Source organism: Eretmochelys imbricata, chromosome 7, assembly GCF_965152235.1.
Source record: "Eretmochelys imbricata isolate rEreImb1 chromosome 7, rEreImb1.hap1, whole genome shotgun sequence".
Lineage (NCBI taxonomy): Eukaryota > Metazoa > Chordata > Testudines > Cheloniidae > Eretmochelys > Eretmochelys imbricata.
The window spans coordinates 32460483-32603160 of NC_135578.1; the positions used below are offsets into that span (position 1 = coordinate 32460483).

Consider the following 142678-nt stretch of genomic DNA (forward strand, 5'->3'; position numbering starts at 1 on the left):
CCACAATCACACTAGCTAAAGGACTTTATTCTCAGACTGAGATTTGAGACACTATAAAAAGTAAGCTAGCATTTAGCAAAACACTTATACAGCTGAATGCTGAGAATTCTCAGGATGGATTGTTAGTGTCTTCACTCTTGAAGTCAAGTCGAGACACTAAGTATCACTTCTCTATAGTGTCCTGGAGAGGAAGGATGGATGGTGTAGGGCTTAGGGAGCTATCTTAGGACGTGAGAGTTGAACTGAGGTCTCCCAGCTCAGACAAACTTCCCATGTGACCTTGGGCAAGTCCTTCAGTCTCTGCCACCATCTGTACAATAGGGATAATAGTACTGCCCTGCCTCAAGAGGTGAAAGGCTAAAGGCATTAGAGATTAAGGCCTTTAAATATGGGAAGGGGAGTGATTGCTGAAGTGACTCTTTATTGAATGGCTAAAGGTTAGCTCTCTATGTGTAGAGGATCTAACTTCCATTTTACACTTGCATTACAAGTAACCCTTAGATACTATATTATATTGAAAGCCACAGCTATATATATGAGACTGAGGGGTCCATGAAAGACTTAGACTGAAAATTGACTGAATAGAATTCAGCAACATATACACAATAGATTTCCAAAGGGGTCTGCCTCCATTTAAAATTTTGTAGGGGTCCACAATCTAAAGACTAAACCACTGGCACAGCACCTAGTTTGCAGAGTCCCTAACTCAGTGTAAATAGACAAGGAATTATTCACCCTGAGGAAGGGAGCTGAGGCACAGGAGAGGACTTGGCCAAAGTAACATGGAGTCTGTAGAAGAGTTTGGGAATCAAACCTGAGGGTCCCAGTCCAATGCCTTAACCCCAAACCAACAATTCCCTCATGTAGAGGGATTCTGCTGGCTGATCATGGAGTCTGCTTGGTATGCAATTACACCTTTTTAGTGAAAGGTTTTGGATGCAGGCATCCTGAAGTCTCTCCAAATGCACAGATAAAGGACATTGCAGGAGAAGAGTACGTTTGCCAACTTTCATGTGGTAAATAAGCACCCTGACTTTCACAATAAGCCAAAAATCAAGCTAATCTCAAAGAAACCCCCAGCATGCAGTCTGGAACTGTGGTGGGACTGCTATGCATCCTGACTCTCTCTCTCTCTCTCTCCTCCTTGCCCAGAGCAATAAAAAAAGCAACAAGCTACTAGCCAACAAGCAACTCAAGCCAATTAAGCCAAAACCAAACCCAATTTCTGCTTTTTTTGGTGGGTTTGGCATGTCTGCAAGAGCTGAGATGTTGAAAGTCATAATGAATAGTCCTTCCTGCAGTGCTGACAGTGACACCTGATTGTTTTGCAATCCAGTATGGTGGTAACATAGCTGCCATGCAGCCAGGCTCAAGCTGTGACTTGGGCCTAGCTAGATAGTAAGCTCTTAGGAGGCTGTCACTGTACTGCACCTAGCATAGAGGTGCTGTGATCTTAGTTAGGGCCTAGGGGCCTTAAGTAGGTGGCACTTTCCCTGAGTTATAAGTAGATGTGGGTGAATTTAAGTCACTCTTCAGTGAAAATGCAAATTCAATAACACGCTTCACAAATTCATGAGACTGGGCAGGTGAGGTAATACTTCTATAGAGAGAGAAGCTTTCATAGCAGTTTTGTTGCATTGTTGAAGAAAAAATCTGACTCAACACTGGTGTTAGAACAAAACACTTCAATGTCCTTTGGTTTGAACTGACTTTCTCAATTTCCTTGAAGCATATTAAAATTCAAAACTTAAATGGCCAGATTCAAAACATTTGGTTCAACCCAAAACAAGTTTCTCTTAAATTGCCAATGGACCAAAAAGTCCTTGTCCGGCTCTAGTTACCACCCTGAGGTGCAGATAGTGAGCTCTGTGGCAGTAGGTGCAGTTTCCCAGATGACATGGGGAGCAAAGATTAGCTTGCTCACAAATGGGAGACAATCCTCTTGTGAAGACAGTTGCAGGGTGTTGTCCTAGCAAGAGCCTAACTTCAGTAACTACATCAGCCTTTACAAAAAATCCCTCCCTTTCAGTGTGTGGATTATGTCTGCATAGTGTTGCTGGGTGCTGTTCAGTTGGCTTCACACCAGAGGTGGCAGCACTTTGAGCTAAGCAGTTCTTGTGTAACTTGCATATCTGCTTGGGGCATCCTCTGTGTTCACATGGCACTGCACAGCTGGAAGCAAGCTTTCTCAGACTGGAGTGCATCTGCTACTGCAGTGTGCTGTATGGCTGCCTCACCTCCAGCCTTACTAGAAGTTAAAGTAGCCGGCCAAGCTCCTGCTACAGCAAGTCTGATTGCAGATTCACTCGCATGAGGTTTGCAGTTCAAGGAGGGTTTTTCAGTCTCTCTCAGGAATGTGGAGAATGCTTAGTCATTCCTATAGTAACCAGTATTTCTGCTGACACTAACTAGTGGCCAGAGCACAGGACTGGGACTTGGGAAACCTGTAATGTGTAGGAGCTCCAATCATGGACCAGACCCTGTCAACACAATTCCTGTTCCAAAGAGCTTTATTCCTAGGTTGGCCATTGGCCTGCTGGTTGGTCCTGGGACAAAACACTTTCTGCAAATCTGACCTGGAAGGGAGGAAACAGCGGGCGGGGTGGGCCTTGCACAAGCAGATGTTGCCTTCTTCTGTAGCATGGGTAATCTGCTGGTATCACTAGGTGTCTCACTGCAGCAATTTTCTGCCATCACAGGGGCCTCTAGCATTGATAGCCCTTTGGTTTCTCTTGTTCTCTGATGGGGCTCACAACAGGTTAGTCTCCTGAGGGCTGAAATGCTTTGGTTTAACTCAATTGTTGGGTTTGGTATAGGGGTATCTGGTGAAACTGAATGGCCTGATAGGAGGCCAAACTAGATCTGATGGTCCGTTCTGGCCTTAAACATTCCCTAATCTTTAAACCAGGGATAATGAGATCTTTCTGAAGATCAGAGATCTAAGCTTGGAAAAATAGAGTGGAGAGCTTAGCATTAACCCTAGGTGGTGGACACAATTCAGTCCCAATCTAAAGTGTGCAATCTAATAGATGACTCTAAGTTCTCTGGGGCAGTCAATTTGCATAGTACATAGCACAACTTCTGTTCCATGGCTAGTGTTGGGGCTCCTAGGTGCTACCCCAACACAAATGAGTAAGACAAGATGGGAGAGGAAACTGAGGCATGGGGGCAATCATTTGTCAGGGTCAGTGATGGGGCTGGGAGTAGACCAGGGTCTCCAGAGTCCCAAGTTGATGCTCTCCTCTCTAGCAGCCTTCTTAGCTGCAGTCCTTGTGCATAAACATCCCTCTCTCGCAGGCTATGACTTCGCAGCAGTACTGGAGTGGTTCGCAGAGCGTGTGGACCGTATTATTCTCCTCTTCGATGCTCACAAGCTTGACATCTCAGATGAGTTTTCGGAGGTGATCAAGGCCCTGAAGAACCACGAGGACAAGATCCGGGTGGTGCTGAACAAAGCCGACCAGATTGAGACTCAACAGCTGATGAGGGTCTACGGTGCCCTCATGTGGTCACTGGGGAAGATCATAAACACCCCAGAGGTGGTGCGGGTCTACATTGGCTCCTTCTGGTCCCAGCCACTCCTCATCCCTGAGAACAGGAAGCTCTTTGAAGCAGAAGAGCAGGATCTCTTCAAAGATATCCAGTCCCTGCCCAGGAACGCTGCACTCCGCAAGCTCAATGACCTCATCAAGAGAGCCAGGCTAGCCAAGGTACGGTGTCCCAAGCATTCCCTCTAGTGAACCACAGACACTGTTATATGGCTGGCATTCGGTCTAGAGGAAGCCTTCTCTGAACTAGGGTGATACTTGACTAGTGTTAATGTAGCATTTCGGAGTTCCCCTGACCAAGTGCAGGGGTGTGCCTATTGTGCCAGGTGGCTGCAGGCACCTCTCCCCCAGATTGAGATCAGAGTCTCTAGCAAAGATGGGGGAGGGAGAGACATTGCCCTGCTCACTGCAGAGAGCCCCTAATGAGATGATACCTGCTCCAGAGAGCTGTCTGAATATCCACATGGTGGGAAGAGACACCAAGGGGTAGGGGCTCCCTCAAGGTTGTTTAACAGCAGACCTGGGAATAGCAACCACCAGTACTGTGTCCAGCTCCCTGCTCTAACCCACTAGACCCCATGTTCCCATAGCACTGGAAGAAAACCTAGAGTCCTGACTCCCAATCCATGTTCCCACTGCTTTAGCTGTGTCAATACAAGCCCCTAATGTAGATACTATCTGCACCAGTGAAGCCTGTGTAGCATCTGGTATTTAGTGCAAGTCGCCAGTGCAAGAACAGCCATGGCTCCAATCCAAGGGTAGGTGAGGTATAGCTTGTACTGCCTGCTAACCTGCAGTGGCTTCTCACCACTCCAGTCAACTAATGGCACGCTACTCCCAGAAGTATGGGTTTTGTGATAAAATAGAATAGGGATCTTGTGACAGAGCCAGGAATAGAACCCAGACTATTACTGACAGCTGCATTTTACAGCAGGGTGAAATCCCTCAGATAATTTCCCTTGCTGGAGAGTTGAGGCTTTGTTACTGGGTCAGTTCGGGGAAAGAAGAAATTATGGAAATTTCTGAGCCATGCTGTGGAAATTCCACCTTAAACTCTTTACCTTGCAATGGATGATGATGCCTTAGAGATCTGCTAACATATAAGCCTAGCTAGTAAAACAAAACCTGGGTGGAAAAGTGCAGCTCTTCATGGGAACACAGCTGTTTTTTTTCTGGCTCTGTTTTCAGTTTCTCTTTGCACTGACTGGAAGGAGCTGTAAAAACCTTGTTTGCTTCAGAGAAATCACAGGGCTCAGAATTGACATGGGTCAGAAATAGCTCCTGAAACCAGAACTGGCACTAGGCTTCTCAAAGATCCAAACTGCTGATTGATTTCAGCACAATCTACTTCAGAAGGAACAAATATCTGTTTAGCTGACCAGGCTTTCTAAAATCAGTGCAATTTCAAACCCTAACTGATTAGTCTAACAGATCAAATTCTTGTTCTTTGTCTATGCAGCACCTAGCACAATGGCATTCTGGTCCATGACTGGTATTTAAAACCTCCTGTAATTCAATGTAAGTCAGCAGAGATATATAGAAACATAAATGGAAGGGACCACCTGAGTCATGGAATCTAGTCCCTGCTATTTTGGGCAGCTGTAGTCACATCCTGGTTCCAAACTCGTTAGGTTGTCTGATCCCCACTATTCCTACTGGAAGGCTGTTCCAGAATCTTTCCTTATTTCCAGCCTCAGTGGATTCCTGGTCAGTTTCTGTTCTTTGTTGTGCCAATATTGTCTTTGAGCTGCTATAGTTCTTCCCTCCCTGGGGTTTACCCCCAAATATATTTAGAGAGCAATTGGGTCCCCTCTTAGCCTTTGTTTTTTCAAAGGCTAACCAAGCACAGCTCTTGGTCTCCTTTTGTAAGATCTGCTCTTCATTCCCATGATCAGCCTAAGAGCCCTCCTCTGCATCTGGTCCAGTTTGGATTCATCTTTCTTGGATACTAGTTTGTAATAACTCTCCTTGTAGAGTTAGTTTGAGTGGCCAGGCAAGATGCCCAGCACACACACGTTCTCTGACACTGACTCAGGCATTTCACTTAGAATGCCAGTAGACTCATAACCAATTGCAGGAATAAGCTTTACATTGAATGTCTACTCCATCATCCCAGGCTGCATCTCTCAAAGTAAGTCTATGTACACTAGCCACCTGAAATGATGCTTTGGGAGGCAGTATGGGCTAGTAGCTAAGGTACCAAGTGGGAGTCGGAAAACTTGGGTTAAATGCCTGGCTGTGCCACTGACCTTGTGGGAGGGGAAGACTGCCCAGCTTAGTCCACTTGGCTTGAAAGCAGTTTGAGCATGTCTCAGGCTGGCATGTGACTAACTTGTAAGTTGATCCCTCCCCTGTAACTTGACTCTTTGAGTATAAAAATGACTTTATCCTGATTCTAATGTCACTGGTGTGACAGTAAAGATTGCCCCAGGCAGGATAGCATTCCCACAACCCACTCCTGGGAGTGGAGAAGCTCCATCCTTGTCCTGCCACACAACCACTTCAGGCATAAAAGCCACCACAGTGCAGCAACATGTGGGGGAGGGGTAGAATATCTTACCATTAAATGAGCTGTGCCTACAAAGAGCAAGAATCCAATTCACCTGATAAGCATCTTAACCCTTCCAAGGTCTTCATGATCCCCACATGCCTTGCAGATGGAAGAAGGATTTGAAATCACTGCTGTTCTAAAAGTAGAAGTTTGAATATAACTCAAAATGAATCCAGGAAATGTGCCTGAGCAAGTCTTGCTGGCTTAGCAGGACTCTTCAGAGACTAAAGCAGGTCCTACACCCAAAGCACTACAGGAATTCCAGTCTGCTGCACTGGCAAAGCACTGTTAGCATGCATGCAGCTATTCTGGCAAAAGTGCTCTTGTTGGTATAGCTCATTTCAGCCTTCCTGAGCAAAATAGGTTACTAACAGTGTTTTGCAGGCTGGTGTAAGGTCCACCTATGCCAAGTGCCAATCAAGTGGCACATCAGCATAGCTGTGTAAAACAGATGTGATTTGCCAGCATAGCTACAGTGGCAGAAGTCAGTAGACCTGGGCTAAGAGGTGACTTGTCACTGTCTTTAAGGCCCTACATGAGGAAGAATTTTCTGGTGGTAGGTGGCTCTTCAATCATGCAAAAAGCGGAATGAGATGAAGCAAGACATTCAAACCAGAAAGATGCAAATGTTTCACAGTGAGGGTGGGTGACTGTTCCAAGAACTGACCAAGAAATGTCGTGGATTCTCCATTAAGTGGGGTCTTAATAGACTGCATGTCATCTAAGCTGCTATAGCTTCAAACAAATTACAGGCTTCATATAGCTAGGTGGAATTCTCACTCTTAAGTACTTTAGTGCCTTACAATCCTAAATATACCTGTGACATCCTGGAGTCAGTGTGACTTAACTCCATTTTACAGATGGGAAAACTGAATCAGAGCCAAAGTGACTTGTCTGAGGTCACCTAGTGTGACGTCAGTTGCAGGTCTCAAGTCCTAGGTTAGTGCTCTAACCAGTAAACCATCCTTTCTGTCTGGCCTCTTATGCAAGAGGCTGGGCTAGATCAAGAGTCTTTTGGCCTTAATCTCTGATGGCTTGGACTGGATGACAGCTCCATAGGCCATTATTACCCATTGAGACTCCAGTCTTAGGATAAAACTATCAAGAGTGCCTCAAGAACTGAAGTCTCAGTGAAAGACAATGGGCTTTAAGAAACTAAAGTCACTTAGATGCTCTTGAAAACTTGATCCCTAGGCTAGTGCCAGTTAAGGCCACCTGGCATTCCATGGGGAATGAATTACTAGGTCTAACCTGGCACTTAAAAGACCTGGGTTCAAGTCTGGCTCTGATGTTGAGGCCCAGATGGAAGAGACTTCTCCAGTTTCCCACCTGTAAAATGGAGAGAATCCTTCTGTGATGCAGCAGGGAGTGGGGAGTGTTGACCTGGGAATGTTGCAGGGGAGTTTTACTGGGACTGTCTACATTGGGGATGGGAGACCTCTCCTTGAGGGAAGATACTTGAGCATGTAATATGAGAGGCCAGGAGGGGGTTTGGGGCCAGGTGACACCTTCTGCCCAGGAAACTGGCCAAAGGCTGGAGGAGGAACCAGGGGGAGTAGGGTGTGAGATGGCTGGAGGGGGTTTCAGTTGGGAGCTGGCTGTGGAAACAGGGAGCCCCAGGACTGGGGTCTAAGCTCCCTTCCCCACCCAGAAGGACTTGACTGAGGGGTCCTGGATGTACCTACAAGCTCTGCTTGGGACTGTTCCTCTCCTCCAATAAACCTTCAGTTTTACTGGCTGGCAAGTCATGGTGAATTGCAGGAAGTGGGGGTACAGGGCCCTGACTCCCCCACACTCCATGACAACTTCAGTAGTGAGGAAAAAAGCCATTGTGATGCTCAAATGCCCATATCGATATAGACAGGATTTCATGGGAAATGTTGAACAAGAGGCTGGGAAGCAAAGCCACTGCCGCTGCGGGTCAGGAGTGAGGGGCACCAGCAGACCATGGCTAAGCTTCCCCACAGGCTGGGACCTGAGGCAATGGTCCCTTGTGGGTATATAAGAACAACTATATTTGGTCAGACCAAAGGTCCAGCTAGCCCAGTATCCTGTCTTCCAGCAGTGGCCAATGCCACATGCCCCAGAGGAAATGAACACAACAGGTTATCATCAAGTGATCCATTCCCTGTCACCCATTCCCAGCTTCTGGCAAACAGAGGCTAGGAACACCATCCCTGCCCATCCTGGCTAATAGCCATGGATGGATCCATCCTCCGTGAACGTAAGATGCATATGCAAGTAACAAACAATTCTAGATTTGGCCACCATATAAATACTAATGACGCCCCACACTACAAACCCTCCTTTTGTTAAAATAGTGGAAGTTCCCTACACCACAAGGGCCTGCATGACTTGGCCCAACAATGGGAGCTTTGCTTTCTAACACAGTAAAGGAAGGGGACATCTGAAAGCAGGAAGGCAAAAGTGACAGGTAAAAGTTTATGGCAGTGACTAAGGATCTTATTGTATCTACTGATATACTGGCAAAAGTTGAACAAGAGAACCTTCCAAACATTTTCCTCCTCCAGTGAGAGGGGTTACATTCCCCAAGTAAAATACTCCCCGTCTTTACTCAAACGTGTCTCTTCCAAAATTCTTCACCCTTTCCAACTGATTTCCTTTAGATCCACCATGTTTCCTTCCCCAGCATCTGACGGAGGTTCCGTTAAGTGATTCTGTTCCTGCCCCGATGGGTGACCCTTCCCCCACCCCTGTACCTCAGTTTCCCCTTTCTAAGTGAGGATAAAGCTACTTGCCCCCTATATGGAACTACTCTTGAGATTGACTCATGGGTTTTGTGAAGTGAATAGGGTATCTTGGGGTTAGTGCCCACGAGTTCTATTCCTGGCACTGAGGGGAATGTGGTCAAGTGGGTTAGAGCAGCAGTGAGGCTGGGAGCAAGGATGCCTGGATTCTACTTCCTGCTCTGGGAAGGAATTGTCTGTATTAGGGCAGGGGAAGTGATATGTTGTCAACCAGGAATGGCAGCTCCTCTCTCTTTCCCTAGGTCCATGCCTACATAATCAGCTCTCTGAAGAAGGAGATGCCCAATGTGTTTGGGAAGGAGAGCAAAAAGAAGGAGCTGGTGAACAACCTCGGAGACATCTACTTGAAGATTGAGCGGGAGCATCAGATCTCCCCTGGGGACTTCCCCAATCTGCGCAAGATGCAGGTGCAAAGCCATGCCTTGGGGGTGAGGGGGGGGGGCAGGGTCTGAAGGGCAGGGTCTGAAGTGCAGGGCCTTGTTAGGAGTTTTGGTCAGACATCTAGGCCCAGCCACTGATGCACCTGATACTAGCTAAGGACAACTTCTCACGTGCCCCAGAGACTCCTGCTTGCTTGTGGCCTTATCTGGCTAGCCTCTGGCATGGAAGTGAATCCCATTAGTGCCGGCCCCTCCCCACCCCCCCCACTATGGATGATTGGGACCATCCCTGTCTTACCTGGTCCTCCTGCTGCACAGGTGATCTTCTGAAATTCCAGCTCAGAGTAGGGCCAAGACTTCATGTTTGAGACAGGGCATGAGCAATTCCCTCCATGCCACTGTTAAATCTAGCATGGCACTGATCCAGGTCAGTGGCTTGGCTTCTGTGGTAAACTGGAGGGGAAGTGCTCTGTGCTCTTGCCCTCCAGGACTGGGGTTCCTGGAAGCAGGGCTGATCTGAAAAGAAAGCTCTTCTCATGGGAAGAGCAGGGGGTGCTGGTAGCCAAAACTCCTGTGTTCTGTCCCAGTGCTGGGAAGAGTGGAGTCTAGTGGGTTAGAGCAAGAGATGCAGGGAGTCCTAAATCCCAGCACTTAAAATACTTCTTAGAACCATAGGCTAATCCCCTGTCTGGGATGACTTAAACCCCACTTCCTAAGAAAGGTGAACAGGCCTCCATGCAGGTCACACCATGGGCTGTTCTGGGGGAGACCCAAAGAAGCTGTCAGCTTTCTGTAGTTGTGGAGAGTCCCTGACTTCTTGCTTAGAAAGTCTCTTCCCCATATGCCCTTGACAATAACTTACCATTCCCCATGGTGCAGTGTGCCACTTGGCAGCTGTCCTCCATCCCAGAGGTGGCTGCAGACTACTTCGCACACCGCTTCTAACTTATAAAGCCAAAGGCCTTGGTGTCTGGGGTGAGGGTTGTATCCAGGGGTTAGGGGGGCAGGGGGAGAAGTGGTCCAGGAGGGCACAGATGGATTGAGTGGGTGCAGCTCAAGGTGGGCACGGGGGATGGGTTGGGGATGGCCTGGTTTGGGAGCATATGGGGATTTTGGATGGGGGTGTTTCAGCCTGATTCATAGATGGATGGAATTGGGGGACAGCTCGGCATGGCTGGATGGGGGCAGGGACATATGGGCATTGAGGGATGGGTTGGAGTTGCTGGGTATTGGGTAGGATAGGGGAGCAGCCTGCTTCCAAGTGCCAAAGCACACACTGAATGCTGATCTCTGCCATCTTTCCCAGGAGCTCCTGCTGAGCCAAGACTTCAGCAAGTTCCAGCCCCTGAAGCTGAAGCTGTTGGACGCAGTGGACGACATGCTGGCCAATGACATTGCCCGGCTCATGGTGATGGTGCGGCAGGAAGAGTCTCAAATGCCCACCCAGGCGGTGAAGGGCGGGGCCTTTGAGGGCACTATGAATGGGCCCTTTGGCCATGGCTATGGGGAGGGGGCTGGCGAGGGCATTGATGACATTGAGTGGGTGGTGGGAAAGGACAAGCCCAGCTATGATGAGATCTTCTACACCCTCTCGCCTGTCAATGGTAAGATCACAGGCGCCAGTGCCAAGAAAGAGATGGTGAAATCAAAGTTGCCCAACACTGTCCTGGGCAAGATCTGGAAACTGGCTGATGTGGACAAAGATGGACTCTTAGATGATGAGGAGTTTGCACTGGCCAACCACTTGATCAAGGTGAAGCTAGAAGGGCATGAGCTGCCTGCAGAACTACCCCCCCATCTAGTGCCCCCCTCCAAACGCAGACCCGAATGACTCCCCAGCATCCTCTAAATGGAGGGGGGGTGGGCAGCCAGATGCCTGGATTTCAACATCTAACTCTGCTAAAGATCCACAACCCCTGAGAGCTGGTGGACAGTTTGAATTTTGCTTCAAAAGGCACCGAATTTAAACCTTCCTTCCAAATGCCCCCATCTATGGAAGTGATAAGATCTGAATGAAATCCTCAGACATGTCATATTGTGCACAAGAATGATATTTTTAATATATTCAAGGTTGCATTTTTGTTCCCCTTTATCTCTTGAGGTGCTGCTCCAGGAGCTGCTAATACAACTGGTTTGTCTTCCTAAGGTGTTGAATGAATGGCTCCTTGTGGCAGGGCAGCATAGCTGAGCTGCGAACATCAGTTCAATCCCCCTGCCTGGGAGTACAGTTCACAATGGAATCCGCTTCACCCTTGTGCTGGGATGGCACAACTCTGGTTCCCCCCACCCCCCAGCTGTCTGATTTTTCTGGGGGAGCAGACACTGTAACTTCCCATGGTGGTGAAGCAGTTCTAATTCTCTTTGGAACACGGTCCAAACACATCAGTTCAGTTCTAAGCTGACTTCCCCCTATGTACAGAGCAGTTTTTATGCTAATGACCCAGGTGGTTGGTTTTAAGATAGAGGGTCATTTCTCCAGGGCTTTCTGATCTTCCCATATAGAAATGTTTACAAGTAAATGAGTGTTAATTATGCTTGGCTCTAGCTACCAAAAATGGAGACTAGTTAAAATTGGAGAGGGGCTCTTAAAGGAACATGGACAGACCTCTTTGGTGGGGGATCCCTGGTGCTGCTTGTTGTCTTTCACTCCTGGACTCCCCTTACAGAAGACAGCAAGTTGTCATACTTCCTTTGAATCCCACTCAAAGCCCTCACTTCCTTTTAGACACCTACTTCACTGACCTGGCTTCTTGTAAATTTCACAATCCACATCTCAGTTCTGAGAAGCCTGAATTTCTCAAACAGGAAGATAGTCTATTCTAGAGGCTGCCTCTTCCTTAAAACTTCACAAGTCTGACCTCACTGTCCCAAGCCATGTCTCCTCAGTTGCTCCAGTGCAGACTCTTCTGCTGTAGCATTTCCCTCTGGCTTTGCCCTGGTCTAAGATGTGCAAGGTATGGCCTAATCTGAGCCTGTTAATCCTCACCTTGTGTAACTGACGCACTTTGCACTGCATCACATGGTCAGATGTTCACCTCTAACTCTTTTCTGTCTAGAAACATTCATCCTGAGAAGCCTTGGAATTAAACTCAAGGTGGGTTAAAACAGTTACTCTGGCAGCATGCTCCAGTCTGCTGATAGTGACTATCGCTAAACTCAGCCTGTCTTTGTCAACCTCCAGGGCTAGATCTGGAACTGTTAGCAAAGAACTTATGGGAAAAGGGTGGCCCTGTTCCTGATTCACTGCTGCACAGGTGGTGACTGCGGTTCCTTAGGTTGCCTGAGATTATTGGCCTTCTGTCAACTTCAGGGCCCTGCCAGCAGCCCTCAAACAACTCTCATCTGCTTGCAATTTTAACCATTCTCTCTACCAACACTGATTGATGACCTAGCCCAGACTGCAGCCTTCAGAGGCACCCACAGTTAAGTGCACTGAATCCTGCTGGGATTGGGCAGCCAATTTAGGCTGTTCTCAAACCCTCCATGCCAGAGCTTCCTATGAAGCAATGGCAGCACAGTGCTGGGAGAGGCCTAAAGGGTTTGCCACAACATCCTCCTGCCAGGCTGTGAGATTGGGGTAGGGGGGATGGTTAAAGTGGAGGCCTCTCCGTAAGAGATGTCTTATTCTTGTGGCTGTTGGAGTAGAGGCAACATCGATCAGTGGGTTTCTCTTGGTGCTTTCACAGGCAAGCAGCCAAAAATGTTTTGCCTGGGATCCCTTATCAGCTGCTTAACAGCCTGGCTCTGCTCAACATGTACGTGGTTTGTGTGACTGACACCACTGATAGAGAATCAAAAGCTGTTTGGTATCAGGTTGCCGAAGGGGGTCCAGTATTTCTGGCTGAGTCCATGTGACAGTCAAGAGACTAAAGCTCTGATACTTCAGGTAACTGGCTAGAATGTTCCCAGCTTCCTGGCCTTCTCCATGTGGACTCTGCCAAAGGAGTGTCAGACTTTAAGGACTGTGCTCTAACATCTGTTAACTATGTACATTACTTGTTTACTTCCTGTACAGTGAAGCAGTTCTCAGTGGGGGGATGGCCTCTCCCAGGCTTGTGCATCAGAAGAGGGAAGTGCACTCTGTTTAAGCCTGTCTAAATCTTTTTGAAACTATTAAAATGTATTTGCAAGTTCTGCAGCTCCTGAGTCTGCGTCCTGGGAAATGCCAGGGGAGGTGGCTTCGGAGCCTTCTTAAAGGGAATGCACCACATCTTAACAGAGTTGAACCTGTGCTGGCAAGAGCTGCTACCAACATGGGGCTCTTGCTGGAGTGTCTCCTCAGCTGGGAACTGATCTTCAATGCAGGCCTAAAACACCAGCCTAAACTTGACTCTGGACCCATATATAGGAGGTGGCCTTAACATTACATGGTTTCTGTTGGTGGAGGGAGAGGTGGCCTGTGTATTGCTCCCTATAAAGAGAAATGGGGGTCAGCTGACATGTACTTGGCTTAGTTTACCAGCTAGAAAGTTACTATGGGGGGAGGAGGGGGGAGAAGAGGAAGGAGGAGAGACTCCACTAAAGTCAGTGGCAGAGCTGGGAATAGAACCAGTGTGTCCTGCGTCTGATACCTTAACTGCTGAGATGCTACTTGCAGCCTAAATACAAGGGAAGGAGGATTATTCCTTCACCCACTTTACAGATTTGGGGGGGGAGGGAGAAACTGAGCCAGGCTTGCCTGAAGGAAGCTGGGATTTTGAACCAAGTTCTCTGGCCTGCCAGTCTAGGGCCTTTAATCACAAGGCTACCTTGCCTCTCCCTTGTGCAATGTACCCCAGGGAGAAATGTGCATCACTCCTTAAGTACAGTTAACTCTGCTCCTGAATGCAGCTGTTGTACCATGTTCCAGCCCCTGTAGTGGGGTGAAGATTCCACTGGGTGAGAGCAGTAAGGGGAGTGGGGAAGAGGATACAGCACAGAGATGGAGGGAAGAATTCAAGTGTGGGGAAACTTGATCAGACAAGAGCAGGATCTGCTGAGGAGCAGGCTCCGGCACAGTTGTGGCGTTGAGGGGTAGGAGTACAGGAGCCTGGGTTGTTTCGGGAGGGACAGACTTTAGGCAGTGTCTGTTTGCAAGCAAACAGTAGCTGTTGTCTACCTACAGGAGGAAGCTGCTGATGCTCCTGACCTTCAGGGCTTGTGCCAGGGCATCTTCTTACTTCCTGGCATGATCAAGTGCCTGTGTGCATATGCCCTTCCTATCCCACAGCTTCCCTCCCTTCCTAGCTGGTGGAGGGGCTGGGATTTTCCTATGAGATCTGTTCTGCATCCTACTCAGTAGGCTTCCCTGGGCCCAGTCCCAGAGTGTTGATCCCTTCTCAACACCTAGCTCCTGTTGTTACCAATTGTCCATTCTAACAGGTGGCTGGCAGGTTGTGTGTGTGGGGAGGAGGGGCTGCTATGCAGTGGGGGTAGTGTCTCACTTTTCCTGGGGAGAGAGCAAAGTTTCCTCCTATCAGAGGGAAAGGATCCACACCTACTTAAGGTGAGAGTCTGCATGCGGGGGCGGGGGGGGGGGGGAAATGGGGCACATGGCAGAGGGGGAGAAGCTGCTGCCCGCTGGGAGGGAATGGGCTACCTGCTGCTGGCTGCAATAGTAATGGGCTGGGGTGGGGGGGAGGAGACTGGCGCACAGCTGTTGCGGGGGGCAGTGGCATCAATGTTGAGACTCTGGGTGAGTTTTGGGGAGGGGCAAGATGCAGCTGCCCTTTGCTGGGTGGAATGTGGGAACAAATAGGGGGTGGAGGCTGCATGTAATGAGACTGGATCCTGCTGCATGGAACACAGTAAATGGGGGGAGGGTGGGATGCTGCTGCCCTCTGCTGGGTGGAATGGGTACTGCACAGCTGTTCCAGAAGCCCTGTACAGCCAGTATCCAAGAGGGTGGAGACTGGGTCAAAGCTTACTCCTTTAAGAGCTGCAGAATCCAAGTCATGCCATCTTTGGCATGCAGCCCTGGATGCTGGTGTTCAGGTGGAAGGGTCTATGTGCCCCTTTTTTTGCTGAAATGCAGCTGCCACTTGTCTGCAGGGAATTATGGCTTTAGGGCCTGATATTGGGGGTGGGGTGGGGGTAGTTTGGCACCAGCAGCCCTGAACAACTGTGGGTGGGGGATGTGTGAAATGCCACACTTTGCAGGGTTTAGAGGTCCACTCTGACTCACTGGGGGCTTTTCAACTGAAGGAGGGTAGAATCCAGGATTGGGCCCTCCTGTTGAAAATAAAAGGGCTTGCTTGTACTGCACCCACTGGGAGTCTGTGGTGGGGACAGGCCTAGAGAGCAGAGGAAGATGGGAGAGCATGATCTCTCCCCTCTTGGCCATTTGATGTTCTCAAGGTTTCCATGCAAGTGCAGGTTAATCAAAATGCTTTGTGGAAATGTCTGTTTCACCAACTGTTGAAGTGGAGGGATGGGGGGAGAGTCAAACTCATGGAGACCCCCACATTCTAATTGGGTTTAGACTTTAGTATTTTAAATAGATTCTACTGTAATTTTCAACAGGCAGTACTGTATGTGTATTAGTCAAAAAGTCCTTTTACTTTTGAGATGAAACACATGGTGATGGTCCTGAATCAAATATCCATTTTGTGGGAAACTTTCTGAAATTTCAGCTTTTTTGCCCCACTTTGGAATGGGGGAAGTTTTGTAACAGTGGAATTTTATGCAGAGTGGAAACTCTTAGAATGAGGTATTTTCACTAATTTGGTGAGGTCACTTCCTAGGCCAGAATTCCCCATGTATTCTCTAGTCTGGTAATTTGGGGGGGGGGGGGTTTCCCTGCTCAAGGCTGGATTGCTTCTACAATCCAAAACTGCTAGTGAGTTGCTGTAGGATAAGAGATTCTAATATGTGCTTTTAAGTTTTAACCCCTTCCCTGCTGCTGACTGTCACCACCTACTGTCAGCTGAACTGAGTCCCTGATTGGTGGTTTTTTTTGCTGACCTTATGTCTATCCTCCTTAGGCCTTTGTAGGGAAGCCTAGCACTGGTGTGTGTGAGGGGTGTCCCAGTCATTAGATCTAGCTTTGCAGCATCTGCTGTGAGGTGAGTAAGTATAATTATCAATGGCAGCAGTGAGAGTGGCTTGCCTGAAGACAAGCGCCAGTGTCTGGTGAAAGAAGGAATAGAACCCAGAGTCCTGACTGCCAGCCCACTGCTTTCACTAGGAGGAGACTTTGCCACCTCGCTGTAGAGCCTTCCCAGACAGAGTTTTGGGTCAGATGAGCTGCGTGGGAATGGTATCAGTTGGTGCTGCTCTAGCATCATGCCCTGTCTCCTAATGACTGGGCACAGCGTTCATTGGTCGCTTTCTGCTGTGGTGCCCTGATGGCAGGGAGAAGTCTCTCTCACTTCCTCAAATTGCCAGTTGGGAGGGGGATGGAGTCTGGGCTTGGAGTAGACCCTTGAGCTTCCTTGGGTTAGCTTGGTCTTAATCCAATAACCTGCCTTTAATTCAGTCATCCAGCAGGGGGTAGTGCTGCTTCATGTAAGCTTTTCCACCTCCCCACCCCATATCCCTGCCATGGCCTGTGTGTAAGGAAATCTCACTGCTATTGGGCCTATGCAGCTTGGTGTGATGGGGGACCCCAGTCAGGTTGGGGAGAGCAGACTATGCAGCACTTGGCACCCTGAGGGGCCCTAGTCTCTGTTGTGGCTTCTAAGTGCTTTCATAATATAAAATGGAGCCTAGGAGCTAGTGCAAGAGATTGGAACCTAGGACACCTGGGTTCTATTCCTGGCTCTGCCCCAGATGCCCTGAGAGAACTCAAATGAGTCCCTCTCTCCATCCCTTCCCCCGCCATACAATGGCTATTTCTTCTCCCACCTTTCGTCTGTTCAGACTGCGAGCTCGAATGGCATGCTTGGGGCACTGATCTGAGTTAGGGTTCTTTAGATGCTGCCTTGATGATAATGTACATGCCACGGTGGGGCACTAAGTGCCAGTTGGTGCCTCTAGGCCAGTGTTTCTCTGCCTATTTACCATTGTGAGCCACATACGCAGGTTTCTGTTTTAATCTGTATGGCCCTGAGGATGTCACATGGGCCACAAATGTGTGCTGATTGGGTCACAAGCAGCCCATGGTGGGCTGTGGGTTGAGAACACACTGTGGCCACTAGCAGTAGCAGGATAGGGGCTAGAGAGGGCTGCATTGGCCTTAATAGCTGAACAGCTGTCTGCCCCTTGCCCGGGTGGGGAGCTGAGAGGGGTCTGCCTGAGACCCTCCACTTTGCTCCCAGCCCCAGACTGGTCACAGTCCAACACCAGTTTCTTTCAGTGCTTCCTGACCTAGTGTGAGATGAATTTGCTGGGTCTCATCTGGGTTCCCCGGGAGGCGGGGGTCTATCTCAGCCTGGCCCTCGTGGGCGGGGGGGTGGGCTGGCTCCTCCATGGCAGAGCAGAGGTGGGGAGAACAAGCATATGCCATACCTCGCTCCTGCCATCTTCCTCTTTTTCATTCTAATCTTAATCTCTCTCCTCCTCTGTCTTTTCCTTTCTCCCTCCAGGGGCTCTCCTGTCTGTCCATCCACCCCTAGCCCTGGCTGGCTGTCGCTCCCCCTCACCTCTTCATCCCTCTCTTGAGCCAGGCTTCCCTGAGCCTCTCCCTGTTCGCAGCTTTGGCTCTCCAGCCATCCCCCTGCCCACCCCCTCTAGTTTCCATTGCCCTCTTCCATCTATCCATCCCTCTGCACGTGCGCCCCTCTCTCCTGCCATCCATCTGTCCATTCCTCCCCATGCACACCTTTCTCTCCTCTTCCCACCCCACCCCCGCCCGGCTCCTGTCTGTCCGTCCGCCTCCCTACACATCCGTCTGTCCCTCTCCATTCCTTCTCCTGTCTTTCCCCAGCCTCGGGGGGGCGTGGAGCTGTCAGAGCACATCTGGCACAGCTGGCCCCGCCCCTTCCCCACCTGGCCCAGGTGTCGGTAGCTCCCTCCCCATTGGGGGCCGGCCGGCAGGGGCGGGGCCGGGGCCCGGGCTGCGGGGAGTGGGGAAGGGCAGGCAGGCAGCGAGGCTGGAGCGGCCGGAGTGGGGCAGCATGTGCAGCCCGGCGGAGCGGCGCCTGGCCGGCCTGCGGGAGCTGCTGCAGGGGCCCGGGCTCGAGTCGCTGCTGGACGTGCTGCTGTGCCTGTACCGGGAGTGCAGCGGCGCCCCCCTGCGGCGGGAGCGCAGCGTGCAGCAGTTCCTGGAGTGGGGTGAGTCTCCTGCCCCCAGAGCGCAGTGCAGTGGGGGCTGGGAAAGGAGGGGGGCCTCCTGCCCCTACAGTCCCAGGTGATAGGGGAGGCTGCCCCTTTAGCTCCTTGCAGTGAAGGAAAGAAGCCTGTCCTGTAAGCCCCACCCCCGGCCCTGTGCAATTAGAGGGGAGCTGTAGGAAGGGGGGGCTACCCCCAGGGTGCAATGGGACAAAGGGCCCCCAACCCTGTGCAAGGGGAGAGCTGACCCTGGGGTGCAATTGCAGGATATACTGCCTCCAGCACTCTGCAATGCAGGGTGGGATACTGGAAAGTCAGAAAGGGGAGAGGACTTCCCCCCGCACCATATGTGATGGCTAGGGGTGCCCCCACCTTGTGTAATGGGTATCCCTGTGGTGGATTGGGGCAAGGCAGGAGTGGCTGTACTTGAGTGCCCCCTTACTTTTTGTGTGCAGCAGGGGTGTAATGTGCTCATCTGAGTGCCCCCTACCCCTGTTCACTAAGGGGCAGGAGGAGGAAACAGAGGTGTGAGCAACAAACACACACCGCTCCCTGCAATGCTTCCTTCCTCCCTCTGGTCTGTGCTGATTGCAAAAGTAGCTGCTTTTATTTATTTATTTTTTATTTTATTTTATTTGGGGAGGGGGACATGAAATGACCCACTAGGGACTAGCCTGAGACTTGGAAAACTCATGTCACGCAGGCCCCCCGCAAGCAGTTGGCTTGAGTCTGGATCACTACTAGGTGCTTGGGGCTTGTCAATCCAAGGAAGCTATTCTGGAGTAAGGTAGGGTGTGAATTTAAAGCACAATAGTTACTGTGGAATAGTTGACTCTTACTCTGAACTAGCAGTTCTGGTCAATTGCCCTGTGCCACCCCAGCCTGGCAGGGCCCTTGTCACTACAGTATCGGAGCCTCTTGATCTGGCTGGTTTATCCTCAAAACATCTATTGGCTAGCGAACCACTTACAAACAGGGCAAATGGAGGCAGAGAGACTGTAGTGTGTTGCTCATGGTGAGACCAAGAGTCAGTGGCAGAGCTGGGGATAGAACTAAGGTCTCCGGTACCTTAACCGCACACCCATCAGCACCAGATGTGTGGCACTGTTTTGGAGGATGGTGATGGATTGAGAGGTGGTTTGATCAGTGTACCAGTATCTTCAGAGAGAGGAAACAGTAGGTACTAAAAGGCTCTTTAAGCTAGTGGAGAATGGTAGAATAAGAACCAACAGCTGGAAATTAAAGTCAGAAACATTCAAGTTAGAAATAAGGCTCCAATGTTTCTCAGGGACCAAACTCTGAAAGCAAAGGGTGGAGGAGGGATTCTTGATGTCGCCAACTCCAGACTGGCTGCCCGGCTAGAAGGTGCTTCAATCAAATGTAGGTCCATTGATTCCATGGCCTAAAGGGACCATTGTGGTCATCTGGTCTGGCCTCCTGTATAGATAGCACAGGCCAGAGAACAGCCCCAAAATCATTCCTAGAGTAGATCTCTAAGAAAAACACAAGTGATGGGGCTTGGTACAGGGTTAACTGCTGTGGTATTCCCTGGCCTATATTATACAGGTGGTCAGACTCAATGGTCCCTTCTGGCCTGAATCTATGAATATCCTTGTCATAGTGTGGCAGGAACTCCATTTTAGTTCAGGCTGAGACATTCTTGCTGTTTAACAGCCAGTTTTTGTAAGTGCTCAAAAATCTACCTGCTGCCTTTATTTAAAAATACAGAATTCTGCCTTCTAATCTTCCAGCTGTATTCTCATGGACCCTTTGCTGTAGCATCTGGCCACCTCTCTCACAGAAGGAAACCTACACATTTGATACCAGAGCCTGTAAAAAGCTTGTAAATTTCCTGCTTGGCCTATCGCCACCAGTCTTTTGGCTCCCAGCAGACTGGTCCCTCTCATGCTCCAGATACAGATCAAATGATGGGAGGGCTCAAATTTTCTGAAGTGCATAAGGATTTCGGGGTGCACAGACAGACATTCCTTAAAGGAGCCTGACGGAAGGGGTCCATTTAAGGCGCGTCCAGTTGGGCAGCCCCCAAATAACTAAGTGGCCATTTCAAGCTGTTTTGTCGACAAAGGAAGGTCCCTGCCCCAACGCTTGGCCTAAACACAATGGGAAATAGGACAGGGGAGGGATGCTGCCAAGTCTCAGAACCAAAGCGCTGCAGTCATTTGTACATCTATTGTAATGGGTTGGCCGCAGTATCGCTATTGCTTGGGGTCTCTTTGTGTCCTGCCACCTGCTGCCAATCTCTGAAGCCCACAGGGGTACATTCATTTGCACCAGCTGTGGATCTGGCCCCAAGGCTGGCTGCAGCCTGTAGGCCCTAGTAAAAAGGGTGCGTTGTAGTTCCATGCTCACTCCAGCGGAGGATGGCTGCTCTTGCACTACAGACCAAGCCTCCTGAGATAAGTCTATCAACGAATAAATGGCGGGAGATGGGAGATCAGGATCTCCTGGCCTCATGGCACAAGAATAAGGGCCCACAGTGAAATCTGAAGGTAGCAGTAAGACAAGTGCAAAGCACTACGCTTTGAGAAAGGAAAAAAATCAAATGCACAGCTATAAAATGGGAAATAGCTGGCTAGACAGTGGTACTGCAGGAAAAGAATCTGGGGGTCATAGTGGATCACAAATTGAATGAGCCAACAGTGGTGCAGTTGTGTGTGTTTATATATTTAAAAAAAGCTGATATTATTCTGGGGTGTATTAACAGGAGTCTTGTATGTAAGACATGGGGGGTCATTATCCTGCTCTGCTTGGCACTGGGGAAGTCTCCTCAGCTGGTGTGCTGTGTCCAGTTTGGGGTTCCAGGCTTCAGGAAAGATGTGGATAAACTGGCAAGAGTCCAGAAGAGAGAAACAAAAATGGTAAAAGTCTTTAGAAAACCTGACCTGTGAGAAAAGGCTTAATAAAAACACCTTGGGGTGTTTAGTCTTGAGAAGAGACTTAGTGGGGACCTGATAAGTCTTCACCATCCTCTTTAAAACAGCCCTTAATGTATTATTTCTTGTCCTACCTTTCGTGGACATGGAGAACAGGCTTAATCTGCAGCAAGGGAGATTTTAGGTCAAATAGAAAAAATGTTCTAACTCTTAGATGAGTTAAGCTCTGGACCAGGCTTCAAGGGGAGGTTGTGGAATCCACGTCACTGGAGGTTAAGAACTGGTTGTGACAAACACCTGTCAGGCATGGTCTAGGTTTGCTTGATCCTGTCTCAGTGTGGGGGCTGGACTTGATGACCCCTCAAGGTCCCTTCCAGCCTGACATTTCTATGATTTTATGAAACTCACAATGGATCAAAGGATAGAGTATTACTTTTAGATTATGGTACTTGCTACCACAGGAAGTCACTGAGGCCAAGAATTTACCAAACTTCAAAAAGGGATTGGACAGGTTCTATGGATAACAAGAATATCTAGTTATAGCTAATGTTAACAAACTTCGGCAAGGATATTAAACTTCAAGGTTTAAGCTCGTCTTCTAGTTATTCATGATCAGGAGGAGACATTCATTAGGAATATATTATCCTACAATGGTTGACTCCAGCATTTCTGCATCTTCCTCTGAAACGTTAGCTGCTGGTTGTTTGTATTGCTATAGTGCCTATAAGTCCCAGTCATGGGCAAGGGCTCTGCTGTGCTAGGCACAGTACAAGCACTAAACAACAACTTCCTGTCCCCAAATTATGATGATCTAAGTTCTGGGTTAGACAGCCCTCTGCTCTGATCCTGTCTGGCAATACCTATCTTCCCAGGTCTAACCCCTGGGTCTGCCCCTCCCCTGTAAAACTAAGGCTGATCATTCAGCAGCTGTAAAGGGTGGGTGATATTTCATTAGCTAATTGTAAAGTGCTGTGTTCTCTCCTTCCACTCCCTTGAGAGCTGCTTTGCAGGAAACCGGGAATCTCTGTGCTGTGTGAGTTTGCATCCACTCCCACTGCTTACGTGTATTCTCCATGCTGGGAGTGATTTATGCTGCAGGAATGAAGGTTGGAGGTGGGGGGAATGATCCTGCTTCCGTGTTCTTTGTTTTTGTGTTAAGTCCTTTCTTCACAAGGAAAAATGTGGGAGAGATTCAAAGTGAGAAGGCCTGACTCTTTGCCCTCCTCCTGTGTGAAAGTGAGATCCACATCAGGCCCTAATGTCTGGCTGTGACAGTGTGTCTACCCCGTTTGCAATACCATTGCCCTAGCACGACAGCCAGCTGAAATATGGGATTTCTGGTTTGCAGGACATGTCAGACTTGCTGAAAATGTTAATTTCAGAAATACCTAAACACTGTGTTTCCAAAAGGTAATACCTATGCCAGCAGGTGCTCAAGGGAAACTGATGTGATTCTTGTCAGTTTCACTCTCCACCACTGAATGACCTGGGTGAAGCTGACCTGAATCATGTGAGCAGCTGCTGAGGACCCTGGGGATTGCCACTCCCAGGTGTATCTTCTATGGTTCTGGGGCCCCAGGACTTCCCAGGCCAGCTGGTTCCCTGGGCTGTCTGGGGAGCCAGCTGCCCCCAGGACACTGGCTAGTAGGAGGGAGCCTGAAAGCCCTGGCTAGAGCAAGGGCTCCCAGGCTCCCTAGTGGGAGCTGAGCCCCAGTTTAGAATTGGGGTCCTCAGGCTTCCCCCTCCATTGCCTGGAAGCCCAGGTATCCCCAGTCTGGGGCAGTCCAGATGGTGGGGCTGCCCCAGAACTGCAGAGCCTGGAAACCTGGCTCCCCAGCAGCCTGCTGGGTGATCTGGCAGAGACCCTGCCTGCAATGTGACAAACAGTCGAACCTGGGGTGAATTTGCAAAACACTTCACGTTCATGTTTTTTGTTTTTGTTTTAATACAAAACTTGGAAAATTTCCATTCATCACTTGCTAGGACAGGGCTTTTTGGGGATTTTTAATGGATTTATGTAGGTTGGGGGAGTGCTTTGTGACTTGAGTCAGGTGTGTCCTAAAGGAGACATTATGCCCATAGGGGTGCGCTAGGCCTAGCTGTGGGGGGAGTAGACAGATCTGGTTATTGTCTATGGTGTCCTCTTGCTACTCTAGTTACAGTTGCACAGAGAACCTTGAAAATATGATCTGGTGCAGTCTGAGTTGGCAGAGAGCCTGAAACGATAGCTCTGGATACTGCCTGCTAGCTCGGTTGGCCAGCAATGGTACTTCAGAGGTCAGCATTGTTAACAATCTCACTGCTGTTCAAAACATATGAGATGGGGGGGAGGAGGAGGAGGTGGCTCTTAGGGAATCTGGCCTGCTGGATAACGCAGGCCATAGAACTTCAGCCAGTGGCTCCTGTGGTGCAGAGTATAGGAAAGAATAATTCTCACTCCAAAGGGGAACCCTGATAAGAAACGTGGCCAAGGGACAGGACATGTGAGTTCCATTCCTAATTCTGCACTGGCCTGCTGTGTGACCCTGGGCAAGTCCCTTCCCCTCTTGGTGTCTGTTTCCCATCCCACCCTCTGTCTATTTAAACTGTGAGCTCTTTGGGGCAGGGCCTGTCTCTTGCTACATGTCTGCCCAGTGCCAGGTATGATGGTGGGGCTGGTTTTTGGTCAAGGGGTCTAGGCGCTGTTATATTACAGGTGTGTGAATTACAGCAGGGACAGCTCTTACGATTTTTGGTGGAATTTAATGTGTTCCTTAAAGCCCCAGCTCGTGTGAGACTCACCTTAATTTTTGCAGATTGTGAGTGAGGAGATGGGGGGTGGGGGGGGAGGGGAGGGGAGAGAGTGTGCCCCTTTTTAAAGCTCAAAACCCACAGGAGACAAATTCGAAAAGAACCCAACATTCATTACTCTTTTTTTTTTTTTTTTTTTTTTTAATCGCATGATTCTTTAAGATAATGTCATGGTTTCGGGCCAGGCTGACTCCCAGTTTTGAATGCTTAGTGTTGGCAACATTCAGATATCCTGATTTCTGGAATCCCTTCAATGGGGTTTCTAAGAATTCAGCACCTCAGAAACAATAAACCCCTTTAATACCGTGAAGGTTAGCACTTGGTTTGTAAGTTCTTTGGGGAAGGTGCCATTTTCTGTTTGTGTGGTGCCTAGCCTAATAGAGTTGCAACAGCTTTATGCTTCCAGAGGCAGTGTTGCCTAGTGGATAAAGCACTAGACTGGGACTCAAAGTCCTGGGTTCTAGTCCATGGCCTGCTGGGTGCCCTCGGGTGAGTCAGTTGCCCCTTTCTCTGCTGCTGTTTCATCCTCTGTAAAATGGGCAACCTGTTATTCTTTTGTGAAGTGGTTTGAGATCCACAGACGAACACTGCTGTTGCTGCAACATTACACAATTATAACTAACAATAGATCTGGGTCCTTTAATTGTAACAGACATCTAAAATGCCTCACTTGGAGGAAATGAGAAGCAGGCAGATAATCAAGCTATTGACTTTTTGGGTCAAAATAATGCCATTCAAAAATAAAAGCATAACTTCTGACTGATTTTTAAGGCCAGAAGGGCTCATTGTGGTTTTCTAGTCTGATTTCTGTGTACCCCAGGCCCTAGGATGTCTCTGAAATAACTCCTGGTTGAACTAGGACTGCTCTGTTAGAAATACATCTTGTCTTGATTTAAACATTGCCAGTGATGGTAAATCCACCACAGCCCTTGGTTAATTATCCTGTCTGTTAAAATGGGCACCTGGTTTCATTCTGAATTTGTCTCACTTCCACTTCCAGCCATTGGGTTGTGTTCGACCTTCGTCTGCTAGATTGAGGAGCACACTTTCAAATTTGGATTCCTCATGTCAGTACTGCTAGACTGGGATCAAGTCACCCCTTCACCTTCCTTTTTGTAAGCGAAGCAGCATGAGCACTGGGGCTTTAAGGGATGTGTGATAAGTGGTGAAAACACCTCCCAGTTGTAAAACTATTTCTATCCATAATGGCTCTGTCTTGATGCATGCTGCAGTCAGACCTAGCAGCCCTAGCCATGGACCAAGACCCATTCCGCTAGGTGCTGTACAAACCGAATAAAAGATGGTCCCTGCCCCAAAGAGCTCACACTAGTCTGGCTCTGGCCCAGCAACATGTTTAGTCTAACCTAGCACACTTTTAGTTATTTTAAAAGGAGTGCGACTGCGTTTTTGGAAAACCTCAGGTTAGTCAAAAGCAAGGTCTTCTGAAAGCTTCAGGCCAGTTGCCTCCTTCCTCAGGCATCTTAAATTCTCCCCTGCAAATGGCTGACATTTTCCAAACATTCTTCACAGCTTTTGCAACCCCAGCTTTGAGCTACAGCAACCTCATTCGATACCAGCTGTTCTTCTGAGTAGGCCAGTACTACCTCAGGCCCCAGAAGATTGGGGGGGAGGGGGCAGACAGCAGGGGTGGGCCAGTTGCTGCCTAGACCCCTGCACTGAGATGGGGAGAGATGTCCTGTTCCAGCTGACTAAGAGCATGGGGCTGTCCCTGTTGTACTACACACTGCCCAGACCTGCCTGCCAACAGAGGTATTTCCCCATGGGGCTAGGTTCTGTGCAGCCTCCTACCGAGAAGCACTTCCTGTCCCAGAGAGCTGCCAATCCAAGCAGAGTTCACAATTAATTAACTTCCAGTCCAGAAAGGGGTTGTTATAATCTAATTGGGCCTCATGTATCACCCTGGCTGGAACACCTGATGCTTCCTGTGTTGAACCAACAAGCTGGCGAGGGGCCCAGATCTATCAAGTTAGGGACAAAACCTCGAGGCTTGATTTAAAAGCTCTGCAGGTGACTGGGGAATCCCCCTTTCCCTGGGTATCCAACAGACAGAATTTGCTTCTGCATTCCCAGTGTGAATTTTAATTCCACTCCAGCTGCTGGTTCTTTAACCCCGGGGGAGGGGGTTGAACTGGGGCCCATTTGCCCTCCCAGTCGAGAATGGTACCCTTAGTTTACCAAGCCATTGTGGATCGAAGGCCTGGTCCCTGAAAGAGGGGTGTCGTTGCAGGGGAAGCAAGGGGATGAGGCTTGTGCTTTACGTTAAACACATACAGGACTGGAGCCTTCAATTGGCTAAAGGAAAAACTTAGTTGTACAATCTTATTGCTCAGGCCTGGCCTACGCACAGATTTCACGCTGGTGGCTGGGGGGGTATGTGTGAGAGAGAGACATACCATGACATCGCCTAGCGTGGTTGCTCTTTCACAGAGTTTAAGGCCAGAAGGGAAAATGAGGTCATTGAGTTTGATCTTGGGTGTATCTCAGGCCCTTTTAACATCACCCAGCTACCTCTATACTTAGCTCAATGACTTTAGTTAGACTAACTCATTTCAGTCCTTGGGCACCTGACCTCTTGTGAGCCCTGGGCCCAGAACAGGAGAGACCACCAATGTCTCAGGCCCCTGTTATGGCAGGGGCTCAATGAGGTGAGACATGTCCAGATGCCCAGCAGGTGACCCCCACCCTATGCTGCAGAGAAAGACAAACCCTGCCCACCGCGTCCCTGCCAATCTGATGTGGGAGAAATTCCTTCCCAACCCAAAATCTGCTGATCGGTTAGAACCTGAGCACAGGAGCAAGATCCACCACCAAGCCTCAAAGCCAGTGAATTCTCTGGACCACCTCAGTGCCCTAGTTTGACTCGTCTCCAGCTGTCGCTGATCTTTGATCTGTCAGAGGAAGGTGAGAAAATCCCAGCTACATTTGGCCAGTTGTGCACTGGAGAAAAAATTTCCTTCTCTGTTCTGCAGGTGTCCCGTGCCTTAGGGTATGTCTACACTACGAAATTAGGTCGAATTTGTAGAAGTCGTTTTTTTAGAAGTCGGTTTTATATATTCGAGTGTGTGTGTCCCGACAGAAAATGCTCTAAGTGCATTAACTCGGTGGAGTGCTTCCACAGTACCGAGGCAAGCATAGACTTCCGGAGTGTTGCACTGCGGGTAGCTATCCCACAGTTCCCGCAGTCTCCGCTGCCCATTGAAATTCTGGGTTGAGATCCCAATGCCTGATGGGGCTAAAACATTGTCGCAGGTGGTTCTGGGTACATATGGTCAGGCCCCCGTTCCCTCCCTCCGTGAAAGCAGCAGCAGACAATCATTTCACGAGTTACCTGTGCAGACGCCATACCACGGCAAGCATGGAGCCCGCTCAGGTAACCATCACCGTATGTCTCCTGGGCAGATGTGGTACTGCATTGCTACACAGCAGCATCAACCCATTGCCTTGTGGCAGCAGATGGTACAGTACGACTGGTAGCCGTCATCGTCATGTCTGAGGTGCTCCTGGCCGCGTCGGCCAGGAGCGCCTGGGCAGACAGCGGCTTGGAGTGACTTGACCAGGTTGTTCTCTTTAGTCCTGCAGTCAGTCCTATTGAACCATCTTATGGTGAGCAGGCAGGCGACATGGATTGCTAGCAGTCCTACTGTACCATCTTCTGCCAGGCAGGCAAGAGATGTGGATGGCTTGCAGTCCTTCTGCACCGTCTGCTGCCAGCCAAAGATGTAAAAGATAGATGGAGTGGATCAAAACAAGAAATAGACCAGATTTGTTTTGTACTCATTTGCTTCCCCCCTCCCCCGTCTAGGGGACTCATTCCTCTAGGTCACACTGCAGTCACTCACAGAGAAGGTGCAGAGAGGTAAATCTAGCCATGTATCAATCAGAGGCCAGACCAACCTGCTTGTTCCAATAAGAACAATTACTTAAGTGCACCATTTCTTATTGGAACCCTCCGTGAAGTCCTACCTGAAATACTCATTGATGTAAAGCCACCCCCTTTGTTGATTTTAATTCCCTGTAAGCCATGTCGTCAGTCGCCCCTCCCTCCGTCAGAGCAACGGCAGACAATCGTTCTGCGCCCTTTTTCTGTGCGGATGCCATACCAAGGCAAGCATGGAGGCTGCTCAGCTCACTTTGGCAATTAGGAGCACATTAAACACCACACGCATTATCCAGCAGTATATGCAGCACCAGAACCTGGCAGAGCGATACTGGGCGAGGAGGCGACGTCAGCGCGGTCACGTGAGTGATCAGGACATGGATATAGATTTCTCTGAAAGCATGGGCCCTGCCAATGCATGCATCATGGTGCTAATGGGGCAGGTTCATGCTGTGGAACACCGATTCTGGGCTCGGGAAACAAGCACAGACTGGTGGGACCGCATAGTGTTGCGGGTCTGGGATGATTCCCCTTGGCTGCGAAACTTTCGCATGCGTAAGGGCACTTTCATGGAACTTTGTGACTTGCTTTCCCCTGCCCTGAAGCGTATGAATACCAAGATGAGAGCAGCCCTCACAGCTGAGAAGCGAGTAGCGGTGGCCCTGTGGAAGCTTGCAACGCCAGAGAGCTACCAGTCAGTTGGGAATCAATTTGGAGTGGGCAAATCTACTGTGGGGGCTGCTGTGATGCAAGTAGCCCACGCAGTCAAAGATCTGCTGATATGAAGGGTAGTGACCCTGGGAAATGTGCAGGTCCTAGGGGATGGCTTTGCTGCAATGGGATTCCCTAACTGTAGTGGGGCCCTAGACGGAACCCATATCCCTATCTTGGCACCGGAGCACCAAGCCGGCGAGTACATAAACCGCAAGGGGTACTTTTCAATAGTGCTGCAAGCTCTGGTGGATCACAAGGGACGTTTCACCAACATCAACGTGGGATGGCCGGGAAAGGTACATGACGCTCGCATCTTCAGGAACTCTGGTCTGTTTCAAAAGTTGCAGGAGGGGACTTTATTCCCAGACCAGAAAATAACTGTTGGGGATGTTGAAATGCCTATAGTTATCCTTGGGGACCCAGCCTACCCCTTAATGCCATGGCTCGTGAAGCCATACACAGGCAGCCTGGACAGTAGTCAGGAGCTGTTCAACTACAGCCTGAGCAAGTGCAGAATGGCGGTAGAATGTGCATTTGGACGTTTAAAGGTGCGCTGGCGCAGTTTACTGACTCGCTTAGACCTCAGCGAAACTAATATTCCCACTGTTATTACTGCTTGCTGTATGCTCCACAATATCTGTGAGAGTAAGGGGGAGACGTTTATGGCGGGGTGGGAGGTTGAGGCAAATTGCCTGGCTGCTGGTTACGCGCAGCCAGACACCAGGGCGGTTAGAAGAGCACAGGAGGGCGCGGTACACATCAGAGAAGCTTTGAAAACCAGTTTCATGACTGGCCTGGCTAAGGTGTGAAAGTTCTGTTGGTTTCTCCTTGATGGAAACCCCCCGTGCCTTGGTTCACTCTACTTCCCTGTAAGCTAACCACCCTCCCCTCCTCCCTTCAATCACTGCTTGCAGAGGCAGTAAAGTCATTGTTGCTTCACATTCATGCATTCTTTATTCATTCATCACACAAATAGGGGGATGACTACCAAGATAGCCCAGGAGGGAAGGAAAATGCCACACAGCACTTTAAAAGTTTACAACTTTAAAACTTATTGAATGACAGCCTTCTGTTTTTTGGGCAATCCTCTGTGGTGGAGGGGCTGGTTGGCCGGAGGCCCCCCCCACCGCGTTCTTGGGCATCTGGGTGTGGAGGCTATGGAACTTGGGGAGGAGGGTGGTTGGTTACACAGGGACTGTAGTGGCAGTCTGTGCTCCAGCTACCTTTGCTGCAGCTCAACCATACACTGGAGCATACTGGTTTGATCCTCCAGCAGCCTCAGGACTGAATCCTGCCTCCTCTCATCACGCTGCCGCCACATTTGAGCTTCAGCCCTCTCTTCAGCCTGCCACCTCTCCTCCCGGTCATTTTGTGCTTTCCTGCACTCTGACATTATTTGCCTCCACGCATTCGTCTGTGCTCTGTCAGTGTGGGAGGACAGCGTGAGCTCAGAGAACATTTCATCACGAGTGTGTTTTTTTTTTTTTTTTCTTTCTAATCTTCACTAGCCTCTGGGAAGGAGAAGATCCTGTGATCACTGAAACACATGCAGCTGGTGGAGAGAAAAAAGGGACAGCGGTATTTAAAAAGACACATTTTATAAAACAGTGGCTACACTCTTTCAGGGTAAACCTTGCTGTTAACATTACATACATAGCACATGTGCTTTCGTTACAAGGTTGCATTTTACCTTCCCCCACCACGTGGCTACCCCCTCAACCCTCCCCCCTCCTCGTGGCTAACAGCAGGGAACATTTCTGTTCAGCCACAGGCAAACAGCCCAGCAGGAACTGGCACCTCTGAGTGTCCCCTGACGAAAAGCACCCTATTTCAACCAGGTGACCATGAATGATATCTCACTCTCCTGGGGATAACACAGAAAGATAAAGAATGGATGTTGTTTGAACGCCGGCAAACATACACTGCAATGCTTTGCTGTACAATGATTCCCGAGTACGTGTTACTGGCCTGGAGTGGTAAAGTGTCCTACCATGGAGGACGCAATAAGGCTGCCCTCCCCAGAAACCTTTTGCAAAGGCTTTGAGAGTACATCTAGGAGAGCCACAAATGCTAGGGCAAATTAATCCTTTCACATGCTTGCTTTTAAACCATGTATAGTATTTTAAAAGGTACACTCACTGGAGGTCCCTTCTCTGCCTGGCGGGTCCAAGAGGCAGCCTTGGGTGGGTTCGGGGGGTCCTGGCTCCAGGTCCAGGGTGAGAAACAGTTCCTGGCTGTCAGGAAAACTGGTTTCTCCGCTTGCTTGCTATGAGCTATCTACAACCTCCTCATCATCTTCTTCATCCCCAAAACCTGCTTCCGTGTTGCCTCCATCTCCATTGAAGGAGTCAAACAACATGGCTGGGGTAGTGGTGGCTGAACCCCCTAAAATGGCATGCAGCTCATCATAGAAGCGGCATGTTTGGGGCTCTGACCCGGAGCGGCCGTTCGCCTCTCTGGTTTTCTGGTAGGCTTGCCTCAGCTCCTTCAGTTTCACGCGGCACTGCTTCGGGTCCCTGTTATGGCCTCTGTCCTTAATGCCCTGGGAGATTTTGACAAAGGTTTTGGCATTTTGAAAACTGGAACGGAGTTCTGATAGCACGGATTCCTCTCCCCACACAGCGATCAGATCCCGTACCTCCCGTTCAGTCCATGCTGGAGCTCTTTTGCGATTCTGGGACTCCATCATGGGTCACCTCTGCTGATGAGCTCTGCATGGTCACCTGCAGCTTGCCATGCTGGCCAAACAGGAAATGAGATTCAAAAGTTCGCGGTTCTTTTCCTGTCTACCTGGCCAGTGCATCTGAGTTGAGAGTGCTGTCCAAAGCGGTCACACACACACACTGGGCACTCTGGGATAGGTCCCGGAGGCCAATACAGTTGAATTGTGTCCACAGTACCCCAAATTTGACCCGGCAAGGCCGATTTAAGTGCTAATCCACCTGTCAGGGGTGGAGTAAGGAAATCGATTTGAAGAGCCCTTTAAGTTGAAAAAAAGGGCTTCATCGTGTGGACGGGTGCAGGTTTACATCGATTTAACGCTGCTAAATTCGACCTAAAGTCCTAGTGTAGACCAGAGCTTAGACTGGTCTAGCTTATTCCCCTTCCTGTATGGCAGTGGTTTTCAAACTTTGTAGGCTGTGTACCCTTTGCCAAATAATGTAGTCTACTGCATACCCCCAGCTGAGATACCTACAATTCCATTGCCAAGTCTTACTAAATAAAATGCATTGTTCCCCATTACAGGATTTTTTTTGTGCTTACTCCCTGATGAGAACTCGTACCTAGGGGTACGTGTGCCCCGGTTTGAAAACCACTGCTCCATGGGAATAATTGTCCTCGTATATGTACGTTGATCACAGTAAAACTCTGGCTATTTCAGGTGCATTGTGCCACTTTAACTACAGCAGCAGAGTTAAAACAATACAACTACTGTATGTGGACAAGGGCTTAAAGCGGGAGTCGTCAATAGGCAGGCCCCATCCAGACCGCTAGATGCTTTTGAATGGACTGAAATCTTATTTACTTATGATCATTATTGGGTTTTTATTATTTTCTCTGGAGTCTGGACCATGACGATACCTTGCTCCAAGAAATGTGGACCTTGACAAAAAATAGACTACCCCGGCTTAAAGAGAAGGCACACACTCTCGGCTAGCGACTAGGGCATTGGACTAATAATTGAGACACCTGGGTTCTAATCCTGCCTCTGCTACTCCTGTAATACATAGGATGGAGAACGCTCTTGTTCAGTGTTGGCTTGATGTAGACCAATACGAGGAAAACCACGTATTGTCTCTCCTAGCGCAGAAACTAAATTAGCCACAGTAGAGTTTCGTGTGCGTGTGTGTCTGTCTGTCTGTCTGCTTCAATCTTCAGGAGATTTTTGGGTGTTTTTTTTTTTTATTTTGTTTGGAAGCACAGCACTTTTAAATCGATCTAAGAAAATCTCTTTGAGGCAGGGACCACCTCTCGTTCTGTGATTGTACAATCCTAGACACGAGGGGGTCCAGGTCCATGAGTGGGGCTCCTTGGTACCATTGCAATGCGTATAGTAATCTAGCTACTGCTTCCTTGGCTCCTTATTTGACAGACCTCTGAAGATCTCCAGCAGCCCATCGAATCGCCCAATGGAGACAAGACTTTTTTGCTTTTTTCTACCACAGTAATACACCAGAAAAGGACCTAAGAATCGCAGTCATACAAGGCAGCATCTCACTACATGCCACCTGCCACTCCTGTCTGAAACTCTCGGCTGGAGCAGCCTTTTTAAAAAACATCTATGATGTAACTCTTACCTCTCTGTCTCCTTCTTGCGAGGCAGTGGACATACGATTACTCACGCTCCCCAACAGCACAGGTCTTGTTTTTCAGGTTTAGGCGCTGGCTGCGTTAGGTAAAGCACTTGATCTTGCTGTAGGATCCAAAAACTTCAGAAAACCATGCCTGGTACTTGGCAGGAAATTAACTTTAACAAGAAGTATAAGGTAATCATTTTGGGGGCAGGGCATATTCTCCCTGGGACCACAGCAGATACCTGAGAGACTAACTTGACAAGAAACTTGATTTATTTCAGCTCATGAGCTGTATTTCAGTGGTGATAGGCTGTTTAAAAATAGCTTTTGAAATCTCCTCATTTTTGCTGCGCCTTGGTTTGTATGACAGCAGGGGTTGGAAGCCCTATGAGACAAGGCAGGGGGCCCTGTTGGGCCAGGCACTGCACAGACCCTGATCCAGATTTGGGGCGGGGGTGCATTATGGCAGGTGCATGAGCAGTAGTAGTAAGGTACAGCCAAGAGATACCAACCAAGATCAGAGTTCCTTTATGACATGTGTATGTTATTAATAGTACTATGGTAATGCCTAGGGGGTCCCAGTGAGAGGAGGGGCCCATTATACGGTATGCATTAGTAGTATGGTACTGCCTTGTTGCTCCAGCTCAGACTGGGGGGCCTGCTATTGGGCCAGGTGCTGCCCCCTGCCAGGTGAGGCCCCATTTACAGCATCTGTATCATTGCCTGCACTATAATAGGGCCCAGAGGAGATCAGGGCCCCTGTCCTGGAGAGCACTGCCCAGACCCCAAATCCCTGGATTGTTTTGTTTTAACTCCGTCTCCGAGGTCAGAACGACGCATGGTGAAAGCACTACACTAGCCTGCATGACACCTGCCTTCAAGGTCTGGCTCTACCGCACAGTTCTTGGAAACCCTCAGCCAAGTCACTTCATCTGGGTCTCTGTTTCCCTTGTCCGTAAAATAGGGACAGATTATGCACCCCATCTGCTTGAATTGTGAGCTCTTCAAGGCAAGGCTGGTCACCCATTGTGTCTGTGCAGCAAAGCTTGAGGGTGGGGGGCGGGGATTTCCCCAAATCTTGGTTAGGGGTGTGTGCACAGCACGTGGCAGCACTAGGGCCCCCAGCTCTTGGTGGCGGGACAGGAGGGAGTGTCTGTGCAGCACCTGGCATGGTGGGGGAGCCAGTCTCAGATCAGACACTTAGGCACTGCTGCAATACAAACATCTCCTTGTACTTTTTGCTATCAGTCAGTAACTGCCTGGGCTAAGTGGGGATGATAGCTAATAAATTAAAAAAAAATTAGCACAAGTGTCAACTGTGTGTGTTGTGTTGTTCCTGTCGTCAGGGTAACCTAGCCGGAATCTTGGTTGGTAGGTAATTTTTGGATCCAGCAACGCCTGTTGATTTCAGAGGGCTCTGTCTCTGTCGAGTGATTGATTGACTGGTAAAAGACCTGAGGCTTCCTGCAAACTCTGAGCTGTTAAAAAGGGACACTACCAATTTTTAACCATCGCCCGTCTGGCTCTAGCTACATCCAGTGTTTGGCTTGCCTCAGCCTTGCCCTGAATTTGCTGGAGCACTCCTGGATTTGCAGTGAGAAAGGAATGGGGGGGCCCTTTGCCAACATTTCATGTTCAAGTTCCATTTCAAAACAGGCGGGTGGAGGGTTAATAAATCACTAGCTGTTTCAGTGAATAGCTGATTGATTGTTCCAGCTCCTTATCGCTGTCTTTAACCCCTTGTGCAAGGTGTTTATAACACACGCTGCTCATGCCCATGACCTGCTGAGAACAGCTGTTTGTCACTATGTTAATGTCCCATTTAGGAAGGTTAATAAAAGTGTAGCTAACCTACTAGATGTATTACGATAGCACATGAAAGACCAAGAGTGGGAGCCTGTTATGGGATCCTCATCAGGCCAGGCGCTGTACACACATCCAGCGAAACCATCCCTGCCCAGCAGTGCTCTCACTTGGAATATAGGGTGGGAGGGGAACCTGGGGCACAAAGGGGGGAAGGGACTTGCCCCAGGTTACACAGGGAGTCTGTAGCAGAGTGGGGACTTGAATCCTGATCCTACAAGGCCCATGTTAGTGTCCTAACCACTGAGCCAACCTTCCCCTGTGGAGGCCTTTGAATCGTGGTGCATGTCTCAGATGGGTGTTAGGGTGTTTTTGTTTTCCTTAGGGTCCAAAGTTCACTGTTTGAAGTAGTTGGGTGTGTGTGTGAGAGAGGGAGAGAGAGAGACTAGAGCTAGTGAGAATACTTATCTGGGATGTGTGTACGGAGCTGACGTGAGCACGTGTGTGGATAGGTGGGGTGTGTGTATGTACGTGTGTGGATATACCTATGTAATGGGTGGAGCATGGCCATGTGCATGTGTGAGAGTATGCACATGTGTGTACTTCACTTTCCTCACCCAGCAGAAAGGGCCGGTAAAGGGCGTGTAATGGGGGTGTTTGTGGTATGGAATCCTTCTCCTCAATGCACGTCATTGCAGGAAGCCCTGTGTTAAGGCTCCATCTCACAGCCGTGCAGACATGCGCACTAGGATGGCAGCGTCAAGCCTCGAGCTGCTAAATGTCTATTGAAGGGGGTTGTTAATGATCAACTGTACAGAGCAGAGCACATGTGAGTCACACTGTAACCCGGGGGCTTGGGGCTTGGTCATCGGGGCTCCCTCAGGAGTCAGTGCTGCTCTTATGAGTCAGGACTCTGCCAAAGCCTCTAACTTACCCGCTAACAACATGGCAGCTATAGCGGCTCACTGCCCTAGGATGTGTTCGGTTAGTCTGAAAGTTATTGTGGCTTGAAGAGTAAGTGCAGAGAAGGGAGAGGGAAATGGAGCTGTGGTTAAAATACAGGCCGGGGAGTCAGCACTCCTACGTTCATTCCTAGTGGCACCAGGGGAGCGAGGAGTGGGAATGGGGACTGCTGGGTTCTCTTCCCAGCTTGGGAGGGGATGTGCGAGTGGCAGCAATTTGTGGTTAGAGCATGAGATTAGGTATCAGGGCTGTGAGGTCTAGTGGTCAGAGCAGGGGGATTGGGAGCCAGGACTCCTGGGTTCTCTTGTCATCTTTGGGATCGCGATCTAAGCACAGCAGCAGGAAGAAGTGTTGTCTTGTGGGTAAGTCACACAGGCCTGTATTCAGTTCCTTGCTCTGCCACAGGCTTCTTACATGGCCTGGGGCTACTCAGTCCTCCTCTCGGCATCTGTTTCCCCATTGGTGAAACGTGGAGAAGAATCCTTCTTTTGTCTAGGGAGAGTGTAAAGTCTTGGGGACAGGAACGGTTTGATATGACTGAGAAGCCGTTATCTTGGGTAGGAAGGGGGGATGCATGATGTGGGGGCGCAATCTTTGTTGGGGAATGTCTATGTAACAGGGTCCCCAATTTCATTGGGGGCCACCCAGTGAGTGAATGGGAATCTGTGCAATGGGGGATCACCAATCTTGGTCAGGGTTGCGATGGGCTAGCGTAATACTGATCGTACAGGAAACCCCACTCCCCCACGTGCCGCCTCAGCCTTGTGACTGATGGGGGAGCATGTTACGTCAGCGTTCTACCTCCCAGTAATAATGATAAGCCAGGAATGAACTGGCTGGTCCGGCCAGACATTCCAGCACCGTGATGCAGGAGCGTTGACGACCTGGTGGAGAGCTTTTCAATAACTGAATCACTGTTAAAGGAAGCTGTGCAGCTGTAGGAAGTGGGAGACCTGGAACTGTTTTATCGACAGCTTTGTTGACACCCAGAAAGGTGTAAGTGAAGGTGTGAATTTTAACCAATACAGTTCTGCTGGTTTAGCCTCACGTGTGTTGTCTGGTTAAAAAGGATGTTGAAAAATCAGAGGGTGTGGAGAAGTGCCACAAAAATGACCCAAGGGCTGCGGAAAACGCCTGCCAGTGAGAGCAGAAAGACAATCAAGAGGTGACTTGCTCCCAGTGTAAAGCGCCTTCACAGGGGGAAAAATCCCAGATACTAAAGGGCTCTTCAGCGGAGAAAGGCAGAACAAGCCCCGATGGCTGGAAGTTAAAGCCAGACATGCTGTAATTAGAAATAAGGCAGCAATGCTTCCCCGTGAAGGTAGTTAACCACTGGAAGTGGTGGAGTCTCAGTCTCCTGATGTCTCCAAGTCCAGTCTGGCTCCCTCGCTAGAAGACGCTTTAGCCAGACATGAGTTATTGGGCTCAGTACATGGGGAACAAGTGGGTGAAACTCTCTGGTCTGGGATATGCAGGTTAGATGAGATGATCTTATGGTCCCTTGAATGCTGTGAAGCTAGACACACTTGTTCTAGTATAAGAGGGACTTTTTTCAGGTTAGTTAATGTCACTTCGGAAGGGGTTTAAGCTAAAACCTAAAATGCCACTCTTGTGTGGAGTGTCCCCATGGGGATTCTACAGATGTGACTGGACTGATAAACTATAACTGGTAAAACTTTCCTGCGCGGATAAGGCCTGAGGAACAGGGTGTAGGGGGTGAAGAGACAGGAAGTGCTGTCTAGTGGTTAGAGCAGGGCATGCTGGGAGGCTGGACTCTTGGGTTCTCTGGGAGGTGTCTACAGAAGGCAGAGTGGTAGTGAGGACTCCTGAGTTTTATTTACAATTCTCTCTTCTGCATTGTCAGCTACAACACACAGATGCTGCTGCCATTAACAATCACTCTAGAGAGGTTTACTATCCACGGATGGACCTTGGGCGTATCAGTTTTCGCTGCCCCATGCCTCAGTTTACACTGACTATTTCCCTTCCCCTAATGGATATATTGCTAGGCTGCAAAGGGCTCTGATTCTCCGCTAAAAAGGTGCTGGAGGAGTTCAAAGTGTTCGTTAGCAACGTTTGTCCTTCAGTGCGCAAGGTAATGGGGGTAAAGCAAGCTGGTTGTGAAACTAACACACCTTATTTTTATACAGCATCAGTGATGCAAACAGTGTCTCAGGCCCAGGGCCTCTGAGCTATTTAGGCAGCTGACTCCCCTGGGGGAGGATCTGGGCTTCAGTGAGAGAAGTGGAAGAGAACACGGAGTGAGTGAGTGAGAGAACAAAGGTGGAGGGGAAGTATGGCCTAGTGGCCAGGCCCCTGGCCTGAAATGCAAGAAACCTGACTCCAGTTCCCAACTCAGCTATTGACTTTCTCTGTGACCTTGGGCAAGTCCCTTCCCCTCTCTGTGCCTCTGCTTCCCCATTTTGTTGGGCCTTGCACAGACCCCGCCAGTGATTGGGGCCCCATTGTGCCAGGCTGCAGAGACACACAGTGAGACACAGTCCCTGCCCTGAAGAGCTCACAGCCTGAATGGACAAAGGGTGCACTATTCAGAGGGGGAACCTGCAGCCCAGAGGGGAGAAATGACTTCCTTAAGGTCATACAGGGAGTCAGTGGTACAGCTGGGAATCGAACCCAGGTCGCAGACTAGTGCCCTAACCAACTGCAGATGTCCTGCATCCTAACTCAGCTGCATAAGCATATTGCTGTCCTTTGCTGGAGCTGCCAACGTGGGAGATTTTAGCAATGTTCCCCAGGCACAGGCAGGGCTGTGGTTTGCTCTGCATTTGCCAGCAGGCCGACGGCTTCACGCCCCTCCTGACCTCAGAGAGCCACTCATTAACATGCTGCATGGTGCCTGGGGGGTGGGTGTTGGGTGTGCCCGACGCCCAAGCGTCCTGTCATCTTCTCAGCGCCTGCTGCCCAAATCCACAGCCTGGCACAGACACCAGGGACTGAGAGGCACCTACTGGCCTGGCTGGAGGAGGAGAACTGATCAGAGGGCTTGTGGCTGCAGTTAGTAACTCGGCTGTGAAGGAGATGTAGAACTTGTCTAAATGGGAAAGTTGCAGCAGCTTCACTTAGGGAAAGTGTTACCAGTTATCCAGCTCTAGTTGCTCCAGCATAACCCCATGGGGGTGGATGTACCGATGGTTAGCATGCTGGCCTGGGACTTAAGAGACCCACGTTCAATGGCTTGCCTTCTTATGAGATGTAGGGCAAGTCACTTAGCCACTCTGTGCCTCAGTTTTCCCCACCTGTACAATAGGGATAACAGCATTGTGCTACACACAGGGATGTTGTGAGGATGAAGGCATTAAAGTGGGTGAGGTGCTTAGATATTACAGAGATGGGGTCAGCTAAGGACACTAGTAAATCTTGTCTCTCCACAAAACTACGTGTACCTAAGTAAGCACACAGTTATCCCAGGGTGCAATGTTCCACTGATGGGCTCTCTGCATTCTGGGGTTTTTCACATGGTGGATCTTTGGATCTCCCATGAGTCTTCTCCAGCTATCCCATAATGCATCTGGTTTTCATGAGCCAGTGCTGTTTTCAAACAGCTACCAGCTTAGTTTCAAACTGCAAAGAGAAAGCATCGCAATCTGGGCAGCCATAACCGCTAGGGGTTGTACCAGTACAATGATATCAACTAAACAAATCACACCCTAGCCGACATAATTATATGTACCAGGACACAGACTGGGTGGAGACCATGCCTTCTGTTGGTAGAAGAATGGCTTTTTGGGGGTTAGCTTAAATCCCTTCCCTGGAGACTGAAACTAAACCAAAAAAGAAAAGGAGTACTTGTGGCACCTTAGAGACTAACCAATTTATTTGAGCATAAGCTTTCATGAGCTACAGCTCACTTCATCGGATGCATTCAGTGGAAAATACAGTGGGAGATTTATATACACAGACAACATGAAACAATGGGTGTTACCATACACACTGTAACGAGAGTGATCAGGTAAGGTGAGCTATTACCAGCAGGAGAGCGGGGCGGGAGGGACTTTTTGTAGTGACAATCAAGGTGGGCCATTTCCAGCAGTTGACAAGAACGTCTGAGGAACAGTCCGGGGGGAGGGGGGAATAAACGTAGGGAAATAGTTTTACTTCGTGTAATGACACATCCACTACCAGTCTTTATTCAAGCCTAAATTAATTGTATCCAGTTTTGCAAATTAATTCCAATTCAGCAGTCTCTCATTGGAGTCTGTTTTTGAAGTTTTTTTGTTGAAGAATTGCCACTTTTGCCTTTAGGTCTGTAATCGAGTGACCAAAGAGATTGAAGTGTTCTCCAACTGGTTTTTGAATGTTACAATTCTTGACGTCTGATTTGTGTCCATTTATTCTTTTATGTGGAGACTGTCCAGTTTGACCAATGTGCATGGCAGAGGGGCATTGCTGGCACACATCACATTGGTAGATGTGCAGGTGAACGAGCCTCTGACAGTGTGGCTGATGTGATTAGGCCCTATGATGGTGTCCCCTGAATAGATATGTGGACACAGTTGGCAACAGGCTTTGTTGCAAGGATAGGTTCCTGGGTTACTGGTTCTGTTGTGTGGTTGCTGGTGAGTATTTTCTTCAGGTTGGGCAGCTGTCTGTAAGCAAGGACGGGCCTCTCTCCCAAGATCTGTGAGAGTGATGGGTCGTCCTTCAGGATAGGTTGTAGATCCTTGATGATGCGTTGGAGAGGTTTAGTTGGGGGCTGAAGGTGATGGTTAGTGGCGTTCTGCTATTTTCTTTGTTGGGCCTGTCCTGTAGTAGGTAACTTCTGGGTACTCTTCTGGCTCTGTCAATCTGTTTCTTCACTTCAGCAGGTGAGTACTGTAGTTGTAAGAACTCTTGATAGAGATCTTGTAGGTGTTTGTCTCTGTCTGAGGGGTGGGAGCAAATGCGGTTGTATCGTAGAGCTTGGCTGCAGACAATGGATCGTGTAGTGTGGTCTGGATGAAAGCTGGAGGCATGTAGGTAGGCATAGCGGTCAGTAGGTTTCCGGTATAGGGTGGTGTTTATGTGACCATCGCTTATTAGCACCGTAGTGTCCAGGAAGTGGATCTCTTGTGTGGACTGGTCCAGGCTGAGGTTGATGGTGGGATGGAAATTGTTGAAATCATGGTGGAATTCCTCAAGGGCTTCTTTTCCATGGGTCCAGATGATGAAGATGTCATCAATGTAGCGCAAGTAGAGTAGGGGCATTAGGGGATGAGAGCTGAGGAAGCGTTGTCCTAAGTCATCCATAAAAATGTCGGCATACTGTGGGGCCATGCGGGTACCCATAGCAGTGCCACTGATTTGAAGGTATACATTGTCCCCAAATGTAAAATGATTCCAATTTCCCCTCTGATCCCACTGAGGGTTGCCAAAAGAAACTACACCATTTGCTCAAGAAACTCCCTGAAAAAGCACAAGAACAAATCTGCACAGACCATACCCCTGGAACCCCGACCAGGGGTATTCTATCTGCTACCCAAGATCCATAAACCTGGAAATCCTGGACGCCCCATCATCTCAGGCTTTGGTACCCTGACAGCAGGATTGTCTGGCTATGTAGACTCCCTCCTCAGGCCCTATGCTACCAGCACTCCCAGCTATCTTCAAAACACCACTGACTTACTGAGGAAACTACAATCCATCGGTGATCTTCCAGAAAACACCATCCTGGCCACTATGGATGTAGAAGCCCTCTACACCAACATTCCACACAGAGATGGACTACAAGCCGTCAGGAACAGTATCCCCGATGATGTCACGGCAAACCTGGTGGCTGAACTTTGACTTTGTCCTCACCCATAACTATTTCACATTTTAAAATCAAGGTGGGATGTATTTCGAACAGATCTGCTCTGGTTTGAATAGGAATTATTTCAGGGAAGCTCTTTGGCATGTGTTATGCAGGAGGTCAGACCAGAAATATGATCGCAGTGGTCCCTTCTGGCCTTAGGATCTATGAATCTAATGTTGCCCCCTCCCCATTGCCCCCTTGTGCCTCCTAATGCTACCCCTGCCACCCCTGTACTCCCCCCCAGACAGCTGGGTTGAATTCAAAATAAGACCGTCCACATGGTCCTTTGAAATGGGTTTAACTACACTGCTGTAAATTCACTCTTTTAAGCTTAAACTGGTGTAACTGTCTACCAATAATGCACACACACCAAAATACAGATGGATCTCTGCAGGCCCCTCGGGGCCGTACTGTAATACTACCAGTAATGTGCATACCAAAATACAGATGGATCTCGGCAGGCCCCTCTGGGTGGTACGGTAATACTACTAATAATGCGCACACAAAAATATGGACGGATCTTGGCAGGCCCCTCTGGGGTCTTGCTCTGAGAGAGGGAGTGAGTGCTCGGGCAGGAGACATCCCAGTGACTGGAGCAGCCAGAGTCAAAGTTTAATCTGTCTCCTGCATGGCCAACAGAGTTGTTCCCTGAATGCCAGCAGCCTAGCCCTCCACTAGCTCTGTCCCTCCTGGTGCTTCCCCGCTGCCACCTGCCCTTGCCCCTCCCAGTGCTGCTGGGCCCTCCATAGTGCTGCCCCCCCCCCCAGCACCTGAGAAAAAGACTTGGGGTTACAGTGGATAATCAGCTGAACATGAGCCCTCAGTGTGACACCTTAGCAAAAAGGGGGGTAACGCGATCCTGGGCTGTATAAATGGGGAATCTGGAGCAGGAGGGGGAGGTTCTGTTGCTTTTGGATTTGGCTCTGGTGCCATCTGCTGGAACAGAGTGTCCAGTCCTGGGGCCCACACCTGGAGAAGGTTGTGGTAAATTGAGCGGGTCGGAAGGGAGCCACGAGAGATTAAGCGATTGGGAGATACATGTACCAAAGAGAAGGTTAAGGGGTGACTGGATCACAGTCTATAGGAACCGATGTGGGGAACAGAAATGTGATCACAGAGGGCTCTTCAATTTGGCAGACAAAGGTCTAACGAGATCCAGGGGCTAGACAAAGTCAGTCTGGAAATAAAGTGCAAACATATAACTGTGGGGAATTACCTCTTGGGACACCTGACCCAGGGTGGGGTGGATCCTCACTCTGGCAATTGGAACTCCAGATGGGAGGCTTTTCTGACAGATCTGCTCTGGTTCAAACAGGGAATTAATGCGGGGATGCTCCATGGTCTGTGCTAGACAGGAGGTTGGACCTGATGATCACAATGGTCCCATTTGCCCATGGAACCTATGAATCTAACGCTGCTCCCTCCTCATTGCCTCCATGCCTCTTAATGCTGCCCCAGCCCCATCTCATGCCCCCCCACCTCCTAATTCTATATCTCTGGTCCCTTCTTTTGCACCCCAGCACCTCCTGCTCCTATCCCCGCTAGTCTTCCAGATCTACTCTGTAGGGAGCGTCCTTGTGTGCGTGGCTGAAGCAGAGAGGCTGTTTCTTTTCTCTTTACGCTGCTGGCGCCGGTTCCTCCGTGACTCAGCTGGCACCTGTCCCAACGTGCCCGGGCACTGGCCGTCCCTCCTATCGCCCCACTGGGGAGCTGGACTCCTCCCAGTGCTAGGTATTCCTGCAGAACATGGGGGAATAGAACCCAGGTGTCCTGACTTCCAGCTTCCTCATTGTTCTAACCCACTAGATCCTACTGCCTGCCTCGAGCTGGGGAGAGAACCCAGGAGTCCTGGCTCCCAGTCCCTGCTCCCCACTGTTCTAACCCCTAGATTCCTGCCGTTCACAGTCCTGGTGCTGGAACTCTGGAGTAGGGTCTTGCTGTGGGAATGGAGGTGCGGGGCTGGATGGGCGTCAGGACTCCTGGGATCGATCGCCAGCTCAGGGGTGCGGGGGTGGTGTCCATTGGTAGGCGCAGGGAGGGCTGGATTGCAGTATGCTGGCCAGTAGATCTGAGTCACTGCTGCTCTCTACTGGCTGGCATCGGGCCTGCTCAGCTGTGTGTCATCAGCCCCGTATTGCTCGCGGCGTGTGGCAATTGTCCATTAGCTAAAGATGCAGGATTTTGGCAGCAGGAGGAGCTGAGCTGTCTCCTCGCTGCCGCTGCGAAGTGCTGAGTGGCCTCACAATGCCAAGCAGCGTTATTATTAGACATTGGTGGGACGGGCACGAGCTCCACTAGGGGGTGTATTATCAATGGGGGCTCACGTGTCGTAGCTTGTGTCGGCCAAGCTCCTTGCCTCCCCCAGAGCTCCTTGCCTCCCTCCATCCCCCAGCAGCTGCCTCGGGCCACCCTCCCAGCCCCTGTTAGATCAGGGACATCCCTCCCCGCAGGGGTGCTACGTGCCCCTCCCACTCCCATAGGAGGGTTCCCTATTCTTCCCCCCATGTCAGTGACTGTGTGTGCCCTTGGTCCCACTCCCCATGCCGGTGGCTCTGTGTGCCCCCAGTCCCCCCCCGCCAGGAGCTCTCTGTGTGTGCCCCCAGTCCCGCCCCCCGGCTCTGCATGTGCCCCCAGTCCTCCCCTCCCCCACCAGCGGCTCTGTGTGTACCCCCAGTCCCGCCAGCCATACCCTCCATTCTCCTCAGTGGCACGCAGAGTGCCCCCTTACTCCTTCTCCTCATGCAATGGGCTCTGTATGTCCCATCCCCCCATTCCAGGATCCCCTATTATCCTTGTCAGGGTTCTGTGTGCCACCCATGTCCCGCTCCCTCCCTTACTCCGATCCCGCATTCTCCCCCCACGCCAGAGGCAGAGGGCAGGCCCACATTCCTCCCCACCACCACCCTCCCCCACTTATTATTTGTCTGGGCGATGTCACTCGGGTGTTGGGGCGTCTCCGGGTTACACTCCATTGGGAGGCTGAGCTGAGCAGGGCTGGTGTGATGCTGGAAGCATTAATAGGTGCCCTCGACCAGTGCTTTGCTCTGCAGACAATTGCGGAGGTGCTCGGCGCTGTGGCTGTGCAGAGGCTCAATGGGTCCCCCCGTTTCCCCTTCCGGTTTCCCGATTTGCTCCAGAATCCATCGGATTCTGGCCCGTGATGCCTCAACCATTCCCTGAAATGCTGGAAGCGACCGGCTGCGGTGCTCATAACTTGTAGCCTGGCCCACAGACCGACCCAGAAATGCTAACCGAGTGTCAGGGCCTTCGTGAGCTGGGCTGGGGTTATGGTACTGCCCCCAGGCCCCAGCCAAGAGCATGGCTCCATTATCTCGTGTGCGTTATTTGGAGTATTACGGTAGATACTAACGGGCCCAGCTGAGATCAGGGCCCCATTACAGCATGTGTGTTTCTATTTCGGCCACTGTAGCACATCAGGGGTGTGCATTATTGGTACTATTACAGTAGCACCTACAGACCTCAACTGAGTTTGTCCCCCGTTACGTCATGCACGTTATTGCTAGGATTACGGTAGTGCCTGGAGGCCCCAGCTGAGCTTGGAACACTGTGATCCTGTAAGCCCAACTAGCTCGGTATCCCCCCACCCTCCCTGCTACCCCCAATCACAGCAGGGGCCCACCCAGCCTGGTATCCCCACCACCCTCCCTGCTACCCACGGTCAGACCCAGGGCCCACCCAGCCTGGTATCCCCCCCACCCTCCCTGCTACCCACGGTCAGACCCAGGGCCCGCCCAGCCTGGTATCCCCCCCACCCTCCCTGCTACCCACGGTCAGACCCAGGGCCCATCCGTTTGGTAAGGTCTGTCACTCTGTAGCTGGGAGCCTAGGAGCTGGTGGGTGGGGGCCTGTGACCGGGCTGTGGGAGGCAGATCTGCCAGCCTGGCAGCCTGCCCTGTCTGTGTCCAGCACTGTCCCTGTGCCAGGCTCGCTGAGGGAGGAATGCAGCAATGCAGGTTCTCCCAGGCACATCCAGGTCAGACCACACCCTCCACGCTGCTTAAACTAGACGTTGTTGCCGTCACTGTGCCCAGGTGGGAAAGAAAAGTGTGAAGACCCAAGACTCCTTCTGGCTCCTGCAGTAGCTGAGGACGGCATCCGGGACTCAGCCTACCTGCTTTAACCCACTAGACTCCACTCCCCCCTCCCACAGCTGGGATAGAACCCAGGAGTCCTGGCTCCCAGCTCCCCTGATCCAATCACAAGACCCCACTCTCCTGTCAAAGCAAGGATCATGAGTTTTGGTTTGTTGTTGTAGGGTTGCCTGCAGTGGTCTGTGCACACCCAGAGATTTCCCATCTGGCCACTGTTGGGTGTCCCACGTCTGCAACGAGTTTGGCGGGTCTCAGCTGGGTTCTTCGTGATACCGGTGCTCTCCTGAAACTGGCACTCGCTTCTCTCCTCACCCTCAGTCTCCGTGGCGAGAGCGGGGGCTGAAATGACCTCAGAGTCAGACACTCTCTCACCACTTCAGGCGAACTATCTCAGTCCCTGTCCTGGGCCGAGGGGGCATGGCATGATGGGGCATGCCCTGATCACACCGTGCCTTGGGATGCTGCAGAGAGGCGGGGGAAGGGGCACCTGAGGCAGGTGAACAAGTTGGTGCATAGCAACCACAAGTGCCTAATTGGAGACAATCTTGAAAAGTTGCAACATCGTAAATCGCTTTTGCATTGTGCTTGCTGCTGTGAGCAGGCAGGGAGCCTGGACTCCTGGGTTCTGTGCCTGGCTCTGGAAGGGGCGTGGGTCTAGGGGTTAGAGCAGGGGGCGCTGGGAGTCAGGACTCCTGGGTTCTATTCCCGGATCTGGGAGGGGAGTAGGGTCTGATGACTGGTGGGAGGGTGATTTATACAGCCCTGCCTGCAGGCCCAGCGTTTAATGCACATCTGCAGACCCCCTCCCTGGGCCATGCAGGAACAGCACCGGACCAGCGTGTCCACGGAGGCTCCGGCCAGGCTGCTACTCGCCAGTTAACTTCTTTGCCTGCTCTGTGCAGTTGCTAGGAGTGGGTGGCAGGCTTATGAACCGGTGCCGGAATCCTGAACTCAGCAAGTCTCTTGCGGCTTCAATCCAGTCCCCGGCTGGGCCATCTAGGTGCCTCCCCCGTTGCCCAACATCTTGCAAAATGCCTTTGCTCTGTGGAAGGAATAATCGGGCTTCAAAACACCTGCCAGAAGCCAGTTAGCAGGGCCCATGTAATGCCTCTTCCCTGGGGATTATCCTGCTTTGTTTATATCATCGTATATAGTCCATCGAGGCCATGGCTAGGAAAGTTGTGGGGTCTAGTGGACAGGGCACTGGAGAGGGAGTCAGGACTCCTGGGTTCTAGTCCTGGCTCTGGGAGGGGAGTGTGGTCTAGTGAGTTACAGCCTGGGAATGGGTGTAAGGCCTCCCGGGGTACACCTGCACAGCAATCTGAAGCCCATAGCCGGGAGTCTCAAAGCCCAGGTCTGCTCACTCGGGCTCGCGCCATGGTGCTAAAACTAGCCGTGCTGGTGCTGTGAAGCGATAGAGGCGGGTGGGCTGAGATGTGCTGCTGCAGGTTGCTGCTAGGGTGACCAGACAGCAAGTGTGAAAAATTGGGATGGGGGTGGGGGGAATAGGCGCCAATATAGGACAAACCCCCAAATAGTGGGACTGTCCCTATAAAATCGGGACAGCTGGTCCCTGTAGTTGCTGCTGGCTGCAGGCAAACCCCTAGAGTCTGGTCCCAGCTCCACCACAGATGGGCTGTGTGACCTTGGGCAAGTCCCTTCCCCTCTCAGGGCCTTTGTTTCTATTGCCACCCATGTCTGTCTTGGCTGTAAGAGCTTTGGGGCAGGGACTGTCCTGCACTGTTGGGTCTGTGCAGCACCTGGCGCAATGTGGCCCCGTTGTGCTGGATGCTGCACAGACCCCGACCAAGATCAGGGCCCCATTGAGCCAGGCGCTGCACAGACCCTGACCGAGATCAAGGGCCTGCATCATGCCAGGTGCTGCACAGGTTGTAACTGAGATTGGGCCCCCATTGTGATGAAGGCTGTACAGACTCTGACCCCCATTGTTCTGGGTGCTGCTGCACAGACCCTGACTGAGATCAGGACCCCCACTCTGCCAGGCGCTGCACAGACACATGAGAGAAAGTCCCTGCCCAAAGAGCTCACAGTCTAACTAGACAAAGGAAGGCTTGTTTGCCACATTTTACAGGTTCAGGAGCTGAGTCCCAGAGAGCCAAATCTCCAACTGATGGAGATGGACACAGCTCCACTGGTCAGTGAAGTCACAACCATTTACACCAGCTGAGGATCAGTGCACAGCGATTCATTGACTTGCCAAGGCACATGGGGAGTCAGTGCTGGAGCTGGAATTAGCCTCAGCCTAGTGCCTTAGCCACAATGCCAGCTTTCCTCTTTCAGATCGTTGATACACCCAAGAGGCCTGACTTGCAGACACCCCTACCCCCACCCCCACGCTCTAACCCACTAGAACCCACTCCCCTCCCAGAGTCAGGGATAGAACCCTGGAGGCCTGACTCCCATTCCTATTCCTGGGTTCAAGCCACTAGCCCACCCCTCTGTCTCCAGGCCGTTCCCCTCATTTGCAAAGCCCCTGGGTAGCGCTGGGGCAGCAGCTGCTGCCCAGACTGAGGTCTCTCTGTGTGTCTCCCTGCCCAGCCACCCCGTTCGTCACCAAGGTGAAGGAGATGTGCCTGTGCCGGGAGGACTTTGAGATTCTGAAGGTCATCGGGCGAGGGGCCTTTGGCGAGGTGAGCGCTGCCAGCCATCCCTGCTTGGACTCACGAGGGGCTAGTGGTCCTCAGTTTTGGCCATAGTCACGGGTGCAGTGCTGGGCACAGTACCACCTGCTGCCCCTGCTGTGTCCTGCTAAATGCAGTATCACCTTTTGTCACTGGGTGGGGCTGACCTATTGGAGACCTGCAGGGTGCAATACCATCTCCTGTCACAAGGTGGTGCTGGAGCTCTTGCTGGGTGCAGTACTGCCTACTGTCACTGGGAGGCTGGGGAGGTCCTGGGGCAGGTGGGCTGCAGGTAGCAGAGGGAAGACCAGGGAGTGGGGCTGTAGCAGGTTATTCCCACAGGGAGAGAGGGTAGGGCTCCATGCAGCCATGGTCCCTCCCTGCTGCCCCTGCAGCTATTTTGGGGCCAATTCAGACTGGCTCCTGGAGGTCCCCTCTCTGATCCCACGCTCTGGCCACCAGGTGGCAGTGGTGAGGCTGCGGAACAGCGAGAAGGTTTATGCCATGAAGATACTGCACAAGTGGGAGATGCTGAAGAGAGCGGAGGTACCTAACCCTAATCCTGCCCCCAGATTCCCCCCCCCGCATGCTCACTACCCATGGTCCCCTCCCTCCCATCCCACAGATTCCCTGCCTCGTGGCAATGAACAATGGCAGGTATCCCATTTTCAGGCTGGATGGGCCCATGGGTCTGATCTGGAATGGCAGGGGATTGGGGAGGGATACCGGTATGGATGGGCCCATGGGTCTGTCCAGAACAGAAGTGGGTGTGGGGAGACTGCGCTGGATGGGCCCTTTGCCCCAGTGCTGCAGCACTTTCTGCAGTGGCCTTGCTATGACAGAACCCTGCAACCTCCCTGCCCTGGGGTGCATCCCCTGAGGCCTCACCATCTCCCTGCAATCCCCTTGCAGACAGCCTGCTTCCGGGAGGAGAGGGACGTACTGGTAAAAGGGGACAGGCAGTGGATCACTGCCCTGCACTATGCCTTCCAGGATGAGCAGTACCTGGTAAGACTCTCCTCGGGGGGGGGGGCGCTGAATTGCAAGGGGATCCTTGGTCCCTCAAGCACCATCTCCTTGCTCCCATGGACCAGGAGACCCTTTCCTGGTGGAAGCGGCTGCACAGGCCTGGGTTAAATCCTGCTCTGGCTGCATCCAGAGGAAAATGTTAGGAGGTATGCATCTGGTTGCCAGCAGGTGGCGCTGTGGGAGCTGGGCATTGCCAACAGGGTGTGTGTGGGGCAGGCTGGGCATTGCCAGCAGATGGCGCTGTGTGGGTGGCTGGCATTGCTGGAGGAGCTGCAGGTGCTGGGTATTCCCAGCAGATGGCGCTGTAGGGCTGCATTGTTTGCAGCTGCCGTGAGTTATTTTGCAGGTCCTGCAAGGCTCATTACAGGTGACTGGCACAGCCTCCAGGGAGGGGATTTCCCCCCCCCGCACACACACACACATCTCCCCAACTAATGCTGCCCCCTGTCTGCAGTATCTAGTGATGGATTACTACGTGGGTGGGGATCTGCTGACCTTGCTGAGCAAGTTCGAGGACCGGCTGCCCGAGGACATGGCCTGCTTCTACCTGGCCGAGATGGTCCTGGCCATTCACTCCATCCACCAGCTGCAATACGTGCACAGGTACGGCCTGGCTCCCAGACCCCCCTGCTCTAACCCGTCGGACCCCACTCCCCGCCTAGGGCTGGGATAGGACCCAGGAGTCCTGGCTCCCAGCCCCCTGCTGTAATCATATAGTCCTGTTTACTTTATCAGTAGCTAGTCCCTCTCTGCCTTCTCCCCTCTCTCCCCACAGGGACATCAAGCCAGATAATGTCCTGATTGACATGAATGGACACATCCGCTTGGCTGACTTTGGCTCCTGTCTTCGACTGCGACCAGATGGGACGGTGAGAGGCACAAGCTGCCGCAGGCACTGAATGGGTGATGCCTGCAGAGCAGGAACCTCCACAGACCCAGGCCTGGGTCAGCCCCTACAGCCTATTTCCCCCTTGTGGAGTGGGATCAGCCCCTACTGCCTATTGCCCAGGACTCCGATCAGTCTAGGGTTACAGTTCCTGGGCAATGGGGCTCCTGGCCCTTCCCTTGTGGAACTGGGGGTGGATTGACCAGCTCCTGTGTGCTCCGGGATGGGGATCCCATGGGATGTGGGCTGCCATGGCTGCACATGGAGATAGACACCCTGTCTCCCCTCCTGGCCAGGTGGAGTCTGCAGTGGCAGTGGGGACCCCTGACTACATCTCCCCTGAGATCCTGCAGGCCATGGAGGACGGGAAGGGGAAGTACGGCCCTGAGTGCGACTGGTGGTCCCTGGGCGTCTGCATGTATGAACTGCTCTTCGGGGAGACACCCTTCTATGCTGAGTCCCTGGTGGAGACCTATGGCAAGATCATGGACCATGAGGTGAGCCTGGCAGGGCAGAGTGCCCCGGCCAGGCCTCCCTGAGCCTGCCGAGAGGGCCTTGAAACAGGGGGTGTATGGTGTAGGCTTTGCTGCAAAGGGGTGGATGCTTGGGAGAGTCTGAGAGGAGGTAGGGTGGTGAGGGGTGTTGGAGAATCCGTGTGTAGATGGGGAGGGATGGATGAGGAGTGGGGATGAATAGATAGGTAGATTAATATGGGTTGATATCTGGATGGATGGATGGATGGATGGATGGATGGATGGATATGGTTGGATGGATTGGTAGGTGAAGATGGATAGATGAATATGGGTAGGTGGATGGATGGATGGATAGATTAATATGGTAAGGTGGATGGATGGGGCATGGTGATGGATAGATGAATATGGATAGATGGATGGATGGATGGATGGATGAAGATGGATAGATGAATATGGGTGGGTGGATGGGGATGGGTGGATGCTATTGGGGATGGATAGATGAATATGGGTGGATAGGTAGGTAGGTGGATGGATGGATGGATGGATGGATGGATGGATGGATGGATGGGGAATGGGGATGGACAGATAAGTAGATGAATATGGGCAGATAGGTGGATGGATAGGGATGGAGTTGGGGATGGCTGGGTGGATGGATAGATAGATGAACATGGCTGGCTGGGTGAATGGATGCGTGTGTGGATGGGGATGGGTAGATGGGAAGGGACGGCTGGAGGAAGGGAGGAATGGATGGGTAGATGAGGGTGGGTGAGTAGATGGAGTGGAGGGAAGGAGAGGGATGTTTGCTTGAATGGAATGGAGGAAGGATGGGTACAGGGGGATGAAAGGGGGTGTATGGTGATAACTGGGTGGGTAGAGGGGGATAAATATGAATACATCTGCATGTATTTGAATAAATTGTGCATACAGGAGACTGATTTGTGTGGTGATTTCAATCAATTGTGTGTGTATTCATGTTAATTTGCATACACTGGGATTATTTGGCATGTGTGCTGATAGCTCTGTCCGGAGGTGCAGAGAACGTGATGGGCAAAGGGACAACGAGCTAGGAAGCCAGCTAGGAACTCCAGCCTGACTCCCCCCATCAATCCCTCTGCACTGAGCCCCTTTGGCTTGTATCCCCCTACAGGACCACCTGCAGTTCCCCACAGACATCACGGACGTGTCGGAGCCAGCCAAGGACCTGATCCGGGGGCTGCTGTGCCACCAGGAGCTGCGACTGGGCCAGAACGGCATTGAGGACTTCAAGCGGCACCCCTTCTTTGAAGGCATCGACTGGGACAACATCCGAGCCAGCACGCCCCCCTACGTGCCTGAGGTCAACAGCCCCGCAGACACCTCCAACTTTGACGTGGACGACGACACACTCAAGGAGTTGGTGAGTGCAGCGCTAGGGGGCGCTGTGCTGCACGGAGCGGGCGGTGGTCTCAGTACGGGGTGCTTTGCTCTCACAGTCGGTGCTGGCCCCAGTGCTATGCTATGGGATGCTGTGCTGCTGACAGGGCCTACTTTCCTCTAAGGCTGTAGAACTGAGGTCCTGGCCACACAGGGTCATTGAGGTTCCTCAGACGCTGTGTAAACAGCCCCCGCGTGCCCCGGCCCAGGAGTGGGGGTGTATCCGCGCTGGCTGCCAGGATCTCTTTGTGATGTGTGTCGTCCCTCTCTGATCTCCCAGGAGACACTGCCCCCTGTTTCTCACAGTGCGTTCACTGGCCACCATCTCCCCTTTGTGGGGTTCACCTTCACCTCTGGCTGGTAAGTACGAGCCCGTGGCAGGGACACCCAGTCCCTCTCCACAGCTGTTCCCCTGGGGGCCAGAGAGGCCAGCGTTGTTATCACTTCAATGCGCATCCATGATCCCCCCGCCCTGGCTTAGACCCATGGGCCCATCTCACCTGTCTCTGACACCCTGGATCAAACCAATGGGCCCATCCAGCCCAGCTTGCCCCCTCTGGGCCGCCCCAGGTCAGACCCATGGCCCCCCTTTCCTGCCACCCCAGATCAAACCCATAGGTCCATCCAGCCCAGCATGCTCCCCTCCCTGCCACCCCAGGTCAGAGCCATGGGACCCCCTCCCTGCTGCACTGAGCCCATTCAGCCTGGTATCCCCTCATGGGCCACGTGTGAACTCGGTGCCCTCTGGCCAGGACTGAACTCATCACCTCGAGATCTAGAGACATGAGACTCTAGGGGTTAGGCTGAAGGACCACCCAGTCTGGGGATGCCGAGGCTTCTGCCACTTGTTGCAGCCACCAGGGGGCGACAAAGAGCCACATCCTGGGCTAAGCTGACCAAGCGGGATGCTCACGCATGCTCCCCCTCACCGTGTCCTGCAGCCCCGTCTCTGAGCAGAAGCCCCCATCCCCTTCCACATCCCCTGCTGTGGCCCGGCTGGAGAAGAAGATCCGGAACCTGGAGCGGGAGAAGATGGAGCTGGCCCGGAAACTTCAAGGTGAGGCAGGTGGTGCTTGGAGGGTTAAATCCCAAAGATCTGCCCTGTCTAGCAGCTTAGATGCCCCCCTCTTGCACCCTTATCCCTGTAGTCTCTGCACACCTGGTCATGGATGTATCTGCATCATCATCATCTGGCAGAGGAAGTGACACTGAGTCTGGGAACAGAACCAGGGTGGAGCCCTGCCTGCCAACCTCCTGCCCTAACCCACTAGACCACTGACCCTCCCAGAGCTAGGGATAGACCTCAGGAGTCCTGACTCTCAGCCCTCTGCTCTAACCACTGCACCCCTCTCCCCTCCTAGAGCTGGGGAGAGAACCCAGCAGCTGTTTACGAGGGATGCCCCAGGAGAGAGCTTGGGGCCATCCCTCTCCTTCCTGCTCAGTCCCTTTCGTCCAGTTTTGGGGGCTGACCCATTTTGGTTCCACCTAACATTTCCCCATGCAGACACGCTGCCCAGATTTCCCCCCCCGCCCCACCCCTCGAGTTTCCAAAGCCCCAGCCAAGGACTCAGAAATTGGGAGCTTGAAGAGAGAAACAGAGATGTGTAGAAAGTTGACAGGCAGGTACTGATGCCTGAGGGATAGGGGGTGTGGATCAGCTGGGCCATTGATCTTATCTGGGATCTGATCTGGGGTAGTGGGGTGGTGGGAGAGGAGACCAGACTGGTTGGGCCCATGGGTCTGATTAGAGGTAAGTAAATTCCCTGGTGTCTCTAATGCTCAGAGATCCAGTCGGAAGCCGAAGACACGATAAAGCAGCGGCTGGAGGGGGAGGCGTCTGGGCAGGTGAAAATCCTGGAGAAGCAACTGAAATCGCTCAGACAGGAGAGGGACGAGGCCCGTAAGGTGAGATGCTCCCAGGAGTCCTGCTACTGCCCCTTCCACCTGTACAGAATAACTGGGATCCCTGGCCCGGCACTGAGATGCAGCCACCTCTGTGATGGAGCACAGCAGCCGGTTTAACAGTGATTGTATCCCCACAGGAACTGTCGGAGGCCCAGGAGCTGCTGAAGGCCCAGGGCCAGGAGCTGCAGGAGCTGCTGGCCAGGCAGAAGCAAACGGCAGAGGAGCTGCGCTGCGCTGAGGCCAAGAGCGGGGACCTGCAGGCCCAGCTACTCCGGCATGTGCGCCAGCTGCGGGAACGGCAGGAGGAGACCGAGGCAGCTGCCCGGCGTGTGGACGGCCTGCGCAAGGAGCTGGCACGGGTGGAAAGTGGGCGCAAGGAGGTAACCGGGCAGCGCCCACCCCTTCCTGGCTGCACCAAGCATGGGACCCCTCCTAGTGAGGACCTTGCATGCATGCATCACCAGGTCATGTCCCTCCCTGCTGTGTGCATGAGATGCCCCCTGGTGGTTTGCATTGTGCCGCACCAGCCTCACCTTCCCTGTGCTACGAATGGGACTTCACCTGGTGGCTCCTTGCACCCAGGCATCATACAGCACCAACTGCACACCCCCCCCCACAACACCCTCTGCTGGCAGCCTGTCATCTGTGCATGATGCTGAGCCACATGCCTCTTGTGCTGAATGCACAGTGCCCCCTGCTGGCCAGCACTGACTGTGTTCCCCAGCTGGCAGCTAGGGGACCGGGCAGGGGTTAAATTCCAGTTTCATAGATTCATAGATATTAAGGTCAGAAGGGACCATTATGATCATCTAGTCCGACCTCCTGCACAACGCAGGCCACAGAATCTCACCCACCCACTCCTGCGACAAACCTCTCACCTATGTCTGCGCTATTGAAGTCCTCAAATTGTGGTTTAAAGACTTCAAGGAGCAGAGAATCCTGCAGCAAGTGACCCGTGCCCCATGCTACAGAGGAAGGCGAAAAACCTCCAGGGCCTCTTCCAATCTGCCCTGGAGGAAAATTCCTTCCCGACCCCAAATATGGCGATCAGCTAAACCCTGAGCATATGGGCTAGATTCACCAGCCAGATACTATAGAAAATTCTTTCCTGGGTAACTCAGATCCCACCCCATCTAACATCCCATCACAGGCCATTAGGCCTATTTACCATGAATATTTAAAGATCAATTAATTACCAAAATCATGTTATCCCATCATACCATCTTCTCCATAAACTTATTGAGTTTAATCTTAAAGCCAGATAGATCTAGTTATCTGGCAATCAGTGACAGCTAAGCATAGTTAAACTGGATGCCTTTAAGAACAGGCTGGAAGGGGGTGGGGAGCTGCAAGGCAGAGCTGTGTTGGGATAGGAGGATACTGGGGCTGCTCTGTGCCCGGTTAGGGGTGCACCTGAAAAGTAAAAATAATCCCTCCCATCAGAAGGACTTTGCTGCTGAGTGTCCCCCAGTAATCCTGGTTCCCCTATGCTGTCTTTGAGGCTCTCTGGGTAGCGTGGAGGATGTGGGAGCAGAATCCAGCCCCCTTGTGAGTTGCCTTAGGTCAGGAGGGACTGGCACCCCTGGGGGTGACCCCAAACAGAGAGGGGGTGTGACAGGGTTAGAATAGGGTCCCTGCTGCCTTTGGGCCTGACTCCTGTGTGCATGCCTGGGGCAGGGGCACAAGCAGGGAGTGTTTGGCTTCCCCTCCTTGTCCTGGGTTGAGCCCCTTCTGCTGGGACTCAGTCTCTGGGCCCTGTCATCCCCTGTCTCTCACCTCACGCTGGGTAGTTAGTCCTGGGTCTGCTGGGCCCTGCAAACCTACATCACTGGGGGCTGGCAGTGCGGGGGATGACCTGGGAGTGGGCTAGGATCCATACCCCAGCCCTCAGCCAGGCCTCTCACACTCTGGGGCTGGGTCAGAGCCAGGGGGCCCCAGAGGGGAATGGCCCCATGTCTTGTTTCCCAATCCCCTGAACCAGCCATTCCTCCTCCCCTGGGTCTGACTCCCGGGGAAGGGCCCAGGGCCCCCAGCGCCCTCACCTCAGGCCCATTGTTCTCCCAGCCCTGGGGCTGTGGGGGTGCTCAAGGCTGATGGCCCTCCCACCCCCACAGCTGGAGTCTCGGGTCAAAGGTCTCTCCAGCGAAGTGTCCAAGCAGCAGAAGCTGAAGGAGAGAAGTGAGCAGCAGGCGAGGAAGATGAGGCAGGAGCTGGAGGGGCTGAAGGTGAGGGGGAAGGGGGCTGGGTACGTGGGGAGTAATGCACCAGTGCCCCTCGCACAGGTAGGCAGTCAGAGAGTGCAGCCTCCAGAGCATTCCCCTCCCCTGCCCAGCAGGGGCCTGGGGGCAGGGGGCAGTGAGCGCACGCAGGCCCCTTGACTGGTCAGTGGGGACCCCTGCGGCGGCAATTGGTGAGCACATGAGAGCCCCTTGCCCGGTCAGTGGGAGTCCCTGTGGGGGCAGTTGGCGGATGCATGACGGCCTCTTACCCAGTCAGTGGGGCCCCTGGGGGGGGGCAGTTGGTGGGTGCACGAGGGCTCCTTACCTGGTCAGTGGGATCACTCGGGGGGGGGGGGCATTTGCCTGGTCAATGGGGGTCCCTGCAGGGAGCATTAGGGTCCCTTGCAGGATTAGGCATCAGCACTCCTCTTTGACCAGTTACTGATACTGCATAAGCGCCCCCCATGGTAATGGAGAAGTGGGTGCCTGTGGTTGAACTCTCCTGCCCCCTGCAGGCGAAGCATGGCACAGCCTCTCTGGATCCTGCCGGCCCCAACCACACCAAGGACCCCACGCTCCCACGAGGGGACCTGCAGCCCAAAGGGGAGCAGAGGAGCCTTCATGAGCCACTGCAGCAGAGGGAGAGCCAGCAGTGGGCTCCACAGGCTGAGCTTGCCCCGCTGCAGGGAAAACTGGAGAAAGCCAGGAAGGAGAGGTGAGTGGGGAGGGGTGATTTGAACCCAGAGCCCTCTCCTGTGCTCAGCATCCCCACTGGTCAGGGGCAGGGAGGGGACTTATTTTTTTTCTGGGGGAAGAGAGGGAGATGGAAGGTGGATTTTTCCTGTGAGAAAATTCCTCTTTTTTTATTTGGAAACATTTTTCCCGGAAAAATTTTTTTGGAGTTTTTCTTCGTTTTCCTATTTCCTTTTTCCTCCCTCTTCTCTTGCCCTCTTTCGTTTCATTTCTCCACTTCTGCCACAGACCTGGACACCCTGTTTTTTCCAATAATGATTTATTTTTGCACCCTAGGAATTTTTTCCCTTTTCCCTGCTCTGTCACATTTCAGAAATTTGGGACGTTTCCAATAGTGAGAGTGAGGGGGAAGAACTATTTATTCAGTTCCATTCAGTGGTTAAAAGGAAGGGAAAGGGTAAAATTGTTAACTTGAAGAAAAAATTCCAAAAAAAAAAAAAAAATCCACATTTTTAAACTCCGATAAATGGCCATTTTTAACAGGGGAGGAGTTGGGAAAGAAATATCCTTCAGACACAGTTGCTGTTGTGTGACCAAGTGGTTACAGCCCCAGAATGGGTTCTGTTCTCGGTTCTGCCACTGGCCTGTTGGGTGACCTGGAGCAAGTCAGTGCCTCTCTCTGTGCCTCAGTTTCCCCATCCGTAAAATGGGGATAATGCCATGGCCCAGATTTTTAAAGCCATGGCTCTCAACCTTTCCAGACTCATGTACCCTTTTCAGGAGTCTGATTTGTCTCTCATACCCCCAAATTTCACCTCACTTAAAAACTACTTGCTTACAAAACCAGAGGTAAAAATACAGATGTGTCCCAGCACACTGTTACTGAGAAATTGCTCACTCTCTCATTTGTACCATATAATTATAAAATAAATCCAGTGGAATATAAACATTGTACTTACCTTTCAGTGGATAGTATATAGAGCAGTATAAACAAGTCATTCTCTTCATGAAATTTTAGTTTGTACTGACTTCGCTAGTACTTTTTGTGGAGCCTGCTGTAAAACTAGGTAACTGTCTCAATGAGTTGATGTACCCCCTGGAAGACCTCGGCGTACCGCTGGTTGAGAAGCACTGTTGTAAAGCACCTTGAGAGCTACAGGTGGAAAGCGTTGGATAAAAGCTAGGGATTAATACTATTATTCCTGTTAGTCGTGGCTCTGATGTTCTTTTCCAACCCCTGGGCTCTAGTTTAAGGGAACACGAGGAGCTGACGGACCAGAACGAACGGGAGAGGACTTGGCTGCAGGAAGAGAACAGTAAATTCGCCCAGGAAAAGGAGAGGGTAAGAGGAATATGAATCTCTCCATTTCTCCAAGGTGGGCTTGATTTGGATCTTCCAGAGTTCATGGGGCTCAGCCTCTTGCAATCTGGTTGCTGCTGGGTTGCATGGCTGATGTGCTGCGGGCTGTACTCCCGGCTGCTGTCCCTGGGTAGCTGCAGGGGCTGCATCACTGAAAGCTGCAGTACCGCCTGCTGCCACAGGGGGCATCTCCTGATGGGAGAGTGCTGCGGTCTGCCTGGCTCCAGCCAAAGGGATTGCATGTGGGCTGCAGGTAGCAGAGGGATGGGTCCTGGAGCAGGGAATGCAGGCTGCAGTGGGGCTATTGGATCTTAGCCCCCAGAGGCAGAGAACAGGGTCTCTGGAGCCCCTGCAGCATGCGGGAGGAGGCACAGAGCCCTATCCCTAGCTGGTACCTGAGGGCCGGTCTGTCATCTCATTGCAACCCCGCAAGCTCTGCCCTGCTCTCAGAGCTGTACATGAGCAGCTGTTTGCAATTGTCCCCCACAACTTGAATTGGCCCTGAAAAGCCCAGGAACGATTCTGCATGGAGCACCCTCTTCTGGGACTTTAAATAGCTGCTGTATGTATACAGAGCTCTCCTACGTACAGCACTCTCTCGAGATGCCCCTTAGCTGGCTGTATACAGATCTCGCCCATGTGTTACAGGCGACCACCAGCTCTGCTGTAGTTAAGGTTGAGACACTCTTTCTGTTTAAAGGTCAACTCTATCAGGTGCTGTAAAATTCACATGCTTAATTGGATTGTCTTGAAATTTGGTTTGCCTCATGGGCGAACAGGGTGGGGTTAGTGAGCCAAATTTGGGGGCATTCAAACAAGAGGTTCCTGAGATACAGCCCCCCAACCCTCCAGCATTTCTTAACGCTGACACATTTCCACCAACTTTGATTGCGCAGATCTGGGGCTCGAACTGTGGGTCTGATTGTCTCAAACACTTGCCATTTATCCCTGCTAGTGCATGGCATTGGCACCCACTGCTTTTTGGGGGAAGCAATATTGAAAATGTTATTCAGAAAAGAGTTAAGCTGTCTGGCTAGAGGCATGCGCTGGATGCATTGCAACGTACATGTGCAGACAGAGCAGCCAAGAGGATTTTGAGTCATTCACTATTCATATGACCTGGATGGCCCAAGGGGACATGCTGTGGGCACTGAACCTGAGCGTACACCTAGGCAATGAGCATTTAAAACCTGCTCTGTGGAGAAGTCAGAGAAAGATCTGCCAGCATGTTGATCCGCCTCCATCTGAGGAAGGGGGAGCGGGCCGTGGTTATTTGGGGGAAATGGAATTTGAGAACAGCAGATAATTTGGAAGATGCATGTAGCTTAATTCTGGGTGTTAATTCAGAGGTTTGAGTTTTGCTCAGTTTGATGTTCTGAAGCACCACAAGATCAGCCATAACTCTGCATTAGCCAAGTTTGTGGTCAGTGAATAGAGCACGCTCGGGACATGAGGCGATAGTTACATGTGGACAGACCTTGCTCTCATGGTACCATGAGTTAAAAGAATAGGAGGGATTTGAGGGGACGGGGGAGGTAGAGCTGGCCGAACTTTTTCCATCAAAACTTTTTTTCAGTGAAAAATGCAGATTCGGGCAGATGGAAACATTTTGTAAATTTGGGTCGACTTCAGCAAATTGTTTTTGTTGAAATCGAACAAATCAAAAGCTCCAAAACTTGGAGCATGTTGACTTGTTGATGTGAACTGAATTCTCATTTGAAATTACCTTTAATTTTATTTAAAATAACATTTAAAGGGTGGGGGGGACTCAAAAATGACACATTTCAATTGACCTGAAAAAAAACTTTATGGACTTCCTGATTCGTCGAAAGTTCCAAAAAAACCTTTGTTTTGGGTCAACTTGATACAAATTTTTTCCTGATATTTTGGAACTGCAAGGGAATGAAAGCCCATTCTCGCCCAGCTCTAGCTGCAGGGTCCTTCCTCCCAAGGTCCCTAAGGCATTGTCTTCCTCTCCTGTTTGCAGCTCCTAGGCCAGGTGGATAAGCTAAATACGGCCAACAGGCAGCTGGAACAGGAGCTGCGCTCACTGGAGGACCGGAGAGAAACAGTCACTAACTGGGAGGCCCAGATCTCTGACATCCTGAAGTGGTATGAGCCCCTCATGATGAGCCAGATGGTGCAGGGATTAGTGCCCCAAGCAGGGTTCGCTGTAGGGTTGGGTGAGAGTACACAAGGGTTACCCTGCTCTTAGAATGAGACAGCATCCGATGGTACCAGGGAACAAGGGTACAGCCTGGCAGTCAGGACTCTAGGTTCTGGCTCTGGGAGGAGAGTGGGGTCTAGTGGTTAGAGCAGGGGGCCGGGCTGGGAGTCAGGACTCCTGGGTTCTATCCCAAGCTCTGGGAGAGGAGTGAGGTCTAGTTGTTTGAACAGGGAGGGTTGGGAAACAGAACACAGCTGTGGTGCTGGCTGTGTGACTTGCTCCAGATCACTTACCCCCCTCACTTGGTTGACATTAACATGCTAGGCTGGGGTCTCCTTTCCCTGGGACTGGGGAATAGATTGCAGGGGCAGATGCTGCTGCCTTGGTCCCACTTGGGCTGGTTTAGCTGGCTCCTGGCAGGGCTTTCTCCTGACTCTCTCTCCCTCCCCTAGGGTCGGTGATGAGAAGGAGTCCAGGGGCTATCTCCAGGCTCTGGCCACTCGCATGACCGAGGAGCTGGAATCCCTGAAACACATCAGCACACAAACGTCAGGTGCCCGGACCCCGGTACGAGCTCAGCGGGGTTGCATGTGTCTGGTGGGGCTGGATTGGAGCCAGCACCCCCACCCCTGAGAGGGGAAAGGCCCCATATCCCATTCCCCAACCTTGTAAGCCAGCCAGTGCCCTGCCCTGGTGCTGAGATTGGAGCTGGGACCCCCTAGGGGGAAGGTTGGGGGTCCCATTCCCTGTGATCCAGGCAGCCCGGGAGTTTCCATGCTCCTAGCTCAGCTCTTCCTCTCTCCGAATGTGAAGGACAATCACTGGAAGGCCAGGCGCCTGCAGAAGATGGAGGCCTCGGCCAAGCTGGAGCTGCAGTCAGCGCTGGAAGCTGAGATCCGGGCCAAGCAGGGTGTCCAGGAGGAGCTGACTGAGATGAAGGCTGCACACCTGGCCACCGAGCGGTGAGGCGGCTGGGGAGCTGATACTTGTTAGCTGGGGAAAGGGTGGGAGCTCCATGCCTTGGGACACTTGCCAGACAGCTGGGGGACTGCCGGTGGCTGAACTGGGACTAGAACCCAGGAGTCCTGGCTCCCAGGCCCCCTGCTCTAAGCACCAGATTCCACTCCCTCCTGGAGGTAGGGATAGGACAGAGGAGCCCACAGACCCCTGATACAATGGCTAGACAATGCTGCTGCGTCAACAGTTTTCGCCCCGAGATGTTCGTCAGGGTAGAATCTGTTTGGGGAGGGACTGGCGCCTCTGGCACCAGCTGCGTGGGTGCAGCATTGTGCTATCCTTGCCCCGGCCCCGTGGCACCTTTGGAGCAATAAAGACAAGGGTTTCCCTTGTTGTTTGGCTATTTGACAAGGAAATTGCAAGAAGCCGAGGTGCAGAACCGGGCCCTGCAGCTGGAGCTGGAGAAGCTGAAGGAGGAGCTGAAGGTCATGTCTGTGGAGGGTAAGGCCCCAGAACGTCCAGCCTGGTTGAGTACACATGCAGGATGGCTGCTTTGTGGTTACCACTCTAGCCTGGGTTGCCCAAACGAGATCAGGGACACCCCACCCTGCCAGGAGCTGCATGCATCCCCCCCACCCCCCAGCGATTGAGATTGGGGAGCTGTCCTTGGTACCGCTCAGGCCCACCCTTGAATGAGGTTGGAGGCTCGCCTGTTATGCCAGGCACTGCATGGGCCTCCCTGACCAAGACTGGGGGACCCAGTTGTGCCAGGTGCTACACAGACTGTGACCGAGGTTGGGGGCCACTGATGTGCCAGGCACAAAACAGACCCATGGTAAGAGAGTCCCTGTCCCCAAGAGCTCCAGGCCTAAACAAAGGGTGGGCAGGGCAGCGGAGGGGCAGAGAGAGGAGAAGGGATTCTCCTGAGGTCACTGGCAGAGCCAGGAATAAAACCCAGGTGTCCTGCACCCTCCTCACTAGCTCCTCTCACTGCTCGGCCATGGCTTGACCTTGGGCAAGTCAGAGAGTCACTCTGGCCTCAGCTTCCCCACCTGTAAAGTGGGTAGAAGCCATCTTTTGTCTGTCCCAGCTGTCGGCTCTGGGGGACTGAGACTCTCGCTGTGTGTGCAACAACTGGTGGGGGGCATTGTGGTGGCTCAACTGGGAGGGCCTGTGTGGGGCCCCACCCCGATCTCATTTGGGGTCTATAGATGCTATTGTAATAATTCAGTGCTGGTGGAACACACTTAGAAGTGAAAACTCCTAGTTCCCAGCCCTAACCAGCACGTCATGTTCTCATTGACAAATGCAGTGGTTCTGTGAACTGGCTACTGTGTGTGTGTCTGTGTGTCTGTGTGCCATTTCCCTCTGCTGGATGCAACGAGAACTTCTCCACCATGTGTCAAATCACCTGTACTGCTAGCAGGTAATGGGGGATTCTCCTTTAGCGCAAATAGGTATGGTCTGGAATTTTGGGAGGGTGGACCTGGGGTCCACTCTGGACCATAGACAGGTTGCTGCTGAGGTGTGACAGTGCTACATGTGAATTTTTCTCTTTCTTCTAGGCACAAAACCACAGGGGCCACTAATTCCCTTCCTGTCATTCTGGAGTGCAGAGGTACGTCTGTCAGGCTGTGGCTGGAGCAGGGCAGGCTGCGAGTCAGGGCCCCTGGGTTCTATCCTGGCTCGGGGAGTCGAGGGAGTTAAGACTCCTGGGGTCTGTCCACAGTTCTGGGAGGGGAATGGGGTTTGTTGGTTAGGTTGGGGGGAAGGAAGTCAGGACTCCTGGGCTCTGTTCCTGGCTCAGGTCTCTCAAGACACTGACCCAGGGGACTTTGTGCTTTAGCTGCATGCACTGATGGTCCCACCCATCTGGGGAATTAATAGCCCCTTGATTCATATGGTGCCCTTGAGTGCCACTCCGGGATCAGCACTGACTGAAAGGAAACAGCGCCCCCAACTGAGCCACCACCCCATTCCCTCCAGCACAGCACCCTCTACTGCCATACTGAGGCCCAGCACTGGCTCAGAGGGGAGACCGCCCCCTAGTGCCATGCTGGGGCCAGCACTGACTCCAAGGGAGAGCATCCCCTGCCTCATTGCCTTACATGCCGCTGAAGGATTGGATTTGCATGGTGCTTTTTATTTGGCAGAAGGATGCGATCAGTTTTGGGAGCTCCCCAGACACTCAGGAGAATCGGAGATCGGCCGAGGAGGCCCAGCTGCGCCCAGAAGGGAGGAGAAGCCTCCGAGCCAACGTGAGTAGTAAATGCTGACAGCCTTGCTACGTGATGCCCCCGTGAGGGGCTCAGATTGAGGATGTAGCTCTTGGCTCCCCAGGGCTCACAATTCTACCACACCCCAGTCCTGGGCAGTCTGTCCCCAGCTCTGGGAGGGGAGCCAGGACTCTTGGGTTCTATCCTACCTGTGGGAGCGGGAGGGAGTCTGGTGGGTTAGAGCAGGGTGGGGTTCAGAGGCAGGACACCTGGGTTCTATTCCCAGCTCTTCCCCAGATTTGATTTGGAAAAAGTCACTTACTTGCAGCTCCTTTTGAAATGTTTCCCTCCAAGCTCTCTGTGCTGACTCTGCCCTCTCTCTCCTTGCTGCCCCATTCTTTGCATCCTCACAGCCGGCTCAGTCCAAACCCCCAGCACAGGTAGCTGTTGCTGCAGAAGGAAGCAGCTCAGGTGCACTCAAGGTAACCTGGGGTTTGTGTGTGAGCGTGTGTGTGTTTGCTCTGTTGTGGAGGGGGAGGGGTGGAATGTGTATATATGGGGGTATTTTAGTTGTGTGTGTTAGAACAGGGGATTTGGAGTCAGGACTCCTGGGTTCTCGTCCCAGCTCTGGGAGGGGGGTGGAGTCGGGCTGGGAGCCAGGACTAAGCGTTGTGTTTGTGGCATTTCAGCGTGTGTTGCTACTGTGTGTGTTTGTTGTCTGCTCATGGGAGAAGTTTTTGTGTGTTCAAGTTCTCTCTGTGTTTCAGGTGCATGTTTGCGGTCATGATATGTAATTGTTTGTGCTGCTACGTCAGATCAGAGCCTTCTTCATTTCCACACTTAGCCAGATGATTTCTCAACATGCAGCTGGGGTGGCGCAGTGGCTGAGTGGTTCAGGAGCTTGGTTACTGCCTGGGAAGTTGTGGGTTCAAGTCTCGCTTGAGCTCACCCAGACAAGCCACCTCCGGTCCACCCAGCTCCAACGGGGTACCTGATTTGTCAGGTTGGGGGAGCCAAGTGTATTTGGATGTGGTGCTAGCCCGTGTGTACTGTTGGCTAGGGGAAACTGATGGTCGTTAACCACATCAGCCTGATGACTTAGGGCAGACTTTGTCTATGATTGAGTGTATGTGACAGTTGGGGTGTGCTGTACACATATCTAGGCATCTTTGTGTCTGCACACGTGGCAGAGAAATCCTCTCTTGCCCTTTTCTAGTGGATTTGTGTAAGTGCACGTGTGATGTGAATCTTTGTTTATATAGGCATGTGGTTGTGTTTTCTCTCTGGCATATGGCATGAGATACATGCGAAAATAGAGCATTTATGTAGAGAGGATTTGTTGTGTGGTGTTCGGGTGTCCATATGTTTGGTGTGGGGTGTGTGTGATGGAGAGGATTTATACCATGGATTGTGTGGGTGTGTTTTCCTGTGTGTTGTGGTGTGGGTGAGCGTGTATATACTTGCCAAGGTCAGATAAACCCCATCTAGTCAGCTGTCGTGTGGGTATTTTTTTGCACACACGTTACTACATTGTGCGTTGCATTCGCTTTGTATGTCTGCCTGTTGCATGGCAGGGGGTGTTTGGGTATGTGTGCACGTGGCATAAATCCCCTGGAATTTCCCTGATATTGTATTTTTTTCTACATGCATTGTGAGTGGGGGGGGGGTGGTATGTAGGTCTATTACAGATGTGTTGTGTACATATGGGGGGTTCTCTGTATATGTATGTTATGAGCATGGAGTTGTATGGTTCAGTGTGTTGTACAGTTGTATACTGTGAGCATGGGGATGTGGCATGTGCGCCTGATGTGTGCTGTATACTTGTATGCTGTGTGTGCAGATATCTATCTATGGGTCTTTTTAGGTGCTCATGGGGCTGTGCTGTGGGTGTGGGGTGAGCTGTGTGGAGATGACTGTGGGTGGTTAGTGTGTGTGTGTAGTGCATTATGTGGGTCTGTGTACACACATCGGACAAATGCCAGTTTATCCCCCTGTATCTTTGGCTTCCCAAAGTCCCTCCCCAGCCGCAGATTGATACCCCTTTTTGTTGTCCCCCCCCCCCCGTTTTCCAGCCAAAGTCTCACAGCTTCAAGATGCGGAGCTTCACCGTGCCCACCAAATGCATGCGCTGCACCGCGCTCATGGTGGGGCTGCTGCGCCAAGGCTACGCCTGCGAGGGTGAGTGAGGGCCGGGGCTGGCTCTGCCCTGTGCTGGGATCAGATTAGGGCTGCTTTGCAATTGCGTCCCTGAGGTGAATTCCTGAATGGGGCTAAGCACGGGCCTCTGGGCCTAGAGCCTGGGTCCCCGCCATTGAGTGCTGGGCCCGTGGGGCTGGTACCCACGTCTTCTGCCAGGCAGGGCACTGGGAACTGGCACCTGGGTCTCCTGCCAGGTAGGGTTGGATGCTGGGCCCTGGGGGTGGTGCCTGGGTCTCTGGCCCCTCTCCCTGCATCAGATGCCTGTCAGAGTCTGTCTCCTTCCCCTCACTCATGCCCCGCATCCTGGCTTCTCCCTGCAGCTTGTAACTATGTCTGCCATGTGTCCTGCGCTGAGGGCACAGCCGTCTGCCCCACACCTCCCGAACAGCTGCGGAAAACCATGGGGGTCAACCCCGTTACTGGGACAGGCACAGCATTTGAGGGATATCTGTCGGTAAGTCCCCCCACCCTTCGCGGGTGCCCTGTGTCAGCCTGGCTTTGGTCTGATGTGGCATGGCAGAGAGGATTCTGCAAGCACCCTTCTCCCGATCTTCTCCGCTGTGGTGAATATGGTTAAAGCAGGGTCACAGAAGTCAGGACTCCTGGGTTCTGTCCCTGGCTCTAGGAAGAAAGTGGGCTCTAGTGGGTTAGCACAAGGGGGCTGGGAGCCGGGACTCCTGGGTTCTATCCCCAGCTATGCCACTGATGTGCTGTGTAACTTTGTGGCGAATGGGGCTGTAACCGTCTCCCATCCCTGTCCACGTAGGTGCCGAAGCCAGCGGGGGTGAAGAAGGGCTGGCAGAGGGCATTCGCCTTAGTCAGCGACTTCAAGCTCTTTCTTTATGACGTGCCAGAAGGCCGGGGCTCCCTGTGCGGCGTTAACGTCATGCAGGTCGTGGATATGAGGTAGGGAGGGGCAGAGAAAGGGACCCATGAAGTGTCTTATCGGTCAGACCCCTGAGCGCACCTAGCCTTGCATCCATCTCTGTCATTGCAGATCAGCCCCTGGGCCCAGGCAGCCCGGTATCCCCCCTCCTGCCACCCTGGCTCAGACCCCTGGGCCCATCCCACCCGGTATCCCCCCTCCTCCCACCCTGGCTCGGACCCCTGGGGCCATCCCGCCCTGTAGTCTTCACCCTGGCTCAGATCTCTGGGCCCAGCCAGCCTGGTATTCCCCCTCCTGTCATCCTGGATCAGACCCCTGGGCCCATCCCACCTGGTATCCCCCACCCTGCCACCCTGGCTCAGACCCCTGGGGCCATCCTGCCAGGTAGTCTTCACCCCTCCCCCACTACCTCAGACCACTGGGCCCATCCAGCCCAGTATCCCCCCCTCCTGCCACAGACCCCGGGGCCCATCCAGCCCGGTATCCCTTCCTTCTTTGCCTTCCCGGATCAGACTAGTGGGCCCAACTAGCCTGGTGTCCCCCCAGCCTCTGCTGCCCCAGATCAGACCATTGAGCCCACAGGACTGAGTGCAAGGCAAGAGCGCCCCCTGCTGAACCACCCTTCCTGCAGCATAACAACACTGGTGCCCTAATGGGTTTACCACCCCTCCAGATATGGATCACTGCTGGGTGAGTCGTCGAGTTGTCTGTTTTCTCCCCAGACCTCATGTAGGTTGTGATCCTGGTGTCTGGGAAAGAAACTTCCGCTCCCTCCAGGTTTCCAATTGTATGAGCTTTATTCACTAAACCAAATAACAAAGCAAAAAATATGACGTAAATAATCCATATGAATGGCTTGATACCAAATCAACTGACGTATCAGATTGATTAAACCATATGCATAGAAAATAAAGCCAGAAGAGACCAATGTGATCATCTAGTCTGACCTCCTGTGTCACCCAGGCCATAGGCCGGCCCTGAATTAATTCCTGTTTGAACTAGAGCAGACCTGTTAGAAACACACCCAACCTTCATTTAAACGTTCTCCGGGATGGAGAATCCATCCCATCTGTAGATCAAGTGTCCCAAGAGTTAATTCCCCTCACTGGTAAACATTTGCACCTCATTTCTAGTCTGAATTTGTCTCGCTTCAACTTCTAGCCAGTGGCTCTTGTTCCACCTTTGTCTGCTAAACTGAAGAGCCCCATGTTATACAGCCTGTGATCAACTCATCCCTCAGCCTTCTCTTCGTTAAGCTAAACAGCTTGAGCTCCTGGAGTCTCTCACTGCAAGGCAGGTTTTCCAACCCTTTAATCCTTCTTGTGGCTCTTCTCTGACCCCTCTCCAATTTATCCACATCCTGCTTGAATTGTGGGCCCCAGCCCTGGGCCCAGTACTCCAGCAGTGGTCGCACCAGGGCCAAATACAGATGTAACTGAACCTCCCTATTCCAAGTCAAGATTTCTAGTTGTTTTAGGTGTTTCAAATAAACCAACAATTCTGGAGAGGCACCACCTTGTACGTGGGAAGAGCAGCAGTCTTATTTAGCTCTCAGCCCCTAAGTGACTGGGCTTTACCTGGTCCAGTGCCACTTGACACACGTATATTCTGGTTGAATGGCTGATACTGGGAGGGTCAGATCAGTTCTGGTTGAAGCTCAAGCTGAGGCTACACTCTGATGCCAATGAAGGCAGTGTGCCCAAATCATGGGGGTAGCAATGTCTTCCCCTGGCAGGGGTTACATAGAAATGTCAGGCTGGAATGGATCTCGAGAGATCATCAAGCCCAGCCCCCCTGCGCTGAGGCAGGACCAAGTAAACCAAGAGTATCCCTGATGGATGTTGTTCAACCTGTTCTTAAAACCCTCCAGTGATGGGGATTCCGCCATCTCCCCAGTATCCTGTTCCAGTGCTTAACCATCCCGGAAGTTTTTCCTAATATCTCACCTAAATCTCCCTTGCTGCAAACCAAGACGAATGCTCCTTGTCCCACCCTCAGTGGACACCGAGAACAACTGATCCACCATCCTTCTTGTAACAACCTTCTCCCTATTGAAGGTTGTTATCAGGTCGCCCCTCAGCCTTCTCTTCCCTAGACTGAACGTGCCCAGTGGGTCAGGCTTTCTAAACCTCGGATCATTTTTGTTGCTCTCCTCCGGACTCTCTCCAGTTTGTCCACCTCTTTCCTACAGTGCAGGGCCCAGCCTGGACACAACACCCCAGCTGAGGCCTCGCCCTTGCTGAGCAGAGCAGGACAGTGACCTCCTGTGTGTAACTATCATAGGGTGGCTGGTCCCTTTAATGGGTGTTGGCCCTGTTTAGGGCTTCTTTAAGGGGAATGAGTCCCTCTCAGCCAACTTGTGAGCAATTAGGTGCCTAGGTGGCTGGCTGGCAGCTCATTGACTAATGAGCACCTGGCTGTGCTAAAAGGCCAGCAGAGCTCAGTTGGAGGGAGTGCTCTTAGGGGCATGGTGCTGCTAAGGAGAGGCTTCTCCACAGATGCTAGCAGGGGAGGACATCTGCCGGCTCACCTGAAAGCGTCATTTATCTGGATTACAAATTGGATCCGCTTGAAAATTTCCCCATGAAATGCTTGTCCAACTGAAAATGCTGACACCTCCCAGGGCGGGGAGCATGTTGATTTCGACACAGTCTCATTGCAGGGGGTGTGGGAACGTTCCATTTTGACATTTTTGGAATCGAACATTTCAACCTTGAGTTTTGAGATGACTTTTTGTTTAAAAATCACTTTCTAAAAAATATATCCATACAAGAAATCACAATCCAGTTTAAACATTTTGAGTTCTTTAAACTACATTTTCTGAAGATTATTTATTTTGTTGAAAATTTTATTTTGTGGAAAACTTCATAGTTTGTTGTTTTCCCCCCAGTTTTGCACTGAAAAAAATTTGAAATGATGGGAACAGAAATTCCAGGTCCTGTCCAGCTCTATTATTAATACAGCTCCTCAGCCGTGTAATAGAGGCACATATGATCTTTTAGACAAAGAGGTGGAGTTGTTTTAGGTGTTTGAGAAATTAATTTGTAGGTGCTGTTCTCAGCTTCTGTGGGTTCTAGACCCCACCCCGCCCACACGCCCTATCAGTCACCTGCTCTCTCTTTTTTTGTTCTTGATGTCCCTCTTCTGCTGTTAATGGGGAATAGGAGCAGAGGAAAATACAGAGAGGGTGGGGAGGTCCTGGGCAGAAGGTTTTATAATCAACAGAGCATGCTTCCTTCCTCGACATTCTTCCACTTTCCGCAAATAGCAGCAGTACCCAGTGGCAAAGCGTGTGCCTCGTTCACACTGAGGATAAAAGCCTACTAGTGCTACCAGTTACTTTAATTTGGCGGAGAAAGGCAAAAGAACCACCAATGGCTGAAAGTTAAAGACAAATGAATTAGAAATAAGTTACTATTTTTTTCACAGTGTGGGTGACTAACCTTTGGAACAAACTCCTAAGGGGGATGGTGGATTCTCCCCCTCTGAATGCCTTCAGATCAAGCCTGGCTGCCTTCGTGGAAGAGATCCACAAGTGCCTGGACTCCATAGAGGGGTAGCTGGGTGACATTCTCTGGCTTGTGCCATACAGGAGGTCAGACTAGATGATTGAATGCTCCCTTCTGGCCTTAAAATCTGTGACTGTAGTGAGCAAATCTACATCCCTCTCCTTTCCCAGGCTTACAGTTATTCTGTGGGGCACAGTAGCTGACACTGGGGTGTTGTAAGGTGCAGCTGGGGAGGCTGTGCTGGTTGGTGCTGATGCCTCTCATCTTCTATTTAAAGGGACGAACAGTTCTCGGTGACTTCGGTTCTGGCCTCAGACGTCATCCACGCCAGCAACAAGGATGTGCCCTGCATATTCCGGGTAAGTCCTGGGTGTCGGGACATTTACAATATTGGGTGTGCCTCAGGGCCAGAGCAGCAGCCGTAATCGCGTCACTCCAGCCCAGATCACATGACTAAGTCTGGCAAGTTCCATCTCAGCCGTCTTGTGGGTCAGATACTTATTGAAGTGGGCAAGTGCTACTCGGTTACAACACCGCTGCAGAGCTGGCATTATTGCATTTACACCAAGAGTAACTGACATCAGACTCCAGCCCTGATGTCACTGCAGTCAGGGCTTGATCCTGGACTGACTCGGGGAAGCTGAGATCCGAATCCGGCCCTGGCCCCATTGTAGTCAGGGCTTGATCCCGAATTGCCCCGGGGGATCTGAGATCCGAATCCGGCCCTGGCCCCATTGTAGTCAGGGCTTGATCCCGGATTGACCCCGTGGGGAGCTGAGATCCGAATCTGGCCCTGGCCCCATTTTAGTCAGGGCTTGATCCTGGATTGACCTGGGGGATCTGAGGTCCGAATCTGGCCCTGAACCCACTGCAGTGGGGGGGGGTGATTCCAGATTGACCTCGTGTGAGCTGAGCTCCGAATCCAGCACTAAACATCTGCATCCTTCAGAATAACGCTAAACTGCCCTCCCTGCTCCCCATAGATTACAGCCTCCCAGTTGGCCGCGCCCCCCAGCACCAGCTCCCTGCTGCTCCTTGCTGACAGTGAGGCCGAGATGAAGCAGTGGGTGCAGGTGCTGGTGGAGCTGCACCGGATCCTGCAAGAGAACCGGCACCACGACCGCTCCGTCTATATCCTCAAGGAAGCCTATGACAACGGCCTGCCGCTCATATCACAGGCCCTCTCCGCTGCTATCATTGGTGAGCTGGCATGGGAGGCAAGGACAGACCACCCAGGGAGGATAGTGGAGTCTGCTGGGTGAGGGGAGGGGTTGGGAGCCAGGACTCCTGGGTTCTATTCCAGGTCTGGGAGGGGAAGTGGGGTCTAGTAGGTTAGAGCAGGCGGTGACGGGGGGTCAGGACTCATGGATTCTATTTCCTGATGTGTCACTGACTTCTATAACTTCGGGCAAGACCCTGCGCCTGCCTTTGCTTCAGTTTCCCCCTTTGTAAAATGGGGAATAATAAAATCCCCCAGCTTCCCAGGGGTGCCGTGGAGCGGCGTCTGACAGCAGTCAGGGCCCATAGGGAGGAGCCAGCCAGTCTGTGCAGCCGAGCCTATTCCACATCCAGGCGGCCTCACTCTGACACTTGCCACTGTCCTGCTTGCAGACCGGGAGCGGATCGCGCTGGGAACTGAAGAGGGGCTGTTTGTGATTCACCTGCACACCAACGGTAAGAGCTGTCACGGGATGAGTTTGCAGACATTTGGGGAGGGGGGTTGGAATGACACACACTTGCAGCTGGGCTGGTCCATGGACCAGCACAGGGAAGAGTTGGGTGGCCTAACTTGGCACCAGTTAAGACTCTGGATCAGATTCTGATCTCGGTTACACCTTGGTGTAAATCTGGAGCTGCCCCAGAGAAATCCTTGAGGCAGACTGGATTTTAGTTATACTACTTGTTATATATAAATGGCTAATAAATCTGGTGTTGCTGGTCAGTGGACTTAGGAGCACATTTTATTGTTGGTTACAAACTGGAGTAAGTCAGGAGTAAGTCCATTAAGTCATTCTGATCTGTTATGAACAGGAGGGTACATCTTGGGTATGAGACAGATTCTGTTAAATCTGGTGTAAATCTGGAATAACTTCGTTAAATGAATTGAGTTTAGGGACCATGTTCTGATTTCAGTGACCTACGGTTTAAGTCTGGAGCAGTTCATTTTGAGATAATTAAAACAGAGCCGGTCTCTGTTACACATTGGTATAAATCAGGAGTGACTCCATTGACTTCACTGGGCTCAGAACTGCATTCTGGCCATGGTTACACGCTGTCTGAAGTAGCTGCAGTCAAGTTGTTGAGCCATATTCCAGCCTTGGTTACAAACCTGGTGTAAATCTGGAGTAGCTCCACTGAAATCACTGGGGTGTATTCTGATTTCAGTAACACACTGGAGTAAAGCTGGAGTAATTCATTCTAGGTAATTAAGCCAGATGCTGGTTTGACCTTAAATGCTGGTGTAAATCAAGATTAATTCCACAGAAGTCAGTCATACGCTGACTTCATTTGGAGCCATCGGGTCACACCCTGACATTATACATAAATCCAATACAAGTCCACCTAGCCAAGTTCTGGTCTCTGGTTGCTCATGGAGTCACTCCAGATTTACACCAGTTTGTAACAACAGAAGTCCACCGAGCCAGATTCTGATCTAGGTTACAAACCACTGCAAAGGCAGAGTAGTAGCTCATTTTGTTAATCAGGGTCACTCTGGGTTTACACCTGTTTGTAACTCTTCCGAGCCAGAGTCTAATATCGGTTACAAACCAGCGTGACTCCTTGAGCTACTCTGGATTTAATCAGGGGTTGCTCCAGGTGAGTAGCTGAGCTAAGTATTTCCCTTCCCAGTGCAGTCTCCATAGCACTCTGGCAATGCAGCCCCCCTGTGACTGTACATCTCTGACTCTCATCCTTTGTCTGTCTCGGTTTGCAGAGGTGCTCCAGCTGGGCGACTGCCGGCGGGTCCAGCTGCTCCTGATCTCCCCCAAGGCCCAGGTGCTCTCGGTCCTGTGCGGCAAGAACCACAGCGTGCGCCTCTTCTCCTGGGTCGAGCTGGAGACGCCAGAGTCCCCGGGGACCAAGATCGCCGAGACCAAGAACTGCCAGACCATGGTGTCGGGGCTGATCTGCCGGGGAACCACCTCTGTGCTGTGTGTGGCCTCCAAGCGCCAGGTGCTGTGCTACCAGCTCACCCCCTCCCGGCCCCACTCCCGGCGCATCAAGGAGATCCAGGCCCAGGGCTACGTGCAGTGCTTGGACATCATGGGCGACCGGCTGTGCATAGGCTACCCCTCGGGCTTCTCCCTCTACCCCCTGCTGAACGAGGGGGCGCCCATCCACCTGCCCCACCCCGAGGACCCCCGTGGAGTGGCCGTGGCCCAGATGGAGGCCCTGCGGGCCGTGGAGGTCAGCCTCAGTGAGCTGATCCTGTGCTTCAGTGGGCTGGGGCTCTACGTGGATGGGCAGGGCCGGAGGACACGGCAGCAGGAGCTGATGTGGCCGGCGACCCCCCTGAGCTGCTGTGAGTGGCGGGTCTGTGGGGTCAAGGGAGGTTGGGGGCAGGCAAGGGCAGATGGGGGCGGTTCCTGCTCTCAGAAATGCTGCATGCATGGAGCAGAGGAGAGCTCTGTTCTCTCCAGCAGGGGGCAGCAAATGCCCCATCACCAGAACCAGCTGCGCCAGATCACACCCAAGGCCATCTAGCCTGGTAGCTTCCCCCTCCACTCGCCTGCCACCCTGGATCACACCTGTGGGACCCTCTAGACTAGTATCGCCACAGACCCACTGGATCACACCCGTATCTAGCCCAGTATCACCGCACCACGACCTCTCTGCTGCCCCGAATCAGACCTACGTTCTAGCTCAGTATCCTGTCTTTGACAGGCCAACACCAGCTGCCCTCTAGTGAGCACCCAAGGGAACCAACAGCTGTACTGGCTGGGATTTGCACACGGGTTTAAAATGCCTTTGGTCTCTCAACTCCTAGGCTACAGTGCCCCCTACCTGAGTGTGTTCAGTGAGAACGCCCTGGATGTGTTTGATGTGCGGAAGGCTGAATGGATACAGACAGTCCCTCTGAAGAAGGTGAGGCTTTGGGGGGGGAAACAAGCCCTGGGACCCAGGATTTAGCCAAGTCTGGGGGTGAATGTGGGGCAGGTAGGCCAATAAAGCGCAGCAAAGCTTTTAATGGTTTGTTCTTATTTTAATGGTCCATTTAATGGGGCTGGGAGCCAGGACTCCTGGGTTCCATTCACAGCTCTGGGAGAGGAGCAGCTTCTAATGGTTAGAGCAGCGAGGGCCTGGCAGTCAGGGCTTCTGGTTTATATTTCCAGTGATGAGAGAGGAATGGGGTCTAGTGATTGGAAAAGGGTTGTGCTGGGAGCCTGGACACCTGGGTTCTCTTTTCGGCTCCGCCACCATCTCACTGTTTGAGATCTCACAGCGTAGGGGGTTGCGATGACCTGCCCCTGCAGCAGCTCCTTGGGAACAGCAGCCTTCTGGGAATGACTCTTATTCTCTTACTCAGGTGCGGTCCCTGAACTGCGAGGGCTCCCTCTGCACCTATGGCAGCGAGAAGGTGCGCCTGACCTATCTCAGGAACAAGTCTGCAGGTAACCATCCACCCCGTCCTGCTCCAGGCCGTGCAGTCAGAACATTGGCTGGGGGGGCTCAGCCCTGATCTCATTTACACTGACCGCAGTGTGGACTAGAGCCATGGAAGTCAATGGAGTTACCTGGATTGATACCAGCGTAGCAGCTAAAGGCACTGGCTGCTGTCAGAGATGTGGGCTCATGAGTCAGTTCTGGTTCTGGCAGTGCACCTGGACTAATAATCGTACTGCCAGCTCGAACTCCATGCAGCAAATACTAGTAACATTATGGTAGCAGTATTACGGCAGCTCCTAGAGGCCTCATTAGGGTCCTGTGTACATTATTAAGAGTATTACGGTAGCACCTAGAGCAGTGGTCGCCAAACTTTTTAAGTTGTGCTCCCCCTTACCCCAAATATAATCTCCCCCACCTTCCCGGGAACCGCAGTCAGGGACTGAGGCAAGAACGGGAGCTGGGGGCAGAGTGGGACTGGGTGGCGCTCCCTCATTGCGCTGGCCCGGGCCCGCTGCACACCCTCCCAAATGTTCCTCTGCACTCTCCTAGCGGGGTGTGCCCCACAGTTTGGGGACCACTGATCTAGAGGCACCAAAGAGAGATGAGGGCCCCCATTATGTGCTCTCCATTATTAGTAGCTTTATGGTAGAGCCTAGTGGTCCAAGCTGAGATTGGGGTCCCATTGCTAATATTACAATAGTGCCTCATGGCACTGACCAAGATTGTGCCAAGCGCTGCACAGTGAGAGACAGTCCCTGTCCGGAAGGGCTCACAGGCTGAATGGACATAGCTGGGACGGGAAACAGAGGCGCACAGGGTGGAAGGGGTTTGCCCCAGGTCAATGGCAGAGTCGGGAATAGAACCCAGGACTCCTAACTCCCGCTCCAGTGCCGCAAACCACTAGCCCAGGAGACGCAGGCACCTAGTGGCTGAATGGTGTAACTGCAAGTAGACCCATCTTCGCAACCTCATTCCGCCCCTCTGCTCCAGACCAGGATGAATTCAGTGTTCCTGAGACCACAGACAACACCCGGCGGCAGCTGGTGAGGACCAAGAACAAGCGGAAATTCTCCTTCCGTATATCAGCAGAGGAGCGGCAGCAGCAGAGGAGGTGAGGCCAGGGCTGGGGGGAGGTGTGTGTGTCCTGCACTACCATCCTGTCCTCACCCGGAAGCCTGGAGGGCAACAGAGACTTGTCATTCCATCCTAACTAGCATGGTGCACATGCTGTCTGTAGTCATGGGAATACTGTACGGATCACAGTCGTGCCTAGAGCCCCGAGCCCAGGTGAGGGTCCCACTGTGGTGTTAGTACTATTACAGTAGTACCTCCAGGCCTACAACTCATCCTGCCTGGCACAATGCAGACAGTCCCTGCCCTGAAGGGCTCACAGGCTGAGCAGACAAGTAGATGGTTCTCACCATGTTACGGGGTGGGGGAAACTGAGGCACAGGAAGGGAACAGTGACTTGGGCAAGGTCACACGGGAAGTCTGTGGCAGAGCCAGGAACTGAAGTGAGGTCCTCTGAACCCATGGCCGGCACCTTACGTCCAGTGGCAGTGCTAATGGGGGGCGGGGGAAGTGACTGCCATCAGGTGTATGTGTGGTGCCTTTCCGAGCACGTTACGCAGGTGACAAACGGAGACGTACAACATGAATGTTCACACGGCTGGAGAGCCTGCCCCACACTTGCCCTGCAGTGGTGGCTCCTGTCCAGCCAGGCTGGGCCCAGCTGCTCACGCTGGGTGCTGCGATCTGGGGCACTGAATCCTGTGTCTGTGTGTGTTCCCCCACTGTGTCTGTCTGTCTCAGCATGCTCCCCTCCCCCCCCCATGTCTGTCTGTCTAAGCATGCCCCTCTGCTGGTGTTGCAGAGCCCACGGTCAGGGCACGCTCCAGCTATTCACTGCTCCTCTCTGTTCCCCCTGCAGGGAGATGATGCGAGACCCCAGTGTGAGGTCAAAACTCATTTCCGGCCCAACCAACTTCAACCACCTGGTGCACGTGGGGCCGGGTGATGGGCAGCACCGGCTGCAGGACCTGCCCACAGTGAGCACAGGGGGCGACCTGACCAGTGAGATGCTGCCCAGGGCCGGGGGGGGGGGGGGGGGGGCTGCAACCACTGCTGGGTTTGCAGAGAGGGCAGGATCTTCTGCCAGGGTGGCGTTTACCAAAATCTAGCCCTCATGATTGCAAGAGACCCTACAATAACAAGCCAGCCTGGGTGAGCTGGAACAACCGTACAATAACAAACTTGCCCCTGCAGTGAGCCTTTGGTGACCCTACAGTGACAGACTGTCTCTGGTGGGCCTTTGGCAACACGATGTAACAAGCCACCCTTGGCTTGGCGGTGTCACCCTTTGAAGGGACATAAGCAAACAGTGAGAGTGGGGGAGGGGTTACCTGGTGAGCACCCCCTGCCTGTGCTCTCCTGCTGATGTCCCCACGCTGAGCTGGGCTCCCCCCGCCTCTGTGCTTCCCCTTTCTGGGCTGCCAGCCCTACACTGATTGTGTCTCGCAGGCACAGGAAGAGAAAAGACGGGAGTCACAGGCCAGGCTACGTCGGCGCAGCTTCCCCAAGACCCGGCCTCCATCGTCCTCGGGCAGCGACACCGCCCTGGGGGACTCTGCATCTGGTAAAGGAATCCCACGACTGGAGGGGAAGTGAATCAGGGAGGGAGACACCCCTCAGGTCCTGTCTGGCCCAGAGTGGAATTACTCCCCCAGGGGACAGCCAGTCCTGTGAGATTAGCTGTGCTTCTCTGTTCTCACCCCTGGGGATCGCTGCCTCCCCATGCACCCCAAATCCCTGAGGCCACATGAAAGGACCCAGAATTCCAATGGGACCCTGAGCCCGTTAGAACAGGACAAGGATTCCTAGTGGTTAGGGTGGGAGACATGGGAACTAGGACTCCTGGGTTCTATTCCCAGCTCTGGGAGGGGAGTAGGGTCTAGTGGTTCTAGCAGGGTAGGGGACTGGGAGTCAGGACTCCTCGGTTCTATCCCTGGCTGTGCTCAGGATTTAGGACCCAAGCTGGTGGTGGTCCCAGATTCCCTGTGCAGTAGCTGGGAAGGTTTGCACCAGCCAGTGACTACAGCTCTCTGTCCCCTTGCAGCGAAGCGTAAATCGGGCAGCTCCATCTCTGATGACTCCTTCACCTCCCCACAGGGCCTGTTCACAGGCACTGACATGCTGACGGAGGTAAGAGACCCCAAGCAGCCAGACCTGGCCGAGGAGGGACAGGCCTCCCTTGCCAAAACCCTCAGCGTCACCCCACTGAGAGGTGAGGGGCTGCAGCACCCTAATTCTTCAAGCTATTTTTCAAGAGACAGCCTGGTTTGGTGGTGAGGGTCCTGGGCTGCAAGTCAGGACTCCTGGGTCTGCCACTGACCTGCTGTTTGGGCAAGTTCCTTCCTTTCTCGGTGCCTCGGTTCCCCTCACCCTGTGCAGCATGGTGGGGCCCCAATCTCATTGTGGGCCTCTAGGCGCTACTACCGTAGCACTGGTCCACTGAGCAGGACCAAGTAAACGCAGCGCATCCCTGACAGGTGTTTGTCCAACCCATTCTCAAAAACACCAGCTGAGGCCTGACCAGTGCTGAGTAAAGCCAGACAGTTATCTCCTATGTCTTACATATGGAACTCCCATAAATACACCCCAGAATATTAGCCTTTTTCACAGTTGAATCACATTCAAGTTGCGATCCATGCTCATCCACGATCCTTTCCAGCAGCTCGACTGTCTAGCCAGTCATTCCCCATTTTATAGTTCTGCATTTGATTTTTCTTCCTGAGTGTAATACTTTACACTTTTGTCTTATTTTCATCTTGTTGATTTTAGCCCAGTTCTCCAATTTATCAAGGTTGTTTTGAATTCTAATCCTGTCCTCCAAAGTGCTCGCACCCCCCACAGCTTGGTGTCATAAGCAAACTCTCTATTCCATTATCCAAGTCATTAATGAAAATAATGAATAGTACCATGCCCAAGCCAGGCAGACTCCCGCGGGATCCCACTAAATGCATCCCCCCAGTTTAACAGTGAACTGTAGCTAACTACTCTTTTGAGTTCAGGTTTTCATCCAGTATTACAGTAATTCCATCTAGACTCCATTTCCTTAGTTTGCTTTTGAGAACGTCATATGGGACTGGGTCAAAAATCAAGATAAATCCCATCTTCTGCTTTCCCCTAGCTGCTAGGTCAGTCACCTTGTCAGGGAAGGAAATTGGTTTGGTTTGGCATGATTTGTTCCTGACTAATCCTCTAGGTGCTTACAAATTGATTGTTTACTAATTTGTTCCAATATCTTTCCAGGTATCAAAATTAGCCCGACTGGTCTGTAACTCCCTATGTCCTCTTTTTCAAAATAGGGACTTTGTTTGCCCTTCTCCAGTTCTCTGTGAGCTCACCCGTCCTCCATGAAGTCTCAAAGATAATTGCTAACGGTTCCAAGATTGCTTTTGCTTAGTTCCTTAAGCATCCAAGGGTGAATTTCATCAGGCCCTGCTGACTTGAATAAATCGAACTTAGCTAAATATTCTTTAACCTGTTCTTTCCCTATTTTGGCCTGTGTTCCTTTCCCCTTGTTGTTAATAGTAGTTGTGTTGAGTATCTGGTCACCAGGAACATTTTTAATGATGAAGCAAACAATAACTAACTGTCTTGGGGTCCTGATTTTGATTGAGGCCTCTGGGTGTTACTGCAACCCACATGGTAATAATCACAGGCTGCCCTGCAGTGCCAGCTCCTTGCTTTTGGCGGTCCCCCTCCACCCTACCCTTTTAACTCTTCTCTCATTCCTTGCAGATCTCGGATCAGACCCGCAGCCTCCACCTCTCCTTCAGCTCCAGCCACGGGAGCTCCAGTTCTTAAGGTGGCAGGACCGATGCCACAAACCAGACCCTCTTGCACATGATAATCTGTGTATTTTAGCCGGAGATGCCATCGCAAGGCGCTGTAACGTTGCTGCTGTCACTGCTGTCAGTAGAACATTCCCCTCGCTGAGGTTGTGCTCTGCAACCGGGGAATTTGTCCATCCTGTATTGAAATACATAAATGTTGGTACCAAAATATCTCCACCTATCTCCCTGCATCACCCAGACACACCACTTACTGTCTCTGAGACACCCCGTAGAGAGAGGAAGCTGCAATCCGCTAAGGGTTAAAAGTGACGATAGATCGCTTTCGCAAGGGAGAATAGCGCCTCCTTGCTTGCATTCCGTTCTTTGCCTCTGGATAGCCCAGTGGGATGATGCCCCAAGTGGTGAAAAGCGTGAAAGGGAGCAGGTGAAAGTGCCCCCTAACTTACCTGGGGAGTTGGAGCTGCACCGCCTGAAGAGCACACCCTGCTGGCCACGGGTAGTACTATCGCAGTACCTGGAACCACTAGAGCAGAAAGCATCAAAGATCATGGTGGGGGTGTTGCTTCTCCCAGAAATCCCCAAATCCTAGCAGCCATCTGAATCAGGGACGGATGCTGCTTTTTTTAAACTGCTGTTTAACACAAAGGAGTCCAGCTTGGGCCAGACTCTGATCTCAGTTATCATCTGTATCGATCCATTGGAGTAAATCTGGTTTCACAGGGCTCTATCTGGATCGTCTTGTGCCATTGTATATCCAGGGTTCTTTTTGAACTACTCAGGGATTGGGTTGCTTTGCTGAATCATCACGACATTGTTTAATCCTGCTTGTATTTCCTTAAACCTGTCATAGTTCTGCAAGAACCAAAGATGCTGAAACCAAAGATTATCGATTTCCATGCAAAGGAGGGAGAGAGAATCCTTCCAGGAATTCAAATTTTGGGGGACATTTATTTAAAAGTACAGGGTGGGTCAAAGACCGGATTTATTTAGGAAGCAAATGTGTAAATACTTGGACAACTGCACCATTAAATGCTGTGCAAAGGTTTGCAGTCTGCTCTGTTCTATACAGCAAGGGAGGATGTGCTGTAAGAAAGAGGGACAGAGGCAACTTTGATATATCTTTGATATAAGGATCATGGCTTGTGGGTGCATTTAAGGGGGTGTGACAATAGCGTGATTAAGCTTTGGAACAGTTGTCCAAGAATTGTGGACTGATTTTCCATTGCTGGCAGTTTTTACATCAGACAGGAAGACAAATGAGATGACATTAGTGGGCTCTTCTAGCTTTCAACGCTGTGACGATTACGTTTTGCCCATCTACATTACAAAGGCAGCATTAAAACTTGCTCGTGCCTTGGCTGTATTAGTGCAAGGTTTGGCTCAACTGTGTTATGAACAGATGAAAAACCCATGGCCCCCTGTTGTTAGTTATGGGTTTGCTGCAGTTGCAGAAGCCAAATGTGGGGTCCAAGCATCCGTTGCAGGCCCAGGGCTGCTGTAAGTGACCCTGCGTTTGCCAGCAGGCGTCATGGGATTTTATTTTAAATAGGTTACCCAAGTGCAAGTTCCAGCAAAGAGGGCCATGGTGCCTGAGCAGGAAAACAGCCTGGGAATCAGTGGGTGCCTGGCTGGCAGTGACCCGGGTGAGGGGATGCGTGCTCTCTCAGTACAGGAGCTGCGGAAAAAATAGTGACCAGAAGCAAGTTGGGAAAATTCCCCCTCTGCGAGGGTGGGTTGCAGAACTGCCTCCTCTGTGCAGGGGCTAGTTTAAGGCCAGGCCCTGGGGAGACGCCCCCCCTAGTGGTGCTTCCAACCGTAACACCTGCAGCTGAAAAAGCTGTCCAGCGCATGAGCCGTGGGACCAAGCACCTTTTAACCATAGTGAGAGTCTCCTATTGGTCATGGCTGTAACCAACGGGGAGGCAGGAGCTGGGAACAAACCCGGAAGTAGCCTCTGTGCGAGTGAGCAGTGGCTGCGCAGCATCTGGAGCAAAGGAGGAGAGTGAGCTGGAGCAGCAGGCGGGTCTGAGCGCACAGGGGCTTTTGCTGCTGGGGAGTCCCGGGCACAGCTCCGATGCCTTCGCCTTTCTCTCCTCCCAGCTGGGGCCCTCTAAGAGACTAGACTCTGTCTCTCTTTCTGTCTCTCTGAGACTCAACACTCTCATTTGTGTGTCTCTCTTTCAGTCCTGCTGTGGCTAAGAGCCTAGGCTCTGTGTGTGTTACTGTGGCTAAGATACTAGACACTGTCTACCTCTTTCTGGCTTGCTGTGGCTAACAGCCTAGACATGCTCGCTCTCTGTGTGTGTGCATCTCTTGCTTGCTTGTTGTGGCTAAGAGACTAGACTCTCTCTTGGGGGGGGGGTGTATGTCTCATCTCTAAGAGACTAGCCACTCTGTATGGGTGCGTGTCTCTCTCTAAGAGACTCGTCTGTAAAGTGTCTCTGTGTCTCCTTAAAAGAGAATAGACTCTTTGTTTCTGATTTAAACACAGATCATTTAAAATTAATTTATTCCTACACCCTTTATATACAAGAAGAAAGACTGCAGCACATACAGGAAGAATGCAAATAGCCACACAATCACAGGCCCCCATCTGCTTTTTACTGAGAAGCTGTACAGAATAAATACAGTAGAACCACAAGTTTGTGCATCTCTGCTTGCGAGTGTACCTGGTTGGTGGGGTGTCCTTATTGCTGATGTATGTATAAACTAAAATTCTAAGCGCATATGTACAAGCAAAAGCTAAAGCTTCCACTGCTCTGTTGCCTGTCAGTCCAGCTTCCTGGCACCCAGTTTCATAGGTCCCTTTGCCACCTTCCTGTCCGCCCGTTTAGCTTCCATCTCCTTCTTCCGCTCCTCTCGCTTCTTGCGTGCTAATTCTGCCCTGCTGAGACCTACGGAGACACAATAATTCCCAGCTAGTACAAACGGCTGGATGGAACAATCATGTGCAACTTTGCTTTTTCAGCAACTCACCCTGGTCAGAGTCCACAGATTCCCAGTTTTCCTCTGTACCCCAGTCGCCAATGGCATCCATGCTTCTCTGAAGTTAGACACAGAATTTGAATTCAGGGGACTTCTTCACAGTAATGCACTACACTGGGGGAGACACTCAGTACACATTTATCTTTCTACACAGGAAGAGAAGGGAAGTAGCTAATCCCTAAACTGAGTGGGTACCCCACCCTGCCTTCCCCTGGAGCTTCAGTTAAACAGAGAGTGGGGTGATAACACTAGCCCTTCCCAGGCCTTTTGGGGATTTGTAGACCCTCCTCCCCCCCCCCCCCCCACAACAAAAAACAAAACATACAATGTCACCCAGGGAGTCAGTGGCAGAGCTGGGAATTGACACACACACACACACACACACACCCCCCTCCCCACACACACCCCATCCTTGATCATGAGACATGGAGAAACTTACCTGGGTCTCTGTTGTTGACTTCTGAGTAGGGATTATGGAGAAGAAAGGATCTGGTTTCTCTACACTGGATGAGCTGTCCCAGTCATATTCGCTGGCCAGTTTGGTTCCTTCTGGTTGGGTCAAGGGAGCTTGCTGTGAGGGGGTCAGTTTCTGCACTGTCCCAGAACCAAAATCCTCCTCCCAGCTGTCCTCTGCCACGGAGCTTTGTCCCTGAGTGCCCCACTTCTTGTGACTCCAAGTAGATCCAACCTCCCAACCAGAGCTGGTCCAGTCTGATTCCTGTTTCTTGGAGGAGCTGCTGGTCTGTTAATGATAAGGGGGACGGGGGCAGATTGATCAGAGCAACCGGAAGAGGACAAATGAGCTACGAGACAGGAACTGAAGGGGCTTCTGGACTAGTCATATCCTATCTGCAAGATTTAGAAAAGGTGACTTTGAGCGCCCAGGCTCAACAGATAAAGGCCAGGAATGGGAAAAGACCTGCCCATCACCCTAGCCACACTGTCTTTCGTACTAGTAGGCACTTGAACAATGATTATTCCCATCTGAGGGCCGTACGGTGACTAAGGCAAGAAAGGCTGACAGTCTTAATTTAAAGACCACGATCAAATCGCCTTTTAACTTTCTCTGGAATAAACTAAACAGGCTGAGCTTCTCAAGTCTCTCCCTATAAGGGGGATTTTCCAGACACAAAATCCTTCTTATAGCTCTCTGCTGAGCTTTTCCAATTTGACAACATCCTTTTTGAAATGTAGACACCATAACCAGACACAGTATCCAGTAATGTTGTCACCACTACCATAAACAGAGGTGATGACCCTTCCTTTACTCCTATTCGATATTCCCCTGCTTATACGTCCAAGATTGTTTGCGCCCTTTCAGCTCTAGCATTGCCCTGGGAGCGCTTGGTTATTTATCATGACGTTCAAGTTCTTTTTGGTGTCACTGTAGTCCAGGATACAGTTCCCTTGCCCCCTTACAGTGATCTACATTTTTTGTTCCTAGATGTAATGATCCTTAGTTCTTATACAGCACTTTTCATCAGTAGACTTCAAAGCATTTAACAAAGGATTCATTATCCCCATTTGCCAGATGGGGAAACTGAGGCACAGATATTTGCCCAAGATCACTGAGCAAGCTGTGGCAGATAGAATCACAGAATATCAGGGTTGGAAGGGACCTCAGGAGGTCATCTAGTTCAACCCCCAACTAAATCATCCCAGCCAGAGCTTTGTCAAGCTTGATCTTGAAAACCTCAAAGGAAGGAGATTCCACCACCTCCCTAGGTTAACGCATTCCAGTGCTTCACCACCCTCCTAGTGAAAAAGTATTTCCTAATATCCAACCTAAACCTCCCCCACTGCAACTTGAGACCATTACTCCTTGTTCTGTCATCTGCTACCACTGAGAACAGTCAAAATCCATCCTCTTTGGAACCCCCTTTCAGGTAGTTGAAAGCAGCTATCAAATCCCCCCTCATTTTTCTCTTCCGCAGACTAAACAACCCCAGTTCCCTCAGCCTCTCCTCATAACTCATGTATTCCAGTCCCCTAATCATTTTTGTTGCCCTCCGCTGGACTCTTTTCAATTTTTCCACATCCTTCTTGTAGTGTGGGGCCCAAAACTGGACACAGTACTCCAGATGAGACCTCACCAGTGTCAAATAGAGGGGAACGATCACGTCCCTCGATCTGCTGGCAATGCCCCTACTTATACAGCCCAAAATGCCGTTAGCCTTCTTGGCAATAAGGGCACACTGTTGACTCATATCCAGCTTCTCGTCCACTGTAACCCCTAGGTTCTTTTCTGCAGAACTGCTGCCTACCCATTTGGTTCCTAGTCTGTAGCGGTGCACTGGATTCTTCCGTCCTAAGTGCAGAACGCTGCACTTGTCCTTGTTGAACTTCATCAGATTTCTTTTGGCCCAATCCTCGAATTTGTCTAGGGCCCTCTGTATCCTATCCCTACCCTCCAGCTTATCTACCACTCCTCCCAGTTTAGTGTCATTTGCAAACTTGCTGAAGGTGCAATCCACACCATCCTCCAGATCATTAATGAAGATACTGAACAAAACTGGCCCCAGGACCGACCCTTGGGGCACTCCGCTTGATACCGGCTGCCAACTAGACATGGAGCCACTGATCATTACCCGTTGAGCCAGACGATCTAGCCAGCTTTCTAGCCACCTTATAGTCCATTCATCCAGCCCATATTCTTTAACTTGCTGGCAAGAATACCGTGGGATCCAGGAATAGAACCGAGGACTCCTAAGTCCCTGTCTAGTGCCCTATCCACTAGGCCACACTATTGCCCCTACAACTTTCCCAGTTGGTATTAGCTTGAGGGTTACTTGCTCCCTCCCAGAGATCATGGAGACCAAATGCACCAGAAAGGGATACCTGCACTTAAGACAGCATATGGTGTGGCATCAGAGTGATAGCATGTGCGGAAAGCCACCTACCATCCTGGTCCCAGGCTTCTTCAACGCCAAGGCTGGTTCTGACCACTCCGGGGTGTTCCAGTCATCTGGGCTCGCCTGCCCTTTGGATTGCTCAGCCTCTTGCTACAAGCAAAAGCACAGAAAATGAAGCACAGCACATGAGGAAGCAGAATCTCAAACCAGGCAGCAACAGATCCTACAACTAATATGGCAGAAGTCACTGGATGGCGCTGTGGTGCATACTCATCTGCATATGAGCAGTGGCCAGTCTTGGAAAACATGCAACGCTGTTGTTAGCTTGGTGATGCATGTATGTATTCTTTTCAGGGGAGCTATTGCAAGCAGCGCAGGGGTATTTGCTGCCTGCCCTTAATCTTTTTAACTACAGCAGGTTCTTGGGGCAGAATTGCTTCTGGGAAACTGGGCATGGGGCACTGGCATCTAGGCTGAGAAATGTGAAATGGGATTGCCCCGCATGCTGTTTGTGACCACCCCTGTCCCAGGACTGCGCATGCAGTGTAAATAAATAAGTTACACTAAAAAATTGCCCCCACTCTACTAATTTCCCCACCAGACTAGAAGCTCCCAAATCTGCTCAACTCAGCAGAGGGGGTTACAAGTCCTTACTCCAATCACTGAGGCAGCCCACCTGTCATCCTCAAACAAACTCTACTGCAGATGGAAGTGTGCTGCTCACCTCCAGGCTCCCCCAGTCCTCATCGTCCCATCTATCTGTGGAGTTCTCTTCTTCCTCGGTCACATCCCCCTCCAGATCCCACCGGCTGGATGGAATGGGAGCTGCTGGCAACATCGCCGGGGAAGGGATGTTGCTGGCTCCTTAAAGACAAAAGCCCACAGTATTAGAAGGTGTCCTTTTTCTGACAGTGGCCAGCACTGAGCGCTTCAGAGGAACTGTGCCCAAGTTTTCTCATAACTCCTATTACAGCTAGGGCTTGTCAACACAGGGACTGCTATGGCTATACTGGCCAATTTCCCCAGGGGATCCTTTCCAAATCCCTTGTTCATTTAGTATTTTTATGTTAAAAGATGCTAATTGCTGCCATCACCTGAGTCTTGTATCCAAAAACAATCACAGCCCTAGTTACAGCCAATGGGTGCACCAAGCAGACTCAACGGAAGGAGCAATTAAGCCACTTTATGTAGTAGAGACAGCTACAAAGACTAGAGGGATCAACCAATGCATACAGCAGGTCAGAGCCAAGACCGCAGGGACTAGGAGATCAGTTGCAACCTGTGCGTGTTGGGAGGCAAGAAGCCCAGGGAAGCACCGAGTAGATGAGAGAGGAAGCGAGGGACAGAGCTGCTTGGGCACAGAGTGATAGACTCAAGGAGCTCCATCTATTTAGCGTAACACAGAAGGTTTGGAGGTAACCTGATCCCTGTCTAAGTCCCCACATGGGGAACAGAAATTTGTCAGTGTAACACACAAAGACCTAACAAGATCCAATGGCTGGAAGTGGAAACTAGAAAAATTCAGACAAGATATAAAGCACACATTTTTAACAGGGTGCAGAGAGAATTGAGTTAAATCAGCAAGCAGAAAACTTGGATTTAAATCATCAATTGTTAAACTTGTTTTACATTTGTACTTTTAAATTATTTGCCTAACCAAAAGTTATTTTCACTGATTGTAATCATTAAAACATGCTGATTTGCAACTAAATATTGCCTTTACATTAAATGTGATGCTATTTTTTGCTAACCAGGTGGATGCACTACACATTTATTTAAGCAATTATATAGCTTAACATACATTTATTCAGATTCTTAATTCTTACTTTTTATTATTTTAGAAATGGCGAATAACAAATTTCTTATTTATCAGGCAATTAACTGTGATCTATGAAATTCAATTAGAAATGAGCAAAACCAGCTTTTTAATTTTTGTACTAGCTAAATAAAACTACGTTAAATGTGCTGGAAAATGAAAGTTTATTAAAAACCTATTTTGTATTTAAAACTAATTGATTTATTATTCATAGATTGGAAAAGGAAAAACAAGCTTTCCTGCTTTTTCAACTCCCAATCAGTTTCTTAACTTCAAATGAACTAGTCATTGAACTGAACTTCTTGAATAAAGTGAAAAGAAGATATTCTCTCTGCATCTCCAGAAGAGCTACTGCTGTCAAAAGCTGGCTCAGTACTTCAACAAACTCTGGCTCCAGGTGCTTAGGTGGTGATTTCCACCAGTTAAGTGGTTTGATTTTCTTTAAAACTTTGGCACCACGTATATACTGCTTAATATTCTTTTTTTCATTTAATTTAAATGCTTGACTCTAGTATTTTTAGGCCTTAACACAGTTTATCAAGATTTCAAATTTAATTTTAAGTAGGTTTACTTTTTAATTAATTTAAACTAAAAAAATCTGATTTCTTCGATTATTTTAATTTAAATCATTCATTTTTATCTACCATGACAGTGAGGGTAATAGAACAAGTTACCAAGGATTGTAGTGGATTTTCCATCAGTCAATTTTTAAATCAAGATGGGATGTTTTTCTAAAAGACCTGCTCTATTTCAAATAGGAGTTAACACAAGGAAATCCTATGGCCTGTATTCCAGCAGAAGTCAGACCAGATGATCGCAAGGTCCCTTTCTGGCCTCAAACATCTGTGAAAAGCTCGCTAGCAGGGCAGATTTGAGGATTTCTGAGCAGGAAAACGGCCTGCTGTTGTTGGGTTCTCCTGTGGTCAGGGAAACGGACTTTGTGTGCATTTGTTATAAATAAACAAGATTACACCAAGATTAAAGTTGGGCAAAACAAAAATTCAGCAAACGGTAAATTAGCTAAAACTGCATTTTGAGGGGCACTAAAATTATATGCCATATTCAACCTTAGCTTGCAAATAGTTTCAGTTAAAAAAAATGGATTTCTTTCCCCCCAAAAAATGTCAAAACTAAGAGTTTTGACACTTTCGACTTTTTGTTTAGAAAAGTTTCATTTACAAATGTAGCTAGATTAATTAAAAAATAAACAAACAAAAAATGTTTTGTGTTTGTCATTTTGCTTCAGGTGTTTTTTTGAGCTGAAACAAAGTTGTTTTCATTTCAGCAACCATCACCCTCATCCCCGTCAAAAAAAAAATCACATATTCGCTCAGCTCTAACTAAAAATATACCTGACTTGCGTCACTGATTTCCCCTTTTCTGGAAACTACCTTGCAAAGTCTCAAATACTGACCAACTGCTTGAGCCAGAGGGGCAACCATCCTTATTATTACACTCTGGCTAATCTTCTGTAGGTTAACTGCGTGTCACGCAAACACGTATTTCCTTCTATCGCTTGAGATGGTGCTGCTGGCTTCAGTGCCATTTGCTGCATGGCTGCTCAATTCTTTGATGCCACCACCCCAGGGTGAATAAAGCCCAATGCAAGCTTTGCAATTACAACTGTGCAAAGACTGACCGATACTGGGTGGCTCCAGTGCACCTCCAGTGGGAGTTTCCACAGCTGTTTGTTCTACCGTGGTCCCGGCGTTTGTTCGGATTAGCTTCGACGTAAGCGATGAGACCCCTGTCACGGCCCAGCCTGCCCAGCTGGCAGCTGCTCCCATCCCGGGGCTCGTTGATGCTGCGTGAACATCCTTCTCTGCAAAGGGAGCAGAAAGAAAAGGGGAAAAACGTCCATTAGTTCTGTTTGGTGTTTAAATGCCTGAAAACTTCAGCACAGTATTAGGATCTCTCACCCAGTTCAGAGAGCTGAGATGGGTCTTCAGAGACGGTTTCTAGCTTAGTCACGAAGCTTCGAATGGCCTTGAAAGTCTAGGAGATTGAAGTTATTTTATTATTATATGCTGTAGAGATACCCTCTCCAGACAGTGGGAGCCCTTGTTGCACCAGTGACTGCACAGACACCCAACTGAGATTGGGTGCCACCATCACACTGGATGCTAGAATGGACTCGTCCAAGCTTTGAGGCCCCCGTTGTGCTGGGCATCAGAGCTGGAGGTTTGGAATTGGCAGCTCTGCAAATTTCACTGCAGATCCAACTCACCTGATCCCTGACTGTCTTTTCAGGGTCAACTGTCAGCGCACAGAGAACCGGCAGGATTTTGAATGCGCAGTCATTCATAGAGTAGAAGTTGTGAGTGGCAGCAAATCCCAAGACGCCTGCTGCCCGGGAGGGAGCAAATGGGTCTTTTGTGGCACGGCTGAAGGCAGAGATCAAAACTCTTTGTCTAGTCTGGAAATAAGAGAATGGGCAACTTATTATGTGTATTATGGTAGCACCCGGGAGCCCCAGTCACAGATCCATTGTGCTAGCCATATGCACAAACACATAAAAAAACAGTCCCTGCCCTGAAGAGCTTTCAATGTAAATAGACTAGACAGACACAGAGTAGTAGAAAGGAAGATTACCCTGTTTTACAGTCAAAGAACAATGAAGTGTTTTTCCCGAGGTTACACTGACTTTGTAGCAGAGCCAGGAATGAAAGCCAGGCCTTCCAGGCTCTGGCCTGGTACTTTAACCACAAAACCCTCCTGTCCCCTCCTCCTGAATGCTAGAGCGTTGCTGGGATCTATAATCCACAATTCCTCACTTAAAGATGACCACAATCTTCCTCTGCATCATATGAAGCCTTGGTGGGAAATAGGCATTTTAAAGGGAAATCATCCTGGGAAAGAAACCAGGGTCTGTGTCCCTATTTTCCCCATCCTGCCAGGCATCGGGTCCCTCTGGAGTGCAGGAAACGGTCTCACTACTCACGCTGGCATTGAGGTAAGGACCGATCTTTCCAAGGCACACGGTGGTGTTGCAACGAATGGGCCCCTGGTCATCCTTGGCCTGCAGACGGGCAAAGTGCTTCATCAGCTCCATATTGAGATTGTTCTCGTTCAGCTTGGGGGCCAGCAGCAGCATCGACTGTGAAGGGAGGAAAGAGGCTGGTCATGGGGTAGTTCAGGTCTAATAATATCTAGCTCTTACATAGCACTTGTCATCAGTAGCTCTCAAAATGCCTTACAAAGGAGGTTGGTACCATTATCCCCATTGTATACATGGGGAAACTGAGGCACGGGCTGTTAAAGTGATTTGCCCAAGGTCACCCAGCAGGCAAGTGGGAGAGACAGGAATTTAACCCAGGTCTCCTAAGTCCCAGTCTAATACCAATCCATTAGGCCATGGTGCCTCCCTAGCTCGCAGGATGTGTTGATAGTGTGGCTAATAACAGGGAGTAACTCCTGAAGCATCCCTTGTTGTACAGCTATTGTAGGGCTTTTATCCTCTGTAGGACACTAGTATTATGCAACATTTATATTGCAATAGAACTTAGAGGATTTGGGCCCCATCGTGTCAGGCACTGTACAAACAAAATAATTATAGCTGGACGAAACCTTTTTGACAAAACAGAAAAACAGAGTCTGGTGGAAACTGAAACAATGTGAGGGAACATGGTTTTTGATAAAATTCTCAATGGAAGAAAGTCAAAGCGATTTGTTTAGACTGTTTCAACCGTATCTTTTCATTTTATTTAGTTTCTACTTCTATATTATAATAATGTTAATATTAGATTATATATATTGTATTGACTTACATTTAATATTTTATAGTGTTTAGACAAACCAAACTATTTCAGCATTATTGATACAAAATGAGAGGCTAAATGATTCACAGTTTCATTTTATTTCGCTAACTTTTATATTATATTAATTTTTAATTCATAGTATAATTTATATATTGTTTGGACATAAACTAAATGCTTTTACCTTATTAAAATGAAACAATTTGATATTACCAAAACAAAACGTTTCGATGGCTCCAAATCAAATTTTTCAGAGCTTAACAACAAGTCTGTGGAAAATTTAGGAATGAGAACAAAAATCATTTTTGAAATGTCATAATTTGCCACAGAACGGAAATTCCATTTCCCAGCCAACTCTAATCACAAAGCACTCCCTGCCCCCAGAGAGCTTAACAACGAGTCTGGACCCCATTGTTTCAGGCACTGTACAAACAGAGAACAATGGTAGTATCTGTCCCAAAAATCAGGCAACAGAGTGACATCCCTGGGGGTTTGGATCTGACATTATGTCCTGCAGTGACAGACATTTCTACTGCCCTTTGTCTGTCAATGAACCCCTTAGGATAGTGGCAAGGGTTGGGTTAAACCTCATTAAAACCTTGATTAAAGGTAGTTGTAAGAAGCTATTCAAGCTTCTTTATGGACTCAGAGCTGAAACATTAGGGGGCCTGCAAACAAAACCTGTGTTTTGGCACATGTGAGGCCACTCAGGCATTTGAATTCAGGGGGCAGAGGGACTACCCTGGGTATTGTTTTAGTAGAGGGGTGAGAAGAGAAAACAGCCAGGAAGCACCACACAGAGAAGCACTGAGAGAGGGCCCTGAGAAGACGCCAAGCGAGAGCTTTTGAGCAGAGTGCTGGCTGAAGCAGCTGGGAGCAAAGAAACTTCAAACAAAGAGATGTCCTGTTGTTTGATTCCTGCTGTGTTCAGAGAAACGGCACTTTGTACATTCTTTGTAAATAAACAGGATTGCATCAAAGAAAACCTGATGTGATCATCAATTTCTCCACCTAACCAAACAGCCTGCAGGACCCCAAATTTTGGCTAACGACTTGGGTCAAAAAGGGGTAACATCCAGCTCTTAACATTCATATATCTCAGAGCAGTTTACAAAGGAGGATCACTATCATTATCTGCATTTTTCAGATGGGGGAAACAGACAGGTGGGTGACTTGCCAAGGTAAGTGGCAAAGCTGGGAACAGAATCCAGGCCCAAGGGGGAAGGGAGGGGGAAAAGAGGACTCAGATAGAGACATTGGAAAGGGGTCTAGTTTTCAGAGGGTGGGTGCTCAGTACTTTCCGCAAATCAGGTCTCTTTCTAAAAGAGATCTCAAATCAGGCAACCAAAATCACTAGTCACTTTTGACAAATCCTGGCCCAGGTCTCCTGAATCCTTGGTCCAAAGCACTATCCACAGACCATATTGCCTATCTATCCAGCCAGTGTACACAGCAGAAAGTGCACCCTCTGAAACTGACAGGACTCAGGACAGACTTGTCTGAGGTTCTTTATGGGAAAGACTGTCCAGATCATGCAAACCAGTATCAAATAAAACCTCCTCCCCATGCAGAGGTAAGAATTAGCAACAGGTTCAGACAAGATCAATAGTCCAGAGTAGCATCATCCTCCCCCTTAACTCTACCCCATCAGCATCCTTCAAGAAGGAGGAACAGAGCAACCCTGAAATTGATTCCCAGATTATAAAGTCAGAAGGGATCACTGTGATCATCTAGTGTGACCTGTATAACACAGGTCACAGACTTCTCTATGTTAATTCCTATTTGAACCAGAGCAGATCGGTTAGAAAAACATCCCAGCTTGATTTAAAAATTATCAGTGATGGAGAATCCACCACATCCCTTGGCAAGTTGTTCCAATGGTTATTCATCCTCACTGTTAAAAATGTGCACCTTATTTCCAGTCTGGCTTTTTCTAGCTTCAACTTCTAGCCACTAGATCTTGTTAGGTTTCAGAGTAGCAGCTGTGTTAGTCTGTATCCGCAAAAAGAAAAGGAGTACTTGTGGCACCTTAGAGACTAACAAATTTATTTGAGCATAAGCTTATGTTCAAATAAATTTGTTAGTCTCTAAGGTGCCACAAGTACTCCTTTTCTTTTTGTAGATCTTGTTAGACCTTTCTCTGCTAGAGCGAAGAGCCCATTAAAAAAGATTTTGTTGCCCATGTATGTACTTACAGACTGTGACCAAGCCACCCATTAACCTTCTCTTTGATAAGCTAAATGGATTGAGCTCCTGGAGTCTCTCACTATCAGGCAGGTTTTCCAACCCTTTAATCATTCTCCTGGCTCTTCTCTGAACCCTCTCTACTTTATCCACATCCTTCTTAGAAGTGTGGACATCAGAACTGGACACAATATTCCAGCAGTGGTTGCACCAGTGCCAGATACTGAGGTAACAGAACCTTCCTACTCGAGATCCCACATTTGTACATCCAAGATCACATTAACCCTCTGTTGTTCTACCTTCACGGTCTGCTCACGAATGGCCGGGTTGGTGTCCAGGAAGCCATGCACAACATGGGGAAAGATCTGGGTGTTGACGGTGGGTTCGTTGAGGTATTGGATGAAGTTTTCCATCTGCAACACACACACACACACGCATGTGCCACCAGTCAGGACTTAACGTTTGGTGTAGTGCTGAGCAAAATCAATGCACAGTCAAAATTAGCAGGGCTCCACACCATCTGGGGAGAGCCAAGAGGAGAACTCAGATGTCCTGATTCCCAATCTCCTGTTCTAAGCCCTTGACATCACACCTGTCCACAGCCAGGAAAAGATCCAGAAATCCTGGCTCCGAGCCACCCCTGCAGCACGCTTCTTCCCACAGCTCGGCACAGAACCCAGGCGTTCTAATTCTCAGTCCCCTTGTCCTAACAACTAAGTGAAGTGATACTCTCTCCCAAAGCAGAATCCAAAAATCCAGTCTGCTAATTCTTTGATCTAGCCACAAAACCACTCCCCTCTCAGAGCTGAGAGTAGAACCAAGGAGTCCCAACTCCCATTCTCCTTGGTTCTAACCACTAGACAGGCACCATTCCCCTCCCAGAGCCAGGAACAGAACCCAAAAGTTCAGACTCCCCGTCCCCTCCCTGTTCTAACAAGAACAGAAAAATACTGCTCCTGCTAACCTGTCTGAGCCCTGGATCCGCCCAAGTGCACAGATGCGAAGTGAGGCTGATCACTGACCTGCTGCAGCAGTCGTATCCTCATGGCTCGGTCGGTGGAGGAGAACATTTTGACGATGACAGGAATGATCTTCTGCTGATACTCTTCAGTGTTCAGGAACTTCCCCACCTGCAACAACACTGGAAGTTAAAGAGGAGGCTTTGATCCTGAAGGAGATGAGGGGCATGCAAAGCTTTAGTGCGGAGACGGAAAGTGGTGAGGTGGGCCCATGAGCCTTCCAGAGATAAGATACTCCTAGCTGGGCCACACCAAGAAATTCATCTGTAGATGTTCCTGGAGTACTGATGTCAGCTCTTGGCATCATCTCCTCCATGGTCCATGTATCTTGGGAATGGAATCCCCGTCTTTCCACACACACACCCTGCAAGGTCATGTGTCAGTTGATGAGGAATGTGTAGTAATGGCAGACCTCTCTGGCCTCAGTTTCCCTTTTCCTGGCATGAGCTGTGGTAAAGTAGGGGAGGCGGGGGGGAGTGACAGAGCACACAGAGCCCTGGCATGGAGGGAGAATCAAGGACTCTGATATAGGTGAAGGGAATGTAGCACATCCAGCCTGCCATGAGAGGTGGGCGTTGGAGGGAGTTGAATGAGAGGGTGGTTCACAGGGCACTTGTTGGGGAAATGGAGCGATGCAAGGACCCCTGGTGTATGCAATGTGTGCAGCCTACAGAAGCTACGAAGCGCGCGACCCCTTAATAGGGCAGTTTAGTCCTAAAATGCCTCTCTCCCCCAACCACACCAACTTCACTGAGTCACAGCTCAAACTGGTCCCTCTAGGGCTCTAGCCAACAGAGCAACAGTCGGTTCCCACTTTGAACTGGCCCTATACGGTTACTTTGTGTTTGCCTGTCTCCTCCCTGTCCCTTCCACAGGTCCTGCTCAGTCGCAGGAGATCTCCAGCACCAACTGCTCTCCCCTCCCCACAAGCAAAGTCCGCTTGCCAGCAGTCCTTGCTCACTCTGGGAACTACAATCCTCAGAATGCCCAGAGACAGGAAACAGGCCGGTAGCCCCATCCCGTCACAAGATGTAAACAGGGGAATGCCACCATCAGAACAGCAGCTCACCTTGAAGAGTGGGGTTAGGATGACGGCACCAGCACTACCAAACTCAAAGGCCGTCAGCAGTTGTGGGAGGATCTTGTGCCGGCAGAAATCTTCGGGGAAGGTGTCTAGGTTGTTGCTCAGCTCCTGGAAGAACTTCTGCCGTGCTGCTGGTTCCTTAATCTGCCGGGGCAGGGGGAAAGGGAAATGGGGTCACTGGGTCAGACTAGCCTGCTCCTTGTGGCTCCATTCTGCCCTTTGGGGCTGCCAACAAGACAACCAATGCAATGGTGGTTTGGATGACGCAGTCTCCTCTCTCACTAGGAAATGGTTGGAAATACAGCAAGTTCTTGTTCTACCATACAGGGGCATGAATTTCCAGATCTGCTAACATGGGCTGGAGTTGAACCAGTGACTTAAAGCTGAAGTGGTCTTTATCCTATTTAACCCTGAACCAGCCAGTCCCTCCCACAACTTGGGGCCACATCAGAGCTAATGCTTTGTGGAATGAAAAGACACCTTACCCCTTTCCCTGCCCCCTATGCCAACCAGTCCCCCTGCCCTGCAGCAGGATTGATGCCGGTACTCCCTAGAGAGGAAAGGCCTCAAATCCCATTCCCCACCTCCCTGATCCAGCCAGTCTTCCCCTCAGAGCTGGTGCCCTCTGGAGAGGAAGGGCCTCATATTCCATTCCCCACCCCAGCCAGTTCCCTCTCAACCTCCCCCTAAAATTAATTGTGCTCCAGAAGCCACTTTTCCCCACCAAGCGAGCATATAACGGAGCCGAGACAAAGGTCAGTACTGCCCAAGGCAAGTTCAGTGGGTCCATAAACCAATGCAGGGGGTCCTCAAGCCCCAGCAATTGATTGGACACTCTCTTGGGCACCTCTGGCCTACACAGAGAAGCTCTAATACTATACTTTCCACCCCTCCAGAATGGGGGCAACAAGGCTACCACCATCGCTCTCACCTGGATCTCTTCCAGGAAAAGGTTGGTCTCTACAAAGCTGTTCTTCATGAAGCCATTGAGGCCCCGGCAGTTCTGGAGGAACTTGGCAGGGTTGGGACGGATTTTGGGGTTGGCCCCCACCAGTTCGCAGTAGTGGGGGACCAGCGACTTGGGGATCTGGAAAGAGGATACACAGATTCTACAATCAGGAAGAGGTGTCCCTTGTGTGTTAAGCATTCGCTATGGATACTAATTAGTTTGAGATCTTTTCAGCTTGGATAGCCAAACAGTTGACAACCGCCAATGGATCTCATTATCCCTGTTTTAGGAATGAGGAAACTGGGGCACAGGGAGACAGGCTGAGCTGCCCAAGGTGACACAGCAACTCCATGGCAGAACTGGGAAGAGAACCCAGGAATCCTGACTCATGTTCCCACCCCTCCCAAAGCTGGGGATAGAATCCAGGAATCCTGGCCGCTTCCCCTCCCCCACACTAATCACTAGACTTTCCACCCCTTTCCCTCCCAGAACTGGGAGTAGAACCCAGGAGCCCTGACTCCCAGCCCCTCCTGCTCTAACCCCTAGACCCCACTCCCCCTAGAGTTCCCAGTCCTGTGCCCTATCTATTGCACCCTACTGCTATTCTACAGCACAACCACAAAACTCTTTACCAACCCATTTGAAATTGCACAGCTCTGTAAAGGACTGCTTAAGGAATAGTAGCTGCACAGAGGCTGCCTAAAGCAGAGAGTGATCTGCAATCCTTGTCATGCTCCTATAAGTTTGGCCAATAAACAAAACAGAAGGGCCACTATTTAACCACAGGATGGACAGACACAGGGCAATATGCTACCAGTTCCCCAAAAATGCACCTCTATAGAAAACTGCATTGACTCACCCTCACATTAACAGGGTGAAGCTGATGGTTAGCTCTGGGGCATGTGGCCTAGCAAACTGGGACAAAGGAGACTTCGGTTCTACTCCTGGCTCTACCATTGGCCTACTGGGTAACATCCTGCCCCCTTTGTGCCTCAGTTTCCCCATCTGTAAAATGGGAATAATGAGTCTAACCTCCTCTGTAAAGCTTCTATGATCTACTGATGAAAATTGCTACATAAGAGCTAGAGTCTATTATTACTGAAGTCAATGGGGCCTGAAAAACACATTCTCCCCCCACAGCGTATTGCGAAACCCACCAGCAATCAACTTTCCCTGCCCTTCCGGGTGTAACCCAGATCCATGTGGTGCTCTGTCCCCCTCTAGCCATGGCTGGGCCACAGACAGAGGTTGATGAGTCTGCTACAGCCTGGCTCTTTTAGCACACGTCACAGAGGCTCCTGATTCTGGGTTTGATTCCTGTCGCCAACAACCCACCCAGAGGTGTAATATTACAAGTAGAGGGATTGTAGCCAGGCAGATCTGCTGATTAATTACTTTGCCAGGCCCTATCAACAGAGTGGGTGGGAAGGGGATTGACCACATTACCTTGCCAAGGGATCGCAAGGAGGACGGACGGGGCAGGGTGCCATTGAAAACCTCCCAGATGAGGCAGCCAAGACGCCACATGTCCGCAGACCTGGCACAGCAGAAGAACCAATGTAACTTTCCCAGTGATTTCCCCATGGGGAAGGAAAGTGCAACCCAGCTGTATTTTGCATAGCATGATCCACACAAACTACACCCCCAAGACACTTTAGGGTTAGGCAGAAGGGTTATGCAGGAAAACAAACAATAGAGGAGCTTGAAATGAGACAGAGGCTCTTGCATGCACGTGCACACACACTGTCAAGAGATGGCAGGGACTGGATACACAGAACGGGGAGTAGAGGGGGATACAGCAATTCTGTTCGGAGACAGGTGTCTTGCACACACAGAGAAGAGGCAGGTGCCAGGTGCACTGAGAGGAGAGCAGAGAGAGACGCAGGGATGAGGATTCCTGAGGGCAAGGGGCTGCAGAGGAGAAGGTTCTTGCACATGCACACAGCGGGACACTGTGGAGAAAGAAAGACCAGGTCATGGAGGGTGACTGGAGAAAGACCGCAGAGTGAGTTAACAATGAGGAGGGTAATATGGAACTGGTCCCTGAAATAACAATAAAACCCCAGCAATGCATGTACAGAACAATAAGCAGAGCTCAAAGCCTCTCCCTTCCAGAACCTGGGCTTTGTTAGTTATTGGGCTCAGTGCAGGAATCACAGAGAGAAATTCTCTGGCCTGTGTTAAACAAGAGATCAGACATAATGGTCCCTTCTGGTCTTAACATCTACAAATCTATTTGTATTATGGTCATGTCTAGAGAGGCCCCGACAGAGATTGGGAGGCCTCTGTCGTGCCGGCTGAGCTGCAGATCTCACTCAGCTGAGATCAGGGGGCCCATCGTGCTCGGCACTGCACAGTCACACAGTGAGAGTGAGTCTCTGCCCACAAAGAGCTTACAGTCTAACTAGATAAAAGGGTGGGAGGAGATTAACGGGCCCTGCCCCATCTCCCACTCACCATTTCTCCCCAGGGATTTTGCTGTTATCTGTTTTCTCTGGTGGGTCGTATCTCTCCAGCTCAGGGATCCCTTTCCGAGGCGGGGTGTTGTCACCCTGGGTCGAGTACATGTAATCCAGGCCACCCAGCTTCCACTCACCAGCGCGGTCCACAAAAACAGCAGCCATGCACACATTATTGTGGATGAGGTTGCAGTCGTTCACCAGGAAGCTGAGCGCTTTCTGGAAAGGCAAGGGAAGGACAAGTGAGAGGAGCAGTCAGCTGGGAGCCCTGTGAGGGGAATCTTAGAGACAGAATGGTCTAGTTGAGGGGTGGGATACTGCCATTAAATAATTAGCCTGAGACCACTATTGTCTAACCCCACTCCCATAATTTCCAGCAACTGTGAAAATTTAAAATCAATAAAAATTGAAAAACAGGTTAAAAATAAAGATCAATATTATCTGTCAAAATTAAAAACAATAAAACTCTAATTCTGCCACGTTTAATTAAAACTGAGGGGCAACCAAGACTAGGGCCTGTGGGCAAAGGAGTTGGTGGTTTAGGATTTTCTATACAGGCACAACCCATCTGCTTGAGATCACTGTATCTTACCACAATCTGATGGAGGCCCCACGATATCTCCTGTTCATTTAACCCTCCAGAGTCTGCTTTCGACTTCAGGTAAGTACTCAGAGACGTCACAGGCTCTGTCACCACGTGTAAACATTTCTCTGTCTATCCCCCCCCGCAAAAAAAACACCATGTTTCTTTTTGTTACAGAAGCACCCAGAGGCTCCAAGTGAGATCGGAGCCCCTTTGTGCTGGGCACGTTATTATTAGTATTACGGTAGCATTGTAGCCCCAACCAAGATCAAAAGGTCCTGTTGGACCTGGCGTTGCACAGACCACCCCCACAAATGAGACTGGGGTCCTGTCGGGTAGGACGCCACAGAGACCCCCACAACTGAGATCAGAGAGGCACTGAACAGCCCACCCCCACCTGAGACTGGAGACCCCTGTTGTATCAGGCACTGCACAATCCCCATCCAACTGAGACTGGGGCTCTGTTGTACCAGGCACTGCACAACCCCCTTCTAACTAAGATTGGGGCCCCTCTTGTGCCAGGCACTGCACAACCCCCTCCAACTGAGACTGGGGCTCCTATTGTGTCAGGCACTGCACAACCCACCCCACCAACTGAGACTGGGGCCCCTGTTGTGCCAGGCACTGCACAATGCTCTCCTTTACCCCATTAATTGAGATCAAGGACCCCTTAGTGCCAGTCACTGTGCAGAATCTCCCAACCAAAATAGGGGACTGCCTCCATCCCAGACACTGCACAGACACCACCTCCCAACAAGATCAGGGACCCCCATTGTGCCAGGCTCCACACAGATCCCCCCACAAATGAGATCAAGGGATGCTTAGTGCCAGCCACTGCACAGACACCACTGCCCCATCCCCATTAGGGGGTCCAGCATGCAGCCCCTGGCATGGCAAAAGGCCCAGATCTCTGTCAGGATCCATGCGGTGCCCTAAAGAGGATCTCCAATCTTGTTCAGAGTTGCTGGGGCCTACCATAATACAAGTAAACACATAATAAATAAATGCATCCACTATAGGAAGACAAAAGTGTAATACACTGGGCTGTCCCACTGCAAGCTGGACATGTCGGGTGACACTGCTTTATCCAGATTCAGGATTTGCTGCAGTTTCATAAAGGCAGTGGATAAATAACATAATTCCATACAGTATCAATCCAGCATCCTAAGCATTGGTGTTTTTCAGGCTAGGAAACACACTCTGGGGCAGAAATCACTCTTTACTCTGCGCCCTTTACTCTGTGCCATTCTGGGGCAGAGATCACCCTTTACTCTGTGTCAGATGTGATACAAATCCAGCCCTGAACTGTTCAGGGCCTCAGACATCATCGCAATAAAAAATCATAATCCTCAAAGACTGCAGACATAGTCACAATATGAAATCACAAATATAATGGACGGTAGGTACCGCCACAAATAAAAATCATAAACAATACCTCCAATCCGTCGATGTAGGACAGAATATTGGGGTGCCGGAGGGTTTTTAAGCGTTTGAAAGCTGCCTTGGCGACCTGTGTCTGTTCATCCGAATTAGGTTTAATTTCATAGACGAAAACAGATACCAGATCCCCTGTGGTCTGAAGAAAAACAAAAAAGTGTTATGTGCTATTTATTTAAGGGTGTCTATGATCCTATAGTATCTGAGCAGAGCTATTTTCCCCAAAGTACAGATGGTGAAACAGAGGCACAGAAAAAGGATGTGAAGCTTGCCAGAAGTTGGGAATGGGTGACAGGGGATGGATGGATCACTTGATGATTGCCCTGTTCTGTTTATTCCCTCTGAAGCACCTGGCATTGGCCACTGTCAGATGATAGGATACTGGGCTAGCTGGACCTTTGGTCTGAGCCAGTATGGCTGTTCTTATGTTCTTACTTGCCCAAGGTCACATGGGGAGTCTGTGGAATTGAACCGAGGTCTCCTGTGTCCCATGATGGCATCCAAATTGCTGGCTCATCTTTCCTCCCTTGTGGGGATGGCCGGGGATGGGGAGTCAAGGACAGTCTGTTTGGGGAAGGCAATGTAGTTTAGTGGACAGAGCATTGCACTCACAAGACTTGGGTTCTATTCCAGGCTCAACTACTGGCTTGCTAGATGACATTTGGCAAGTTCCATCCCCGCTCTGTGCCTCAGTTTCCCCACATGTAAAATGGTGATAATGATACCAACTTGCTTTGAAAAAGGGTTTTGTGATCTACTGATGAAAAGCTCCATATCAGAGCTAGGTATTAAATAATTATTACTATTATTATTATATGGACCCTATAATGAGGGTAACCGTGTCTGCCTCTGGGTGGAACACAGTAGACACTCTGGAAGCAGGCCAAACCCTCCCATTTTCATGCTGCTGTTTGTCCCCTGACCCTAGGGGACTTCAAGTAGTACTAGATCCTTGGATGTCCCCCAGCTGCTTTGGAAAGTGAGATGGGGGTGGGGGGGAGACCCTTGAGACTAAGGAAGAACTAGAGAAGCCCTCAATTGGGGTTCCCTGGGCCCTTTATTTTTGGGGATGCTCAGGAATGGGGAGAGCTTGGAGGGACCCTGAAAATCCTTGTTATCAGGGGAGGAAGAGCCTAGAGGGCCGTCTGAAACGTCCTTCCATCTTAGTGGCGGCCCCGGAACCCCCTCTATCCTTGATAACGGTATCTGAGTGGGGGCTTGGACACACCCTCCCATAAACCAGGGGAGAAGCAAAACTCTGGGGATCATTAAACACCTCTTCTGCTCTAGGGGGTCCTGTAAACCCTGCCTTCGTCCAAAAGCTCTTTGAAACTCCCCTTTTACACCCAGAGGAGGGCTTGACCCCCCCCTCCCCCAGCCATACCCCACCTCTAGCTCAGGCTAGGGAAGAGAAGCCTGGATACCCTCTACACCCCGGCCTAGGGATGAGGGCCTGGAAACCCACTCCTGAACCCCGGACTTCGGGGGCGGGGGGGGCTGGAAACCTCCCCCCGTATCCTGGGTTGGGGACCTTGGAACCCCCCGTACCACGGGCTGGAGAGGGGGAGGCCTGGAAACCTACCTCCCCCCCGTACCCCTGGCTGGGGAGCCTGGAAACCACCACCCCCGTACCCCGAGCTGGGGAGGGGGAGGGCTGGAAACCTCCCCTGTGCCCCGAGCTGGCGGTCCCGGTGGCGGCCGCTCCAGGCTAGGGAGGCCCCGCCACGTCAGGCGAGCAAAGGCCGGGCCGGGCCCAACGAGGGGATTCACCTTCCTCCTGCCCCGGTGCAGCTGCCAGGGCCCCGCGGGCTCTCCCCGCTCCGCGCCCGCCTCCGCGCCGAACTCATAAGGGAAATCCCGGACCGGGTCCCGGGAGAAGAACCACATCGTCCGGCCGGGCCGCTCCGGGACCGGGATCCGGCTCCTCCGGGCTGCGCGGAGCGGACAGGCCGCCAGAGGGCAGCAGAGAGCGCGGCGCTGGGGGCGGGGGAGGAGGCTGGGAGCAGAGCAGGGGAGCAATGATGGGCCGGGGGAGGCCTGGCGCAGAGCTAAGCCCGGCGGCTGCCCCGGCCGACCCCCAGCAGCCGCAGATTCTGGTAGGGTGCAGAAGGGCCTCCTCGGCAGCTGGCGGACCCCACCGCGCCTGCCAGCTGCCGCCTTTGCTTTGCCAGTGGAGCTGTCCAGGCACAAAGAATCATAGAATATCAGGGTTGGAAGGGACCGCAGGAGGTCATCTAGTCCAACCCCCTGCTCAAAGCAGGACCAATCTCCCACTTTTGTTCCAGATCCCTAAATGGCCCCGTCAAGGATTGAACTCACAATCCTGGGTTTAGCAGGCCAATGCTCAAACCACTGAGCTATCCCTCCCCCCCAAAAGAGGTGACTTGATTGTCCACAACATCCCACAGCAAGGTGAGTGACAGCCTGGGAATGGGACCCAGGAGTCCTGCCTCCCAGTCTCTACTCCAGCTACTAACCCAGACTCTCCTCCCTGAGTCACTGGAAAGCTCATGCTCAAATAAATTGGTTAGTCTCTAAGGTGCCACAAGTACTCCTTTTCTTTTTGCAAATACAGACTAACACGGCTGTTACTCTGAAACCTGAATAAAACTCTGTCTCCCAGTATCTGTTCTAACCATGAAGTCACCCCCCTCCAACATTTTTTGTGGGGGACTGTTTTTTATTTTTCTAGTATAACTGAGAAATTAGATGAGTTCTATTCCTAGCTGTGCTGGGTGACCTTGGACAAGACATTTCACCTCTCTGTGCATCAGTTTTCCCCTCTGTAAAATGGGTATAATGATACCAACCTCCCTTGTCAAGCACTTTCAGATCTAGAGATGCTATCTAAGAGCTAGGTATTATTGTGAAGCTTGACTAGACTAGAAATACAGTGCAAATTTTTCACAGGGAAGATGATTAACTATTAGAATAGTTGGCCTTGAGCTGTAGTGGATTTTCCATCACTTGGAGTTTTTTAATCAAGGCTAGATGTTTTTCTAAACAATCTGTTCAAGGGCAAACAGAGATTATTAGCTTGATGCAGAAATTACTTACTGTGTGAGGTTCTTCTGGCCTGTGTTATACAGGAGGTCAGACTAGATGATTATAAAGATCCCTTTTGTTCTTAAAATCTATGAATCTATGCCTAACACAATAGGGCAGGGGGGGGAACCTTTTTTCTATCCCGAGCCATTGACTCACAGAAAAAAATCAATTGCGGGCCACACACAAGTAAAAAGCAAGGGTCTGATCCAAAGCCCCACACCCCACCCCAGGCTAGCTCCCCAGCCCCAGAGGAGTGCCGGGAGGCACACGGCCCCAGCCTCCACAGCCCCAGCGTGCCAGAAAGGTGGGCAGCGTGTGGCCCCAGCCCCAGAGCACTGGGGAGATTCGCAGCACACGACCACAGCTTCCCCAGTCCTGGAACGCTAGGAGGGCAGGTGGGCGGCACTGCCGCAGCCTGCCCAGCCCCGGTTGGAGCACAGGGGGACTGGAGGAGCTGCATGGTGCATGGCGGTAAATAAGAGTGGGGGGAGACCTGGGCAGGGCAAAGCGTGGGCAGGTCCACGCCTGGCTGTTTGAGGAGGCACAGCCTCCTTCAATGTATGGTACCCGCCGCCCATGCGCAGGCCAGATGAAAGTAAGCAACGGGCTGGATCCGGCCCACGGGCTGTAGGTTCCCCACCCCTGCAATAGGGCTTTGGCTGCTGGCGTTTTGACCCCCGACTTTGAGGTATTTAGGTGTTGCTACACTCAGGGTTGCAATGCCTAACTGATTTAGTATCCTAAATCTAATTTTCAAAAGGGATTTAGGCACTTAGGTCCCAAAAGCCTATGGATTTAGGCTCCAAAGGACCTAAATCTCTTTTGAAAATTAGATTTAGGCCATGTCTCCTAAATGAGTTAGGCGCTGAAACACTGAGTGCAGCAATGCCTAAATACTTTTTAAAAGCTGGACCTAGGCACTGTCATAATACAAATAATAAATATTATCCTGTGTTATTCAGTTTCCCCAAGATATCAAAGTTTCAAAAGTTAAATCCCTTTACCTTTCACTTGTATATTTTTGTTTAATCAATTCCTTTCAGCCTCTTTTAAGATCTGTCATGCTGACCAACAGTCTATTGTTTCCTTGTGCTCCCCCATCTGTCTGTCTGCATCCACGTTGTCTCTCGACAAATGTAATCTTTCCCCCACTCATATCTATTCAAAAAGCTGCTGCAAAGATCATTTTCTAGCCTCTCCCTTTGACCATGTCACCCCTCCTTGCCTGTCTCCATTGGCTCCCCTTTCTTTATTGCATCAAACATAAGCTATTTGTCCTCACTTTCCAAGTCCTGAATGTCTTATGCCAGTAGACCCCAAACTATGGGGCAGGTCTCTGCTAGGGGGGAATGAAAGAATGTCCGGGCAGGGTACGATGGGGCCTGGAGCCAGCCTCCTCAGGGGGCGGGGAGGGAGCGCCACCCAGCCTCGCTCTGCCCCCAGCTCCTCTCCAGCCCTGGCCTCAGCCACCAGCCCCAGCCCCAGCCATGGCTATTGTCCCAGCCCCAGCGGGCCACAAACCAGGTAAGGGGGTGGCGTGACAAAAAAGTTTGGGAACTACTGCCCTATCCCACCTGACCTATCATCTCTCATTCACTATCAAGAGGTTGATTCCTGCCTCCATGGTGCCTGTGCTTCCATTACCCACTTGTTAAATTTGTAAGCACCTTCGTGTATTCTCCCGTAAACATCCACAAAACTACTTCATCTTCCTCCTTCAAATCTCTCTTTTGTTGTGATGCCTACAAAAAACGTTACAATGGTTAGGTTATTGGTGGTATCGAGCTTAGGCGCCGACTCTGTGGGTGCTCCGGGGCTGGAGCACCCACCAGCAGCCCTCCTTATCAGCTCCCACTCACCCTCCCCCAGCGCCTCCCTGCCTTCCATCCACCACAATCAGTTGTTTCATGGCATGTGGTAGGAGGCTCTGGAGGATTGAGGACACAGCACGCTCAGAAGAGGGGGACAAAACTGGTCGGGAAGAGACAGAGCAGGGCGGGAAGAGGTGGGGTGGGGGCAGAGCAGGGGTGGGAAGAGGTGGGGCGGGGGGGCCTTGGGGGAAGGGGTGATTGGGGGCAGAGCCAGGGGTCAAACACCTCCCGGCATTTTGGAAAGTCGGTGCCTGTGGTACTGAGATTGTCTGATATTGTCTCATTGTACACCCTTGTACATCTGTTGGCCCTTGTTTTATTCTTAGATTGTGAGCTCTTTGGGGCAGCGACTGTCTTGTTTGTACTGTGCCTAGCAAAATGGGGTCCTGGTCCGTGACTGAGGCTCCTAAGTGCTATTGCAGTATACACAATAAATACAACTAATTGGTTTTGTGTCCAGGCTTTCTAACTACCAACTTTATTTAATTGAAACCCAGGCTATTTCTCTGACAGCCCACCCAACTGCTCCTCCTTTTTCAGAAGTCCCAGGAACCTCACTGTACACTGTGGTCTAAAAAGTGTTGAGCTACGGTAACTACGTGCACAGTGAGAGGAAGCAGCATTCTGAATCATGCATTGCAATTCTGACTTTGATCGCTAGAAGGAGCTAAAGATATGCAGATGATTTCTATTCCTTCCTAAATCTGAGCTGTCCAAGCAAGAGGAAGCATCTCACACACAGAGCAATGATTCCAGAAAATTCTGGTTTCAACCGGAGAAACCAATGTAATGAAAATAGAAAATGATTGTATGACTTTTTATTCTAGAATGTCACTTTTAAAGAATCTCTACATAAAAGAATAAATGGACACAAATCAGACATCAGGAATGGTAACATACAAAAGCCAGTAAGAGAACATTTCAATCTCCCTGGACATTCAAGAACAGATTTAAAAGTAGCCATCCTTCAACAAAAAATCTTCAAAAACAGACTTCAAAGAGAAACTCCGATGAAATGAGCTGTAGCTCACAAAAGCTTATGCTCAAATAAATTGGTTAGTCCCTAAGCTGCTGCAAGTACTCCTTTGCTACTCTGAAACCTGTAGAGCTACAATTCATTTGCAAACTTAACACCGTTAATTTGGGCTTGAATAGGGACTGGGAGTGGCTGGCTCACTACAAAAGCAATTTTCCCTCTCTTGGTATTGACACCTCCTCATCAATTACTGGGAGTTGACCACATCCACCCTGACTGATTTGCCCTTGTCAATGTTGGTTCTCCACTTGTAAAGTAACTCCCTTCTCTTCATGTGCCAGTATATTTATGCCTGTATCTGTAATTTTCACTCCATACATCTGAAGAAGTGGGATTTTTTACCCACCAAAGCTTATGCCCAAATAAATCTGTTAGTCTTCAAGGTGCCACCAGACTCCTCGGTGTTTTTGTGGATACAGACAAACACGGCTACCCCTCTGACAGCCAGAAGCCATGTTTTAAAGTATCATCTGGCTCTGCAGCTTTGTGGACCGTATCAAAGGTCTGAACAGTGACATTCTCTTGCTGATTTAACTCTGAGAGGCAAGGAAGCCAGGGGAATTGCACACTTGCATCTAAGGGGCCAGATAACCTTGTGGTTGAAACAGGGAGCTCAGAGCCAGAGTACTCAGGAGATGGCCACATAATTCTTGTGTGATCCTGGAGGGCTAATTCTGTATGGTTTACTTGAGTAATCTTTACTCACACAGAAAATCCCACTAAAGGGAATGGGATTATTTCACACACGAGTAAAGGGTGCAAGATCTTCTCTGTGCCTCAATTTCCTCTTCTCTCAAAGCTTGTTGACACACACAAATGCCTCTAACTATGCCAGTATAGTTAGAGCTGTACAACCATGTTAGTGTGGATGCAGTTATACTGGTATAAAGGTGCTTTATTATGATATAGCTGTTCATATATCGGAAGGGGATTAAGCTATATTGGTATAAGGCCAGGTCTATACTACAAACTTCTACTGGCATAGCTATGCCAGTCAGGGGCCTGATCTCTGACTGACACAGCTGTGCAGGAAGAAGCCTCTAGCGTTTTGCTGGTATAAGTTGTGTCCATACTAGGAATGCTTTGCTGGTATAGTATACCAGTATAGCTATACAGTCAGAGAGCTCCTGTTGTAGATTTGGCCTAAGGCACCTTTATATCAGTGTAACTGAATCCAAACTAGGTATTATACTGGTATAATTATTTGGGTAAAAAACCCCTCTCCCCAACAGTATAAAATCTGTGCATAAACCAGGCCTCACATAAGGACACAAGTAGACACACAAACACATATACACACATACATATAATATAAATATACACATGCACCTAAGCACACAGGTATGTAACGTGTCCACAAATGTGCATGCACACACACACAAAGGCATGCAAACACATATAGTCACACACACAGGGTATGCAAACATATAAAAGTAGACACAGGTACACAAACACAAGTATATACACAAGCACAGGTGTACAAAAAACACACATACATGCATACACAGCAGGCATCTTTGCACTTTCTCCTGTGCACAGGCAGAGTTTCCCATAAAATTCTGCAAAGGCAACACATTATCCTCCTCCAAATTTCTTCTCACCTCTGACATGCTCTCTATAAATCACATGAGAATGCTTAGGTAGTTGGTGTGCTGCAGCCATTGCTTATTAGCCTCTAATCATAATAGTTTCCCTGTGACATTGCATTCTTTCCTTTGTTGTATCAATTTACTTTCTCTCCTCTTAATGTCTGGGACAGAGACTGTCTTTTCATTATGTATGTGTACACAACACCTAGCTCAGTGGGACTGAAATCTCAAAGTAATATCAGAGGTAAACTGTTAGGACGCCAAGTTCATGAGTGTGAAGTACCTTGAGATCAGGCAGGGTAGAATTACAAAGTAGGATAGAAGAAAAGGAGTATTTGTGGCACCTTAGAGACTAACAAATTTATTTGAGCATAAGCTTTCGTGAGCTACAGCTCACTTCATCAGATGCCAAAAATTGCGAACTACTCTGAAACCTAAAGTACGATAGTAAATTGCAAAATGCATTACTGCATTATTTGCTGACCTTATTACAGGGCTGGAATGGGGGGCAGGGGGCACACAGAATCCCTAGTGTGGGGAGACTTGGGGACCCTGGCATACATCTGAATGAGGGACACAGAGCCCTAGGCATTGGGGTAGGAGAAAGTTGCAAGGAATCCCTGAAATAGAGGTAGATGGAAGGATGGCACACAGGAAACTTGTGGGGGTGAAATGGTGGAAATGTAAGGAACCCCTGGCGTGTGCAATCTAGTTTACACTGAGACATTGAGTGGCTTTTCATATACCCTATTTCTGAAATGACTCACTAGGTAAGACCTGCTCTCAGGGGTGTGACTTTTGTACTGAAAGAGTTAACTGATTCAAACAGTTATGCCAGTATAGCTTATTCTTCTTCACGTATGGAAATAAACTATAACAGAATTAGCAAATTAGCAAAGGGGAAAAATCCAATATTTTCAAACATGAATGTCTAAAGTTAGTCACCTAAATAAATTGGCCTGATTTTCAGAGGTGGTAGGCACCCACAGATCCAAATTAATGTGGGAAGTAACACACCATCTGTACCATCTCTAAGGTGCCACAAGTACTCCTTTTCTTTTTGCGAATACAGACTAACACGGCTGTTACTCTGAAACACCATCTGTGAAAAATCAAAGTTATATGTAGGTGTCTAAAGATTGACTTAAGTGTTCAACGTTCAGCACCCAAGTTTGACAATTTTGGGCCCCATCTAATGTTTAGGGCACTGGTTGATCAGGTAAGTGACACTAAATGGAGTTAAAGTAGTGTCAAGACTACAAGATCCTCCACTGTATGTTCCTGAACCAGGTTTCCTCATTATTGACAAAAGCAGACACATTTTTGCCTAATTTCCTCAGTGTTTAACATTGAAAAGATCGTTGTTTTGAACAACTTGGTATTATCAATCATGATCTCTAGCTTTTACATATTTTGTCTGTCATAATTCTTGAGAGAACATCACTAATGCCTCTCATTGGCTCTTTAACAAATGTAATAAACATAACACATAGCATCAATGTTCCTTTACAATTTACCATCCAATAACTCCTCCCCTATTTTAGTGAGTTACATTAGTTTTAAAACCGTGTACTGAGGGTGAATATTTTTTCCTTAAGAAAAGCACACGGCTGTTCCAAAAAGTTCTGTCTGTTCAAGCTTTTAAGACTCTTCAATGCCAGTAGGTCTTGTACTTAAAGCACCCACAGGGAGAAGAGAGTACATTTTGAGGCAGTGCAGTCTCGTGGGAGTCAGACCAGAGGCCAATTCTGTTATTTTTTCACTGCTACTTACCTGTTTCCATCACCCCTGACATCCACTTAATGCTTTCCTCCCTGTATTTGGAAATCTAAAAACAAGGAACACTATGTAAACGTTGATTAAGAGATCCAGGCATCCATCTTACCGACAGGCCAAATCCTACTTCATCTTACTCACCAAGTAGTTCCACTGCAGACACTGGGACTATTCTCATGAGTTATACCAAGATTTGGCCCCAAAATGTTTTTTCTAGTCTTGTGCCTTAATCCTTTCATGACCAGAGCTTGATAGTTGTGGTGCAGCCATCTGACACTGGTTAATGCATACAATGAAGGCTCCCAGTTCTGAAGGAGAACCCCATCTTCACCACCCTGAGGGCTGGTAAAATTTACAATGGCTAATTAATTTTAAACAATGGGCAATCGTGTACTACAAGCCATATTTGAGGATACCTAGAGTGCACTGGTTTAAGATTTCCCTATTGACCGATGCAACTTCTGTCTGCCTAGATGCAGGCCTTTATTTATCAGTCAGCCCCAAGACTAATTGAAGTAATCTTAAAAAGAAAAGGAGTACTTGTTGCACCTTAGAGACTAACAAATTTATCTGAGCATAAGCTTTCGTGATGCATCCAATGAAGTGAGCTGTAGCTCATGAAAGCTTATGCGCAAATAAATTTGTTAGTCTCTAAGGTGCCATTAAGTACTCCATTCCTTTTTGCGAATACAGACTAACGTGGCTGCTACTCTGAAACCTGAAGTAATCTTGTGTCTTAAAAGCATAGGACTAAGATCTCTGTTCCAACTCTCACTCTTACAACAGGGAATCAAATCACTACCTTGGTCTACTTCAGTTTACCAATCTAATGAAGAATACTACATTTCAAAAGTTAGAGAGCATCTTAATATTTTAAGCACTTATTTTTGAATGGGAGATGGTATGTATGCTAATAAATGACTGATCACCATCCAACTCTGTAATACAAGCTGTACAGCACTGAATTCACACCATATGCTCTTCAACACAGCAGTGAACTTTTCTTGCAAGTTTCTTGACCACCACATAAATAAAAGGCACACGACACTACACAGTAAAAAAAAAAATCGGGTGGGGGGGAGAAGGCATAAGTGAAAGCTGCACTCATTTTGCACTGCAAAACACATTTTGGAAGTTCAGGGTTTGAGACTTTTGCTATGAATAACCTTAATTTGACACTCATTTTCTACAGAACTAGATACACTTTAGGAGAGGCAGGGTTGCCAATGGATAAAGAACTGGACTGAGACTCGGGATATCTGGGTTCTATTCCCAGCTCAGCCACTGGCCTAATGGTTCATCTTGGGCAAATTGCTTCATCTTCCTGTGCTTCAGTTTCCCTATATGTAAAATGGGGATAATGCTTACCTCCTTGATAAAAGCATTTGAGAGCCACTGATGAAAAAGCACTAATATACACACACACACCCCTAGCTCATATGAGCTAGGGGGTTTATTATCTGTATTGTTATGTAAGAGTTGAGCAATAATAAATCAGCAAAGCACCTCAAGAAAGACACCAGACAATACATAATTTTGCATTCCAGATTTATTTTTTAAATCCCCATATAGTGAAATGGTTGAAGTACAAATAAGTTGGAATCTCCTGCTGCCTGTACATCGCCATCACAAGCTAAAACTCTCATAACTTCTAACACATTGCAATGAAGTTAAGTAACACCTGTTGAAAGCAATCAGGATAGAATAGTTAGCCATAGATGTAGTTAAATTAAAACTTTTTAGAAGGTAGGCAGACATCTATTGCTACACTTGCTAGAAGTTCAGTGAGTTTCTGCAGTTGTTCATTACCATGCCTGGGTTGCCAAACACCTGTCAATAGGAAGCTGGTTTAGAAGCACGGCAAATTATTTAATGCTGTCAACAAGAAACTGGTTTCTGCATGAACAAGTTGTTGTTCAGGGTGACTGGCCAGGGACAGTAAAAGACTACTATAGTTTTCACAGCAGGACACTATGTCCATTAGATCTTTGGTTTTCAACCTGTGGTCCAAGATTCCAAAAGGGAAATTTTTTTTAGGGGTCAGCAAATAGAGGTTGAAAAACACTCCCCTAGTCAGAGGATTGTTAGTTAGGATTCCTGAGTTCAAGTCACAGCTCTGTCACTGACTGGCTGTTAATTGCCCTCTCTGCATCAGTTGTTTCCCTTTTTGTAAATGTGAAGAGTTACACCCACCATTGTGAACTGCTCTGTGACCTACAGATAAAATGTTAAGTGCAAAATATTACCCAAGTATAGTCTGTCCAGGCAAACACCTCTATTTCCCAATGAAAAAGTTACTCTCACCTATAAAACCCACACTGAAGTGGTCTGCATTTACACCTCTATGGTACAAGAAAAGCAAAGACACTGCAGGGATTTGAACCCCATCCTGGAAACCAGGAGTGCCAACCACCAGCATCTTTTGCTTTTTTTAGTAAATATAATAAAGGTGAAAAGCAAAACCTGACAGAACAGATTGTTCTCTCAGGAAAAGAAAAACCTTGAAAGAGCACTGAAGAAATCTGCTTCATCTAAGCTTCTACTTCTGACAAATCACTTATTTCGAATTTGTTAGGATACCTGAAAAAGTCTTAGCAGAGAGTTGCAAGAGCCCTCCCAAAAGCCACCTCACAATGAAGACAGTTGAAATCTACTTTCTAATGTTTATTTACAGCCAGTATTGGCAGGCACCCACCCCCTAACATTCCTCCAAAGCACCATAAGTTATTGGTTTTGTTTTTATTGTATTTTGCCATCTGTTACGTCTAGATTTACTATTTAGTTTTGGGACAGTTTTGCCTGTCAATATTATTCTGAGTGTTATTTGAAGGTAAAACTATTTTAGTAATAGTTTATCATTAAGCATCATTACATTTTTTAAATGTGACGTTAGCTTCCAAAGTTAGGAGAGTTCCAGGCAAAGTACGTTATCCCAATGTTTTGTAGACTTACATTTTAAAATTTTACCTTAAGAGAAAACCGCATACCAGTGACAAGGATCCATGCTACCAGCTGAAGCAAGAGGAAAAGCGCTGTGTGTAGTCTGAACTAGGTACTGAATAGCAGGTTTCTGGAAAAAAGTCTAGCGAAAACTGGTTGTGGTTTATCCCCTCCTCCCCCTCCCTTAAGTATTTACATAATTTTATTTTAGAAGTATAAGCCATGATCTGAAAGTTAGTGTTTTTAAATAGGGGTTTACATGAACTGATAACATGGCTATAAGTACACAGAAGGTACTCAACATTACTTTTAAAGTAATGTATTAACTTGCTCAATATATAGTTAATGCAAAGAGCATCCTTTGAAGCACATATCCTCAGTATATGCAAGATTATATTACAAGTGCAACCCCACCGCCTTCAATAAAGTCATGTAATTTAAGAGTGACCTTTAAGTAACTGCTTTGTCGTCATGTCAGTTTTGTCACAAGATGTCTGTAAAGGTCCATGGTTCTCCTACTTTTTAAAGCCTTTTCTGTCTTTAAATGGGGACACCTGCAAAAGTCTTAAGCAAAAGAGGTCTCAACCCATTTTCCCCCACCCACATCCCTAAAAAGATTCAAAGATACAGTCTCTCATTTTAAATTGGTGAAATTGCAGCATGAAGCTGGATAGAAGTTAATGTCCCCATTTTTTATCGTGGGTGGGGTGGGGAGCAGAGGGGATTCCAATTTTTTTAAAATCTTTTTATCTTTATGGTAAATACAGAAAAGTTTATTCACCTGTTTGCTTTTTGTCCACTGTGGTATTTTCAATTCTTTGTGTCTGGCTGCTCCTTCTACAGGTCTGTGAAAAGTAATCTTAAAACTAGATTGCGCCCTCCCCTCCCTCCCAAATTCCCAGTAAACTCCATGAAAAATCAATTAATTTTTTTGTTTTAAAGTAAATGAGAACTATTCTTACTGGGTTGGCTTCTGTGGCCCATCAAGAGGAACTGGCTTGTTTTGGTATTTTCTTGAAAAGAACTGTTAAAAAAACCAATAAAGGAAGAGACCCATACAAAAGCAAGGTACTGAAAATGGTCACTAAACTGGTGGAATTTAAAATGTCACTTGCCAGTTAGTTTCCTGGAGGATTGTTGCTTGTTTGGAAGCTTTTATTTCTTGTCAATGAGATGTTTTAGATGTATCTGGAAGAGACTAAAGGCTTCAGTACACCCTCCCCCACCCACTTCAGAAACGGAACAACAAAAAGCAGTTACCTAAATAAAGCAGCACAGCCAAAGGAACTTGGATCTCATACACCGACTGTTTAAAGCTGTGGGGATTTTACTCGAAGGGTAAAGAGCTCCTTTCAATAAACAGGCACTTTTGTCATTCAGCTGTATTTTTTTCTTTCAAACAATCACTACTCCACACATGGACAAAAGCTTTGGGACATATTTCAGTCGATTCAAATGCTCTACCCAAGCAGATCAAGCATACTGCACATTACTTGCCAACAGACCAGACCTGCTTCAGACACTGCATTCTCTGTGAAGTCTGTAAAAAGAAAAGCTGGAACAAGTTGTGAGCCCCTCCCACCCTACCCCAGCCACAGTCCAGATATTTAAAAAAAAAAAATAATGCTGTTAATTTTTGAAGATATGGAGGTTTAACTCACTGTAGGGGGCCTTCACATACACACACAAGGTGTGAGGAACAGAAGAAAGCGCCAAGGCATGTCAAGCAAAATCATCCTGAACAGCTTCGTGAAGGGATGCATCAGGGTCTATACATTATGAAATGAAGCTTCTACAAAGAAAGATACTTAAAAAAAAAATTGCCCATTCCCCCCTAACGTTAATTGGAAGTAGAAAATGAGACGTCACTAGCACTGAAGGAAAATGGTTGCAAGCATTGTTAGCATGCAAATTTCTAAATATGCAAACTGACTAGTGTTAAATTTAAAAAATTATTGTGCAGTTAAAAGTTTTCCCCAACTATAAATAAGTCAGTCGGTTTTAATTTTAACAGGACTTTAGCTCTGGAGACAGAGCAAGTCTTATTGCCAAAATTTTACTTTGTTATGAACTTACTCTGATTGGTAAATTTGCCCCCACTGGTCTAGTTTAAAGCATTTTAGAAATCATTCCTTGGGCAGATACTTTCCTTAATTACAGGACCTCTATTGCCAAGTACCTTGATCTACATTTGTCTCGATGAAGAGAGGGGTGGAGAGGGAGGGAAGGAAAAGATTCTGCAAAGACTTTCCTGCCTGAATAAAAAAGAATTTCGGTCTTCTGTTCAATTTCTGCTCCCGTCCAATTAAGATCAGGTGTTCTTGGAGAAAGATTCTGAAAGATTAAAGAAGAATCCCCCCCACACACACTGCCCCAGAGCTAACCACACACAAAGAACATTGACAGCACATTTTTATTAATAAAAATGAAGACAAACTGTCTATTCTTAGAGCACATCAGTAACTTTATTAAAAGGTGCCTTTATAGTTTTGTTTTTTTTTAAATATCCCATGTTTTCTGCAAATATTTTAATGCTACAAAATAGCAGAAAAATTAAGGTGTGTTTTTTAGCAGCATAATGTGCTGTTTGGTATAGCATTTCAGGCTCTCAAAGGGTAGGCCCTGAGTAGGCTCAGCCTCCAAGGGAAGATATACATCATCATGTTTGTTCATAAGCACCACAGCATAGCTGCTACGCTTGTCTGCCTTTAGGTGATGGGCACTATCCAACTGTGGTCTGTGCACAGAGGAGAAAGGAATTTAGAGAGTGGAAGTGCAGCCCCAAATAGGCACAGGGGTAGGTTAAGTCCCTCATACCCATTCCGCACACTGCTAAAGGCTGGAAATGGGAAATGCCAGTTCAGATGTTTACGGCGTCTACTGCTTCAGAGCATTTAAAAAGTACATTTCCCTAACATGCAATATCTGCAGATATAATTGATAAACTTATCTGTAATAGATGCCTGCTTGTTTTTTCAGCTCCCAGATGAAATGAAGCAAAACTCCTCATTAATAGTGCAGAAAACCTGTGTCAGGTAAACAGTGGAGCACAGCACAAGCCTCCTCTCAAATCCAACAGTAGTGAAAGTTGATCCCAAATTAGATTGTGGTTTCAAAATAAAATTCATATTCTTTCTTCAAATCCGTAAGATTTAGGTAGTAATATTCATACCAAATAGTTTGGTAGAAGCCATATGCATTTGCATATGCATTTTTTCTGTCGTATTTTCTTTCAATTTAATAGCAATGCTGTGGAAGTAGTTGTTCACTGCTTTAATGAAATTATGTATTTCAAGGACATTTGCTCTTTACTGCATATAACTGAGATTTCTTAGAGCAAATATTCTGATAAGATATGGATAGTCAATGCTTATACTTCAAATTTGTCAGTTTCATTGCTTATAGCTTTTTTTTTCCTCCCGGTAGACACATTGGATTTTCACTTGTTAACATCTGGGATCCTTTCTCCATCAAGTAGGAAGGAATATTAGAATCTTTTCTGCCTTTACTTATCATTCGCCAAGAAGCTGTTCCCTCTGCATTTATGAGGACATATTTTCTCAGGCTCGTTGGGGCTATGATTCTGAAGGCGGATCTGAAAAATGTCTACAAGACAAAAGTTGTTCCCCATACCATGCCCCACCCCCCCAAAAAGAAAGACACATTCAAACTAAACGCATTACAACTATGTTTCTTACTTTTTTTAATTAGTGTGTTTTAATTTAAAAATTACTGTGTTTACATTGGTAACTGATCTGCTCTTGGGTCTTTTGGTTTATTTATTTTTACTCTGACAGTAAGTGCACTCATTTTACAGGATTTTAAGTATGGTTTAACATACTGTGTTGCATTTTTTAATACAAAAAAATCTAAATAAAAACGTATAATTCCTACACTCAAACAAACCCACATTTCTAGGTTACAGACAACTGAAAGCAGAATCTTACTTGATAAATACACAAGCTACCATCAGAAGGAATCACACACCAGGGTCATTAAGCAACTTCTTTCTCTCTGAAGTCTCTACAGTAGCATTAAGTTACATTAAGCACCTGGAAAAAAATGCCAAAAAAAGAAAGCCACACACCACCACGTCCAAGGATTCCCAGAATTACAGATATGCACCAGAATATGCGTCTAGACACCACAACCCTAATAGTTACAAGAGGATATGAGGGTGTTGTTTTATCTGTAGTCCATGTTAATTTGGACTAGTGGAAGCTTTCCACTTCTGAGAGAGTATTTTTGGTAAATTTTATGCTACAGGAAAAAAATTAAAGAAGCTACTCTGTATTGCAATTTTAACTTTGTCTATTCTCTTTCTAGCACTGCCTGTGCTTTAAGTATATACACACACACACACATATGTGGGTGTGAACATTCCCAGTTACTCAATGGGGCACTGCCACAAAAACAATTTAAAGCTAAATTATGAGAATTACTTGCCAGGATTGAAGCTGAACATTCTTTTTTTCAGTTCTAAAGTTATGGATGTCTCTGTAGTTTAGGAAGAGAATCTGAAGAACATACAGACAATTATGTTGCCCCACCCCCACGAATATGTCAAGCCATATAAAACAGCACCTAAAATTCCACCCACAACACACGCACAATATACTGTATCAAAGTATGTCTGTTTTGTTTGTTTACTAGAGAAAACTTAACTTTCAAGTTCTGGACTAGCCAAGCTCTTCTTAAATTCTCCTTAGAGGATGACTGAACGACCATGAATCCTGAATACAAGCTCCAATCCAACTTTCCAACTCCATTTTAGGTAAACTGTCCTTTCTTCCAAGGTAAAAGCTGCTCCAACTCTGGGGAATGTTCTCGCAACAGCACAGTGGATAGAACCACACTGCTAACCAAGCCAATAGGAACTACAGTATCTGCAAAGAGTCTAGAAACAAGCTTGTTTTATCCCTACCCACCACCACCCTTTTCAACATACACAAAAATGTTTCCCTCTCCCCAAAAATGGTACCTTTATACTTTGATAATAAAAAAATGTAAATTACTTTATGAAGAATCCAAACTTATAAAAATAGAATATAATTAACTTGCATTTCCCTCTGTCTGGCCAGTTTCTCCACACACTTCAATTGATATCTATAGCTGCAATACAGGTGAATCACATTTCTAAACCACTGCCATCATCAATACAATAGAGGTTTTATCCTGATTACTGGTTCTCTTTTATCCTTTACATTGTCACCTCTCCAGTCGTCTGGCTCTAGGATCTAGACACACCTGGGGGGAAAAAAACTGAAGAAGTTTCTGGTCCCCTTCCCCTCCCTTCAAGGAAAAAAAAAATACTTTGAGCAAGACTAACAAAAAAAAGCCTTTTCCCTTCCCACTAGAATAGGTGAGAAAAATACATTTATTTTCTCTTGCTAGGAACAGCAAGACACATGGGAGATAATATACATTACCTACAATATTTTAAGATTTGAACGAACAAGTTTGTTGTTCTGCTGGGCAATAATCTTTTAAAAAATATTATGTGATTTGCTTACACTTCACTGCCACCATAGATGCTTGTCGCTCCACCAGGCTCACGACTTCCCCAATTTGGGTAGGGTTACAGCAATACAGACGCTAGCTACCACTCCTAAAGCCGAAAGGAAAATTCCAGCAGTTTTCTAAACACTCAGGAAGATGACCACACTCTCCAGGCCTTGGCAGATTGCCCATTAGTTTCCAGACAAGATGCAATGAGTAAATAAGCCTGCAAAGAGAAAAACCTACGACACACCACGACTTGACCCACTCCAACAAACCCCTCTCATAACAATAAGTACCTTTACAAATTACTATTAATGAAGAGTATAGCAAAGAAAATAGTATTTTAAAGAAATCAAGGAGAAAGTAGGTTACCAACTATACAGGTTAAATTATTGCTGTCTTCACTCATTTTTCCCCCTTCTGGCCTTTCGCAAAGGTATCTATTCTTTCAAAAATTTCTTGCTTGATCTTGTTTTCCATGATTCTTTTTTCCTCTAGTTTCACCAATTTGGACTGGCTCTTTTTTCCCCTCTAACTTCACCAATTTGCACTGGCTCCTTGAAATCCTGTCTTTCTAGCTTCACTGAAGCCACATTCCGCCTTGGTCAATGCATCAGATGTAAAATGGTTGGTTTTATTCTAGTCCTTTATCAGCTAATTTTTTTAAACATTTTAGCTCAAGACAGATTTTTTTCCACTAAGTCCAACACACACAAAAATAGACCTTTTAAAGATTATTCTTGATCTTGAAATAATTTTCATACACAAAGTCCTTTGAATTAATAGTTATAGTATGCTATGAATTTGTAAGTTTGATTTTCACAAAAACTGAGCTAGTTTGCATTAAAAGATTAAATTCTTCAGCAAATATTACGCCTTAGATTTTACAAGTATCAATTTAAGTCTTTCACCCTCCTGACTTCACATTTTTAAACTAATCTACTATATAGATAGATCTTTTGCTCATCTTTAAAATGCAACTCCCCTTCTCTCTTCTCTTTTCCTGGGTCCTCTTCTAAGGTACCTTCTGCCTTCTAATATTACCAAAAAACAAACAAACCACAACCGTCTCTCTTCTCAGTCTCCTGTCTTGAACATCTTCCCAAACCTTGTGTTTCTAATATTTTCTTTTCTAAAAATCATTTTGTCTTTTTAAATAAAACTTGTTGTTTCTTCATATTTTCTTCTGCTTGAAGCAGACTTAATCTGGCGTTTTTAAAACAGCCAGCATTCTTAATTTTTCTTTCCACCCCAAACTGGCTTAAAGCATGTTTTGGGTTTCAGTTTATCTTCAATTTTATTTTGGTCTTGTTTTGCTTCTAAATTAATCTTCATTTTTTTAAATCTTGTTTTTTCTTATCTTCAAATTTTAAATTTTTCTTTCCCAATTATCTTCAAATTTTAAATTCTTCTTTTGCCTTTTTTTAAAATGCAAGATCTATATTTCAAAATTTAGCATTTTCTTTTCTAAATCTTCAATTTTTTTTCTTGTTTTTTCTTAAATTTATCTTCAAGATTTTCTTGGTTAATAATTTTATTTTGGAAGCATTTAAAATGCCCATTTTCTTTCAACCATTTACCCAAACCTCTGATCACCCTCCTGCACTTATTGAATACTTCTTATTCTTTGATTCTTCTCTCCTCTTCCAATTGCCTTTCATATTAAAAATCTTCGTATTTCCTGTTTTTAAGAGCATTAAGCGGTTTAAAAACCAGTGGCACATTAGTTAACCATATCTTTTTAATTATCAAACTATAATTAATATTTTAAGAGTAAAACCCTCTTTACTGATTTACTTTAAAAAATATTAGCTATAGTTTCCAATAGATTATTAATCTAGTTAACTTTGTTTTTTAAAGCTATTCCTGGGCTGTTTCCCCTTTCCCTGTTTTATTTCCCTCTCCACCTGCCCTTTCTCCCTAGCTCTCCTGCCTGCAACTCTAACAGTAAATGGGCAGCAGGATATTTTATAGACTGGTGACAGAGTCACTAACTGCAGCATAGAATCTCCTTCCGCCCCTCCTCTGCTAAGGGGGAGGGGAAAGCACTGCCTGAACATCAACACAAAAAAATAATCCCTCAAAATTCTAAAAAGTTTTTCAATGTCCATTCTCTGAAACTAATGTAGTGGATTTATTCGTTTTTAATTAGAAAGGAAGAAAGGAATTAGTTCACTGGAGAAATTCAGTTTCTTTTCTCTGTAAATGGGTTTATTAGACTGATCCACCCTAATGAATTTTTAACAAGATCCTAAACCATTTTACTGAATCGTTTTTTAAGGTGAGTGGAATAAATCCTCTGTACAAAGCCAGGCATAAAAATAGGTTCTCAGTTAATTTTATCATTTTTAAAAATAAAACCATACCTAGCTTTAGTCTGAACATATCTTTCTTATGCAGCAAAATGGTGTCTATGACAGTAAATTTTGGCCTACATAGAGAGCTTACATTTTTTCTTGTAAAAAACAAGATCTACAATGCCAAATACAATCCTTTAGCTAAAGGTTTCGATCAAAGGTGTATATTTCAGATTCCAACTAATGGAGAAATAATGTTATGTAGCTTACATTTGAAAATAATTTTACTTCCAGCCTACCTACTTGTGTGCCTGAATAGTTCTCCTTGTTTACCGCTTGCAATAGCCAGTATGAGACTTTGGCATTTGGTCAAATAAATCTAAGTTCTATGAGTTTTAATAAAAATTCACAGTCCCACTGAGTCCTTACAATGCCATTGATATTTAAGCAGAAAAGTTCTCCATTAAGTTTGTATTCTAAAGCATTTTGCTGTACTATCCACTATAACGCCTGATTTACAATATTTAAATTACTAAATATGTATGTTGCAAGAGCTTTTGTCCACGTTATTCAAAATAAATACATCTCAAACAAATGGAGGATTTTTTTAAAAAAAACCTCACTGGTTCAATTTTAAAAACTTCATTAACTTATTTTGTTGCTTTGTGAAAAAACTGATGCTTTTGAAAACTTAAAAGGTAAATTAAAAGTCTTACTATGTAGCTTTAGTAGCTTTATGTTTATAAGGAATTTGTTAAGTGAGGAAACTAATTCTTCGTATTTGTTGTTAATACCGGTGATACTGTCTTTCCATTACTATTTTTAAGCGAGACAAACATTTTGGCTGCTGATGGAGGAAAAGAAATACACCCAAAGAGACTTTTAAATACTGACTTGTAGATGTCATTTGTAAAAATCTTGAAAACCCATCAAATTCGTTAATAACAAAACAAAAAAAGTTTAAATAATATCTGCAGCTTAATAAAAAAAATTCCAGTTGTTTTAAATTCTGGTCAGACTTTCAAAGGGATGAGGTGTGGTCTATTCATTCAAATTCGGAGTTCTTTTTTAAATTTTTCTGGAAAATGTATTACATTTAAATTAAGGCTGATCAGCATTATAATAGCTGGAAAACAATATGGTATGGAAAACTCAACATTTGTATAAAGGTTCGTAAACCCTTATGTCTGATGCTGATTTCCTCTGAGCAAAAAGCAAATTTTGTGTGTGTGTGTGAATTCTCTCTCTGGTTTGAATCCTGTTTGTGCATCTTTTTCAAGCACTTACAAATTAGTGAAATGACCCTAATAGATATATATATTTCTAGGTTCAGAGTAACAGCTGTGTTAGTCTGTATTCGCAAAAAGAAAAGGAGTACTTGTGGCACCTTAGAGACTAACCAATTTATTTGAGCATGAGCTTTCGTGAGCTACTCCTTTTCTTTTTGCATATATTTCTAGATAAGTTGTTTGTAATTATCACAAAATAAATCCGGGGGCTTTATGGGATTGTTTTAAAGTCATTGCTGGGGCAAAATATTCTTTTCCAGTTGCTTGTGGGTGATCATTTCAACATTCAAGGGCACCTAAGACAGCAATTTAATAAAACGCTCACAAAATCCTCAAAATCAACTCCAAAATTTGATGGTTTCAGACTTATTTCTGAGGAAAAATCTCCAATTTGAATCTCATTTGTCACTTAAAAAAAAAGACAAGGTTCATCAAATTCTTGATTCCCATTAAGTAAAAGCATTTTCCCCTCTGCAAACATGTTTTCTGTAAAATCTTTCACACAAAAAAACTTCCATCAGCCAAAAATAAACCTCCCCAAAATCAGAGGTTTTGAGTAATTAAGGAGTTAATTTTCCTCAAACTTTTTTAAATGTCTGACAATAAGCCAAAGTCTCACCCACAAAAAAATAAACGAAAAATTATAGTTTTAGAGTTCGTTCTGAGGTAAAATTTACTCCATGGTTTCCATAAAGATACTTGCCATTTTTAAATGCCCAGGCCCCTTAAACTTAATTCAATCCCCTTCACAACAAAATTATATCAGTTCAAAATGAACCAAACAACGAGAGATTTAGGAGTCTTTTCTGAGGTAATACACCCTCCCCCCGCTCTAATATTGAGCCTATTCCTAATATAAATCTGATGGGGACCTGGACCTGAGCGCCCCGCCGCAGAAATGTGGGCATTTAGTTCGGGATTAGGGTCTGTGTGCTGTGTTTACACTCAGTCTCGCTCTAATGGCATGGGGGGAGGGAGACTGAGTGGCGGAGGGATATCTAGCATGAGGGAGCACGGGTTGCTTGTGGCGCAGTAGCTATTTCAGACGATGGGAGGGGGGAGTTGTATAGCTGGTTCTATCCGGCTCAAACCGGTCCCAGCCTGCTCCTGGCCGGCTAAAACAACGACTGTAGTGGTGCAGTGGAGCAGTGCGCATGTGCGCTCCTCTCCTACCTTTCTGCATGACTCAGGAAAGGGGGAGGAAAGGAAGCCTGAGGGGGTGGGACGAGGGAAGGAAGTTAAGCTCGCTCCTCTCTCCCTGCTGAAATCAGTGTGGGGTCCAGGTGCTTGCCCATAAAACACAATAAGCATCCCCCCCCCAGTAGAAAATAAGTGTTTAATTTAAAAAATGCCACTTAAAACAATTGCATTTCCTTGAAAATGTCCCCCCCGAATGGTGCAAGTAAAAGCCTTTTGCTCAAAGATGCCTTTAAGAAAGAGCATTTGCCCCAAATGCAAATGGTTCCCAGACCTCCAAGTAAACACATTTCCTCCTCAGTCCCACAATATGCTGAAGATAGCATTATCCCCCTCAAGAAAAGTCATTTGCCCAAATGAAAGCGCCCTCCCGAAGTAAAAGTATTTCCCAACGTCAAATTGCCCCAGAAGAGCATTTCAAGAAAAAGTACATTCCCCCAAATATATGCATTTCCTCCCACAGAATCCTGAAGAAAAATAATTTTTCCCAAGCAAAAACATATTGCCAAATACAATAAATCGTAGACACTAGTTCCTATACAGAACTTTTAATCTCTTAGTGCTTTACCAAGGAGGTCAGTATCATTATCTCTATTTTACAAATAGGGAAACTGCTTCCCTACTCCGTGCCTCAATTACCCAGCAAGCCAGTGGCTGAGTCAGGACTAGAAGCCAGGTCTCCTGAGTCTCAGTCGAATGCTCCACCTACTAGGCCATATTGCATCTCAAAATGTCTCAGTGCACACATTCTCCCTTCCCCACCCCACCCCCAATAACTCCAGGTAACAATTTTTTCCAGTTGGGGTGTAGAGTGATACGTTGTAGCCATACAAGATCTCCTTCTAATTCCGGAATAGGAGGCAAGCAATCCCATGCTGGCTACTCACAGTATTGCCAACCCCAAACATACAAAAGCCTCACAAATCAGGCCTAAAACCACCTCACTAGACTAAAAAAACCCCTGATTTTTAAGACAAATGCATTTTGGGTTCTTTTTATTTGCCTTTTGGTTTCTGAGCCTTTAGGGTATATTTGTAATTTTCAAGCTTTTCACTGCAACCATGAGGGCTAGAAACCTGTTTAAAAAAGAAAATCCTTATTTTTTCTCATAACAACATGAATCTAGAGAAGACCAGAGCAGAGTCCCTGCCAGGCTGGACCAAAGGATGGTTTTAAAAACTCCAGAGAATAACGTTGAACTGGATTCTGAAAGGAACAGCGGGAGCTAAAGGCATATTTTGAGGATGAGGAAAAAGCATGATTGAAAAATCAGGTAGGGTAGATCAGAGCCTTTTAGTTACGATGCAGTAAAGCACACTAGCATTAGATTCCAATTTTGCCATTGAAAGAATGGGTATTTAATTAAGTCACAGCTTTTACTACCTAATATTAAGAACTGCAATTTTAGCCTTTTGTTAACAACTGCTGCTACACACCAGGTCAGGAAGATAATGATATATTCCATTTTTACTGACTCTAGGGGGAACAAACATGAGAATCTTCCAACTTCTACCTGCAAAACTTTGTTCCTGAACTCCCCAGCTTCCAGCAAAAGACTTGCATCTCTGTCAACATGCAAATATTAGCTGCCACAGGAGATTTAAATTCCAGGCATTTTGTTATTGACTGCAAATATTTTCACTCAGATTCAGTTTCACAGATTTAAAATTCCCCCTTGCCCCTCCTGACTAGTTGCTTGACCTTGCTTTGAGATAAGGAGTTGAGGCAGTCTTCAAGTGTGCACTCATATATTACATTCCTACCATGCCCAGTAACACTTTAACTGCTCTTATCTGTTTCCATTATACTAACAAACCCATTTGGTTTAGGCAAAAGCAACATTTACAATGTCTGTCTTTGTTTTTAGTAAAAATTGTTTGTTCACACATATTAGTAAAAATGTCTCTCTCTCTCTCAAAAGACTGTCTGTACATCTGGGTATAGTGCTTAGATTATCCACAAATACAAAGTTTGTTTTTAAAAGTCATATGATACATATCATAATCAGCAAAAACCCAAATTTAGGTGAATAAATTTAAGAATACAGTTTAGATAATAGCATGCAAGTATTCAGGTACATCACTCATGAAAAGTTGTACAGAGATTTGGTTGTGGAAAGCAAAATATATCAATGAGTGAAGATTGTCCCTCAGTAATTGAGAATTAGGTTAGGCTGTCCATTTGGAAAATACAAGCTATCTCGGAAGTATTTCAGTTACTTTCCTTACTGCGCTTTTCATCGGCACTCCAGCTTATCCCTCCTGGTATTGCTGATGTTCAATAGGATTTTGTTGCTAATCATTTCAGACCTCAGTCATCCATTTTCCCCTCTGCTTTAATCTGCTAAGCTTTTCCAAACTGGTTTCTATTTTAATAAATACTTGATCCTTTAGCTCCTTGTAACTTGCATGCTGGAAAGGCTTCCAGTCTTTACTATGGTTTTGGTCTGATCTTTTTAAAATGGAGACAGAGAATGGACTGGTTTCAGAGTAGCAGCCGTGTTAGTCTGTATCTGCAAAAAGAAAAGGACTTGTGGCACCTTAGAGACGAACAAATTTATTTGAGCATAAGCTTTCATGAGCATATGCATCTGATGAAGTGAGCTGTAGCTCATGAAAGCTTATGCTCAAATAAATTTGTTCGTCTCTAAGGTGCCACAAGTACTCCTTTTCTTTTTTTAGAGAACGGACTGAATCCCAGCTACTTGTGCAGTTACTAGATATACACCTACCTGTTCTCTACTCAGTGTTAGAGCAAAACATCTCTAAAATATTCACATACACCAGCTCTCTGTAAACCCTATAAGATTCCAGGCACAATTTACTAATCGTAAAGGAGTAATAGGAAAAAAAAATTGACATAACAGAGAATGCAGTACTGGGTCTGGGCAGTGGTCTTCAGGGCGACAGATTTCAGAGTAGCAGCTGTGTTAGTCTGTATTCGCAAAAAGAAAAGGAGTACTTGTGGCACCTTAGAGACTAACCAATTTATTTGAGCATAAATAAATTGGTTAGTCTCTAAGGTGCCACAAGTACTCCTTTTCTTCAGGGCGACAGAGTAAGCAAGGCAGAGTCCAGGAAGTGACATCCGATAAAGTGAGCTGTAGCTCACCAAAGCTTATGCTCAAATAAATTTGTTAGTCTCTAAGGTGCCACAAGTACTCCTTTTCTTTTTGGGGACTTTGAGTTAATGTGGAAGTGTGTCTGGGCTGTAACTTTTGGGCCATACTTCTCAACTTGCAACAGCGTAAATGTGGGGCACACAAATTATCCATGCAGGGAAAGCTGAAATGAAGTTGGATTCATTCCTATAGTGCAACTCTTTTTATCACTACAAAAGGTTTTTTTCCCCCCCGCTCTCCTGCTGGTAATAGCTCACCTTACCTGATCACTCTCGTTACAGTGTGTATGGTAACACCCATTGTTTCATGTTCTCTGTGTATATAAATCTCCCCACTGTATTTTCCACTGAATACATCCGATGAAGTGAGCTGTAGCTCACGAAAGCTTATGCTCAAATAAATTTGTTGGTCTCTAAGGTGCCACAAGTACTCCTTTTTGCGGATACAGACTAACATGGCTGCTACTCTGAAACCTCTTTTTATAGCCTCATTTCTCAGATTCTTCCTGTCTGGTGAAAAGTATTTTTCACCAATAAAATAATTAGAGGACATCATATTTATGTGGAATATAGATAAGACATTATGGACTCATAAAAGTTGTTCCGAGTATACCAGTATAGTATACTTAAGTGGTACAAACCCCTAGTATGGATCTAGTTACACCAGTATAAAAGGTGTTTATACTGGTATATCTTATTTCATAAATTTAGTTTCACAGAGTTTAAGTCCAGAAGAGACCATTAAATCATCTTGTCTGAGCTCCTGCCTAAACGCAGGCCATTAAATTTTACCCCTACCAAGACAAATGACTTCACTTATAAACTAAAGTATTAGTCCTTAAGAGACTAAACTGTTGTGTACCACAAGTAGACCACAAATGGCCATGGCTGCTGTGATAGCATAGAATTGATTAGGTGAAAAGAAAAGGAGTACTTGTGGCACCTTAGAGACTAACCAATTTATTTGAGCATGAGCTTTCGTGAGCTACAGCTCACTTCATCAGATGCATACCGTGGAAACTGCAGCAGACTTTATATATACACAGAGAATATGAAACAATACCTCCTCCCACCCCACTGTTTCATATTCTCTGTGTATATATAAAGTCTGCTGCAGTTTCCACGGTATGCATCTGATGAAGTGAGCTGTAGCTCACGAAAGCTCATGCTCAAATAAATTGGTTAGTCTCTAAGGTGCCACAAGTACTCCTTTTCTTTTTGCGAATACAGACTAACACGGCTGTTACTCTGAAACTTGATTAGGTGAGGCATTCGCAGATGATCACAGCAGACAATCCACACCTCATCTGCAGAGGACTCCCCCCTCCCACCCGAACCTTGCCAGTCTGACCTGGGGAAAATTCCTTCACCACTCCAAATTCAGAGATCAGTTAGACTCTCAACATGTGAGCAAGACCCACAGCCAGGCATCCAAGACAGAAGATTTTCTGTACCACCTGAGAGCACTGGTCCATCTCTACTAGTAACCTGTCTCTAGCTGTGGCAGATCTGATTGCGGATGCTTCAGAAGGCAGATGAAAACAAAACAAACAACCCAGATTACAATTGCACATCAGAGGGGAAAAAAAAAAACCACCTTCCTAGCAGGTGACTAGCTGAAACCCTGAAGCATGAGAGTAGATTACAGTTGAGGACAATTTAGACCTTATCTGAAGGGGAAAGGTTTAACCTAAGACATGAATTTAAAACCAATATTGTTCTATCGCTATAACCTCCTATATGGTTGCTCTCATTTTGGTATAAGAGAATCCTTTTTTGATTTTGCTTACATAACTTGGGGAAAGATTTAAGCTAAAGTGAAAAAAGCCACTCTCACATGAGAAATACTGGTTTCCACACATGGGTTATACCAACAGAATTATGCCCGCATAACTGTAACTGGTAAATTTCCCATGGAGATGGCTTTTTGGTACCTTTATACTAGTGTAACTGCTAGTGTAAGGATTTAGCAATTTAACTCTTTCAATTACATAATCACACTCTTAACTGCAATAGTTACATTGGTACAAAAACTGCTTAGACTAAACTGTTCCTTTTTGTCACAACAATCTTTATGTCTTTTTCTGACCTTACCATCTATAAGGAATAACAGCCCTTCCTAAAACCTGTTTTGTAGGAAGCAAAAAAACCTAATTAGAATTAATAATGCTGTCAAAATTGTAATCTGTTGAAAAGCTGGTGGAAATATTCTATAGCCCCTGAAAAAAGACATCATTTTAAGCAGGCCTCTAGAATGATCAGAAAGACCTCATCTTTTTTGCACATGAATTATTTAGTAGCAGGGAAAATGGAGCTGCCATGATTATAAATGCAATTACACTGAGTGACCTGGCAAGACAAACAGCAGTTTGACAGGAAACAGGATGCGTGCGTGGGAGAGGGGGAGGAGAGAACTGGCAGAGAGCTCTGCTGCTGAATCAATAACCCTTTGTCAATCAGGAAGGCTCCAGAAACCCAGTCTGCAGATTCCCCATCCCCCATTCAGCTCTCTCTCCACCTGGGCATATCAATCCTTGGCAGCTCTAGATGAAAACAGAATGCAAAGTTGTGAGCAAACTCCACGCCATACCTCTGGGTGCCTCCTCTCTAACAGTCATGCCTCAGATGTTCAGTTTCGCCCTCCCCCCCCCAGCTCTAGTGCATATAAAAGTTTATTAAATGAGGGAGACGGGAAAGAATCAACTTTATCAAGCATTTTCCTTTTATGGCTGGCTAAGACATTTTCACTGCATTGCAGAAGCAACTGGAGCATGAAAGGTACTATAGAAAACCCTCGTTCCCTCTTCTGCAGCAGTAGTAACTCCTGAAAAGTAGGGATTATTGTGATAGGTTCTTTTGACCTTAAATTGTAAATTGGATCAGTTATCCCCCACTTCTCACCGTTGAATGGTCTTTGTCTCAACTCACTTTCTGACTCAGTAACTGAATTGGAAATTAGAGGTGCTGCTCAAAATTTTATTAAGAAGATGTTTTTTTAAAAAAGTGAACGGTACAGAGTTTAAGCATAGAAATTTCTGGTTATCAGGGAATAACGTACAGATTATCAAGGGGTGCAAAATTTGGTTTAAGATCAGATGACGTAAGGAATACATAATCTGCAATATCCCTGATTGGCGATAAAAGGTTAACAGGTGAAAGTACAGACATTGAGATATGAGGTTATGTTGTTCAAATAATGTCTATGTTCAGGTGTGGGGTATAACGAGTGGATACGATGATGGGGATGGATTGACCCTCATTTGGTGAGATTTAACATTCACTGAGTTTATTGTTCCAATTCATATGGTCCAACGGACAAAGTTTCTCGGTCCCTTTCTCGTAGTCGATGCACGTCGCTCCTGCTCACGCCTCCTAATACTGTCAGTGGCCGGTGACGTGTTCAATGTAGATGTCCCTGGACCATCGGATGGTGTCTGAGACCATGAGGCACTGCATGAGCTGTGTACTAAACTACACAGCAAGACCTCTTAACCAGCTCTGTGCTGGAGGTGGTTTGTAGGAAGAAGGGAACTCCTTATTAAAATTCCATTGAAAACTGAAGGGAAAGTTGGGGTGATTTCCCCACCCTCTGATGGTGTCAGCCCCTGACAGCTGGTGCCTCTGCGGCTCAGTTTGGGAAAGAAAAATTCCTGCAATGCACCACAGGCAAAGTATTTCCATACCAATTTCCTGGAGTAGGATTCCTGGTCTACTCTACAAGACCTTCACTCCCACTTCAGATTGCACAGGATGACACAACCCAGGGTTTATTAATGTGCTCAGTATATGGAGGGGCTCAGGAAGTGGGCACTGCCTTTTCCTTGGGTAGGTGGGTCCTAAGAAAGCATTAAATAGAGAAATAAATTACTAGGATCCCCTATCCCTCAACCTGTCAGCACAAGCACCCTCAAGAAATTGGGCTTCTTGCAGGCTAAGGATGGGGGTGGGGGTTATTTTTGAGAAAGGCCCTCACTAAAATATTGGTAGCAGCTCACTGCTTTTGACACTCTGTCCACCATATCTCCTGTTAGGGGGTGTATATGTGGACATCAGCCTATTGTATAACTATGTGGATAAGGCTTTATGTGGAAACAGACGAAGGCCTGTGCCCAGAATATATAAAAAACCACCTGAAGAATGTTGTTGACAACTCCACTCTTCTGATCAGATGGATCTCTCCACAATAAGGATAAAGCTCGTCTGTTCTGGAGACAGAACATTCTCGGGGAGTGGTCCAACCAAGACTGTGGAATTAATTCCCCCAGGAATTAAGGACCATCTCAAGCTTTACTGTCTGCTCCATGTGCAAGTGCATTTCTCTAACATAAATATACAACAATGTATTTAAATAAATAAACAAACAAATAAACCCTGCCAAGACATTCCACTGCACATGTTTCTCTCCCTGGGGAGAGGATTAGAGAACAAACCCCATGTGACAGATGTGAGTCACATTGCATAATGCACTACTGGAAGGGACTCAGATACTACTGTGATGAGTGCCATATAAGAACCTATACAGAATAAAGTAGGTGGGAGTAAGTGTGGTGGTGGAAGTTGGAGCAGAGGTGGGATTGGAGTGGGAGCTACAAGAGCTGGTGCAGTATCTCTGCAGAACTTCCTGTACGGTGGACTTTCCCTCCCACTAACACCAAGTAGCTGTGGGGGGGGAACCGTACATGAACGGTTTGCCTTAATTGTATTACAACTCATTTGTATTGAAGCGTGAGTTGGGACTACTCCGGTGAGCAAGAGCTGCAGGACCTAGACAGCACAGTGATTGGCTCTGTAGGCCAAATTTTGAGCCAGGCTCAGCAACCATAATCATGGCCAGATTTCCCAAATGGATCAGCACACTGGGAGATGAGCTCTTTAGAATAAATCCATCCACACGTGTCACAGCAGGAGTAGAAGGATATTGAGTGTTTTTGAAAAGCTGGGCCCTTATTGCAGTGCCTAAATGGGAGGCAGAATTATTTGGAGAAAATCTGAGCCCAAATGTGGAAACTGAGCGCTTGAACCCTTTTGAAACTTTGTTCCTGTACAAATAGGATTGTACAGATATGAATTGGACTTGGATGGATAGATAGTTCCCACAGTATAATAGTTTTTATTTATAGAGCATACTTCCAGACAAGGTACTGTCTAATATAATAAAGCCACAGTTTAAATACATCATCATAAAACAACACCCTCATTAGAACTCAGACAAATTAACTTAATTGAGGATGAAGAAGTGACAGAGATGGGATGAGTTATCTCTGGGAGGAAGGGAGCGCGCTAGAGTCTCATCTAAGTTAAGGACAGTTTCTGTAACATTGCAGCATACCTCCCTTCCCCCTCCTTGTGCTGCAATGCAGTGAGAGTAGTTGGGTGAGCTAATCAGCCTGCAGCTCTTGCTGTTTAAAGGAACCTCTAAAAAAAGCCTAATCTGATTTTAAATTTTTCAACTGGTGTCTCTTAGGATTGGAACAACTGCGTTAAAACCACCTATCCCTAATGACGCACATGGCACTTGATCCAAAGTCCACTGAACTAAATGACAGGTTTCAGAGTAGCAGCTGTGTTAGTCTGTATCTGCAAAAAGAACAGGAGTACTTGTGGCACCTTAGAGACTAACAAATTTATCTGAGCATAAGCTTTCATGATCTACAGCTCACTCTAAGGTGCCACAAGTACTTCTTTTATTTTTTAACTAAATGAGAGTCTTATCACAACATTATGTAAGTGCTTATATTCCTTCAGAGGTTTGATCTCCCAACCCCCATAATAACTAGAGATGGACACATATAAAATCCATGGATCAAAACAGATCTGAACTTTGCGGGAAATTTGAGCCCACATCTCAACTTTGTTGTTTGGGTCAGTTCTCTAATAATAACCTCTAGAGGTGGTTCAGACACACCTACATCTGACCTTCATGCTACTTCCTGATGTCAGCAGCCAAAGTACTACTGGCAGTTAGCCTGGAACAAAACTGTGTTTGTATACAAACAAAAGACCAGGAGACTTTGTAGGTATCCCATCACAAGCTTCCCTAGAGTACTCAAAATCAGAACTCTCCCCACTGGCCCTTTTCTCACACCGAAGCAAAAGATATAGCTCAGTGGTTCTCAACCTATTTGCCCTTGTGGGCTGCATATGCAGTTCTCTGTGTGTTATGTGGGCCACATCCACACAATATGAAAAGGAGTACTTGTGGCACCTTAGAGACTAACCAATTTATCTGAGCATAAGCTTTCGTGAGCTACAGCTCACTTCATCGGATGCATACTGTGGAAAGTGTAGAAGATCTTTTTATATACACACAAAGCATGGAAAAAATACCTCCTCCCACCCCACTCTCCTGCCTATTAGCAGCAGGAGAGTGGGGTGGGAGGAGGTATTTTTTCATCCTTTGTGTGTATATAAAAAGATCGTCTACACTTTCCACAGTATGCATCCGATGAAGTGAGCTGTAGCTCACGAAAGCTTATGCTCAGATAAATTGGTTAGTCTCTAAGGTGCCATAAGTACTCCTTTTCTTTTTGTGAATACAGACTAACACGGCTGGTACTCTGAAATCCACACAATATATATACTACCTGCATAGCCCTGAGGATGTCATACTTGTGTTTAAGTAAAACAGGGGTGGCCAACCTGTGGCTCTTCAGTTGTTAATATGCGGCTCCTTGTACAGGCACCGACTCCGGGGCTGGAGCTACAGGCGCCAATTTTCCAATGTGCTGGGGCTGGGGGGGTGCTCACTGTTCAACCCCTGGCTCTGCCACAGGCCCTGCACCCACTCTACCCCTTCCCGCCCCCTCCCCTGAGCCTGCCATGCGCTCCTTCCCTGCCCCCCCCCCGAGCCTCCTGCACACCACGAAACTGCTGATCAGGAGGTGTGGGGAGGGAGGGGGAGGCACTGATCTGTGGGGCTGCCGGTGGGTGGGAGGCGCTGGGAGCAGGGGCAGGGGGAGCTCATGGTGGTTGCTAACGTATTACTGTGGCTCTTTGGCAATTTGCATTGGTACGTTCTGGCTCCTTCTCAGGCTCAGGTTGGCCACCCTGGACTAAAACATCTTCTAGAAATGAGTTGAAGACAACAAGAGAGAGAATCCACTTCCATGGGTAGTTTTTTCCCCAGTGGTTAATCACCTTCACAGTTAAAAATGTGTGCCTTATTTCTAATTGGTATTTGTCTGGCTTTAACTTCCAGCTAAAGTCTAGATAATACCCAATACTCATCACTAATTGCTATAATGAAAATGACACTTCACTGTTCTCTAGCAATTTAATTGGTATCTGAACTGTTTATCACTTACACCATCATCTTTTGAGATAGATGGTTGCCATAAATCAGAATTCTCTTAAAGCACCACACTATTCTGTCATTACCCCCAACCCCATCTGACTCATTTTCCAGATGGGAAAACGAAGGTGCAGAGTGGCCAAGGAATTTGTCTAAAGTCACACAGTGAGTCAGTGGCAGAGCTGGGAGCAAACAGACTTGTGACTAGTATAGTTGCTTTAATCCCAAAATTAAGTTTCTTCCCAGGAGAGAGGTGCAGTCTGGGCAAGAGAATGGCAGCTCTATACCTCTGGACAGGTCATTTAATTGGGGAGGTCCATCTATTAAATGGAGATAATACTGTGTTAGTTAAGGACTGTAAGGCATTTTGAAGGTTAAATGCTCTAAATCAGTAGTTCTCAACCTGCGGTCCAGGGCCCCCAAAGGGGCCTCAAGCAGGTTTCAGAGAGGTCTCCAAGGCGGGCCAGCATTGGACTTGCTGGGCCCAGGGCAGAAAGCCAAAGTCCCACTGCATGGGGCTGAAGCCCAGGTCCCTGAGCCTGCCACCCAAAGTTGAAGCTGAAACCTGAGCAATGTAGCTTCATGGAGGCCCCTGTGGCATGGGGCCCCAGACAATTGCCCTGCTTGCTATCCCCTAATGCCACCCTGGCTTTTCTACGCAGAAAACCAGTTACTGCGGCACAGGTGGGTGTTGGAGTTTTTATAGCATGTTGGGGGTGCCTCAGAATGAAAAAGGTTGAGAACTCCTGCTCTAAATAAGGCCCTCTTCTCTGCGTTCCACCATGTGAGTCATACACAGTGCTGTGAAGCTAAACACAGTCCCTCCCCCACACAGGAAAGTAGGCATAACTCAGACGTTGTTTACAGCATAGACACAAGATCATCCATCACTCAGGGTCATTTACCTGCCAACATTCATCGACCTTTTCCCTGCAAGGGCTGCTGTGGTAACAGCCAATGAAAGAATTTCAGATCTCAAGAATGATTACAAAATCATAAACATGGGAGAGACCCGCCCTCTCCCTCTGCATTCCTGCTTGTTTAGTCTTGTCTCTCCACATTTGAGCTTTGCTAACAATCACCTCCAATGTTTGCCTAACAACTCACTAATCCAGAGTCTTATTCAGAGTGTATGAGGCAAATTTTCATTTCCTGTTTTCTCCCACCCTTCCTTAAGCAAAGTCAAGAACATAGAAATCAAGAGCCATCTTCCACTGCTTCAACTGGTTTGGTTAGGATCCTGAAGCTAGTTTATTGGACATTAGTGCTTCTATTAAAGTGCTGGTTACTATAGGAAATGATAAATTAAATAGATTCCCACCTTTCACGTGGGTAGGAAAAGTCCCATCTTTGCAAAAACGAAATCTAACAAAACCTCATGTGAAATATGTCACATTGTACAGAGGTTGAGATTTATGCATGAATCATTGGTACGGCTGGAAATCAAACTCTGAACTTGTGACTCTTCTGTCCCCACTTTAAACTGTGGGCAACATTCTTTCTGGTCTTCAAAGATACTTGTACTCATCCCTCTTTCCACCCAGTTTTCCTCCTGACAGTGCTGAATTTGTAACATCATATTCATTTCTCTGGAACAGGTTTATGTTTTTCTTGCAGGATTGAGGCAGTATAATAATATTTCCCCCCCAATCTTACATCTTTTAGTTGAGATTCTGTGCTGCAGCAGAGAAGGCACAACCCAGGGGGAGGAAGGATGTAAAAGTGGCTTTATTATGAGCTGCTCCAGGGACCAAAATGCTCTACAGACCAACAGTGTCTAGATATCAGGCAAGGGATAGAACCTTTTCCTTAATCTGAGGATTTAAAAGCACTTTATAGAAAGTTAAGCGTCTGAACTCCCTTGTACTGTGAGCGGGTAACCCTCCCCACTCATCAATTTTAGAAATGAGGAAACTAAAAGACTCAACCTCCTTTTGGTGTGCTCTACTGCACAGAAGGGGGCAAGGACATCTGTGAGAGATAGGGAAAGCACACAAACACACACACACACCCCCGCCCCCAACTAACACTCTACAGGGATTGAAAACTCTAAAGTAATAGTCATGTCAAGTCCAGCCTAAAATGTAATCACTTAAATCCAAGAATAAAAAGTTGTGTTTTATTTTTTTAATCCCAGTTAATTGGAATTTTTTAAAAATTCACATTACCAGGAAACAAGTTGATTTAAAACAAGTAATAGAGCAACTCAGCTCATTGCAGCACTAAGCTAATGCCGGAAAATAAAAGTGACATGAATGTCTAAAAATGAAACATCTACTTTTATTGTCCTATTTTAGTACCTAGATGCTACATTGACTGATTACTACTGGTATTTGTTAGGAGGAAGATTAGATTTTAACAAACCACACAGTGAAAAGTAAATGAGATTATTCTGTTAAATTATTTCAGGTCCTGCCATCCTGAATGCTGCAGTAACGTGGGGAGGAGAAGGGGGCTAGTGATATCTGTGCTGTGCAGTTGTTTTTAATAAAGTCATTCCATAACGTTACATAGGCTAATTCAGGGTGATGGGCCACATGATGTCTTGTACCCAGTCCTGCTGTACCACTGGAATCAATGGCCAAACTCCCAATAGTTTCAGTAGGAAGCAGGATAGCACCCTTGGTTTCTAGCTGCAGGGAGGGAGGTGGAAGAGGGAGGGAGAGATGTGCCGGATCTCGTTTATCGCCAGAACTCCCTGGAATTTCCCAGAGCCCTTAAACATGCCTGGACTGCACCAGCCACGTTACTGTTACAGTCCCTTTGTTCTCCTTAATCTCAACCCACACCATCCTTTTCATTGGACCAGCCTTCTGACTGTTATGACAACGTGCTGGCAACAGGATTGGTCTGCTCACTGTTGCTAGGCTGAACCCTGGATTTCTCTCCCCTCCCCTGGAGCGGTATGTCACCATGGCATTGACTGCCATAGTGATCTGCCTAGAACTGACATGCCTGATGCCTTTGCAGATCTTTATGCTTTTCCAGTAAAGGCCTTTTAATATTACTGTTTCTCCCATGGGCTATGCAAGGCCTGTGGTCCCTGCCCCCATATCCATCTTGCTGCACTTGACCCAGTCCATGCCAGTCCTGCTGTCCCTGCACTGTGTCTCTCCCATGCCCCAGTGCCTGGCCCACATTAGGACATCCCACCAGCATTACCATATATTTGTCATCCCCTCCCCCCCATCACTTTTACTGACCCACATTAACTTACTATTTGGATGCCCATAGCATCTAGGAGCCCTAGTCATGGGCCAGGCCCCCATTGTGCCATATACTGTACAAACACAGAACAAAATAACAGTCCCTGACCCAAAGACTTTATAATCTAAATATTGGTACAACCCATATCAGCTGCATGATCACTGGGGGCTTCCCTTCACTTCGCCTGCAACCCGGCTCCCAGGAATCAGAGCATGGGCTCCATCTTGATTGGCCTACGTTTTTCTTCCATCAGTGGAGAAGATTCAGACAAACGATTTTAAGTACATATATGGCCCCTATTACCATAGAATCTGAGCACCTCACAGTCTTTAACGTATTCATCCTCACCACACCCTGTGAAGTAGGGCAGTGCTAAGAGCCACATTTGACACATGGGGAAACTGAGGCAAGGAGAGCCAAAGTGACCTGACAAGGTCACACAGGAAGTCCATGTCAGAACAGGGAATTGAACCTGGGTCTTGTGAATTGCAGGCTATTGCCCTAACCCTAACCAGATAATAGGACTACAGTCTACCAGGGATAGGTTGGTGGTAGTTTTGACACATGCCATATCCCTGGATTAGTTACTAAGCAAAAGAATCTGAATCAGGAGTTGGTTGCAGTCAGCTGGATACTATATTCTCCCACCCCACCAAAAATAACATCTTTGGCACTGCAGCTTTTGCAGAGGACGCCCTTCCAAACCAGCTTGAGGGACAGGGATGATAATAGCACAGTTATGTTGATCATTGTTAGCCTTGCTGTTTCATTCTCGGGGCCAGATGTCAACACAGCAATAAACAGGCTGAGCTGCAAGAGGAGGGATGGGGACATGAAGGAAGAAAGAGCAGCAGCTCATTGTTTTATGTAAAGATTCTGATTTCAGAGCTGCTTCAGCACTGGAGGCTGGGTGCAGAATGAGTCACAGAGCCTAAATTGGCTCCTGGTCACGAAGCAGAGTCTGCTGCTGATGCCTCATGCCAGCTCCTTCTCCTACCAATGCCGCAGAGAGAATGGCTCAGAGTCCTGTTCATAAACCATACACCAAGGTGGTCTGTGGGAAGATGGATCCAGAGGGACAGGAAGAAAGGTGATGGGCTGGTGAGCTAATGCAGGTCATCTCTTGCTGTTGTTGTTACTCAGGCAAATGGCATGCTTTACCAGAGCAAGGAAGGAGGGATACAGCCATAGGCGTATACCTGCCACCACTTCCTCTCTCATAAGCAACAGGCAGATGATTTGGTTGATTAAAAAAACCACACAATGCCAAGCTTCTCCAGTCTTTGGAGATGATGATAATCTCTAGCTCTTATCTAGAGCTTTTCATCAATAGATCTCAAAGTGATTTACGAAGGGAGGTCAGTATGGTCATCCCCATTTTACAGAGAGGAAAACTGAGGAACAAAGCAGGTCAGTTTACAAAGTGTGATTAAAACCTGTGGAACTCATTACCACATGAAGTAATTGAGGCACAGAGCTGACCAGTTTACAAGTATGTTTAAGGCCTATGGAACACAGGAAGTCATTAAAGCCAACAAGTTTCCAAATGAGATTGAACACTGGGGAGTGGTGCTGTTTAGCTTACGGACCAGTGGACTGTGACTCAGGACACCTGCGTTCCATTCCTGGCTCTACTGCTGGACGACCTTTAGGCAAGTCCCTTCACACCTCTGTGCCTCAGTTTCTCCATCTGTAAAATTGGGGTAATGATACTAACCTCTTTTGTAAACCACTCTGGTTTATTGTAGACAAGATGGGGATTATTATTATTTATATGGATATAAAATATCCAGTTATAATTAACAATATTTTGGAAGGGATATTAAACCTTGTGTTTTGGGGCTTAAAACAATCTCTAACTATTATAAAGTTATATCTTCACTGAAGAAGTAACCCAGACTTTTTTTCCAGTTTTAGCCCTAATCCTCCTCCCATCCACACGCAAACCCTTTTACTCAAGTTTATTTGTGCTTCAAACCCTGGCCCACTTAGTTGACTAGGAGTACAAGTTACAGCCCTGGTTCACTTTAACCTGGTCTCTAACTCACACACTTGGTAATGTGGACACAGGCCAGTAACCTGGGATTTAGAAGTGAGATGCCGATAGTCCTCCGTCCAATGCCTTCCAAAATTCCCCAGGGCCCGTATTTCCCTGCCCTTCTACCTACTCCCTTTTTCTGCAACTGAAGTCACCTACCAATTTCTATATTAGTACAGCACTAAGAACCAGGGGATATGCTGCCCTGAGATCTTTGCGCCTAGTCAGGGTTAGCGAAGCACCTGCATGCATGGGTGATAGGTGAACCAGGCTAACTCCCAGCCCAGCCCACCTCTTCCACCTGAGTCCCTGCCGCTCCCGCCCCTCTTCCCCTACCAAAGCCCAGAGCCCCCCTCACCTTCCTCAGCCCCGGAGTGCCGGGGGGCATGGCCCCAACCGTGGAGTGCTGGGCAGCATGGCCCCAGTGCCAGGCAGCCCCAGCCCTGCCAAGTCCTGGCTGCCCTAGCCTCAGCTGGCTTCCCGGAAGAGGAGCAGCCTGCCTGGGCTGGGGCTAACTAGCAGCAAGCAGGAGGGGGCCTCAAGGGCGGAACATGGGCAGGGCCATGTGGGGCTGTTTGGGGTGGCATAGCCTTCCCCATCTTACGATACGTGCCACCCATGTGTGTGTGGACGTGACTACACAGATATAACCCAAGTGTGGCTTAGCAGTGTGGAAGCTTGTACTCTCAGGTTCCTGGATCCAGGTGAACTGTGCAGTGAAGACATACCTGTAGAAAACAGAATAATAAGATCTACGTGAGAACAGATTATCCTACATCTGCCTACTGCTAGATTTTTACACCTTCCTCTGAAACTCCTGGTTTTGGCCACTGTCAGACAGAGGATATTGTGCTAGATATACTTGGGATCTGATCTCGTTTGGCAAATCATATGCAAGTTACTTAACCGGTGGGCTGGGGCAGGGGTTTGGGGTGCAGGGGGGTATGGGCTTGGGGCTGGGGGTGTGGGCTCAGGGTGAAGAAGGTGGCTCCGGGCTGGGGCAGGGTGTTGGGGAAAGTGGGGGATGCGGGCTCCAGGAAAGAGTTTGGATTCGGGAGGGGAATCTGGGCTGGGGCAGGGGGTTGGGGTGCAGGAGGGGATTCAGGGTGCGGGGTCCCGACAGCGCTTATCGCCAGGCTCCACACTCTGCCCTCGTGCCCGCAGGCACCACTCCCGCAGCTCCCATTGGTCACAGTTCCCAACCAATGGGACCTGCAGAGCCGGCACTAGGGATGGGGGAAACGTTCTGAGCCTCGCTGGCTGCCCATGTGCCTCGGGGCCACAAGGACCTGGTGGCCACTTCCAGGAGCTGCGCAGAGCTAGAGCAGACAGGGAGCCTGCCTTAGCCCCGGGCCCCCACTGCGCTGCCGACTGGACTTTTAATGGCCCAGTCAGTAGTGCCGACCAGAGCTGCCAGAGTCCCTTTTCAATGCCTGGCAACCCTATCACCAGACAAGTCTGGATTACAATTAGAACAGGTGATGAAAGACTGCAGCCCATTCCTAATCCTCAACCCACACCAAAACATGACATGTTTCAGGTCAGAAACCTAAATTCCAAACCTTATATGTAATTAGTAAGGAGGGGAGAACATCATGTGAAAACATGCCCACCGTGAAATGTGGTGCACTTGTGAGAATAGAGTCCTTAGAGGAATCAGAGCCTAGATTTCTGTCACATAACTGATTCGTCACAGCACCATATACATGCCGTCCCCAGGAGTATCCAGGGAGTCTAAACTGAGTTAAGAAGCATTTCTTTCTGCAAAAGTGTAATTAAACAGTGCATCATAATTGCATGTTCTAATGTCAACAGTTCATTTATTCTGATGAGGAAGCATGATTTCAGTCAGGCACTGGGCCAGGAGTCACATTATCCGGGCTTTTAGTCTCCGCTCTGCCATCAACCCACTGTGAGACCCTGAGCAATTCTCCTTCCATCTCTGTTCCTCAGTTTCCTCCCCTCTAAAATGGGGATAATGATTAGAGTTGTGCAGGAACTGGAGTTTCCATTTTGTGAGAAATGCCACAGTTTCCAAAATAATTTTCAGTCTGAATCATTTTGATTTCAACTGTTTACTTTTTTAAAACTATGAAATAAATATTTAAACAAAAAGTCATTTAAACAAAACATTGCAATGCTCTATTCTGAAATTATTATTTGTATGGTTTCAGAGTAACAGCCATGTTAGTCTGTATTCGCAAAAAGAAAAGGAGTACTTGTGGCACCTTAGAGACTAACCAATTTATTTGAGCATGAGCTTTCGTGAGCTACAGCTCACTTCATCGGATGCATACTGTGGAAACTGCAGAAGACATTATATACACAGAGACCATGAAAAAATACCTCCTCCCACCCCACTCTCCTGCTGGTAATAGCTTATCTAAAGTGATCATCAAGTTGGGCCATTTCCAGCACAAATCCAGGTTTTCTCACCCTCCGCCCCCCCCCCCCAAAACACACTCTCCTGCTGGTAATAGCCCATCCAAAGTGACCACTCTCTTTAAAATGTGTATGATAATCAAGGTGGGCCATTTCCAGCACAAATCCAGGTTTTCTCACCCCCCCACCCCCCTCCAAAAACCACACACACAAACTCACTCTCCTGCTGGTAATAGCTCATCCAAAGCGACCACTCTCCCTACAATGTGCATGATAATCAAGGTGGGCCATTTCCAGCACAAATACAGGTTTTCTCACCCCCCCACCCCCATACACACACAAACTCACTCTCCTGCTGGTAATAGCTCATCCAAAGTGACCACTCTTCCTACAATGTGCATGATAATCAAGGTGGGCCATTTCCAGCACAAATCCAGGTTTTCTCACCCCCCCCACACACACACAAACTCACGCTCCTTCTGGCAATAGCTCATCCAAACTGACCACTCTCCTTACAATGTGCATGATAATCAGGATGGGCCATTTCCAGCATAAATCCAAGTTTAACCAGAACGTCGGGGGAGGGGGGGTAGAAAAAAACAAGGGGAAATAGGCTACCTTGCATAATGACTTAGCCACTCACAGTCTCTATTTAAGCCTAAATTAATAGTATCCAATTTGCAAATGAATTCCAATTCAGCAGTTTCTCCCTGGAGTCTGGATTTGAAGTTTTTTTGTTGTAAGATAGCGACCTTCATGTCTGTGATTGCGTGACCAGAGAGATTGAAGTGTTCTCTGACTGGTTTATGAATGTTATAATTCTTGACATCTGATTTGTGTCCATTTATTCTTTTATGTAGAGATTGTCCAGTTTGACCAATGTATATGGCAGAGGGGCATTGCTGGCACATGATGGCATATATCACATTGGTGGATGTGCAGGTGAACGAGCCTCTGATAGTGTGGCTGATGTTATTAGGCCCTTATTAGGTCTAATTAGGTCTTATTAGGTTATTAGGTCGCTATCTTACAACAAAAAATTATTTGTATGGCAGCTGCACCTCAGAACCCCAGTCAAAATGTCAAAATGGAACATTTAGACCTTATTGAAACACTTTGTTTCCAATTAAAAAAATTAAAATGTAATTGAAATTAACATGTTCCCACAGAAATTTTCAGCAAAATAGTATTTTCTGACAGAAAATCATTCAATCAGAAAATTTCCAACAAGCTCTTTGTTCCCCTGTGCTGCTTG

At 48.4% G+C, this 142678-nt stretch overlaps 3 protein-coding genes and 1 long non-coding RNA gene across 4 annotated transcripts in view; 2 read left to right on the forward strand and 2 right to left on the reverse strand.

The window, feature by feature from the left end:
• EHD1 (EH domain containing 1) overlaps window positions 1–13381 on the forward strand; it is a 39290-nt gene extending 25909 nt beyond the window's left edge. The window contains exons 4-6 of the mRNA XM_077821348.1: window positions 3298–3710; window positions 9110–9274; window positions 10554–13381. Coding sequence (XP_077677474.1) covers window positions 3298–3710; window positions 9110–9274; window positions 10554–11078 — 1103 coding nt within the window. The 3' untranslated portion in view covers window positions 11079–13381. The remainder of the gene's footprint in view (window positions 1–3297; window positions 3711–9109; window positions 9275–10553) is intronic.
• A 4901-nt stretch (window positions 13382–18282) lies between these two features.
• CDC42BPG (CDC42 binding protein kinase gamma) lies at window positions 18283–79727 on the forward strand. Its single transcript, XM_077821257.1, has 36 exons — window positions 18283–18439; window positions 48256–48347; window positions 48801–48884; window positions 49251–49346; window positions 49822–49970; window positions 50143–50236; window positions 50550–50750; window positions 51874–52122; window positions 52420–52499; window positions 53081–53196; window positions 53923–54044; window positions 54182–54424; window positions 56159–56269; window positions 56779–56978; window positions 58205–58298; window positions 60304–60428; window positions 60936–61050; window positions 61297–61445; window positions 61853–61941; window positions 63006–63058; window positions 63594–63698; window positions 64070–64138; window positions 65729–65834; window positions 66176–66309; window positions 66622–66761; window positions 70528–70609; window positions 71234–71450; window positions 71862–71924; window positions 73186–73773; window positions 74239–74336; window positions 74779–74863; window positions 75849–75969; window positions 76789–76906; window positions 77379–77493; window positions 77974–78059; window positions 79662–79727. Exons 1-36 carry the CDS (start codon window positions 18283–18285, stop codon window positions 79725–79727), a joined length of 4812 nt encoding a protein of 1603 aa, XP_077677383.1.
• A 2482-nt stretch (window positions 79728–82209) lies between these two features.
• Window positions 82210–102780, reverse strand: SCYL1 (SCY1 like pseudokinase 1). The gene is made up of 18 exons (XM_077821810.1): window positions 102611–102780; window positions 100839–100979; window positions 99413–99535; window positions 98819–99039; window positions 97808–97898; window positions 96344–96499; window positions 95398–95556; window positions 94332–94439; window positions 93609–93722; window positions 90312–90467; window positions 89598–89786; window positions 89290–89365; window positions 89010–89192; window positions 86279–86418; window positions 85603–85704; window positions 83142–83444; window positions 82694–82760; window positions 82210–82611 (listed from the first exon to the last, which is right to left on the reverse strand). Exons 1-18 carry the CDS (start codon window positions 102725–102727, stop codon window positions 82487–82489), a joined length of 2571 nt encoding a protein of 856 aa, XP_077677936.1. The 5' UTR covers window positions 102728–102780; the 3' UTR covers window positions 82210–82486.
• Window positions 102781–111691: 8911 nt separating this feature from the next.
• LOC144267293 (uncharacterized) lies at window positions 111692–120541 on the reverse strand. Its single transcript, XR_013346579.1, has 2 exons — window positions 114063–120541; window positions 111692–113945 (listed from the first exon to the last, which is right to left on the reverse strand). It is a non-coding gene; the product is annotated as an uncharacterized LOC144267293 (long non-coding RNA).
• Between the last annotated feature and the right edge of the window lie 22137 nt (window positions 120542–142678).

Bases quoted from the DNA above. Each gene is read 5' to 3' on its own strand.
- CDC42BPG (XM_077821257.1), top strand. From the start codon at position 18,283: ATGTGCAGCCCGGCGGAGCGGCGCCTGGCCGGCCTGCGGGAGCTGCTG. The intron at 50,751-51,873 runs GTGAGCCTGGCA...ATCCCCCTACAG, and splicing joins GCAAGATCATGGACCATGAG to GACCACCTGCAGTTCCCCAC. The intron at 65,835-66,175 runs GTGAGTGAGGGC...TTCTCCCTGCAG, and splicing joins CCAAGGCTACGCCTGCGAGG to CTTGTAACTATGTCTGCCAT.
- SCYL1 (XM_077821810.1), bottom strand. From the start codon at position 102,727: ATGTGGTTCTTCTCCCGGGACCCGGTCCGGGATTTCCCTTATGAGTTC. The intron at 99,040-99,412 runs GTAAGATACAGT...TTGCCTTTCCAG, and splicing joins GGGGCCTCCATCAGATTGTG to AAAGCGCTCAGCTTCCTGGT. The intron at 90,468-93,608 runs GTAGAACAACAG...CTCCCTTCACAG, and splicing joins TTCGTGAGCAGACCGTGAAG to TCGATGCTGCTGCTGGCCCC.